Raw genomic sequence first — 142535 nt, forward strand, 5'->3', positions numbered from 1 at the left:
GCGCACAGGGCGGGACTTCACAATATAAGTTCACGGTGTCATCAAAGTCCTCGTGTGTGTGTGAAGAGAAAGAGCCAAACAGATAGGGAAGACCTGTACATAAAATAAAATCAAAGTACTGTGGAACTTAAGATGTGATGCTGATTTTCTTTTTTGGCTCATAAAAATGTAAATACAAAGTAAAAATACCACCCCAAACCATCCAGGACACAACTCAGTCAGTGACTGACATGTGGCACATACTCTCTTAGGGGAAATGTATTAATACTTTAAAAACCTCAAATGACACATCTTTGACTCTGCAAGTCTGCTTTAGGGTTTAGTCTTATCCACTAGATTAAAGAGACTATGGACATCTATAAGGGGAATAACATTCAGTTATTAAAGTCTGGGGAATTATATTTCCTAACGTAGAAGATATTCATAGTATACAACTAGGGGCTGTGGGAAAGCATGTCACCATCTCTTTGAACTATCCTATGATGTGAGACCATAAGGCAGAAACTAATGTATGAAACTAAAGGGGGAAAACTGCAGAAAAAGAAACTAAGTGTGCTTAGGTAAGTACAAACATAAGTAAAACAAATCTGGGTAGATAACAGTAAAGTAGCCTTGGCAACAATCTCTTGGTGTGGGAATTATAGAAAACTAATTTCTCTGACTTTGAATATCTATACTTTTTTAGTTTTGTAAAGTCAGCATGCACTGTTTGGAGTAATCGAGTTAAGAAAAACAAACCTATTATTTTTTGGTACTGCAGTTGAAACCTGGGTCTTTCTACCTGTACCCTAGACCCCCCCCCCAGCTCTATTGTATTTTTTATTTGGAAACCGGGTCTCAGTAATTTCTCAGGCTCTTCTAAACTCCTAAACCTGGCCTCAAATCTGTGATCTTTTCTCAGCCTCCAAGTATTACAGGTAAACACCACCATGCTGAATGAATGAAGACCTCACTTGGCTCCTTCTTCTTTCTCTTGTATTTATTTTTTTCTTCTGGGTAGAGTCTCACTATATTTCCCAGCATGGCTTCCAATTTCTATGCTCAAGAACGAGGTCCAGGCTGGAGAACAGCAGCACAAAGGCCCTGAGGCAGGGCTGAGCTGAACTGCGTAAAAAAGTGAGCTGGGACATTGTGACTGGGACAGCGTGAGCAAGAAGGTGAGGGGAAGGGCCAGAAGCCTTTACCTAAGAAGGTGGCGCCTCCCTGCTCCGGAGCCCACCGAACACTTTGAGAAAGTGCCCAGAGACTCAGCGAGCCACAGGTCAGTACCCCCAGCACATCACGCTCTGTTGCACCAGTCCCTGGCCTGCGTGATGGCAGCCCCACTCTTGGAGTCACAGAGACGTCCCCTGTGCTACAGCCTGGGTCCCTCTGCCCCACAGCTACAAAGTTGACTCGCCACATCCATCCAAAGAATCTCTGACTGCGTGTTAGCAACAACAGGCCCGTCCCTGAGGCTCCAGTGCTGCGGGGCCCTCCACAGGGCACAGAACCAGCGAAGGGCCAGCGTTCATCCCCTCCCGTCCTCCCACACCCTCGCCCGCTGCCTTCAGAACATAGCAAGCTGTCTTTTCGATCAGCCTCAGTCATTAAATGGCTTTTTTCAAGTCTGATTCAAAGCCAGCAGAGCCAGGGCTCAGGAAAGCATCATTATTGTGGAGAAAATTGACTTTGTCACCCCTCTGTCGACTCTGACCATCAACCACCTTTACCAACCAAGTGGGGAGATTCCAGAGCCTTCCGTGGCCCATAACAAGAAACAGACCCTATGGTTGGAGTGATTTGGGGGGTGAGCAGGAAGCCCTGGTGACTAGCAGAGCCTGTCTCTTATAAGAGAAATGGTTGGTGTACAGAAAAGCTTCCAATTTTTTAAGACTGATTTTGTATCCAGATACTTTGCTTAATTTGTTGACCAGTTCTGTAAGTCTTTTGGCTGTGTTTGTTGGGTCTTCTAAGTAAAGTACCATAGTATCTGCAAACAGTGAAAGTTTGAGTTCTTTTCCTATTTGTACTCCTCTGATTTCCTTTTCTTGCCGTATTGCTCTGGCTAGAGTCTCAAGTACTATATTGAAGAGAAGTGGTGATAATGGACATCCTTGTCTTGTTCCTGTTTTTAGAGGAAATTCTCAAAGTTTTTCCCCATTTATATGATGTTGGCTCTGGGCCTATTGTAGATCGCCTTTATGACGTTGAGGTATGTTCCTTCTATTCCGATTCTCTACTGCTTTTAGCATAAATGGATGTTGGATTTTGTCAAATGCTTTTTCAGCATCTATTGAAATGATCATATGATTTTTGTCTTTGGTTCTTTTAAGAGAAATGGAGACAAGGCCTGGTTTAAGGAAAGGAACATGGAGGGCTGGGTCAGGAGCCGGAGGGCGCTGGCTGGGTGGGCGGGGGGGGTGCTTGCGGGAGGCAGCACCTGGGCTGAGACACAGGGCCTGGCTGGGTGGACATGAAATTGGACACAGGCACCCTGCGATCGGGCCACAAGGTGAGACCCTTGGTCGTTTTCTTCCCTGTCTCTGAGAACACAATCTGGCATCCGCCCACCAGCAGGGGTTTCTCCCAAACTGTGCTCGAGGCACAGAGCCCTCCAAACTGGTCACAGAAAGAGGCCATTTGCATGGGTAGGAAAAGGATTTTCTTTGCAAGAGGGCTCTCTGAGAAAGCCGCTGGATGGCCAGACCCTCTGTCCACTGATGGCCTGGCCCTTTCAGCCCTCTCTCAGTCGCCCCCATTAGCAGAGGGTCCAGGTGACAGGTTTGTTCTCTCGGGACGCAGGGCTATGACTCAGGTTACCAGGTCCAAAGCCCGAAGGCACACAGTCTTGAGGAGGATTGAGTCCCCTTCTCCTTTCTGTCCAGAGGTAGCATTTTATAGATCAGATATTTTGTGGGAGGAAAGACTTCTAAGCTTAAAAGGGGGGAGAGTATAAATAGATAAAATGTGTAAAATGATTCCAGACATATTTAAGACCTAAATGTGAAAAGGCAAACATTTTTTTTAAATCAAGTAGAAGACAGAGGAGGAGGTTGGAGGGAAGAGGGCATCCGTGTAGCCGAGGCCAAAGAAAGACAAGATTGCTAAGATACAGTAAGAATAAAAAGGAGGGTTTCCGTTGTCCGAGTAAAGGATTTCTGCCAACGAGAAATAGCATGGATAGCATGGGCAAAATCCCCGCAGATGGCGGGGAGGGAGACGCCTTTCCTAACAGCTAACACTGATGGGAGGCTAATGCCACAACACTCAGGAACTCTTGCAAGTGGGCGGAGAGAACAAAAGAGCGCCACTCAGCAGGTATGTAGAGAAAAAGAAGGGGCTGTTCACAAAAAGAGCCTGAAAGGAATCCTGGAGAGGCGGGCATGCTTCCAACTTGTTGGCAATCAGAGAAAGGCTAATGAAAACAATGGCATGCCTCTGACTAGCTACCAAAGTATCAGAATCAGAGATTTGGAGAACACCAAGTGTTGGCGAGGAAGCAAGGACATTCCCGCTGTTATAGAACTGGAGGTAGACCTGGGGTGGATCTTGATTTAAGTTAGAGTTTACCTGTGAGTTAAACTGGCAGTTAATCAAGTTAAACATCCAAATACTTCGTAGCCCTCAGATATACCTCTAATTCCATACTGCAGAGAAATTTTTGCAAAGCTTCCTAAGGAATGTACAGAAACATTAACTACTGCACCATGTGTGGCCGTGGAGACGGAAAAGCATGAGTGGGGAAAGCATAAGCAAAGCTAACTCTTAGCTGAGGGAGGTCAGTACTGGCTGCAGCTCTTGGCTGACTGCGTAGAGGCTGAGAGTTTATAACAATGTTAGGAAATGTGGACGCCATGTTGCTAAGTGGAAAAAAATGGATAGAAGGTTGAAAATGCTGGGTCATCACTAGCAGGTGTAACGATAACAATAATCCTGTGCATCTTTCTGGAATGAAAGAAATACATCCGGATGTTAAAACATCATTGTTACCTGAACAGTGGGAACACAGGCGACATTTTCTAATTTTCTGAAATGGCCTAATTTTCTATAATAAACATGCTCACATTGATAATGAACAGTAACATTTATTTTTTAAAATACTTGAAAATGATCACAAATAAAAACATGCTAAGATTTTAGGTGAAGAAAGTGTCTCTACATTAATCTCTTTACATAAATTTCCATCCCACTGATAAAAGTAACTTTATTCATAGTTTCAATGTGCTCAGAGACTAAAATAGAAACGAAATGTGTTTGTACCTACATCCATCAGCTCTGAGAAGAGTACAGTTTAGGTGCTATGCAGATGGTCAGGGGAAAGAAAGGGATGTGTATAGTCTCAGAATAAATCACAAACAGAAATGATGTACTAATTTAAGAAATCCTGATTTAAAAAAAAAAGTTAAAGCCGGGCGTGGTGGCACACACTTGTAATCCTAGTACTTGGGAGGCTGAGACAGAGGATCATGGTTTGCGGATAGCCTCCGTCACTTAGGCCCTTTGCAACTTAGTGAGACCCTGTTTCAAAATAAAACAAAAATGGGGCTGGGGATGTAGCTTGGTGGTAGAATGCCCCTGGGTTCCATCCCCAGTACCACAAAATAATGAAATGAAATGAAATGAAATGAAATGAAATGAAAAAAAATAAAAACAAGTTACTTTTTTTGCAGTCTAAGATCCTATTCTTCTAAAACAAAAAAATAAAAAATAAAAATAAAAAAGACAGATTCTTGCTTAGAAGAGATACAGTGATTTGAGTTTGCTTAGAATTAACTAACCGAGGACAATTTGCAGCCACCTGATAGACTTTGATTGAACTTGTTTGCCCACCGGATACACAATCACGGCAGACAAAAGGCCCCTCCCACATTTGTCAGGAGCTGTTTGCCCAGCCCGGCCATTCCCAGGTGGCCCTGGTACACTCCCGGGTCTGCTCGCTGATGCGCCCACGCTACATCTTACAATAGACTTCAAAGAGGGAGGCAGCTGCGTGCATCCGGTAGAAAATAGAGAAGGGCATAGCCAGGTTGACCACAATGATCCAGGGCTCAAAGCCAAAGACAATTTCCTCCAGCCCATTGTCATACTCGGGGCGACAGCCAAAGGCGGGCGGTATCCAAAGCTACGAGAAAAGAGAAGACCCGGGGTCAAGGTGGGTGGTGTCCAGGCCCCCGGAGGCCCCCTCAGCTCCGGGCCCCACACGCACAGACCTGACTCCAGCAGCCTGGGCCACATCGGCCACAGCGATGCTCTTCTCTAGCAGATCCGCCACCTGCCAGGAGGCTCCTCCGCCCCCCACTCCCAGTCCTGGCAGTCAGCACCCAGGGAGCCCTTTCTGACCCCATCTGATTCCCTCCATCCCTCCCGGACTCAGTTTCTGCCGTCTAAGATAGGGATGCTCACGCCTCTCTAAGAGTGCCTACAGGAGAATGGAGTTTGCAAAACTTAGAGCAATAACCCGTGGGTTTTGAGGCTCATGGAACCTCTATGCTGTCCCCACCAACTCCTCGGTCTCTGCCCTGGCTTCTGTCCCCTCTGCCACCCCGGAAGCTGCCGGGTCTCCCCTGCTGGGCCCCTTCATGCCTCTGTTGCTCGCTCTAATCCACGCTGTGACAGGCAGCCTCTGGCGTGACCCCAGTGGTCCCCAGCTGGACTGCCCTCACACAGTCCCCACCTGGAGTGCCAGCTGAACATACTGAACCTAACAGCAAAGCGGGACACAGGTCATAGGAAGCCACTTCCAGATGAGGTTACCGAAGGATCTGCCAGCCATCTGACCCTGGTGTCCAAGGCTGAGCTGCCCGATGGAAAGGCCACATGGCAAGGAGAGGAGGGAAGGCTCAGGCCAGCGGCCAGCAGGACCCTTGGGCCCTCAGTCCAACACCCACAAGGAGCTGGATCCTGCCAGCAGCCACGCGAGTGAGTTTGGAATCAGATCTCCAAAGTAAAACTGTGGCAAGTGTGCAGCCCCGGACCACAGCGTGTAACCCGGCAACCACCCTAAGCTGGTGCTCAGCCAGACTGACTTGGATTCACCACCCACAGAGGCTTGAAATGGTATGTTTGTGGCTTTATGTTGCTAACTTTAGGGGTCACTTCTTACACAGCACTAGATGACCGATACACATGGTCAAGGTTCACCTCTCCATGCAGACCTGCCCCTCCTGTAGACCCCTACCCTGCTCCCTCCCCTGGCTCCCCCACTTTTGCTCAGACTCTTAATGTTGGCAGATCCCAGGCTCACTCTGGGGTCCCCTGGCTTCTCTCTACACATAACCCCTGAGCTCTTACCCAGGCCCTGGCTGTACGCAGCAGCTACAGGGCCCTGTCTTCCAGCTAAACGTCCACCTTGGCCACTCTCGAGAACCATAGGTTCATATTCCTCTCAAGGTGCTTGGTGTCTGAAGCACAGGTCAGACTCAACCATACATCCTTATTTCCCAAGTTCTCAGCGCCATCTTCCTCTCAGGCGCCCTGTCAAGACCGCGAGTATCATCTGTATTCTCCCTCGGACTCCAGCCCACCAGCGAGTCCTGACTCGGCACCTGCCACGCACTAGCCTCAGTTCGCCACGTCCCTCCACCTCCTTCTGCCCAGGCCTCTGCAGTAAATCCTACCTGCCCCTCCCGCTCAGACTCTCCTCCCTGAAGGCCACACTGTACTCGGCTGCCAGGCTCATTCTGGTGGAAGTTAGATCATATCCTTCCCCAATTAGAACTCAGAGTGTTCCCAAAATATTTCAGATAAAACCCACCTCCTACCTAAGGGGATCCCCCCACCCAACCCACTTCTAGAACTAGCTCTGACTGCGTAAGAACTCCGACTGAAATACTTGAAATCTGTACTTCACAAGCCTGCTGGAATTACTTTCTTTCTTCCTTTCTTCCTCTCCTCTCTCTTGCTGTCTCTTTCCCTGTCGGTTCTGGGCACACATAAACACATAAGGTACTGAATAAATACGTATGACAGGCGAGAAGAGGGCCTTCCTGGAGGTGCCTGTGGTCAGCTGCCATCCCAGCGAAGCCAAGGCCAGGTGATTCAAAGCACGAGTCTGATGTCCTTAGGAGACCCGTGGCCATCCTGTCATGGGTCCCTCCTGATTTTGTATTCTCAGAGTAACATCAAAGTGGCACCTCCAGCCAGACACGGTGGCGCACACCTATCATCCCAGGACTTGGGAGGCTGGGACAGGAGAATCACAGGTTTGGGAACTGCTTCAGCAAGGCAGCAAAGCCCTCAGCAAACTAGGGAGACCCTGTTTCAAAACAAAAAATAAAATAAAATAGGAATGGCGCTGTAACTTGGAGATAGAATGGCCCTGCCTTCAATCCTCAGTAACACACACAATCTCTCTCTCTCTCTCTCTCTCTCTCTCTCTCTCTCTCTCTCTCTCACACACACACACACACACACACACACACACACACACACACACACACACACACAGAGTGGTGTTCCCAGCATGCACCAACTGAAATTAAGGGAGGCATCTCAAAAGCCCCTGAGCCAATGGGGAGACATGGGGATCCTTGATTTGGAGGCTGGCGGTGCAGCTGACTTCTTCCAGGTGAGGGATAGGGACCTGAGATGAGACATCCTGGCAGAGGTGGGTGCAGTGCCAGGGCTGTGTCCCCCCTTCCCACCAAGCCCCACTGCCCCCCTCTCTGCACCTCTAGAAACCCCCCAGGGCACACAAAGCTTTCTGCTGTCTTTTCTCTCCAGCCTGCGCCCACCCTGGGTGAAGCCCTCAGCCCCATCCTTCCCCACCCAGACTGCATGGGGTCACTGCAAAACACAGCCCCAGAGGGCCCTGAGCACCAAGGCCAGCTCCAAGCCAGGGCAAGGAGAGCCTGCTCAGGCTGCACCCCCTCCTCCCGGCTTTTCAATACTGGGGATGGAACCCAGAGGCATTCTACCTCTGAGCTACACCCCCAGCCCTATTTATTATTATTATTATTACTATTTATTTTGACACCAGGCCTCACTGAGTTGCAAAGGGTCTCACTAAGTAGCTGAGGCTGTCCGCGAACCGCGATCCTCCGGTCTCAGCCTCTGGGATGCGGGGATTATAAGCGTGCGCCACCATGCCCAACTGGACGCTCCCTTCAATTCCCCGCTCTGCTGCTCTGCTGAATGTGGACGCAGTGCGCGCTACCCCCAGACAAGCCCCGGCTGGGTTTGCCTCCACACCTTCGCACCGCCAGTGCCTTCCGCCCAGGTGCTGTCCCTGTCTTGATTACCTGGTGAACTCCTCGCCATTCCTTGAGGCTGAGGCGACCAACCGTGGGTGAGTAACTACCCCTTCTTCTCCCTGACCGCAGAGGCCGGACACCAAGCTCTCTGAGCTCCTGCCGCCCTGGCAGCGAGCAGCGGTGGCCCTGGGAGAGACACTGCCAGACGCCAGGCCCAACCCTCTTCTTCCTGTCTTGAACCCAGATGCGATGCCTGGCTCAGCAGCAAAATTAACTCTGCCCGATCCTTACTGGCATGGCTTCAGCTGCCAGGCCAAACCCAAGCAGCCAGCCCCGGGGACTCTTGTCAGATCATTCTACATCCCGAAGACTGAAGTGTCTACTGGTGAAGCCTGTTATTTGCAGCCAGAGCAGCCCTGGCTGACACTGGACACTGGAGCCCCTCCCTGATCCGCCCAGGCCCACCACACTCCACACAGCCAGACCCGGCTTCTCATGCAGCCTACGCATCTGATATTTTTTCCTGTCTCCCTCCCACTAAGCTGTGACCTTTGCAAGGACAGAGACGAGGCCTTCTCACCTGGCCTCCTGAGTGCCCCTCCCCAACCCTGGCCCCCGGCAGGCCCTGTAGACTAGAGGTCGACTTATGGTCTTATATGTGTATCTAGCACAAGCTATCTCTGAGCCCGATTCCAAAAAGGTGGTGGGAAATAAATTAATGGAGTAAAAAAAAAAATTTGGGAGACTGAGACAGGAGGACAGCCTCAGCTACTTAGTGAGGCCCTTTGCAATGCAGTGAGACCCTGTTTCAAATAAAGAATAAAAAATAGGGCTGGGAGCCGGGCGTGGTGGCGCACGCCTGTAATCCCAGTATTCAGGAGGCTGAAACCGGAGGATGGGGGTTCACAGACACCCTCAGCTACTTAGTGAGGCCCTCTGCGACTCAGTGAGACCCGGTTTCAAACTAAAGAATAAAAAATAGGGCAGGGGTTGTATGCCCCTGGGTTCCATCCCCAGACCCCCAAAAAAAAAAAAAAAAAATATATATATATATATATATATATATATATATAAAGCGCTGGGGATGGAGCTTGGAAGTAAAATGCCCCTGGATTCCATCCCCAGCACCACTTAAATAAAATAAAATAAAATAAAATAAAAACACAAACAGTGGGGTGTTACCGAAATGTTGCAGAGGAACAGGAAGACGGCGATGTTACGCAGCAAGCCTCTCTTGGCGGGGCCCTTCAGGGCTGAGCTCGGGGCCGCTGTCCAGCCCCGGTCCTCTTCCTCTTTGCTAGCGCCCGGGTGTGGACACAGCTGCCCATTAGCCGCGGGCCGCAGGTCCCCAGCGGGGCCGGCCACGTCCCCGGCCACCCCTCCGCTCCCGAGGCCGCCCTGGAGGACGGCGACCACCCGCAGCGTCTGCACGTCGGCGCAGCGCCCCTCGGGCTCCCGGTGGACCGACTCGACGATGAAGAGGTTCTGAACGTACTTCTCCAGGATCACCAGGACGGAGTAGGGCAGGTTGAACCAGGTGTACCGGGGGCGCGCCTCGGCGCAGAGGATGGCCAAGATGGAGCCCCAGGAGATGAGCCAGGAGCCCGAGGCCGTGCCCACCAGCAGGTCCGCGTCCAGCTTGCGCGCGGGGTTCTTGGACTCGTCCAGCGACTTCTCGTCCATCCTGTAAATCCGGAGGCCCAGCAGGCCGGCGGCCCCCATGAGCAGCAGCAGCCCGGTGGCATACAGGTAGAACATGGTGAGCGCGGACTCGCTCTGGGTCTTGGAGCGCCCGATGTGGATGAGGTAGACGGCCACCACCCCGATGGTGGCGGCCAGCACCGCCAGGCCCAGCCCCGAGCCCGCCAGCACCCTGTCCAGCTCCAACTGGACCTTGGGGCGCCGCGGGCTGTCCACCTGGCGCCCGATGTTCTTCCACAGCACGTAGAGCATGGTAGAGGCCAGGATCTGGTATTCGATGTTGAAGGGGTACAGGTAGTAGATCACCTGGGAGACGGCGGCGCACAGGGTGGGCGGCGTGCAGTTACAGGGCGGCGTGTGGTCGTCCAGCGCTAGGGTGACAGGCGACAGAGGAGGGCCATCAGCGGGGGAAGTCACGCAGGGGCCCCGCGAGCTCTGCCCACCGGAGTGAGAGCTGATTTGTCATCATGTTTAACACCATGGTGTTAGCCGGGCGTGATGGCGCACGCTTGTCATCCCAGCATTTGGGAGGCAGAGACAGGAGGATCGCAGTTGGAGGACAGCCTCAGCTACCTCTTGAGGCCCTTTGCAACTCAGTGAGACCCTGTTTGAAAATAAAGAATAAAAAATAGGGCTGGGGGTGTAACTCGGAGGTCGAGTGCCCCTGGGTTCCACCCCCACTACTACTACTACTACTACTACTAATAATAATAATAATAATAATAATAATAATGCCATGGTGTTGTTTGTGTTTTAGTACCACTGGGGATTGAACCCAGAGGCTGCTACCTCCAATCTATACCCCAACCCTACTTTATTTTTTATTTTGAGATGGGATCTCACTAACTTTCTGAGGGCCTCACTAAGTTGCTGAGGCTTGGCCTCACACCTGAGATCCTCCTGTCTCCGCCTCCCAAATACTGCCTGGGAATACAGGTGTGTGCCACCATGCCAGGTGTCGCTTTTAGTGTGGGGTTTGGGTTTGGCTTGTTGCTGTTGTTGCTTGTTTATTTTGCAGTACTGAGGACAGGGCCCGGGGATGCTCTAAGACTGAGCTACAGACCCAGCCCTTTTAATATTCCTATTTTGAGATGGGGTCTCACTGAGTCGGTAAGGCTGGCGTCCTTTGGGTCCTCCTGCCTCTGGCTCAAAAGTCTCAGGAATTCCAGGCAGGCACCATCGCATCTGGCTAACGTTTAGTGCCAGGGCTAGAATGAGAGCCAGGAATACTCCCCAAGAATTGCAATTATATAACTCCTGTTTTATCCACACATTGAAATATTGTATAGCGATTATAAATGGCACTGCAGCTGGACAAGGTAGGCTCACATGCCTGTAGTCCCAGTACTTGGTAGGCTGAGACGCGAGGATCGCAGGCTGGAAACCAACCTTAGCGATTCACTGATGCTTTGTTTGAAAATAAGAATAGGGATGTAGTTTGGAATGCCCTTGTGTTTAATTCCCAGTACCAAAATCAATAAAAAGAAAAATAAATGTCATTAGAGAAGTTTACTTATTACCATATAAAGATGTTCACAAGGTACTGTTGAACATCAGGTGACCTAAGAGGATAAAGCATATCACTCTTCTTGCAGAACAGAAACCCATGGGTGATAGGTAAAGATAGCAAAAAAAAAAAAAAAAAAAAAAAAGTCTGGAAGGACTCCCAGCAAGGAGGGAAAATTCCAGAAGCAAATAAAGAACGGTGTGACTAAGGCCTTATGGGTGAGACCTACGCAGACTCTGCCCATGACTCCACTCTGTTCTGGGGGAAACGTAAAATATATACCCAGAACATCAGAAAGGGCGGGGTGGTGGTACTGCTAAGTGGTCAGTGCAAAGCCCCAGGCGCCATGCCCAGCACTGAAAAAAGAAAAAGCAAAGAAAAACAGATAAAATTAGACATATGTGTGTGCAAGAGAGATTGATTAATGTCCAAGAATTTAGAGATTATTAAGTGACTTTTGCCACAGCCACTCAATGGAATAGATAGCAGGCAGCCGCTAAAAATCATAATGAAGATGTATTTTACTGATTAAGATGTGTAGCGATGCGCCTGCTAACGGGCTTGAGTTATCATTCCACCGCGCATCCCTGTTTCTAAAGGGCATGTCGTGGATGACAAGTGTACCCAGATTTTTGTCAATTTAAAAGTCAACAAAATAAAGCAAATAGAAGTGATATGGGAAAATAATCATCTAAAAACGACAGTGAAGGAAGCCAAGACATAGCGGGGCATGGCGCCGCGTTCCTGGAGCTCAGTCCTGGGGAACTGAGACAGGAGGGTCGCGGCTCGGTGGCCGGCCGCAGCAGCACCTTAGCGAGACCGTTTCAAAATACAAAAATAGCTAGCTCAGGAATGAGATTCCCTGGGCTTAACCCCCAGCGCAAGAGGGAGGGAGGGAGGGAGGGAGGGAGGGAGGGAGGGAGGGAGGGAGGAAGGAATTGTATGTCCAGTAGATTCTAAATGCTGGTAAATACATACTGGGTTGTGAAATCAATTTAGAGGAGCTACCAATATTTGTCTTAACAGAATGGAATCGTGATGGGATAGAAGAGAGCAGGGTTGAATGGAGTCAAATACCACAGAAATATCAGAATGTTTCTGGTGGAGTAAGATGAGGCATCCTTTACCTGAGATTAAGCCTGGCGTATACAGCCGGGCGCGGTGGGCACGCTTGTCATCCCCGCGCTCGGGAGGCCGAGACAGGAGGATCGCGCAGGTTCGAAGCCAGCCTCAGCTTCTTAGTGAAGCTCTCAGCGACTCAGTGAGACCCTGTTTCTAAATAAAGTATAAAATAGGTCTGGGAGTGTAGCCTGGAGGTAGAAAGCCCCTGGGTTCCATTCCTGGTAACACACACACACACAAGAATGGCGTATACCTATGCACACAAATATGTGTGTTTGGGTAAATTTATCCCTTCCTGTGGGTTGCAGTGAAAACAGGCTCAGCCGGGCGTGGTGGCGCACGCTTGTCATCCCCGCGCTTGGGAGGCAAAGACAGGAGGATCCGCAGGCTTGAAGCCAGAGGCTTAAGAGACCCTGTTTCCAAAATTAAAAAAGTATAAAATAGGTCTGGGAGTGTAGCCCGGAGGTAGAAGGGCTTCCAGGAACCCCAGTACCACCAAAAATAAAAATAAAAAGATAAAATAACTGTAACTCACTATGACAGATAATTATATCAATAAAAATAAATAAAAAAGAATAAAAATCACCCCATAATTCTCTTAGACGTAATCGTTGTGGTTTGATGTACACCCTTGCATATAATTTGTTTTTCAAATAGATTATATGTATGCTCACTTACCTGAACCCACTCTTCACTCAATACATTTCCAAGACTTTTTCCCTAGTAGCCCATGGGGCTATTCTCTATTCTTTTAGTCAATTGCATGGGAATCCAATTTATTAATAAAATACTATTTTGGTATTTTTTTGAAAATCAACTAGAAGCCAGGTGCAGGGGTGCACACCTTGCGATCTCGGCTACTCAGGATGCTGAGGCAGGAGAATCTCAAGATCAAGACCAACCTGAGCAATTTACCAGATCCTGTCTCAACAAAAAGAAAAATCAAAATAAAAAGGGCCGGACGTAAGTCAGTGGTAGAGCGCCTCTGGGTTCCATCCTCAGTACCACACACACACACACACACACACACACACACACACACACACACACACAGCGGCAACTACATTTTTTTTTTTTTTGGTGGTACTGGGGTTCCTGGAAACCCTTCTACCTCCAGGCTACACTCCCAGACCTATTTTATATTTTTTATTTGGAAACAGGGTCTCTTAAGCCAGCGCAGCTGGCTTCAAACCTGCGCGATCCTCCTGTTTCTGCCTCCCAAGCGCGGGGATTACAAGCGTGCGCCACCACACCTGGCTCAACTACAATTTTTTTGTTTTTGTGTTTTGATTTTTTTTTTCTGCCCCTAAGCTACACTCCAGCCCTTTATTTTATTCTTGATTTTGAAACAGGGTCTCAGGAATTTCAAAGGGCCTCCCTAAGTAGCAGCTGAGGCTGTCCCTGAACCGCGATCCTCCTGTCTGGGCCTCCTGAATGCTGGGATTACAAGTGGGCCAACACGCCTGGCTTACACTTTTTTTAAAGGCATACCCAAAAAATTAACCAAATGTGAACTGCATCCAGCTGCATTTCTGGGTGGGCATCACCGTGGATTTTTTGTTGTTGTTTACACTTCGCCGCTGTTTTAATTTATAACACACGTGCGTACTTTCACAATCCGACGCAAGTGCTGTGTGTGGCGCTCGCGCCCCCAGGCCCTTCCCGAGCACCACGCAGCTCCCCATGAGGAGCTCCCCAGCTGTGCCTGGATGCAGGGTGTGTGGGGGAGGGCGAGAGGCCGGAGGAAGGGCCCAGCGCCACCGAGCCAGACCCCGGGAGCCCTTATTGTAAATTAATCTAACCCATTTTTCCATGAGGCCTCGGAGCCAGACGGCCAGGATTTGCATCCTGACTGGATCATATTTGCTGTGCAGTCTCGGGCTCGTTACTTAGCTTCTCTGAGACCTAACGGCTTCATCCATATGACCTGCGGAGGCCTGGGGCAGGAGTTCTGTGAGCACCGGGGCCAGGTACCCGGTGAGCGCTTAGAAGTTTGCTTTCATTGTCGTTACTGCTACCAAGGTCCAGGATGGACGGAGCCGCAGGACCTCCCCCAGGTGGGCTGCTAGCCATCACTCTAGCCTGCGCCCCCGATGGAGAAATAGGTTCAGAGTTGCTCTTGGGATGGGGCTGGGGGCGCAGAGCCAGATGTGTTGCGGAGCATGAGAGAGGAAGGGGTCTCTGCAAGTCCATGCACGCTCAGGGCCTCTCATGTTACAAAGGCAGGCTCAGAGAGGGCGGAGGACTTCCAAAGGCCACACAGCCAGCTTGGGATGAAACATTCCTGACTCCCTGAATTTCTGTCTCTGTCCCTCCCAGCCCGCTCGCCCCCGCCCAGGTGTTCCCAGACTGATGCGAGAGACCACAAATCCTCGAGAATTCTGGAAGGGAATTTAAAGATTACACTACAGGCTCCCAAATAAGGACAAGGGAGAATAAAGGCGGGCAGACACCAGACAGACTAAGCCAGCTCAGCACAGCTTAGCATCAGAAACCCCTCAAAGGCGTTTCTAAAGCCCGGCTTCCCATTGACAGACCTGACCATAGAAGCGTCATTAAAAACAGAAAAAAAAAAACGCCCATCTTGCAAGGTCGAAAACAAAGGACATTTATTTCTCCAGCGGGCTGGACCATGGGAACGGCCATCCAAATGACACCCTGGGGTCCTCCGGGCCCTGAGTCACGGGGGAACCTTCAATTAAGCTCTGCACACCCTACTTAGGGAGGCGGTGAGCGCCCGGGAGCCGGGAGGCTTTCAACACAGGGGCTGTCTGCCGAGGCGAGCCGGGGCACCCCAGCGCACCTCCCAGCACTCTGGTCTGGGCGGTTTCCAGAACCTTCCAACATGGCGGTGGGCCGGCTCCTGCCACTCACCTGCGGTTATGTTCCCGAAGCCCAGGGTGGCCAGGCGCTCCTTGTGCTCATTCAGCTGGTGCTTGGACTCGTTCAGGATGCTGTTGGTCCACAGGAGCAGGTTGGTGAGGACCGAGTGGATCACCCCAAACCTGCAAAGCACAGGACTTGGCTCTGGAGGGCCCTGGGCAGACAGACAGACAGACAGACAGACAGGCGCGACACCTCCCCTCGGCCCCCACGCTGGCAGCCCCTGGCAGTCCCCCAGCCTCCAGGTGGGTCTGGCTGACAGGAGGATCTTCCCAAACCACAGAGCTTTGGCGTTCCGCCTTAATCCCAAACTTGCCAGGACTCGGCACATTGTCTTCGGTACATCAAAGGACCAAGGTCATGGGGAAAGATATTTAATATAAGATGGCAGCCAATCCCAGAGCCCAGACCTTTTTCCCAGAAAGAAAAAGAAGAGAACGGAGAGGAGATAAAAGGGCTCTCTTGGAAACCTCTTAATGTTGACAAATCACCCCAAATCATCAGCCACCCCCATACCTTCCTGCCTACCTTGAAAGACGCCAAAGCAAGCCAGGCCTTGCGGTCTGGACTCCTTTGCAACTAGGCTTGGCCGTTCTGGCCAGCTGAACGTCAGGTGCAGTCTATAGGACGTTGCTAAAATAGCTTTTGCTTTTCGATGAAAGAGATTAAGAAAAGATGAGAAAAGCCTGCTTATGGTCTTTTTCTCCTTTTAGGACAGTCTTAAGTGTGTGAAGGCTGGAGTTGTGGCAACCATCTTGGGACCATGAGGCAAGAAGAACAAGACAAAGCAGCGACCCCCCACCCAAGAATGGCAGAGCACAGAGCTAGACAAAGCCTGCTCAGTCAGGACAGTGCCTGGCTTCTAGAGTCCCAGACAGGTCCCGGAGTTGGCCTCTGGGCACGCGTAGAGAAGGTGGCACACTGGGGTTTGAAGAGTCACGGGCAGCATTGCTGCTCTGGTCTCAGTCCAGAGTCCTGCCCCGACCCTGGGATACTCCACTTCCTAAGAAGGTAGAAACGGGGGTGAAGAGGAAGGCAGACACGAGTCAGAGGGCCCGTGTGGTTGTCTTGCAGTCCCCGCCCGTCTCAAAGTCCCTGTGGTCTCCGAGCATGCAAGCTCCCACCGGGGCCTTAGCAGAGGCCCCTTGGCGCCTACTCCCTTCCCCACCCACCAGCCCAGGACCAGCCTGCGGGGGAAAATGGCTGCAGCTGCATCCCGCGCCCTGACCCCGCCTCTGCTTGGAGTTCTAACCCCGCTGACCCCTCTGGGCTCCCACAACAGCAGGCCAAGCCTTTGCTCCCCTCCCCGACCCCTGGCTGCCTTTAGCAGCGGAGCCACGTGCAGGCTGAGGGGGATGAGCGGCCGGGCGGCGGGCCAGCGTCTGCCCGTCCTCGGTTGGTCGGTCGCCTTGTGCTTGTGCAGCTGCCGCGGCTCCGGCCGGCGGCTGGGAGGTGTCTACAGCGCCTTTCACAAGCGGGACAAAGCTGTTTGCCTACGCCTGGGGCTTTCTCTGCTCATAAAGCCCACGCCTTCCCTTTCTTCTCTCCTTTCTCTGATCCAGATGGCAACGCCCAATCCCAGGCCCACTAGGTCTAGGAGGTGGCGCCAGTGCCACCTACAGCTGCCCGGTCATGAAAGCTCCCGCGAGCTGGCAGCTGCCCACAAGCTGAGCCAGAATGGTCCCACTGAGGGAGGGGGTCCTTCCCCAGGCCTGGCAGCTTTCCTTACGCTTGGAGCCTAGTATCCCAGACCACAAGGAAGGGCAGGCAGCCCGAGCCATTTCTTGGTGGTACTGGGGTTCCTGGAAGCCCTTCTACCTCCGGGCTGCACTCCCAGACCTATCTTTACATTTTTATTTGGAAACAGGGTCTCTTAAGCCAGCGCGGCTGGCTTCGAACCTGCGCGATCCTCCTGTCTCCGCCTCCCAAGCGCGGGGATCACAAGCGTGCGCCACCACGCCCGCTCGACCGGAGCCATTTCTGATCACAATCTGTGTTCCCAGCTCTGTTCTCAGAATTGCTTTTCCCTCATAGATCCACCATATGATCCAGCTCTACCACTCCTGGGTATCTTTCCAAAGGGGTTGAATTCAGAGAACTACAGCAACATATGCATACCTATGTTCATAGCAGCACAATTTGTAATAGCCAAAATATGGAACCAACCCAGATCACCATCAACAGATGAATGGATAACAAAACTGTGGGAAATACACACAATGGAATTCTATTCAGCCATAAAGAAGAACAAAATTATATCATTTGCAAGAAGATGGAAAGCCCTGGAGAACATTATGTTAAGTGAGATCAGCCAAGCACAGAAGAAGAAGATACATATGTTTCCTCTAATATGCCCAAACTAGGAAACACAGAGGATACCAGTGGGACTCCAGATAATGGAGGGGAAATACCAGCAAAGTTTGAATGGAAAGATAGGAGAGGAGGAAGGCTGATCTTGATCAATGAGGGTCTACACCTGAACATGTGTAAAATTATGAATAAGACATGGTTAACCTGGACAACCATTGGTGGGAGGGGGGAAGGGAAAACGGGGGCGGGGGGAAGAGGGCACCAAATATAGTTTAAATGTATACTATTTATGTTCAATAAAAAATTGTTAAAAAAAAAAAAAAAAGAATTGCTTTTCCCTCTAAACTGCACCTTGGGTAAGGAAAGGCGTTCACACCAGCAGAGGAACCTCTGCTCAGCAGGAAGCTTCCTGTATAGCCTCGAAGTGCAGGGTGGTGAGATATGGTCTCCAGAAACCAGAGGCAAATAGTAAGTGCAGGGTTGGGGTGGGGGGACGAGCTCAGCGGTGCTTTAGGAAGTGCGGGGACTGGAGCAACAGGGGAGTGGCAGCCCATCTGCAGGAGCAGCCCGAACTCAGATCTGGCCCCTTGCGGTCATGAGCGCCTGGGATGGCCACATCCTTCGCTTTCTCTGAAGAAATAGAAACCTAAATCTAAAATCTAAAGCTGGTGCCCGGGGTGATGGCGCATGCTTGTAATCCCAGCATTTGGGTGGCTGAGATGGGGAGGATCGTGGTTCAAGGACAGCCTCAGCTACTACTTTGTGAGGCCCTTTGCAACCCAGTGAGACCCGGTTTCAAAATAAAAATATAAAAATAGGGTCGGGGGTGTAGCTCAGAGGTAGAATGCCCCTGGGTTCCACCCCCAGTACGGAAAAAAAAAAAAAAAATCTAGAGGTGCTAAGTAATTTAAAAATGTGTAACAGCTTTGCCCTGTAAACAAAACAGATTAAATGAAGCTAAGTCCATATCCAACTCAAACTAACCTTGCTCCAGTTTAGGAAAGAGGACCCAGGGAAGGAAGAGACTGGGCTCTGACCAGCAAGCCCCAGGCAGAGCAAGGACCCTGCCCCTTCTGGAGGCAGATCCTGGCGAGAAAGGCCTGGGTACACGGCCCAGAACAACGCTCTCCAGAGGGAGGCAATGCAGGGCCCAGCTGGAACCACGTGACTAACTTTAAATTGCCTAGGAGATTAAATTGAGCGTGGTGGAGCAGGCTTGTAATACCCGCGCTTGGGAGGCAGAGACAGGAGGATCGCGCAGGTTCAAAGCCAGCTGCGCGTGCTGGCTTAGGAGACCCTGTTTCCAAATTTTAAAAAATGTAAAAATTGGTCTGGGAGTGTAGCCCGGAGGTAGATGGGCTTCCAGGAACCCCAGTACCACCAAAAAAAAAAAAAAAAATTGCCTAGGGGCCACATTCAGAAAAGAGTTAAAAGTGAAAAGACTTGTAATAACATTTTGCTAAACCCAGTCAGGATCTGATGTAGCATCGTGGCGACACCAGTATCAAAACTCTGCTGAAGGTGTGGTACGCTCTGTCTCTCAGAATTCTGGTCTCTGGAATTCAGAACGGATCTTACTCTTAGAGCACACGGCAGTGGGGACCGGCCCCAGGTGGCTGGCGGCTGCTGCAGTGAACACCGCAGACCTGGGAGGCAGAGACAGGGACTCGGCCTGGAGGCTCTGCATGTCCTCAGGCTGGGACTGAACAGGCAGCTGCAGCAAAGAAAAACATGGTGCCCAGCGCACCCAGCGGCCAGCCTCATCACCACGCCATCGGGGAAGCAGCAGCCAGTTCAGGTTAATACCTGGGTCCTACACAGCTCTGCACTCACACACGGCCCACCCTCGGGCATCTGCGCCAGCGCTCTGAGCCTGTTTCCTCATCTGCTAAATGCGATCACAACCTTGTCTATAATCCACATGAACAGGGGCATCGTGGGAGAGAGGCTCAGAGGTAGCAGACGCAACAGAAAGTGCTTTTCCTACGAGAGTGGATGTGATTAGCTGGGATCGCGGGCTGTTGGCCACCTGCTAAGCGCACGCTGTTGAAATATTTCAGCCTTTCTCCCAACAGCTTCGTCTCTAGGAATTTAAGTCGAGAAAATACTTCGAGGTGTCTAAAAGCATTTTTGAAAGCCTGCGTGGTGGCGCACATGGGTAATTCCATTACTTGGGAGGCTGAGACAGGAAGATCCCGGGTCCGTGGCCACCTCTGCAACTTAGTGACACTCTGCTTTCAAAGATAAGTAAGGCTAGGGCTACATCTCAGAGGCACAACACCCCTGGATTCAGTCCTCAGCATCCAGGGGCATTCTATCTCCAAGCTATACCCCCAGCTAGCCTTTTTTTTTTTTTTTTTTTTACAGTACTGAGGATGAAACCAGGAGCATTTTACCTCCAAGCTACACCCTCCAGCCCTATTTTTTATTCTTTCTTTTGAAACAGGATCTTACTGAGTTGCAAAGGGCTTCACTACATAGCTGAGGCTGTCCGAGAACTGCGATCCTCCCGCCTCAGCCTCCCGAATCTTGGGATTACAAGCATGTGGCACCACACCTGGCTCTAAACTACCCATTTTTATCTTTCATTTTGAAACAAGGTCTCGCTAGGTTGTTTAAGGTCCTGCTAAGTCGCTGAGGCTGGCCTCAAACCAGCAATGCGGAGCCTCCTGTCTCCGTCTCCCAAGGACAGAGATCACAAGTGTGTGCCACTGCAGCAGGCTACAAAGTACAAGTTTTGAAGAATAATTTTGTAGAGTAGAAGAAGGGAAAGCTGTCACCTCACAGGGTGGCAAGGGGCTTTCTCTTTGCTCGTGCAGAGTTCATATGATGTGGGATCTTTCCGTAAAGCCAGCGCTAGACCCTTGATTCATCTGTCTGAGTGCATATGGCTGTACTTCAGCTAATTCCCCCCATTATCCCGCAGATGTTCACAACTGCCTGAGAGAGCCGGGAATGGGGCAGCAACCGGACCAGCACTGACTGGCCACGTGTGTTCCAGGACAAGGGGCCTGCTGCGTGGGACTCCCTCCTTTGGTGCTCAGACTTAGGTAGCCGATTGTCCCCATTTCACAGGAGAGGAAACAGAGGACCAGGAAAGGAATCGGCTGAGATGCAAAGTAGGAATGTACTCCCCACTCCACCCTACTCCCAGGGGTGACCCAGGAAGAGGCTGAAGACTTCTCTCCTCTCCGGCCATGAGGACTCTGCTCTCCAGGACTGAGTGGAGAGCTCGTCTCAGTGTTTAGAACCCAAGCAAGACTCATGAGTTTTGTTTGTTCTAAATGAAGGCCAAATTCAAGGCAACTGCCTACAATGTTTTACCTTTCCAGTGTTTTGAAAGACTGGATAACATCCTTCGCATGTCCCCAAAGAAAATATACCTATATGGAAAGAAAAGAAGAAAATATTACATCCATGGGGTGACGGTCCTTGTATTTGCACATGTGCAAAGCTATAAAACCAGGTAAAGGAAAAGGCTGGGATCTGAGGGACCTCCCACCAACACAGGCCAGTGGCCGTCCCCACCCAGGCACAGTGCCTTTCCCCAGCGGGGACAGCAGGCTGTGAGCTGGAAGAGTGAGCTCTCCCAGCCCTGGAGGGAGTAGAGCTGCGATCAGCTCAAGATGTCTGCTTCTGATGGAGTGCGGCAATCGATTGAGGATGTCTGCCATGGAATGGGGTCTGGAGATGGCAGCCTGCCTGTCAGAAAAGGCTGTAACTTATTTATATCAGATTTTATCATAGAAATATCCATTGAACGGTTACTCTGTGCCAGTACCCAGAAACCAAATGTTGAGAGCTGTAAATGAGGAATGGGATTGATCAACTAGTGAAGGGTATGCTGCCGGTACAGGTGGGGCTCTCTTACCTGATTGCTTAGGGCCAGAAGTGTTTTGGATTCTAGATTTTGGAAGATTTTCATATTCATAATGAGAAATCTTGAAGATGGAACCCAAGTCTAAGCACAAAATTTATTTATTTATTTGTTTGTTTGTTTTGCAGGTGTGGGGATGGGACCCAAGGGCTACACCCTCCGCTCTATTTATTATTCTTTATTTTGAAACAAGGTCTCACTAGTTGCAGAGGGTCTCACTAAGTAGCTGAGGCTGGCAGCGAACCGCGATCCTCCAGTCTCAGCCTCCCAATTGCTGGAATTTCAAGTGTGAGCCACCACGCCCGGCTTATATTTTTCTTTTCTATGCACATTACATACATAGCCTGAAGATAACTCTAGATGATATTTCTAATTCTGTTGTGTAGGAAACAAAGCTTCCTGGTGTGAATTATCCACTGTGGCACCGTGCCAGGGTTCAGAAAGTTTCAGACTTGGGATCACTTTTGATTGTGGAATTTCAGGGTGTCCAGCCTGCATCAGACCTGTAAGCAGATCCTGAGCCCTGCCTGGCCCCGGACAAGGCACTGGGCAAGACTAGAAATCCTCTGCTTTCGTCTTTGTAAAATGGGATGCTCACAGCGGGTACCCCCAAGGGCATCGCGAGAGATTAGATGAGGTCATTCTCAGTCACTTGACGGCGCCTGGAGTGGACACGTTTGGTGGGGCACCTCCTATGGACCAGGCATCATTTGAGCTTCCAAAACACTTGGGGCCTCAGTTTAGTGTGTGTGTGTGTGTGTGTGTGTGTGTGTGTGTGTGTGGTACTGGGGGTGGAACCCAGGGGCTTTCTACCTCTGGGCTACACTCTCAGACCTATTTTTATATTTTATTAGAAACAGGTCTCACTAAATTTCTGAGAGCCTCACTAAATAGCTGAGGCTGGCTTCGAACCTGCACGATCCTCCTGTCTCGGCCTCCCAAGTACTGGGATTACAAGCGTGAGCTACCACACCCGGCTACTTTTTTTAAATTTTGAAACAGAGTGTCACTGAGTTGCAAAGGGCCTCACTAAGCAGCTGAGGCTGGCTGCAAACCACAATCCTCCTGTCTCAGCCTCCTGAATGTTGGGATTACAAGTGTGTGCCCGGCCCTTTTTAATTTTGAAAATCACTAAATCTCACTAAGTTGCTGAAGGTTTTGCTAAGTTGTTGAGACTGGCCTTCAACCTGCAGTCCTCCTGTTTCAACTTCCCAAGTACCGGGATTACAGGAATGCGCCCCTACACCTGGGTAGTTTATACTTTTTTAAGTGAAAAACATGGAATAAAAAATTCTGCCCCCCTATGTAAAACTCTGGCGAGACTGTTCACAAGCACAAGGGATGGAGAAGCTACATTAAAAAACAACAGCAAATGCTGGTCTCGGCTAGTGGGCTTACAGATTCATTTCTATTATTTTTCTAATTTCTTTGGTAGTGTTACATCACACTTTAAAAACAAATTGGGGGGCACTGAGGATAAAACACAGGGACGCCCTACCTCTGAGCTACACTCCCAACCCTATTTTAATTTTTTAATTTTCAAACAGGGTCTCACTCGGTTGATGAGATTCTCACTACTTGCTAGGCTGTCCTCAAACCTGCAATCCTCTTGTCTCAGCCTCCCAAGAACTGGGATTAGAGGCTACACAAATGAAAAAAAAAAAAAACAAAAAACACCCAGCCACTGAAGGAGTGTTCCCTGGTGGCATATGCTTGTAATCCCAGCATTCGAGAGGCTGAGACAGAAGGATCATGGTCATGGACAGCCTCAGCTACTACTCAGTAGGGTCCTTTGCAAGTCAGTGAGACCCTGTTTCTAAATAAAGAATAAAAATATAGGGCTGGGGGTGTCTCTCGGAGGTAGAATGCCCTAGGTTCCGTTCCCAGTACCAAAAAAATAAAATAAAATAAAATAAAATAAGAAATAGTGAAAAACTCACCAACTTAGCAAGCCCCTATTTCAAAATAAAAAATAACAAAATTAAAAGCTGGAGGTGTAGAATGCCTCTGAGTTCAACCCCAGTACCCAAAAACAAAACAAAACAAAACAGCCCAGGAGTCTAAATGTTTCCCTCTGTAACAACGTGGATGAACCTGATGGGCATTCCACCGCTATACAATTTACTTATATATGGAACCCCAGAAGCCAAACATTGAATACACAGAAACAGAAGGCACCTGTGCTGAAGAAAGGAAACGCGATGCGGTCAAAGCTGCAAAGCTGCACGTGTGTAGTATTCGTACGCCTAGAGATGTAAGGTACACCATGCGGGCCTGCTTAATAATATTGCACCGTGTACTGGAACTTTGCTAAGAGGCTAGATGCCAGGTGCTCTTGCCAACGGCCTCGCTAAGTAGCTGAGGCTGTAGGTGAACCGCTACCCTTGGTCTCTGCCTCCCCAGTGCTGGGATTACAGGTGCCACCCCCAGCCTTCTTTTTATATTTTGAAACAGGGTCTCACTAAGTTGCAGAGAGCCTTATGAAGTTGCTGAGGCTGGCTGTGAATCTGCCATCCTCCCGTCTCAGCCTCTCAAGCACTGGGATTGCAGGTGTGCACCACCATACCCAGCCTCCTCTTTTTCTGAGCCTGGGTCCCCTCTGTCCACGGCCCGGGACCCGCGGGGCAAGTCCTCAGCGCATGCGCGTCCGCGCGAGACAACTTGGGGCTCCAGACGCGCACGCGCCCTGGGACACTTGGCAGGGACGCGGAGGCAGGGGCAGGGGTCCGCGGTACCTGCAGCAGAGTGTGCACTGCGTGCGCGACGGGGAACACTCCTTCAGTCGCTGATAAGCATGCCGAAAAGCCAATGAAGTAGCCGACTTTGAAGCAGTTCAGGACGATGGTGATGGTTGCGAACAGGGTGATGCTACCTAAAGGGGGAGGGAGACACCCACGCCGATGGGTTGACGCATGCTGACGTCATCTCTCAATAGAGCAGGCCCCACAGAGCTAGGTATGGCGGCGGGCGCCCGCAATCTCAGCGCTTGGGAGGCTGAGACAAGAGGATCGCAGGTTCAGAGCCAGCCTCAGCAACTTAGTGAAGTTCTTAGAAACTTAGCGAGACCCTGTTTCCAAATTTAAAAAATTAAAATAGGTCTAGGGGCATTGCCTAGAGGCAGAAGGACCCTGGGTTCCATCTCCAGTACCAAAAAAAAAAAAATTTAATTAAAATGTTAAATAATTGGACTGGAGGTGTAGCTCAGAGGTAGAATGCCCCCAGGTCCAATCCCCAGTAAACACACACACACACACACACACACACACACACACACACACACAGACTGCTGTTAGTTCTTCTAGAAGAAATCAGTCCTTTTACTTAGCAAACAGAGGGGATGAATTAACCCATCGTTGCCATGACATTTTTTTAAGTAGGTCAATACTTCTTATTCCAAAGAAATTCTTCACTTTCTCACAACACAATTCTTCCTGCTCAAAGAGATGCCTCCCAGCCCATCCCAAGATCCAAAACTTCCTAGAAAACCTCAGCGCCAGTTGGGGGGGGGGGGCGGCACAAGAGGCAGCTGGGATTCTTCTCTTACTCAAGAGGACACTGGGCTGGAGCGGTGAGAGGGACAGAGAGGAGACCTCCGGGGCAGAGAGTTTACCTTGCCGGGCCAACATCGTTTCCACGGTGCCCGTGAACAGTTGTCATTTGTGGGGAGACCTACTGAGTGTCCAAACAGCTATCGCGTCCTGAGCACCTACTGTGTGCTCTCTCCATATAGCCCTTTTTATCCCATCTCTACGTGATGTCTAGATGTGGAATAGCGCTCGCTCGTCCAGTAGGGAGACCTTGGCTCTGTGTTCTCGCCCCTTCTCCCTGGGCTGCCAAGTTTAGGAAAAGCATGACCACCCACCACGGGCTCAGCCCAGGAGAGGGAGAGGGAGGGAGCGAGGAGAAGGGGGAGGGAGAGGGAGAGTGGAGGAGATCTCGGGGAGGCAGGTAGAGGCAGGAGGTGGAAAGGAGAGAGGAAGGAAAGGGGAGGAGGGAGAGAGAGAGGAGGGAAGAGGAGAGCAGGGGGCCGAGGGGTGGCTGAGGAGGCCGGAGGAAGGGTAGGAGAGCTGGATCAGAAGAGATGGAAGCTAGAGGAGAAATGGAGTTTGGGACAAAGGGCGGGTGCATCCACTGCAGGCAGGAGTGGGCAAAAGTCTGTGGGCTTCATTTTTAGGCTGTGGAAGTCAATATTCTAAAATGACATTCCAGCCGGGCGTGGTGGCGCACACTTGTAATCCCAGCATTTGGGAGGCTGAGACAAGAGGATTGCGATTCGAGGACAGCCTCGGCTACTAGTTAATGAGGCCCTTTGCAACTCAGTGAGAACCTGTTTCAAAATAAAGAATAAAAAATAGGGCTCGGGGTGCAGCTTGGAGGTAGAATGCCCCTGGGTTCCATTCCCAGTACCACAAAAAAAAAAAAAATTTAAAAAAAGATAGGGCTGGAGGTGTAGCTCGGAGGTAGAATGCCCCTGGGTTCCATCCCCAGTAACACTAAATAAATAAGTAAATAAGTAAATAAATAAATGACATTCCATGCCGTGGTGTTTTGTTTGCTTTGGCAATGCGTATACTGTCAGTCATAGACACTCCTATGACCACGAACCTCCATCCCTAAAACAACCATTTTCAGAACAAGACTCGGGGCCACCTAGAGCCGGGGCCAGCTTTCCCATAGACAGCCTGGACCTGCTCCCGACAGTCACAGTCCAAGGCAGAAACCCAGGAGGACAGAAGCTGCGCAGAGAGCCGCGGGAGCCTGGGAGCGGGAGCGACTCCTGCCAGGCCCGTGGGGGTGGCCCGGGGTCAGCCCTTTGCAGCGCGCGGGAAGGAGAGCTAATTGTGCTGGCCCCCCACTCTGCCGGCGGCCTCGGGATCCAGGGAGCGATCCTCAGAGTCCAAAACCCCCAAACCCGGGCTCACCCAAGTCAGGCATCTAAGGAAAACGAGGTCGCCCTCTAACGGAGATCCGAATTCCTGCGGAGGGCGAGAATCCGGGTGGAGACTGAAGACAGTGGAAAGGGTGGGGCGCCACACGCCTCACGCTTGCTGTGAACGCCCCGCCTCCCAGCACCCCTGAGGCTGCGGCTTCTCCCCGAGCTGCCCCCAGCCGCTCCCACCTGCAGGGCCCCTGCCTTCCTGACCTGAGACCCATCTGCCCCCTTCCAGGGCGTCCCACCCTGGCCATTTCAGCGCGTGTTGCCAGTGGGGAACAAACGCTCAGGCCTCGTCCCCGGCTCGCTAGGCCAGCCCGGCCTCTCCACGCACCCCTCCCTCAGCGCCGGCTCTGCCCAGGCTCTGAGGGGACGGTGCTTCTGGGACAGCAGCGCCCACCCAAGAGCAGTCAGAAATGGAGGAGCTGTCAGGTCCACAAAGGGGTCAGAGATGGGGAGGCCTGAGCCCCTTTCAGAAGGGCGGAGAGCGCAGGGTAGGTGATGGGCCTTCCAGACAGAGGGAAAGGCAGACGCACAGAGGCACGAAACACCATAACGGGAGCTGAGACTCTGAGAATTCCTGGAGCGCAGGATGCAGGATACAAGCTGGAAAGGAAGGGGACCGCCCAAGCCAGGTCTCAGAAGCCCTGAGCGCAGCAGAGGTGGTGACCTCCACAGTGGGTCAGGAGCCTCGCTGCCTGCTGGGAAAACTGTGGGGAGGCATGGGAACCTTGGGCAGGCTCAAAGAGCTTGTGGGCAGAGGGGACCCAGGCTCAGAAAAAGAGGGGGCTGGGTATGGTGGTGCACGCCTGCAATCCCAGTGCTTGAGAAGCTGAGGAAGGAGGATCACGGGTTTGAGGCCAGCCTCAGTAACTTAGCAAGGCCTTGGTTTCAAAATAAGAAAATAAAAAGGGCTGGGGTGAGCCGGGCATGATGGCACACACTTGCAATCCCAGTACTTGAGAGTCTGAGACAGGAGGATCGCAGATTCACAGCAAGCCTCAGCAACTTAATAAGGCCCTCTGCAACTTAGTGAGACCCTGTTTCAAAATACAAAAAGAAGGCCCCTGTAATCCCAGCACTGGGGAGGCAGAGACCAAGGGTAGCAGCTCACCTACAGCCTCAGCTACTTAGCGAGGCCCTTGGCAACTCAGTGAGACCCTGTTTCAAAAATAAAGACTTTTAAAATAGGACTGGGGCCGGGCGTGGTGGCGCACGCTTGTAATCCCAGCATTCGGGAGGCTGAGACTGGAGGATCATGGTTCGCGGACAGCCTCAGCTACTTAGTGAGGCCTCTGCAACTCAGTGAGACCCGGTTTCAAAATAAAGAATAAAAAATAGGGCAGGGGGTGTAGCTCAGAGGTAAAGTGCCCCTGGGTTCCATTCCCAGTACTGCAAAAAGAAAGAAAGAAAGAAAGAAAGAAAGAAAGAAAGAAAGAAAGAAAGGAAGAAAGGAAGGAAGAATCCAGGTGTGGTCGTGCACGCTTGTAATCCCAGCATTCAGGAGTGTGAGACAGGAGGGTCGTGGTTTGTGGTTTGCCGACAGCCTCAGCTACTTAGTGAGGCCCTTTGCAACTCAATGGACCCTGTTTCAAAATAAAGACTAAAAAATAGGGCTGGGAGTATAGCTCGGAGGTTGAATACCCCTGGGTTCCATTCCCAATAGCACAAATAATAATGAAGAAGAAGAAGAAGAAGAAGAAGAAGAAGAAGAAGAAGAAGAAGAAGAAGAAGAAGAAGAAGAAGAAGAAGAAGAAGAAGAAGAAAAGTAGTGTTAGGGGTGTAGCTCAGAGGTAGAATGCCTCTGGGTTCCATCCCCAGTACTGAAAAAGAAAGGAAGGAAGGAAGAAGAAAGAAAGAAAAGAAGGAAGGAAGAGGGGTGTAGCTTGGAGGTAGAATGGAAAGAAAGAAGAAAGAAAGAAAGATGGGGTGGGGGAGAAGGGAAAAAGAGAGGAGAGAAGGAAAGGAAAGAAAAGAAAGAAAAAGGACAAAGGAGAAGGCGGCGGCGGACTCACCGCGGAGCCAGCGCGCGCCGGCGTGCGCGTCCTTGGGCCTGATGAGCCTGCGCTGCGCGGAGCTGCGGCCCACGTACCAGAGCATCCAGAGCACCTGCAGCAGCATGAGCGCCGTGAGGAAGGCCAGCAGGTGCCGCTTGCCCACGCCCGCGGCGTGCACGGCCCAGGCCAGCAGGAGCAGCAGCCCCGCCACGAACGCGTTCAGCCCGTACTGGCTGCTCAGCGCCTCGGCCAGCTTCTGCGGCACGCTGGCGCGCCCGGCGCCGCGCCGAGGGGCCGGGGGCTCGGGGGACCCCCGGGACGCGCCGCGCGAGGCGCCGGCCGGAGCTCGGGGCGCGGCGGCCGCCCCGGGGCCCTCGGGCATCTTGGACGGACGGCAGCGGGTCTGGTCGCGCCCGGAGGTGGCTGCGGACGTCCCCGCCTGTTGCTCTTGGCTGCGGTCCGTGCCCGACGCCCTCTCCCAATCAGTCCCTCGCCCGCTCCCCCTCCGATCGCTCCGATCCCGCCCTCCGCCGAGGTGCAGCCGGTCCGCTCCCGACGCCACTGCCCGACCCCTGAGTCCAGCCGGGCTCCTGGCCCCGGCAGGACGCCGCCCCCAGCCTCCCCCACCCCGCGCCCGGGAAACGCTGGGCGGAGGAGGCGGCGCCCGCGGCCCCCAGGGGGGTGCGGGGACCCGGGGGGCCTGCTGCTCCAGCTGCCCCGGGACCTCAGGGGTCTACAGGAGCCTACAGGTGTCCCTGCGTCCGTCTGTCTGTCTCGCCTCCTCCCCGCGTTTTTCTGCGTTTCTTGTCCGGTGCCTCTGTGTGGGTATCCAGCTTCTGTCTTCCAGTGGGGCTGCCTAGGCGTGGGGGTAGCTAGCGCGCGGTCCCTAGAATGGGGCGGGGGGGGGGCTCTTTTTATGAGTTTCTTCGTTTGGCTGCAAGGGTCGAGATGCCCAGACCCGGATTAAGACTTGAGCCTCTTCCCACTGGTAGAGACCAAGCCTCACAGTCCCCAGGGGGATGGGGACTGCCTCCCTTGGGGATGGAGCAGAGCTAGGGGTTGGGGGCGTCTGCGGAGACCCTTCCCAGAATCGGACTGTGTCTCCACGGCGATCCACTCTGGGCCACTTAGAGAAGATCCCGGCAGGTTTCTTTTAAAAGAGAGTTCTAAGGTCCGAGGTGACCAGGAGATGGAGACAGGCCCTTGGAGCAGGTGGCAGAAGAGAGCTGGGAGCCAGCCTGGGGGATCCGAGCCCCAGAAAAGTCATGGCAGGCCTCTGAGCCAAGCCTGCTACAGTACACAGGAGGGGCACCCAAAGACACCCTCTCCACGGAGGTTTAAGGCTGTCAGATTGCGTCTTGAAAGTCTTAAATTTGTAACCAGGGGGCCTCCGGGTTCGTTTTGCACCGGGCCCAGCAAATTGCAATACCAGATCTTGACCTACAGAGGATGCACCGGAAGCCCCCGCGACCCCAGCCTTCCTGCCCTCATTCCTTCATTTGATTCTTGCACATTTACCTCATTTCTCCCCAATACAAAAGGAGGGGAGAAGGGAGGAGGAAAAGGATGTAGCTCAGAGGTAGAATGCCCCTGGGTTCCTCAATCCCTGACACCAAAAAAAATTAGGGCGATAGTCTTGAATGACCAAGGATGGTCGGCCAGTGTCACTATGCAGGTCTTCACAAGTAGAAAGGGAAGCGGACCTCAGGCAAGCTGATCCAGAGCACGAGAGGGATGGGAACAGCTGCCGCTGGCCTTGACAATGGAGGACGCATGGGACCATGGGACCAGGAATCAGGTGACCTCCAGGTACTGAGAACAGCCCTCGGCCCACCGCCCGCTAGGAAATGGCCACTTCAGCCCTAAGGCTGCAAGGGGGCTAAATCTTGCCAACCCGAAGACAAGGAGATGGCTCTGTCCTTGAGCCCCCAGGAAGGACCGCAGCCTGCCGACATCTTGAGTTTAGCCCAGTGAGACCCACACCAGACTTCTGACCTACGGCACTGCAAGAAAAGCATTGCTGTGCTCTTAAAGCTGTTGTTTGTGGAGTGTGTTAAACAGCAAAGACTCATATGAATCTTCACTCCTGGATCCCCGCTCCTCTGCACGTGGAAACCCAAGCTGCTCTGCGCAGAGGGAGGCCCGCGTGGAGAGACACCCACAGCGCAAGCCAACACCCGCCCGCACCCTCCTCAGGACGATCCGCGAGGGGGCCGCCAGCCCCAGCTGAGTCGCACCCCTGCAGGCCGGGTACAAGCTGTTCCCATCAACCCCGACCCCGATGGCAGATTCCCAAGCAGAAGAAACGGTGGCTGATGTTTTAAATCACGTAAGTTTGGGGTGGTTTGTCACGTGGCAAGTGGGAATGAGGGAGAGAGGGGGCCTGGAGCTTCCCGTGGGGGCCACCATTGACAGGGGTAGAAGGCTAGAGGGGGACCTCCATGGGCCCTAGAAGGCTATCGGGGACCAGGCTGTGTGTAAGCAGCGTGCGTGCATGGGGCTCACATCCTGGACTCTGGGATCCATTCTTTACTCCATAGCGTGCAAGCTGGGTGGGGCCAAGCTCCCCAGACCCCTTGTGACTCCTCCTTACCATGGGCACGATGGGACACCATGCACAATCCTTGCACACATGCATCATAATGCTTCTGGGTTTTTTTGTTTTTGCGGTACTGGGGACGGAACCCAGGGCCATTCTACCTCCAAGCCATACCCTCAGCCCTATTTTTTATTCTTAAATTTGAAACAGCGTCTCACTAAATTGCAGAGGGCCTCACTAAGTAGCTGAGGCTGTCCGCGAACCACGATCCCCCTGCCTCAGCCTCCCAAGTGCTGGGATTAAAGCCTGCGCCACCACGCCCGGCTTTTTTTTTTTTTTTTCCCAATGAGAAGAGCCCAAGTATAATAGTGAGCCCAGAGGACTCTTGGGTAGAGTTTTGTCATAAAGGGAGGGGACCCAAGAAGTGACAGCTGGAGAAGCAGGAGGGATCCTGGTGTTTCATTTGTTTGTTTGCTTGGAGATGGGAAGTCTTCGTGTATTTTTATGCCGATAGAATGATCCGTGTCAAGTGTAATGAGTCCGCTCAGAGTAAGGGAGGAAAAGGCTTGAAGCCCTCATGGCTTTAGAAATGATTGTCGGCCATAACCACGCAGGGACAGGCATCTCCCAACTTCAGAACCAGGAGCCCTGGAGGCCCTTTCAGGACAGCTCGCTCTGCCCTGCAGCTCCTCCCTTCAGCTCCGGATCTCTCTTGACCAAGAACCGTAATTCTGCTTCTGTAAAATTAGTCCTTAGTGTATACAAAACATTCTGGATTGCTATTTTGGTTTCTTTTCGTTTTTCAAATTCTGGTGGGAACTGGGAGCAGTACCAGAGACCTGGAACACCAATAGTTGGGAGGCTGAGATGGGAGGATCACCGGTTCAAGGCCAGCCTCAGCAATTTAGCGAGACTGTTTCAAAATTTAAAAAAGGATTAAAAAGGGCTGGTGATGTAGCTCAGAGGTAGAATACTGCCTGGGCTCAATCCCCAATACCAAAAATAAAATAAAATTCTGGCGGGATCGTTACTAGAATTTCGCACCTCAAGGTGTACTTGGCCAAGTCAAAGTCCTTAGGAGATTTATTTTTAGAAATAAAGAAGCGGGGCGTGGTGGGCACGCTTGTCATCCCAGCACTCGGGAGGCTGAGACAGGAGGATCGTGGTTTTCAGACAGCCTCAGCTACTTAGTGAGGCCATTTGCAACTCAGTGAGACCTTGTTTCAAAATAAAGAATAAAAAAATATATATATGGCTGGGAGGAGTGTCACTTGGAGGTAGAATGCCACTGGGCTCCATCCCCAGTACCAAAAAAGAAGAAGAAAGAAATGAGCATTTATCCTAATAGATTTGTTATAATTTGTTACCCCAGCTCGTAATCCATCTCCCCCAAACCATCCCCCTACTGTCTCCTCAATGGCTCTTCTGTGTCTCCCTAGACTCCTCCCCAGAACATTTCTCTTCTGCCCAAGTATAGCCAGAGACTGTTTTTATTTTATAAAACAACCAGAAGTCTTAAGTCCTGTTTCCAGTTCCCTAAAAAGAACTTGAAACCTTGCGCCCTCCGCAAGCTAAGTCCCAGACACAGGCCAGGGGATTGCAGTGTTTTCTGTCCTAGAGAACCAGGGCAGGTTCTGTTCTCTTTGTGTTCCGGACAGTCCTGACACCCCGGCTTCCGCAGAGCTAGCTCTACGCGGGCTGCACACTGGAACTGCCTGGGAGGCCCTCCCAGAAACAGGACAGCCGCCTCACTAAGGAAACCCAGCTTGAGCACCAGGCAGCTGGTGTGCAGCTAGTGTGCAAACCAGGCTCAAAATGCACTTGACACTGTCAGAGGCAGGGCACACACTTGCTTTTACCGAATCGCTGACTTTGATGACAAAGATTCCCAATCGCAAGTTTTGCCCTTCATCACGTGCGCCTCCCATCCGTTTATATAAGAAGCGGTAAGATGTGCTGGGCGTGGTGCACACACCCCTCATCCCAGTACTTGGGAGGCTGAGACGGGAGGATTGCAGATTCCAGGCTAGCCTCGGCAACTTAGCCAGACCCTCGCCACTTGGCAAGATCCTGTTTCAAAATAAAAAAGTAAAAGGGCTGGGGGTGTAGCTCAGAAGTAAAATCCCCTTGGGTTCACTCCCTAGTACAAAACACAAAACAGAGAGAGAGAGAGAGAGAGAGAAAGAGACGCCATTTTAATTTTATTTTAATAGCTGCAATAAAAGCAAAAGATATATAAATAACACGCACAATGGTTACTTAATGGAAACAAGGACCAGTTTCGGCAAGTAGTGAGACTTTCATCATCCTAGTGAGACCGTTTCAAAATAAAAATAAAATGGGGATGGAGGTGTAGCTCAGAGGTAGAATGCCTCTGGGTTCAGACCCCAGTACCACACACAAACACACACATCACTTTTTTTTTTTTTTTTGGTGGTACTAGGGGTGGAACCCAGAGGCTTTCTACCTCCCAGCTATACTCCCAGACCTTTTTTTTTTTTTTTTTTTTTTTTTGGAAACAGGGTCTGGCTAAGTTGCCGAAAGCCTAAGTAGCTGAGGCTGTCTTCGAACCCGTGCGATCCTCCTGTCTCAGCCTTCCAAGCGCGGGGATTACAAGCGTGCGCCACCGCGCCCGGCTTCACACATCTTTTTTTTTTTTTTTTTTTTTTTTTTTGGTGGTACTGGGGTTCCTGGAAGCCCTTCTACCTCCGGGCTACACTCCCAGACCTTTTTTATATTTTTATTTAGAAACAGGGTCTCCTAAGCCAGCACGCACGGCTGGCTTCGAACCTGCGCGATCCTCCTGTCTCAGCCTCCCAAGCGCGGGGATGACAAGCGTGCGCCACCACGCCCGGCTTCACACATCATTTTTTAAGTAACAAGATAATCTCTATGCCATCCTACTTGACCCAGCTCTTGGCTGACTGGGTTTTAACAAATTGGATTAAACCCAAACTCCCAGCCTTGGACTTCTAGCTGAGTAGTAAAAAATACTCTGAGAAAAAGAAAAGATAGCTATAATTAAGCACGTGGGAATGGCCACTGGGAGACACTTGTAACTTGGATCTGAAATAGCCTCTAAACGATCATGCACTTAAGACTTGGCCCCAGCTGGTGGCCCTGTCGGGAGGTGGTGGGAACTTTAAGAGGTGGGGCCTATGTGGAGGAAGAAGCCCCTGGGTGGCATGCCTTTGAAGTTTTTTTTTTTTTTGGCCAGCCCCCACCCCTTCCCGGCTGTCCTGGGGTGAGCAGGATTCCTCCCCATACTCTCCCAGCCGTTCTGCCTCCCTCAGTCAAGAAACAACAGGTCCAGGTGGCCACCGTGGACGGAAACCTCTGAGGCTACGCCCTATGCCCCAATACATCTATTTTTTCCGTTGTTTTTCTCGGGTATTTTGTCACAGCAACAGAAAGCTAGCACCAAAAATGGTAACAAGTGGGACCATTGCTGTGATACACCCGACGGGGTCACTCAGAAGCCTTTAGAACTGGCTTGAAGGAGGGTTTTGGAAAGGTTTGGAGATGCAGGCCTAGAGAAACCTTAGAATGCTGTGAACAGAGCGTAATGCACGGTTCTGGAGGAGTTCAGAAGATTACAGTGCTGACAGGAATGCAAAGACTGCTCACAGGCTGCGGGAGGACACTCATGAACTGGCTCAGAAGCATCAGTGCTAGGTTCCGGGGAATAATTTCTTACATTTTGTCCATGCCTGGAGACCGTGTGAGTCTTAGTTTAATTGTGATGAATGAATTAATCTGGAAGGAATTTTAAGGCAGCATGACACACAGGCAATGCAAGAGTATTGCTGGTGGCTTTTAGTCTGGTTTACTATGATAATAAGGAAGAAAAAAGAAGCCGGGCGTGGTGGCGCACGCTTGTAATCCCCGCGCTTGGGAGGCAGAGACAGGAGGATCACGCAGGTTCGAAGCCAGCCGCGCGCGCTGGCTTAGGAGACCCTGTTTCCAAATAAAAATGTAAAAAAATAGGTCTGGGAGTGTAGCCCGGATGTAGAAGGGCTTCCAGGAACCCCAGTACCACAAAAAAAAAAAAAGAAAAGAAAAAGTTTATGCCAACGAAGGTGTGATTGGTGACGCTATTAGTTCCATTAGAAATAAACCAAGTAGCCCAGGGTGGTGGCGCATGCCACCCGGGACTTGGGAGGCCGGGACAGGAGGATCATAGGTTAGAAACCAGCCTCGGCAACTTAGCAAGGCTCTCAACAACTTAGGGAGAACCTGTTTCAAAATAAAAAATAAAATAGGGCTGGGGTATAGCTTAAAGGAAGAATGCCCTTGGGTACACACACACACACACACACACACACACACACACACACACACTCTCTCTCTCACACCCCAGGGTATAAAAATGTACTCCTTTGAAAAAAAAATTCTTTCCTTTGAGAAAAGAGCCCCTGCCACCTTAATCTACCAGAGCTACCTAGAAAGTTGTTTCCCAAGGCTTCATATCACCCTGATAGCCGTGGTTCAAATGGGCAGCCGACCTTGTTGTTGTTCGCACAGTTCTGCTTTTGCAGATATGCAGAATAAACAAGCCCCAGGGTCGTGGAGGCTTGAAGGAAGGCCTGAAAGGTCAGGCATGCATGGCACAGTCACGGTCCCTGTGGGCAGCTCCGGCGAGGGTGACGTGACAATGTAAAACAGAAGCCAAAGCTCAAGGAAAACTCCAGAAGCTAGAGAGGCCAGGACTGTGGCCCATCTGCCGAGCGAAGCTACAGGTAACACGCAGAGCCAGCCGGGAGAAAGGCCACGTGGGAAGGCCGCAGGAGCAGGGATGCCTGAGCCTCGGAGCTCACGTCACACGCCACATTCCCAGGTGCCAGACATGAGGCTATGGGGGCGGGGTTTAAGGTCTACCTACCCTCGTGTGTCCGGCATTGCTTCCGTCGGGTCCTTCCTTACTATTCTCCTTTTGGGATAGGAATAGGAATGTTGACTCTGTGCAATTATATGTTGGAAGTATACAACTTAAAAAAATTTAGGGGGTTCACAGCTAAGAGTTTGCCTTGAGTCTCCGAGGAGACTTTGGACTTAGACTACTGAGCAATGCTGGAACTGTGGACCATGGGGACTCCTGGAGATGGACCGAATGCACTTTGCACTGTCGAATGGTCTCGGGCCTTTGGGGGCCGAGGGCGGGATGGTACAGTTTGGACCTAGAATGTTGCTGAAGAGTCATGCGTCAAAAGCTTGGCCCCCAGGTCATAGCGCCAACGGGAGGTGGCAGAAAGTTCAGGAGGCACGGCTCATTGGAGGAAGTGGGTGCAGGGAGGCTCTGCAGGGCTGATCTTGTCCCAGCCCACTTCCTCCCACTCTGCTTCCTGGCCATGAGGCGAGCAGCTTTGCTCCCCGCCATGATGTTCCATCTTACCACAGGAGGGAAATAAACAGAGCCAGGTGGCCGAGGACTGGAATCTCCTGAACTGTGAGCCAAAAAAGATCTTTCCTCCTTGAACTCGATTTTCTGTGTTGTGTCACACTGGCAGAAAGCTTCTGGTGCAGGCGCTGTCCCGGGCCCTACTCGGGTGCCTTCGGTGAGTCTAAGTCGTACGCTCACTTGCAAGGTCCCCAGCCCCTCCCGTCACTGACTGACCCGGCTGATTCTGGCCTTCGCGTAACCTTGCTCTCTATTTTAAATGGCGTTCCTTCTACACACCTTCACATGTGTCTGGGCTGGATTCTGTTAGCGACCGTGCCTGAATTCTACCTCGACAGACATCGGCAATACTCCTGCTCCTAGGTCCTGCCTCCTCCGCTTTCCCTCACATTACCGCTGAGTAAGCACCTACTGTGCGCCTGGTACCATAGTAGGTGCTTTACAACATCAATCGTATTACCTACAACCCACAAGACAGATACTAATCACAGTTCGCAGGTGAAAAAAGATAATTACAACTGAAAGTTCTGCAGCTTATAAGTGGCAGGGTGCCATCTGCCCAGACACAAGTGCTGACTGGATCAGTCACCTTAGAGGAAAAGAATCAACACTGTCTCTTCTGGGTCACGATGCCCGATGGCAGGAATGTTTACTGTGAGCACGTCTGCATTTGAAAGTGCAAATTATCTTCATGGGGTCACTAAGAGTAGAGTAACCTGTCTGATGAAAGCCTTTGTTAGAGCTAACTCAAAGTGCTAACAGCTAAAAACAGAAGCCATTTCAAAGTTTACATTAACAAAAAGCACAAAAAAGTTATAAAAATATTTTATTTAAATGGCACAGAAAAAATTATACATACTTAAAAAAATCTAAGAGTTCATATGTTAAAAGTGTTATAAACCCAATTAGTTTGCACAATGACAAAATCAAAGTAATGGGAAAACAAAATATTTCCATTTGGTCCTCTCACCGAACAAGACGATCATCAAAAACGAGACACACAGTAATTACTACAGTGGGGTTAAAGGGACATGACAACCACATCCCTCTATATACATCCAGTCATTTGATACAATGAACTGCTATCGCTTGAAAGGAAGAATTTTATTAAAAATATTGGGAGCACATTATGTACCTATAACGAAACCATGAAATTCTCCAAAGATTCAAACAGTGCAAAATAATTACTTTCTATATAACAGGCTTCTGAAAACTTTAACCATCACTTGGGTTTGAGAATATGCAAGCGAAATATAATTTATTCTGATTTCAACAACAGATATACAAAGACACAATCTCCGGAGGAAACCACTCCCTGCAGAGATATAAGAACACGCTAGCTTCTCCAGTGTCTGTCTGGGAGGCTTGGGGCAAGCTGGATGTTCAGTCACTCACATTAAATTTCCATGTCCTTGATCTGAAAGAAAACCAGCATTTATGATCCAAGTAAAACCTCTTACGCTCATGAATTCACCATTAAAACGCACAGTGCGATCGTGCTAAGTGAAATCAGCCGGTCTCAGAAAGTCCAGTGTCTAAATTTTCTCTCCTGTGTGGAAGCGGGAGAGCAAAGGGCTTGATGATAAGGAGCGAGGCCGGCAGAGCAGGGAGAGGAACCTGGGAGAGAGGACAGCGAGGAAACAGGCCACGTAATACACGCGCACACTGGAGGATCACGGATAACCTTACTAAGAGGTATGAGGAGGCTAGCAGGATGGCGTTAGGAGGAAACCACCCCAGGAGATGCTGTGTGCATATGTGAGTATGTCACTAGGATGTGTAATTATATTGCACCAACAGCATTCTTGAAAGGATTAGTTAATAGAAACAAAGCACAGTTAATCCACAAGCCAGCAACACCACCCGGCTCCACTGCTCACCACCAGCCCACGTGGGCGGGAAGCCACGAGCTCCCAGACATCTGGAAAACCCTGAACTGCACAGCCACAAAGGCAGGAACATCAAAAGGGAGGGAGGGAGTCTGGGTTGGAGACAAGGGGATGTACTGAGCCTCAGGAGGCAGACTCCGCCGCCCTGGGCCGGGCTGAGGACCCCGCTGGCCTGGACGACCCCGTCAACATCGGCACAGTCGTGTGGCCCTCGACTGTTTTCTGTGGCAATGGAGAAGTATGTCCATTGCTCTTTCCCTGTTATGGCGACTCTCCCTCACATAGGGAGCACGTGCTGACTCCAATGTCGCCTTTCACACTGGGATCGCTGGGGACGTAACCGCCTTTCCTGGGCCAGCTCTCCCTATCCGTAGGAAGCTGATTCTCTCCAAGTGCAGTGTGAGCGCACAGGGGTTCCTAGGCTGTCTCCCCATCGTGGCCTAGACAGCTACGTGGGCGTTCCAATAGAGCCCACTGTGTAAGGCAGCGGGGCTGGTCTGTGCGGACCCAGAAATTCTAGAAATAACATGGATAAGCCCGGCGTGGTGGCGCACACTTGTAATCCCAGCATTTGGGAGGCTGAGACAGGAGGATTGCAGTTTGCGGCCAGCCTCAGCTACTTAGTGAGGCCCTTTGGAACTCAGTGAGACCCGGTTTCAAAATAAAGAATCAAAAATTGGGCTGGGGGTGTTGCCCAGAGGTAGATTCCCCCTGGGTTCCACCCCAGTACTGCAAAAAAAAAAAAAAAAAGAAAAAAAGAAAAGAAAAGAACATGGAAAAAGAAGGTGTGACTAAATTTTTATGAGGTACCAAATCCAAATTTCTATGAGGTAGCCAGGATAGTTAGAAAATGGCAGAAGTTCCCTCCACAGCTGGCTCAAACTACCCATTCTTTCCGGTCCTCACAGTCTTTAAGAACCTTTTCAGCCGGGCGTGGTGGCGCACGCTTGTAATCCCAGCATTCGGGAGGCTGAGACCTGGAGGATCGCGGTTCAGGGACAGCCTCAGCTACTTAGTGAGGCCCTCTGCAACTCAGTGAGACCCAGTTTCAAAATAAATAATAAAAAATAGGGCAGGGGGTGTAGCTCGGAGGTCAAATGCCCCTGGGTTCCATCCCCAGACCCGCAAAAAAAAAAAAAAAAGAACCTTCAAGCCAACAGTCCTTGTGTGTAAGCTGCCAAGAGGGACTTCAACATAGAATGGTCTCACAGGTGAACTTCTCGATATCGGGAGGTATAAACAGTACCTTTATGAGGTCTTGGAAGGCAGGATACCTTCTCTGAAAAGCAGCCACATAGAACTAAACTTTACGAGGGAAAGAGGTCTGGGATCCTTTTTCTCGAAGTTCAGTGGTGAGCAGTGTGAGAGTACTGAGATGCAGGCTCCTGCTTGAAGGGTTAATAAAGCAGCTCATAGCTCACCGATTAGAGGAAGTCTGCCTGCCTCCCAGCCTGGCGTTCCAAGCTTTATTAACCCTTCAAGCAGGAGCCTGCATCTCAGTACTCTCCCAAGCAGCTCCAGGGAAACGCAACCGGAAGTCAGTCACAAGCGATCTGACAGTGCCGTCTCGACGAAGACTGTCCTGACAGACCTTTCTCGATGAGCTCATGACTACAAACAGCTCCTATCTTACCTTCAGAATCACCCAAGCAGTGAGATGAACATGACCACCCCCATGAACTGGGTGAACAGCAAGAGCGGGGTGAGAAACGACCACACGCTCCACAAGGCGACGTTGAAGCTGAAAGAACCAGAAATAAAGCGTTGATAACCATGACAGGCACTGACAGATTCTGCTCAAGATCGGGACTTGAACAGCTCAATTTGAGAATGTTCATCTACCCACTAGTTCTCTCTATATATCACAATTTCTCAGATATGTAACTTAGTCAATGTTGGAGGAAAAAAAAACTCTACATGTACTTACAGGACCAGAACAGTGTCTTTAAAAAGTAATAGGGCGTGGTGATGCACGCCTGTAATCCCAGCACTTGGGAGGCTGAGATAAGATCACAGGTCCAAGGCCGGGCGTGGTGGCGCACGCTTGTAATCCCCGCGCTTGGGAGGCAGAGACAGGAGGATCCACAGGTTCGAAGCCAGCCATGCACGCTGGCTTAGGAGACCCTGTTTCCAAATAAAAATGTAAAAATAGGTCTGGGAGTGTAGCCCGGAGGCAGAAGGGCTTCCAGGAACCCCAGTATCACCCCCCCTCCTCCAAAAAAAAAGATCACAAGTGCAGCCTCAGCAAGTAGTAAGACCCTTATCAACCTGGCAAGATATTATCTCAAAATAAAATAGAGGAAAAATGCCCCCAGGTTCAATCCCTAGTGTGTCTGTCTGTCTGTCTGTCTGTCTGTCTCTCTGTCTCACACACACACACACACACACACACACACACACACACACACACAGAGTTACAGTTGGAGCTGGATCCTCTAATGGCTTCTAATGGAGCTTAACAGACACTTAGGTCTCTTAAAGTTAGTGTCTGCAATGGACTGAGTTAAAAAGGCAGCCTATTTTACAAGAGTTTGACATACTAACAAACCAGACAAACTCTCTTGGTAAAAAGAAAAGACAAAAGTGGCCAGGCATGGTGGTGCACACTTGTAATCCCAGTACTTGGGAAACAGAGACAGGAGGATCACAGGTTCGAGGCCAGCCTCAGCAACTTGTGAGAACCTCTATAACTTAGTGAGACTCTGTTTCAAAATAAAGAATAAAAAATCAGGCTGGGAGTGGAGCTCATAAATAGAATGCCCCTGAGTTTTACCCTGGTATAAAACAAAAAGTGCTCTTAAAAACAAATGATGAGAAAGGTAATCATTTAGAAGGTGCTATTAAGTTTTTCACTCCTGTCATCAAAGTAAAAATAAAACACTTTCTAAATGCAAATGATATTTTTTTTTGTGGTGGTGGTACTGGGGATGGAACACAGGGGCCTTCTACCTCCAGGCCACACTCCCAAACCTAATTTATATTTTTTTATTTGAAAACAGGGTGTCTTAAGCCAGCAGAGGCTGGCTTCGAACCTGTGTGATCCTCCTGTCTCAGCCTCCCAAGCGCGGGGATTACAAGCGTGCGCCACCATGCCTGGCTGCAAATGATTTTTTGATGACTGAATTTACAAGAACAGAAGTTAATGGGGAAAACTATAAAATAAAGTTTTTCAGTTATTGGTTTTAATATCTAATACTTTGGTAAATATGAGTCTTAAAATAACCATATCCCACTAGTCTAAAACATAATTTGACATTTCTTGGGGTGATCACCTTTAGGGAGAAAGTAAAATAATTCAGTGTTATCACCTAAAAGCTAAGAATTACCACATAGCCATTCACATATCCTTAAACTTCAAAGGACAAAGTCTTAGCATATTTAAACTGAGTATCATGGTGCCTGTTTGTAATCCCAGTACTTGGGAGGCTGAGACAGGAGGTTGCGGTTCAAACCCAGCCTCAGCAATTTAGTGAGGATCTGAGCAACCGAGTGAGAGCCTGTTTCCAAATAAATAAATCAATAAAATGGGCTAGGGGTGTAGAGTTAGGTAGAATGTTTCTAGGTTCAATCCCTAGTACCAAAAAAAAGAAAAGAAAAGAAAGCACATTTAAACTAAATATGGATAAAGGTATATGGCTTTTCCAAAATCAAATTCAATTAAAATGAAGAAAAAACCCGTATCTGCAGGGAGTCTACAGCTAAAACTGGGCCAACCAGGCTGTTCTCACTGCTTAGTAAAATGAGTTTGGGGTTTGGTTTGCTTTTTTCTTTATTCATCCCCCCCCAAAAAAAAACATTTTTTCCTCCAAATTTGTGGCCAAATGTGAACTCTCGGTCTACGGCAGGCTCTCCCCTTGCGGGGTGATCACCCCTTGAAGCGCGCACCCCAGTCATGTGGAAAGCTCACTTTCACCCAGTGAGTGTGTCCAGGGGACAGCGTGGTGGGGAACAGAACCACTTGCTATTTGTTATGGTTCAGGTTATTAAAGGGCTAAATATCAGCTGGGCGTGCTGGTGGACGCCTGTAATTCCAGTACTTGGAAGGCTGGCAGGGGATCTCAGGTTCGAGGGCAGCCTTAGCAACCTACCGAGACTGTTTCCAAACAAAAACCTAAAAAGGACTGGGGGTGTAACTCAGAGGTTGAATGCCCGTGGGATCAATCCCCAGCACCATGCAAACACACCAAAAAAGCTCTTAGTATATCACACTATAAGCTTTGCCAAGCATAGGATAAAGTTAAATGGAAAATACTGGGATGCTTCTTAAGAAGTAAAAATGGAAACAGCAAGTCCTTCCAGCAACACGGCCGGGTGCCCTCTCTGCTCCGAGCCCCTCAGACCCAGGCCCAGGGCTCTGCCCTCCACTCAGGGCCTGGTGCAGGTACAGGGGCAAAGATTGGCACAAGTCAACTTACCAAACTCCTGCCGCAATGAAAGTCGCAGTCGTGATGGGCACCAAGGCGGGGTACCTGGCGTCGTACTCCTGGATGCCGCGGTACCACTCCAGGTAGAGGACGCAGTAGGACGCGATCGCTATGCTGGTGAGCAGCAACGCACCGCCCAGGAGAAACCAGCTGCGGAGACGAGAAGGAGAGCTGGCAGCCAGCCCGCGGCAGCTCACCAGGCGCGTGAACGGCCTCAGCACCATCTCTAAGAAGAGCACCGCCCGAAGCAGCGGCGCAGAGCCACCTGCTCACAGCCTCAGCCTTCAGCAAGCGTCGCTCCACTGGGAGGACAAGACACCCGGCTCGCGAAAGGCTGGAGAGCAAGACTCTGTACACGTGCGCACACAGACACGTTCACGAAGCACCCAGCTCAGAGAGAACCCCCGCACCGCGCTACGGGAAGCTAGCTTGCCCCAGTTTCCACAATTCTGGGTCTGAGCACAATCTGGACTATGTGGGATTTTAGATTTAGTCGGTTTTTCTTTAGCTCCACCACTGATTTTGGTACACACAACCATTGTCTTAAAAAACTGGTTTCCAAAGCATCCTGACAATTTGTTCTGTTTTTATTACTGACCTGTCCCTCCTAATCTTGAACACACAATCTTTTAGACCTGCATAGACTTAAAGAACCCAAGAGCCTCACGCCTCTGAACGCCAGAGCGGGGAGAGAGGACCTCAGGCATCCGAGGGCCGGGCAGTTCCAAGCGGCACAGCTCAGCTGCGCTGCCTCTGGGCGCCGCTCTCCAGGGCTGCTCAAGCTCCGTGGCAGCGGCCCTGACCAAGATGCTGAGCTCCTCGAATCCCCAGCATCCGGGCAGGCGTTTAAGTCTCATCTCCTCTGAGAAGACACTTCTGTGGAGGACAGGCCTACCACTGACTTCCCTCTAGCCCGAACAGCCCTGGTCCCTGTGTCTGTGTCCTGGCGGTGTGGTCCTGGCATCTCCACTTATTGCTGTGGTGGCTCCAAGACATCTTCAGTGTGAGATCATCTCTTACCCTGCCATTTCTTTAAAGCTAAAGTATTCAAAATACCTAAGATAAGAACAGAAGTAGAGAAGTCCTCAGGAAGGTCCAGCTCTGGAGGTTGGCCGGCCTGGGCCTCCTCCCCAGCACTCCCACACCCTGTGATATGCTTGTGCAGCACACACCATGAGGCCTGTTGGTCTGTCCGCTGAGGCCTGGGGTCAATTCTCGGAGGGCCAGAATGCACCTTCTTCATCACTGGCACCCAGAGCCACACGCACCGCAGGCTCTTCCAAGGCACCTGATGGACGCAGGAGCAGCTGAGCGTCCCGGCCCTCTCTCCCCAGCCCCAATTCTACGCTACCTGGGAGATGAAGCGCTCAGGCTGATTACGGCCAAGTGTCAGCTGTGGCTCTGCCAGCGGTGGGGTAAGAACATGGCTTTGGCGAGCAGTGCAAAGCCTTTCCTGATACAGAAACCCCAGATGGACTTGCCCACCGGGTTCCAGATCACAGTGAGAACCTAGGGACGCCCTGCGACCAGCATGCCGCCATGAAGTGACGCACGGAAAAGCAGACCAGGACCTGCGCTCCCGGGGCCGCTGAGCAGCAAGAGGAAGAAGGCGCTGGGCTACAGCAGTCCAACCGCACCACCTCAGACTTGGAGGAAAGGCAGGGAGCCGGGAGGACTCTGGGAAGTCCTGAGCAAGACGAAGAAGCCCTCTCCCTCACCAGTGTCAACAACTCCCTGCCTCCCTCAAGGCCTCTAGAGGAGACTGTGTGTCCTCCCGCGGCTCCACTGGTCACAGTCCTGTCTGCATCTGTCTGGCTCTGTAACTGCTTGTGACCCGAAGCCAACAGCCCTCCAGGGCCAGCTCTGAGTCACGCACAGTGCTCCCTCCCTCTACGGCCTGGTGGCCTCCACCTCTCTCTCCGGCGTTCCGGAAGACCGCGGGATGTGCCCCGCAACCTTGTGCTCCACTTCCACTCCTGAGGCCAGACCAGGGGGTCTCCGTCCAGGGACACGAGGAGCTGTGTGGCCCCTGGCCCGGCTGGCAGGCTCCAGACTCCTTCCTCTGAGCCTCACTGCATGTCTAACCCCGTCACTGCTCTCCAAAACACACCCGAGACCGAGGTCACTGGCCACAGCTCCTCCTCCCGCCTCCAGGTCTCCTGCACGGCCCTCGCAGGGACCTTCCGGCTTCTCCCTCCATTCTTTGCCAAATGACTAAGGGTTCAGTTTGTTGTTGTTGTTGTATTGGGAGTTGAGCCCAGGGGCATTCTACCACTAAGGTACACCCCCAGCCCTACTTTATTTTTTATTCTGAAACAGGGTCTTGCTAAGTTACTGAACACTGGCCTCAAACCTGAGATCCTCCCATCTCAGCCTCCCAAGCACTGAGATTACAGACATGCGCCATCAAGTCCAGTGGAGGAAACCGTCCTAAACTCACTGCCTTCCTCACCCTACAACACAGCTGTGCTGAAAGGGCACACTGAAGTGATTTCTAGTCCCCATCCATCCTGCTGTGTGTGACCAGGGCACACACCCTCTAACTGGCTCATCTTTCCAGCCTCTGAAGTAAAATTAACAAATTGCATGTACGCAAGGTGTACGATGTGATGAGTTGATGTGGGTATGAATGCCCTGCAAAACTACTGCAACAATTAAGTCAATTAACATACTCATCCAGCCGGGCGTAGTGGCGCACGCTTGTAATCCCAGCATTTGGGAGGCTGAGACCAGAGGAACTGGGTTCACGCAGCCTCAGCTACTTAGTGAGGCCCACTGCAACTTAATGAGACCCTGTTTCAAAATAAAGAATAAAACATAGGGCTGAGGGTGTAGCTTGGAGGTAGAATGTCCCAGGGTTCCCTCCCCAGTACCACAAAAATAAAAAAAAAAAAACACTCATCCCTCACATAGTATGTGGTGAGACATGATCTCCTGTTAGCAAATTTCGATTATAAAAAATTGTATTACTATTTTGTATGTGTGTCAGGAGAGTACTGGGGATTGAACCTAAGAACATTCTGCTTTTGAGCTACACCCCCAGCCCTACTTTATTATTTATTTTGAAACAAGGTCTAAGTTGTGGAGGTCCTCACTCAGTTGCTGAAACTGGCCACAAACCTGTGATCCTCCTATATCAGCCTCTCAAATACTGGGATTCTAAGGCTATACCACCACACTCAGCCAAAACACCGTATTACTAACCATGGTCACTATGCTATCAACAAAATCCCAAGTTTATTCTTCTATAAGTAAAAATGTGAACTCTTTGACCAATATCTCTTCTCTGTATCACCAGCACCTCCAACACGGTGTCTGAGAGGTTAGAAAATCAGTGTTTGAAGAATTCACCTACTAAAATATAAAAATTAAGAGATGGATGCTTAATTTATGAAGCGATAAAGTTTTCTTACCTACTAGTGTGAAAGTTTTCTTTAATGGTCTTAAAGAAGTCAACATAATAGGTCACAACAATGGATGCCAAAATCCAGAAGCCAGAATGGATATTGAGTCTTGGAAGAGGTTTCTCCTTTTTCTCGACAGAGGTTTCTGCAAATTAGGAAGATTTCAACTTAATACATTTCCACTGTTTTATGTGAGAAAAAAAAAAAAAACGTATTTCAAGCCAAACAAAGTTATAACATAGCACTTATGTGCATGTGTGCGGTACTGGGGATTAAACCCAGGGGCACTCATCCAGGCGCATGGTTGTAATTCCAGTATTTGGGAGGCTGAGACAGGAGGATCGCAGGTTCAAAGCCAGTCTCAGCAGCTTAGTGAGGCTCTCACCAACTTATTGAGACCCTGTTGCCAAATAAGATATAAAATAAGTCTAGAGGTGTTGCTCAAAGGTAGAATGCCCCTGGGTTCTGTCCCCAGTACCAATAAATAAATAAATAAATAAATAAATAAATAAATAAATAAATAAATCAGGGGCATTCTACCTCTGAATTACATCCTCAACCTTTTTAAATTTTTATTTATTTATTTAGTAGTACTGGTGATTGAACCTAGGGGCATTCTACCTCTAAGCTACACCCCCAGCCTTACTTTTTATTCTTCATTCTGAAACAGGATCTTACTAGGCTGTAAAAGGCCTCACTAAGTAGCTGAGGTTGTCTGTGAACCTGTGATTCTACTGTCTCAGCCTCCCAAGTACTTGGATTACAAGCGTGCGCCACCACACCTGGTTATTTTATTCTCACCTATAAACCATACCTGAACATCATGGTATTTCGGTTTATTACAAAAGCTAATAAATGAGCCAGGCGTGGTGGCGCACGCTTGTAATCCCCATGCTTGGGAGGCAGTCGGGAGGATTGCGCAGGTTCGAAGCCAACTGCGCGCGCTGGCTTCAAACCCTGTTTCCAAATAAAAAAATGTAAAAATAGGTCTGGGAGTGTAGCCCGGAGGTAGAAGGGCTTTCAGGAACCCAAGTACCACCACCAAAAAAAAAAAAAAAAAAAAGCTAATAAATGGACAGAGTTTTACAATATACAGAATAAAAGGATATAAAAGCTTTCCATCTCCCCCATCCTTATCCCCAATTCACCTGGCAAGAAGCAAGCACCATCAAGTCCTACTGAATTCTTCTGTATTGTATACATCTATGGGTAAACACATCACAAGTTGTGTTCTGTACCCAAATGGTGGCATGCCCTACATCGTTTTATGCTCCCCTTTATAAATCGTCCACATTGGTACATAAAGTCTGGCAGGTGGGCGTCATGATGCATGCCTGTAATCCCAGTACTTGGGAGGCTGAGACAGAAGGATCCTAGGTTCAGAGCCAACCTCAACAACTTAGCCCTCCTTACTCGGCGAGACTCTGTTCCAAAATAAAATTAAATAGGGCTTGAAGTGTAGCTCTTAACAGAATGCCCTTGGATTCCGTCTGCCTAACATACTAGACTTATTTAAGCAACTTTCTATCTTCGTCCCTTATTATAAGCAATGATTAGATGAAACATCTGTACACACGTCTCTGTGCACTGGTTCACATTTGATTCTTTGGTAAATTCTTAAGACTAAGGACCCGCGGGTAGTTTTGATTATAATGGGTATTTCTTTTTGTATGTGTGGTACTGGGAATGGAACCCAGGGGCACTGTACCTCCGAGCTACACCCTCAGCCCTATTTTCTTAGTCTTTTTATTTTTGAAACCGGGTCTCACTGAGTTGCGAAGGGCCTCGCTCTGTAGCTGAGGTTGTCCGGGAAGGGCGATCCTCCCGTCTCGGCCTCCCGAATGCTGGGATTACAAGCGTGCGCCACCGCGCCTGGCTTATAATGGGTATTTCTAAACAGGACTAAAGACCATCCTGACGCGGAACTGAAGATGCGCAGGGCCGCGCGATCGCTAAGACTCTTCCCTGACTTGAAATACCCGACTCGCAAAGCTACTTGGTTTGCTTTCAAACGTGATACCCGGTCCCCACCCCAACACCCGATCTGGCCGGGCCGCGGGGCCGGCGCCTGCCTCCCGGGCTCCCGGCCTCCAGGGGCGGGCGGGGAGAGCGCCTCACCCGGCCCCGCGTCGCCGGGACGCTCCTGCCGCGCCTCGGCGTCGGGAGGGAGCTGGTAGCGCCGGCGGAGCTGCTCCCGGGCCCGCGGAGCGTCCATCTTGGCCCGCCCCGAGTGGCGGAAGTGACGTCACCCGCGCTTCCGGTCTCTGCTCCGACTGCGGAGGCTCCCGGCGTTGTCATGGAGACTGCTATCTTTGTCATTTAAGCTGTTGAGAAGCCAGAGTAGAGTTGGCATCTTAGAATCTGAGCTTTCATGCACTAAAGTGACTTTAATTTAAAAAACAATTTTGATCTTTCCTGGTTTCGAAAACTGAATTTCCCGTTTATTCCGACCTATGGAAGCCCTGAAGGACCAAGATTAGTCATACGCGGGACCTGTGCAAGGCAAGGGATGCGAAGCTCTGAGAACCCCCGGCCGCCTCAACTTTCCCTAGCCCGCCAGTGCCAGTACATGAAAATATCCCTCTGTCCAGGCTTCGGCTCTTAGTCCCCCATTTCCTTCCCACAACAGCTTTTCAGGAGTTGCCCCGCTAGACTTGAAAGAGTTGAAGGCAGCCCACGGAGGAGTAAAGGATCAAAGAACCGCTGGGCAGTGGGCCAGGCACCTGCTCTTGCTAGCTGAGGGCAACTAGAAGAGTCAGGTTGCTGCGGACTCCCAAATAGGAGCCCTAGAAAGCGACATGCAGGCAGGGTCTCGCTAAGTTGCTGAGGCTGGCTTCAAACCTTGTGATCCTCCTGCCTCTGCCTCCCAAGCACTGGGATTACAGACGTGCGCCGCCACGCCCAACAATAATCTTTATTATTTTCCCACCCCTTTTTATTGAGTTATGTGCCGAGAAATTTTGTGCTTAAGTATTCAGATGTCTACTAAGCACCTACTACTTGACAGGAATTCATAAGCACCATGCTAGGCATTGAGGTAGAGATGAGTAAGACCTTGGTTTTGTACTTCAGGAGCTCCTGGTCCAAAGAAGGCCACAGAGAGCTGGGTATGGTGGTGCAGGCCTGTAATACCAGTACTTGGGAGGCTGAGACAGGAGGATCACAGGTTCAAGGCCATGGTGTGCTAACTTAGCAAGAACCCGGTTCAAAAAAAAAAAAAAAAAAAAAAAAAACAAGACTGGGGAGATAGCTTGTAGATAGAACACTGCTGGGTCCAATCCCTAGTATAAAAATGAAAGAAAAAAAGAAAAGAAGGAAGGAAAAAAATTGAAGATGGCCACAGAGTCACGGGGCAAGATAGTACAGTACAATATTTATAAATGTATAGACATGTTTCATTAATTCTATCAAGATTTTCTGAGAAGCTCCATGTGATAAGATGGTAAGGACAGACTTAATAATCTAGTGGCAGAGACAGCTTCAGTCCAGTGCCATAAACAAAATACTGTATATGGGGATATGAGAATACTGAATGAAGGGCAGCTTACTCTGCTGGGGTGAGGCAGCAGAGAGAGTGGTTGGAGAGGGGCTAAATACAGGGTTAAACAGCCCACATAGGGTCACAGGAGGTAAAATTTGAGTTAGTGGGTAGGTATTCTTTGATATTTTCTATATGTTGTGGGTGTTTGTAAAAGGCGTAATAAATATTCGAGAAGAGAATCAAGTTTATTTTCTAGCAATTCATTTCTGCTATTTCTGTAGGCTTTCTTTACCCTTTGGAGCAAAGGATTTAATAGCTAGACATATCATATAGCCTTTTAAAACAATGCCTCCTTCCCCCCCCTTTTTTTTCTTTTCTTTTGAGACTCCTAAAGAACTACATTCTTGTCTTCTTTGCCTTCCCTTCTTTCTCTTACACAAGGTTAGAATTCTTGTTAACAGGAAGCAAATTTGTCCCATCAAGTACAGCCTTCTGTTGTCTCCTGTAAAAAGGGTCAGTGCTGGGTCTCTCTTGTAACGAAATAGTCCCAAGGGCATCTCGGGGATTCTAGGGTTCCCATCCATGGTATGTTCTGGTCAGATCAAATTTTCCCATTGATGGTTTTGGGACTTTGTTATGTAGATCTGAAATCCTTCCCACTTTTTTCTACCTGATATTTTATTTTTTTATTTAAGTGCTAGGGATTGAACCCAGGTGCATTCTACCTCCAAGCTACATCCCAACCATTTTTTTTTAAAGAGAGTCTCTGTAAGTTGTTGAGGGTGGCCTCCAACCTGAGATCCTCCTGTCTCAGCCTCCCAATACTGGGATGACAGTTGTGCACCACCATACCCAGCTCCCTGATAATGTAAATGGTATTGCTTGCACACCCAACAGTGCTACTTAAAAACAGATTTGGAGCCAGGCATGGTGGTACACGCTTGTAATCCCAGCATTTGGGGGCTGAGACAGGAGGATTGCAGTTAGCGCCCAGCCTCAGCTACTTAGTGAGGTCCTTTGCAACTCGGTGAGAACCTGTTTCAATAAAGAATAAAAAATGAAGCCGGGCATGGTGGCTAACTCTTGTAATCCCAGCATTTGGGAGGCTGAGACAGGAAGACCACAGTTCACAGACAGTCTTAGCTACTTAAGACTTAGTAAGGCCCTTTATAATTCAGTGAGACCCTGGTTCAAAATAAGGAATAAAAAATAGGGCTGGGGGTATAGCTTAGAGGTAGAATGCCCCTGGGTTTCATCCCCAGTACTGCCAAAAAAAAAAAGCAGCTAGATTTGGGGAAAATCCAATATTTCGTAGCCACATCTTCTTTGCTAGGGCCCATTAAATAAGATCTTCAGTGTGTAGTGTGCGACTTCATTAGCTCTGTGATATCAGATTGTTATCAACAAAAGAAATCCTCATTATCAATGTGGGTTACAAGTGTGGGAGAGAGGGCGATGAACGAGACCATGGCCTTTCCGGCCTCCCCTGAACAACATGACTAAGCCCTGGGTATTTATGGGTAGTTGAATCTTGTCTCATCCCTGTGTCCTTGGGCAAGTTAATTCATTGTTCTAAACAATGGTTTCCTCGTTTGAGGAACAGTAGGTATCAGAGTGAAGATGGGTGTATACAGATGGTTAGCTTAGTGCCTGGCATGGAATATGCATTTCAGCAGTGGTAGATGCCATTCACCATGCCCTGGCTCAGCTTCCTAGGCCCTCAAGGCTTGGCACCTGCTCACTTCTCAATCAATATTCCCTCGTCCTTGGACTCCAACTACCCCTTTGTTCATGTCACTCTTCCAGGAATTATCATGCTTAGCCATCATTTTCCCTTTGCCTGGGCCCTCCACAATTACCTGGGGAGAAGAATCATGTCTTAGCATCGTCCTGGTGCCTTGTCAACACTGGGCACATAACAAAGTATAAAAGCCCTACGCAACACTGGACATATAGAAGAGTATAAAAGCCCTACCCAACACTGGACACATAGCAAGGTATAAAAGTCCTACCTAACACTGGACACACAGCAGGGTATAAAAGTCCTACCCAACACTGGACTCATAGCAGGGTATAAAAGACCCACCCAACGCTGAACACATAGCAGGCTATAAAAGCCCTACCCAACACTGGACACATAGCAGGCTATAAAAGCCCTACCGATGCTGGCCACATAGTAGGGTATAAAAGCCCTATTCAACACTGGACACATAGCAGGCTATAAAAACCCTACCCAACACTGAACACATAGCAGAGTACAAAAGCCCTACCCAACACTGATCTATCATAGCAGGGTATAAAAGCCCTACCCAATTCTGGACCTATCATAGCAGGGTATAAAAGACCTACCCAATGCTGGACCCATAGCAGGCTATAAAAGCCCTACCAATGCTGGCCACATAGCAGGGTATAAAAGCCCTACCCAACACTGGACACACAGCAGGGTATAAAAGCCCTACCCAATGCTGGCCACATAGCAGGGTATAAAAGCCCTACCCAACACTGGACACATAGCAGGCTATAAAAGCCCTACCGATGCTGGCCACATAGCAGGGTATAAAAGCCCTATCCAACACTGGACACATAGCAGGCTATAAAAACCCTACCCAACACTGAACACATAGCAGAGTACAAAAGCCCTACCCAACACTGATCTATCATAGCAAGGTATAAAAGCCCTACCCAACGCTGGACCTATCATAGCAGGGTATAAAAGCGCTACCCAACACTGGGCACATAGCAGGGTATAAAACCTCTACCAGCTTTTGCTTTGGCTTCTGATCACAGCTAACTTGTCCTCCTATGGGTCTTCATGAGTCCACCCAGCATGCCTTCCCAGTTCTCAGGAAACTGATCCCGACCTAGGGGAGGACACAAGAGCCAAATCCAGACATTGGAGCCTCTGGGACTTTGGCTCATTGCTTACTGTGTTGTGTTGGTGTGGTGAACTGTGAGGTCATTGTGGGCTTGGGGCTACAGTACTGGATGTATGCGGGGGAATCCATCAGGAAGAGAGATCTGAGAAGCAGATTAAGAGGTCCTGGCAGCATTCCTACAGCCCCTAGGTCCCCTAATCCCTAGTTAACCCAGTTAGGAACATGAGCCCTGGAGCCGGATCCTGACTGGTTGTGACTGGTTCTGCCCCGTTGATCCTCAGCTGGGCTGTGAGCCCCAGCAGGAATGAATGAGTTAATAGAGGTAAAACTCTTAGAAAAGTGCCTGCATATAGAAATGACTTAGTAATGCTAATAATATATAATCTTAAAGAAAATCTCCCACTTGTATGAAAAAGCAATGAAATATGTGTCTCTCCTTTGCATAGCTCTCATTATTTTCCTGATAGAAGTTATAGCTCTGGAACTACGAGGTCAAAGATACACACGTTATAAAGGCTTTTTGTTGTCGTTGGTTTTTGTTTTTTGTTTTTTGCGTACTGGGGATGGAACCCAGGGGCATTCTACCTCCAAACTACACCCCCAGTGCCTGGGTCCAGCCCTAGCAAGAGTCGAGGTCGTGAGAGAGAAGACGCTGACACACGAGACCAGATGGCAGCTTCTCGAACTTTATTCTGAGGGAAGCTTCTCCAGCTTCTCTCTTACTTCTCTCTACTTTCTTACTCCTCTCATACTTCCTTTTTTACTTCATTCTTACTTCTTTCTTTCAGAATTTGTTACAATCTTTATAGTCATGCAACAGGAACTTCAAGGACAGGAAAAGTTTTTTACAGACTTCAGGGCAGAGTGCCAGACATTTAAATAATCATAGAAAGTATGCTTTGTCTCACTTCGCAAGGCCAGCTTGAACTTAATCTTATATATTGGCCCAAACTAAGGTAAGTGTGAACTTAATCTTTGGCCCAAACTTTATCCTTGGGAAAAAAATCTTTGCTGCCTGAGTCTCTCACAAGCCGCTGCCCATCAGTTTTAGTTATAATGCTTATACATAAAATTCCAATTACATGTTGATCCAAATAATCCTAAAATAATTTTTTGAAGAAGGGAATGCTAAACATACATCATGGGGGATCTACGCCGTTGAGGGTCCCCTGATCGAGCTTTCTGAAGGTCTGCATGAGATGCTGTAGCACCCCAGCCCTATTTTTTATTCTTTATTTTGAAACACGATCTCACAGATTTGCAAAGGGCCTCATTAAGCAGTAGCTGAGGCTGTCCATGAACCACGATCCTCCTGTCTCAGCCTCCTAAATGCTGGGATTACGAGCAGCACCACCACGCCCAGCTTTATAAAGGCGGTTGATGAGTATTTTCAAACAAGCTCCAGAAGTTTACTTTACATTCCCACCAGCAGGGGGCAGGAGATGCTACATTTAACATTTGCATCAGCAATGGGTTTATCATTTGGATAGAGGTCCAGTTCATAATTGGGAAGAAATCTGCCTTTAATATGCTTTTTAAATTTTGTTAACAAATTTTAACATGTTAATTGGTTATATATATTTTTTTTCTTTAGAGCTTTTTTTTATCTTCACTTATAGATGAAGGCTATTTTTGAACATCAGCTATGTGGCAAGTATTTTTTCCAGTTTCCTGGTTTAATTTGATTGTCTTCACACCTGAGTTTCATTTTGTTTTTTACTTCTAGCCTGCCATGAAGAGCTTGCATGGGCTTGCTCATTCAATACGTAGTGTGTGGGATGTGCTCGGTCCACTTTCCTGTACAAGAACCCCACTTTATCTTCAGTTTTTCTCTCAAAGATTTTATTATGCATGGTCAAGCACATTCTAAAAATATGAATGGAAAATTGACAAAGCCCGCAATTCATTTGTTTTAATTTGTTGTTCTACGCCATCCTACTTCCTCCTTCCCGGGCGGGACATGAATTGTCCCTTTGTCCGGCATATCCACCGTGTATGCACTACCCACCAGGCAGGAGCACAGGCTCACAGACGTTTATTACAATATACTGTTGTTATTGTTCTATTTTATTAGTTATTGTTAACCTTTTACTCTGCATAACTTCTAAATTAAACTTTATCATAGGCATCTAACACAGGCAACACAGAGCGTGTATGGAACTCAACACTATTTGCAGTTTCAGGCAGCCCCAGAAGATCTGAGAACAGATTCCCAGCGGGCAAAGAGGGACTGCTGTGTATCACATGGTGGACATCCTATGTAGCAAATATCACATGAGCCCTCTTCAAATGAGCCCAGTTATTCCTCACCCCTGTCTTATTCGAGTAGCTTTACGAAGAAAGGGTCTTTGGCCCACATCTGAAACCAACTCCAGCCAGTACCAGCAGAATAACAACTACAATGACAGCTGCAATCATCATTATTATAAAATTCATGTATAATTTTTCAAAAAAAAAAAGAGAACCCCTCTGAAGTACCTCATAAGATTGAAAGAAAAATAAGATTTTTTTTTTTTTTGCAGGTCTGTGGATGGAACCCAGGGCATTCTACCTCCAAGCTACAACTTCAACCCATTTTTATTCTTTATTTTGAAACAGGGTCTCACTGAGTTGCAAAGGGCCTCACTAAGTAGCTGAGGCTGTCCACGAACTGCGATCCTCCTGTCCTGTCTCAGCCTCGCGAATGCTGGAGTTACAAGCGTGCGCCACCACGCCTGGTGAAAAAAATAGAACTTCAATCAGTACAGAGTGAGGGTGACACCCAGGCCAAACGACCTGGAGAACATGGGTGACTGTCACAGATGGTGGCCCACCATGTTTCCTTGGCTGGCCCAGCTCAGGACCTGCCAGCCCTACTTCTGACTCAGCGCCTGCGTTGTGCCGCCTGGGCTTTCTCAGGATGCATCCTGTTTAAGCAGTGAGAGGGAGATACTCCTAGAAAGAAAGTCAATGTGAGCCTGGCAGATACCTATTGTATTAGCAGCAAACAGGCCAGGTGAGCCCCCAAAACAGGCAGTGTGCTGTCTTTGTGGAGTACAATGTTGGGGGGAAGAATATGTCAGGCAGAAAGGACCATTCCTAGAACTTCAAGGCAGGGTGGCGTGAACCCCGGAAGGTTTCAGTGTCCCCAAGCACTCCTGAGATTTCTGGCTGTGTGGCTGATTTAGAAGAGATGCCTGGGGCCGCTGGGTTCTGTGGAAGGACAACTCCTCTTGTTTAATCGCTCCATTTGGGTTGAGTTGCGGTCAGGCTGGCAAACCCAAAGGAGGGCGAGGGGTCCTGGCTCACTGCCCTCCCAGGCGAAGCCAGGCTGTCCACACCAGTCTTGTCAATGTCATATGGTGGGATCGTTCAGAGCCTGGGACTTGGCTCGTCACTGGTGTGTATGGAACCAAATAGAATTTTTTTTTTCTTCTCTTTGGGTACTGGGGATTGAACCCATGGGCATTCTACCTCCATTTATTTTTTTAATTTTAAGTCTTTTTTAAAATTTTGAAACAGGGTCTCACTAAGTTGCTGAAGGCCTCACTAAGTTGTTGAGGCTTGCCTTGAACCTGCAATCCTCCTGTCATAGTCTCCCAAGTATTGAGATTACAGGTGTGCGCAGCCATGCCTGCCTAAAACACGTTTTTCCCTTTCAAAGAGCAGAGCTGTAGCTCAGTGTTAGGGTGTATACTTAGCATGATCAAGGCCATGGTTTAATTCCCATCACCAAAAATTAAATTAAAATTAAAAAGAGCTGCAACAGGAGGGTTGCAGGCTCAAGGTCAGCTTCAGCAACTTAGCAAGATCCTCAATAACTTACTGAGATCTCGTTTCAAAATGAAAACTAAGCTGGGAGTGGTGGCGCAGCATTCGGGAGGCTGAGACTGGAGGATCGCTGTTCGCAGACAGCCTCAGCTACTCAGTAAGGCCCTTTGCAACTCAGTGAGACCCGGTTTCAAAATAAAGAATAAAAATAGGGCTGAGGGTGGAGCCCAGAGGTAGAATGCCCCTGGGTTCCATCCCCAGACTCACAAAAAAAAAAAAAAAAAAAAAATTAAGTAGGGCTGTAGGTTCAGCTCAGAGGTAGAATGCCCCAGGTTCGATCCTCAGTAAAGACCTTTCTGATCATATGAAAAATAATTTTACTCAGACTATCTTTAAAATAAAAATTAAAAGCTAGGCGTGGTGGCGCACGCTTGTAATCCTTTACAGACAGCCTCAGCTACTTGGTGAGGCCCTCTGCAACTCAGTGAAACCCTGTTTCAAAATAAAGAATAAAAAATAGGGCTGGGGGTGTAGCTAGGAGGTAGAATAACCCTGGGCTCCATCCCCAGTACCAAAAAAATAAATTAAAATTGAAATAATCAGTGCTATAAAAAGGCAAGTAAAAACAAGCCAGGGGTCCTGACCTGAGGCAAATTTTGTCAAGGACAACAGTCACAGATACCCAGGAGACAGCTGAATTCAAATCGGCCTCGATTCTGCTGCCCACTGTAGGGCCTGGGGCCGGTCTCTTGAGCCTTCTGTGAAATGGGGCTGACAGCGCCCTCCTGGGGTCGCTGGAAGACGCACCTAAAGAACTCAGCTCAGGCCTGCGTACGGAAGATGCCCCGTGACAGAGAACCGCTATTTAATTACTGTTAGAGTAGAATCGAGGCCATGGGGAGAGGCAGCCCGGATGCCAGGGCCACGCCACAGTGGCAGGTGGCGGCCAGATGGCCTTAAAGGCCTGAGGCTGGTGGCCATGCCAGGAGGGAGAGGCCAGGAAACAGCAGAGAAGAGCCAGTGATGATGGAAGCCATGGCCCTCGTTCACTGAGCACCTTCTGTGAATTCACTGTCCAGTCCCCATAGCAACCACAGGAAGTAGCCACTAGCCGGGTTCTGGTGGATGTGTGGGGAAGCTGAGGCACGGGGCTTTCTTATCGGAGGGCCCGAAGGTGCTTTGACTCCTTTGACCTAGTGATGGAACTGCTTCTTTGATGGTCTAGTTGTAGTCACAGAGTGTTAGAGTTTCGACTGGAAATGTCCCCCAGACCTCATGCTACGCCCCAGAGGCAGCCATTTGGGAGGTTGATACCTGGAGCATGGCGGGGTTCTGTGTGTGCGGGGGCTGCTGCACCAGCCAGGTCCTGGGAGTGTGGCCGAGGACAGCATGGCAGGTGCCAGCTGCAGAGACTTGCTCTCACCCTCTGTCTCTTGCCTTTGCTCTCCCCTGCCTCTGCCAGCATGCCCCAAGGACCTGCAGCCCCAGCTCCGGCTGGGCAGCGGGTGCAAAATGGATGGATAGATTGTACACATGGATTACACACACACACACACACACACACACACACACACACACTGATATACACACACACATACACTGATACACACACACACACACTGATATATACACACACACATACACTGATACACACACACACACACACACACACACACACACACACATTTTTATGGACCAAAATCTCCAGATCTGTATGCAAATAAATCTCCTCTAAGTTCTGCCTGTCGGGCATTTCAATCGCAGCGTGACTGAAACATTGAATCGACACAGTGTCAGAGGTTTTTCTTTGTGTTTGTTCATTTTGTTTTGTTGTTGGTTTTGTTTGTTTGTTCTTGTTTTTTGATACTGCAGTTTGGACCCAGGGGCATTCTACCTCTGAGCTATGCTCTCAGCCCCTCCCTTTTTATTTATTTATTTATTTATTTATTTATTTATTTATTTTCGATACTGGGGATGGAAACCAGGGACATTCTACTTCCGAACTACACCCCCAGCCCTATTTTTTATTCTTTATTTGAAACAGGGTCTCACTGAGCTGCAGAGGGTCTTACTAGGTAGCTGAGGCTGGCTGCGAACCACATCCTTCTCTCTCAGCCTCCCAAATGCTGAGATTACCAGCGTACACCACCACACCCGGCTTTTTTTTTTTTAAACAACGATATCTCACTAAGTTGCTGAGGATGTCCTTGAATCTGCGATTCTCCTGTCTCAGCCTCCCAGACACTGGGATTGCAGGTGTGTGCCACTATGTCTCAAAAGTCTGTCAGATTTTAAAGTCTTTGTACCATCGTTTCCTTAGTGAAGTGATGGAGCCAGGATTTGAACCCAAGCTCCCAACTGCCGTGCATGTGAGGACCACTCATGACTCAAACTTTCTCAGGACACACGCTATGGAAAAGTCAGGGAGGCCAGAGGCGCTAACCCTTGGTGCTGAACTATCTCCAGTAGATTAGAAGCCACTGAGGGAACACACTGGTCCTTCAGTCCCCACCAGGGATGGGTTCAGGACCCCTAGGGATCCCCAAATCTGAGGATGCTCAAGTGTCTGACATAAAAGCCCAAAGCAATCGCACACATATCCTCCCATAGGTCTGACATCATTTCCAGATTATTTCTGAAGCCTGATACAATGGAAATGCTGTATAAATCACTGGTATACTGTATTGTTTAGAGAAAAAAAGAAAAAATGTCTGTATGTGTTCAGTACATTTTTTTTTTTTGCGGCACTAGGGATGGAACCCAGGGGCATTTGACCTCCAAGCTGCACCCCCAACACTGTTTTTTATTCTTTATTTTGAAACAGGGTCTCACTACGTTTCAGAGGACTTCACTAAGTAGCTGAGGCTGGCTGTGAACCAGCAATCCTCTGGTCTCAGCCTCCCAAATGCTGGGATTACAAGCGTGAGCCTCCACACCCAGCTTAAGAACATTTTTTATTTTTATTTTTTAACAATTTTTTATGGAACATAAATAGTATACATTTAAACTATATTTGGTGCCCTCTCCCCCCCGCCCCCGTTTTCCCTTCCCCCCTCCCACCAATGGTTGTCCAGGTTAACCATGTCTTATTCATAATTTTTCATATGTTCAGATGTAGACCCTCATTGATCAAGATCGGCCTTCCTTCTCTCCTATCTTTCCATTCAAACTTTGCTGGTATTTCCCCTCCATTATCTGGAGTCCCGCTGGTAACCTCTGTGTTTCCTAGTTTGGGCATATTAGAGGAAACATATGTACCTTCTCCTTCTGTGCTTGGCTGATCTCACTTAACATAATGTTCTCCAGGGCTTTCCATCTTCTTGCAAATGATATAATTTTGTTCTTCTTTATGGCTGAATAGAATTCCATTGTGTGTATTTCCCACAGTTTTGCTATCCATTCATCTGTTGATGGTGATCTGGGTTGGTTCCATATTTTGGCTATTACAAATTGTGCTGCTATGAACATAGGTATGCATATGTTGCTGTATTTCTCTGAATTCAACCCCTTTGGAAAGATACCCAGGAGTGGTATAGCTGGATCATATGGTGGATCTATTCCCACCTTTCTTAGGAATCTCCACACAGATCTCCATAGTGGCTGAACTAGTTTGCACTCCCACCAACAGTGTAAAAGAGTTCCTCTTTCCCCACATCCTCGCCAGCATTTGTTGTTATTTGATTTCTTTATGCTTGCCACTCTGACTGGGGTTAGATGGAATCTCAGTGTAGTTTTGATTTGCATCTCCCTGATGGCCAGTGATGAAGAACATCTTTTCATGTATCTATTAGCCCTTTGTATCTCTTCTTTTGTGAAGTGTCTATTTAGTTCATTTGCCCATTTCTTGATTGGGTTGTTTGTTTTGCTAGTGTAGAGTTTTTTGAGCTCTTTGTATATTCTGGATATTAGCCCCCTATCAGAATGGTGGCTGGTAAAGATCCTTTCCCATTCTGTCGGCTTCCTCTTTAGGTTATTGATAGTTTCCTTTGATGAGAAGAAACTATTTTTAAGAACATTTTTTAAAGAATATTTTTTGCTCCCTCTTGGCTGAATCGCTGATGAGGACCCCGCAGTTGCAAAGGGCTGTGTGCAGTGACCTGGCCGCCCCTCCCCACAGGTGCCCACCGGAATGCGGCTGCTCCATCTTATCAGTTCTTTCCTAAGAGCTAGGTTGGGACCTCGAAACCCTAAGAGCACTAGACCATTATTGCCAACCGAGAGAGGTGATAGGTCAGAGAAAATCCATTTGCTAGCGCTGGCCTGAGGGCTCAGTGGTGCCAGGCAGCACAGAAACGCAATGCGGCTTGTGCACACTAGGTTTGCTCCCGTGCCAGCGAGGGCCCGCGGGTCTATCCCTTATGAGAAACGATATGTGCCCATCCAGAAACACTGAAAATCACAAACGCGGATAGGAAAACACATGGATTTAGAAGATTCCATAAGGAAATCCCCTGCCAATCTTAGAAAAATTGAGTGTTATGAGCTGACACTGCAGGACAAGTCTCCAAACAGAGGGGTCAATTGTTAAAAGAGACTTTCTCCTCGTTGAGTTCTTGTTCAGTGAAAAAAAAAATTTTTTTTTTTTTTTTTTGGTGGTACTGGGGTTCCTGGAAGCCCTTCTACCTCCAGGCTACACTCCCAGACCTATTTTTATATTTTTATTTGGAAACAGGGTCTCTTAAGCCAGCGCAGCTGGCTTCGAACCTGCGCGATCCTCCTGTCCTGCACGCCACCACGCCCGGCTTCTTTTCTTTTTTGCTTTTTTCTTTTCTTTTTTTTTTTTTTTTCCGGTATTGGGTAATGAACCTGTGCCACTATTGAAAATTGCTCTGATTTCCAATAAACTGTAAAAGGCTGTCAGAGTCCGGTGCTGTGCAGGCCCTCAGGCAGGAAGGGGTGGCAGCTTTGCCGCGTACTCCTCAGAGCCACCTCTCTGCCCTCTGTCTAATGTTTTCCCATAGTAAGCCTTTAGCCTTAAAAATGCTAGAGACAATTGAAAACCCTAAGATCACACAGCGACTCTGCCTGGTGCATTTCAGAGCCCTAAAGATAGCCAAGCCTTGTTCTTAGAGATCACACACAGCCTCACTGGCTCCAATCAGTGCCTCTGTCCCCTCCTATTCTTTGGGGCCAGAAAGGTGAACTCCAAGTGTTGCTTCAAAGCACCCACAGTTGATGGGAAACCAATACAGCCCTATACAGCAGAGGTAAAAGCCAGGTAGATAATCCAGTACTTAGTGCACTGCCGGGAGACAGAGGGACCACCGGCCTAAGAAATGTTACTAGCCTGTTGCCTTGGTAACACTGATAAGAACATACTAAGATAAAACGTGTATTTAAGGGCCAGGGATGGAGAGGAGGGCAGAGTTCCATATTCCGGCTCGCCAGCGCGTCTTTTAGGCACACTGCTTTTCTTCTCTTCCCTTTCTATTTCCCAATGACTTATTTTTATTTTTTATTTATTTATTTATTTTTGGTGGTACTGGGGTTCCTAAAAGCCCTTCTACCTCCAGGCTACACTCCCAGACCTATTTTATATTTTTATTTGGAAACAGGGTCTCCTAAGCCAGCGCGGCTGGCTTCGAACCTGCACGATCCTCCTGTCTCCCGCCTCCCACGTGCGGGGATTACAAGCGTGCGCCTCCACGCCCGGCTTTCTACTGACTTTATAATGAATTGTTGAAGCTGTAACTGAGCTGCTTATTACTTTTTTTTTTTCTTTGCGGGTCTGGAGATGGAACACAGAGGCATTTGACCTCTGAGCTAGACCCCCTGCCCAATTTTTTATTCTTTATTTTGAAACAGGGTCACACTGAATTGCAGAGGGCCTCACTAAGTAGCTGAGGCTGTCCGTGAACCGCGATCCTCCAGTCTCAGCTTCCCGAATGCTGGAATAATAAGCGTGTACCACCACGCCTGGCTTACATTTTTATTTCCCAATTCAACAAATTTTAGTTGAATTGAGAAAAAGAGGCCTCAGCGCCATTACAACCATAATAGAATCCAGGGGCATTCTGCCTTTGACCTACACCCCAGCCCTATTTTATTCTTTATTTTGAAGTAGGGTCTCACTAAGTAGCTGAGGCTGGCTGTGAATCTGCGACCCTCCTGTTTCAGCCTCCCAAGTACTGGGATTACAAGCATATACCACCAGGCCAGGCTTTTATGATTTTTTTAAACGATTACTCTTAGCCAGAGGTGGTGATGCATGCTTGTAATCCCAGTACTTGGGAAGCTGGGACATGAGGATCACAGGTTCTCGACCAGCCTCAGCTACTTGGTGAGGTCATCCACAACTTAGTGAGACCTCAAAATAAAGAATAAGCCGGGCGTGGTGGCGCACACTTGTAATCCCCATGCTTGGGAGGCGGAGACAGGAGGATCACACAGGTTCAAAGCCAGCCGCACTGGCTTAAGAGACCCTGTTTCTAAATTAGAAAAGCATAAAAATAGGTCTGGGAGTGTATCCCGGAAGTAGAGGGGCTTCCAGGAATCCCAGTACCACCAAATAGAATAAAGAATAAAAGATAGGGCTGAGGGTATAGCTCAGAGATAGAATGCCACTGGGTTCTGTTAGGAGAGGAGTAATATGGTAAAATACTAAAATATAAGTGTAAAAGGTAGAACATTAGCCACAATACTAATGTACAAGTGAAGCCGTATAGCAAGAGCATGTTAGAGAGCTGGCTGCAGATAAGCCCAGAGCAGAGCAGCCAGCGACCACGTAACTCACAAGCTTTACTTAATTGGGCGTAATCACTGAGAAAACCCCCACATGGGTTTGACCAATCAGGCGGAACCTAGCAATTGGACTTTCCCAAAGAAAGGGTACATAAACCCACTAGAAACAGAGACCCACACTCTCCAGCCCCCCAATGCCTGATGGAGATCTCTTCGTGTCAGAGAGCCCCTGACCTGTCAACAAACCCAAGCATCAGCTAAAGGCGGACCCCACTAAAGGACCTTTGACTCAGACGCGTCACCTGTGAGTTCCCCTGGGCCCAGTGCCCGGCTGGGCTCAGACTTAGACTTAGACTCCGGCTTGTGGTGTATCTGTGGAATTGTCTATCAAGTGTAGAACCCTCAATAAATTTACTGGTAAATGTCTAAGAGTCTAGCTGGTCTCTTGCTCACGACAGATTCAATCCCCAGTACTGAGAACGGCAAAACACAAAACAAAACAAAAGCTACCACTCTGAGATTCCCGAACTCATCCCAACAGTTGTGTGCAGATGCTTTTGTGGTACATCAGTATATATATGGACTCATTAAGCAAAGAATAAGTAAGTGCCTTCCAAGACCCTGCTGACTCCCCTGGCACCTTAGCCAGAGCCATGCCCAGCAAGTGCCAGGAGGTTCCAGAGATGGGCAGGGACACCTGAAAATGGAGAGGCTTCTACCACCTTAACTTTTTTCTGAGAGGAGAGAGAGAGAGAGAGAGAGAGAGAGAGAGAGAGAGAGAGAGAGAGAGAGCGCCGATTCAAGCTGAGCTGTATAATACCTCTCTGTTCAGCATAAAATCAGCCGAGTGGGGTATCCCATGACATTACTATTAGTCTCCTGATTCAAACTTGATGCCCAGTCCCCAGAGAAATACTGTTAGAAACTACCCAGCAGGACTGGATCTTTACCTCCCTTTGATCTATGATGGAGAAATCTAATATATGGTCTACAGTGTGGCTGAGACAGGAGTTGGCCTGGGGTCAGCAGGAAGGGAGGAGCGCGGGGCGGGGGCTCAGGCACTCACAATAGCTGCTCTGTGGCTCGGCCAAGTCCTGACCTCCAGAGCAAAGTCTGACCTTTAAACTCCCACCAACATATGTATTTACTCAGCAATTACAATGTAAGCTACCAAAGGGCAATTTAATCACTCCTATCAAAAGGAATAAATTAAAGCTTGTCTGGATCCCTTAACAGAAAAAAAAGCCAAAGTGCCATTTGCATGCAAAAGGGAACAAAAGGAGCTCTATTTTCCCAATGCACACACTTTCTCTTCAGAAATTCTCCCTGTTTTGTAACCAAGACAGACGGATGAAAGCAAGGTCCGACTCCACATGACTGAATCGAAACACTGAGTGCTGAGCTGGAGCTTACGTTTCTTTACACGTGAGCAGGGCAGAGGTGGGGTGGCCGAGATGCCGTTCTCCAAGCCAGGGAGCTGCTTTTGTGATTCTTTCTTTCTTTCTTTCCTTCCTTCTTTCTTTCCTTTTCTTTTTCTTTCTCTCTTGTTTCTCCTTCCTTCCTTCCTTCCTTCCTTCCTTCCTTCCTTCCTTCCTTTCTCTCTCTTTCTTTCTTTGTTTTTCTTTCTTTCTTTCATTCATTTTTGTGGCACTGGGGATTGAACCCAGAGTCATTCTACCTCTGAACTAAACCTCCAGCCCGATTTTATTTCTTATTTGGAAACAGGGTCTCACTAAGTTGTGAAGGGCCTTGCTGAGTTGTCAAGGCTGGCTTCGAACCTGCGATCCTCCTGTCTCAGCCTCCCAAGGACTGGAATTACAAGCGTGCACCACCACGCCTGGATTCTTCTGTCTCATTTTTAACATCACGCCTGACTAAAATCTGCCCTTCGAACATGAGTTTTGTATTCTGATGGTAACTCCCCCTCTGAGGTTCCACTTGGCAGTGCTGAATAACAGAGCCGTTTTGAGGGTGCAGACACAGAGATGGAAGCTTGAGAAAGATTACGTTTAGGAGGGAAATCCCACCCTGATATGTGGGGTGGTGGGATGAACTGGGGAAAAGCACTGGCCAGCATCCGCCCTCTTCCCTAAGGCTGCAAGTGTGCCCTGCAGCATAGCAAGGCCACCTCTGGGCGTATACACAGCAGCGGTGAGCATGCGTGCTCCAGAGGTCTGCAGATGTCGATTTCGCTAGAAATTCCTGCCGTGGAGACAGCTGAGCACTTCATCACAGCAAGGTGCTATGCCGTAGTGCAAAGAACAGGGAGCCAGCCGGGGTGGTGCACGCCTATAATCCCAGCACTCAAGAGGCTGAGGCTGGAGAATCACAGGTTCGAGAACAGTCTCAGATATATATATATATATATATATATATATATATATATATATATATATATATATATATATACACACACACACACACACACACCAAATATATATTTGGTACTGAGATATATAATTTGGAACTGGGAATGGAACCCAGGGGCATTCTACCTCCAAGCTACACCCCCAGCCCTATTTTTTTTTTATTCTTTATTTTGAAACAGGGTCTCACTGAGTTGCAAAGGGCCTTACCTAAGTAGCTGAGGCTGGCCGTGAAATGCAATCCTCCTATTTCAGCCTCCCAAGTACTGGGATTACAAGTGTGCACCACCATGCCTGGCTCAGTATCAGCAATTTTGCAAGACTCTCGGCAAACTAGGAAGACCCTGTTTCTAAACAAGTTAAAGAAAAAGGGCTGTGGGTGTAGCTCAGAGGTACAGTGCTTCAGAGAGAGAGAGAGAGAGAGAGAGAGAGAGAGAGAGAGAGAGAGAGAGAGAGAGAGAGAGAGAGAGAGAGAGAGAGAGAGAGAGAGAGAGGACAGAGAGAGAAAGCGCATGAAGCTGAGTTCAATGGCACATGCCTGTAATCCCAGCTATTCAGGAGGCTAGGCAGAAGGACCACAATTTTGAGGCCATCCTGGGCAACTGAGTGAGACCCTCTCTCAAAATAAAAATAAAAAATAAAAAGGATTGGGGTTATATAGCTCAGTGGTAGAATGCCACTGGGTTCAATCACCAGTACAGAAAGAAAGAAAGGACCGGGAAGGGAAGGAAGGCTAGCTTCTGCTACAGAGCCATGTGGGTTGATCTCATGGGATGCTGAGTTTAAGAGGCCAGACACAAATGGGAACTGGCCATGTGATTCCATTTACAAGCTCAAAACCAGGCAAAACCCACCCAAGCGGGTAAAAGTGAGGCTGTGGGCACCCTTGGGCTGGCCTGGTTCTTTGCAACACAGCTATGCACACTTGGCAAAACTCATGGAGGTGTGCGTTGCTCCTAGGAGTGTTCATATGTTTCAATATTGCATCATACTTTGACAGGTTTACATTAAAATATGAACTCATACGGATATGGTTGGCACCTGCAGGGGCGGCTTTGTCTTGAAAAGTGGTTACCCATGGAATGTCAAGTTTTAAGATGGCACTTTAAAATTGCAGCGGGGTTTTTCATTTAAATGTCTCCCCAGAAACATATGTTTATCCTGAGGCCCTGGGTCCCTGTGGGGAAGCCCTCTTCATTTCCGTGCTGCATGGCTTGGCCACATAGTTCCTGCCATAGCCTGGTCATCTGGAGAGCTTCATGCAGAAGGAAGCAAGTGGTCAGGGCCTCGGCCCATGGAGACGCTGCACAGACTGTGGGCTCACATATTAGATTTTTCCAGATACTTAGTATATGCCAGAAACTCTGTGTATCTTTTTTTTTGTTTGTTTGTTTGTTTGTTTGGTTTACTTTGCTTGGTACTGGGGATTGAATCCCAGGGTGTTCTACTTCTGAGCGACACCACCTGTCTTTTCATTTTTTTATTCTGAAATAGGGTCTTGCTCGGTTGCTAAGGCTGGCCTCGAACCTGTAACCTCCTGTCTCAGCCTTCCAAGCAATGGGATTGCAGGTATGTGCTACCATGCCTGGCTTGTGTACCATGTTTTAATCTAATTCTAACTTCCCTGGGGATTCAGTATAAGAAGTAAACCCCCCTGAGTTCAGAGAAGCTAATCAACCTGTTCAACAGGGGCTGTCGGCTGGGGAGTTACAAAGCCCCTGTAGCCTCAAGTCTAAGCTGGTACTCAGTCCCATTAGGCCACAGCACCTCCCACGCGGGCAGGAACAGATGAAATGGCAGCATAGGAGAGAGGTGCCCTCATCCACCAAGGAGATAATGAAGAGCCACCTGTTTCAAGAATCAATCCTTGGGCTGGAATAGATGAGCACATCCCGGCCCGCCAGAATGGGCCAGTCCCTCCATGTCCGCACTAACAAACAACAGTGCTTTTCCCTGGGTTGGACCTGATGCCCGTCTCCCCCTTCCCAAGATCTGTATAGCCAAGTGCTTGGCACAGAGCCGAGCCAGCGTGAGCACTCAGGAATGGCTCCATTAGACAAGGAGAATGGTTTCAGTGACAAGAGGGCTTCCCCACAGGGACCCAGGGCCTCAGGATAAACATATGTTTCTGGGGAGAAAGCAAAGCCCGGTGCACAGGGGACAACAGGGTCTCTGTGAAGCCCCAGCACACGCTTGTGGCCGGCGACTCCCTCTGAAAGCCCTGAGTGTTCTCAGTGTACCAGGGCTTCTGCCAAACCCACTTCACTGGAACAAGAACAAGGGTCCGCTACAACAAGCAAGCTCCTGCTCGCCTGTAATTTAGGAATCACTATAAAGTAACACTTTCTAGCAACTGGGAAATATAATACGCTCTCCTTGGCTCAGCGAGTAGACACATTTCAAAGGCCTGTTTTAGTCATTTCTTGACCATTTGATGGGAAGAAGGAAGGGCTAAAGGCTGAACATATGGTGAGACCCGGTAACCAGTCACTAGGAAATAGAACACGCGTCTTTTATCTTAGGCAGGGCCAGGAATGGATGCGCAGTTTCCTTCCACAAGGAGTTATAATTTTTGTGTGTGTGTGTGGGTCTGGGGATGGAACCCAGAGGCATTTGACCTCCGAGCTACACCCCCAGCCCTATTTTTTATTCTTTATTTTGAAACCGAGTCTCACTGAGTTGCAGAGGGCCTCACTAAGTAGCTGAGGCTGTCCGCGAACCGCGATCCTCCAGGTCTCAGCCTCCCGAATGCTGGGATTACAAGCGTGCGCCACCACGCCCGGCGACTTTATATCTTCAGTAAGTTATAATATTTAATACAGTGTAAAGGCTCTGTAGATAGCTGTTACACTGTGCTGTCGAGGGAATAATGACAAGAAAATGTCCCTACATGTTCAAAAAATAAAGAATAAAAAATCGGGCAGGGGGTGTAACTCGGAGGTCAAATGCCTCTGGGTTCCATCCCCAGACCCCCCCCCCCAAAAAAAAGTCCAAGTCAGAGCCGGGCGTGGGAGCGCACGCTTGTAATCCTAGCATTTGGGAGGCTGAAACAGGAGGACCACATTTGCGGCCAGCCTCAGCTACTTAGTGAGGCCCTTTGCAACTCAGTGAGACCAAGTTTCAAAATAAAGAATAAAAAATTGGGGCTTCGGGTTTTGATCAGAGGTAGAATGACTCTGGGTTTCATCTACAGTACTGCAAAAATAAGTAAATAAATAAAATAGGGCTGGGGGTGTAGCTCAGAGATAGAATGTCCCTGGGTCCATCCCTAGTTACACACACACACACACACACTCTCCAAGTGAGGCGGGCAACTGCCAGAGTGAAAGGTGGTCTCAGTTGCGAAGTCCTTGGGAGTGGCCCGTGGCCCAGCCTGGGTGCCATCCCCCAGAACAAGCGCAGGCTCAGCCCTTCCCGTCACCAAGCGCAGTGCCCAACGATGACCCACCACAGCGTGGGCTGTCACGTCACATCCAGTTTCTTCCTCTTTGCAGGTTCCAGCCCAAGCTCTGCCCAGAAGCCCCCACGCCTTCGAGCCAGGGTGACGGCAGCTGCCGGCAGAAATGAGGACTCCACACAGTATCGAGTACACGCTTTAATTTTGTCACGTTTGCCAACCTTTGCCTTAACGACATCGCACTGAAACTGACAGTTTTGACAGAAAACACAATCAACACACGCTAGGAAATACCATGGCACCTGCACACCGTGTCACCGCCGGCTCGGTCCCTCTGCTGGGCACACTTCTGCCCTGGGACACTGGGGTTTGGGACATCCTGGGCTGGCCTCGGCCGTCAGCTGTCCCCAGCGAGGGATGGGCCAACCCTCACTCTCCCACCTCCCCGTTGCTTTCCAGAATGTCCGAAGGTTCCCAAGGCCCAGCCACGGCTCCTGAGAACAGCGTGGCAGCCAGCACCGATGGGTTTAAGTTAGGTGCTGTGAGCTCTATTGGCTGTCTCTCCCAACCCAGGGGGAACCTCCACATGCCCCCTGTCCAGAGGAAAGTGAGGTTCTACACGGCTGGCCAGTAAGGGATGAAGTCAGGACTTGACGCCGCTGCCCGGCTCAGGGCTCCAAGGGAGTCAGGCCCCTGTCTCTCTGCTGTTGCCCCCCCAGTACCCGGTCCACAACCCAGTCGTGCTCCCACCTATGGGTACTGGAGTATTATGGGCAATTCTTATCAGAAGCACCAGCTGCAACGGGACTTATGAGCACAACCACCCAGCCCCCAAGAGGCAGCACGCAGGCCTCGCGCAGCAGAGACGCGCAGGACAGAGAACGCCCATTCTGCAAGCATCTCGACCCCACCAAGCACTGCGCAGCCAAGTCCCTGTGCTCCTGGCTCCCGCACAGTCGCCGACGCGGTGGTTGACGGACCGAGGGAGCTGGGCCTCGGTGAGCCCGGCCCGGCGCTGGAGAAGCCCAGCCGCCACTCCCTCCTAAACGCGAATCGCTGCATGCAGAACCACCGTCACAACCATGCCTGATTCGCGGACCGCAGCGCAGGGATGTTTTAACAATACAAGAGTCAAACACACCCCTCGGGAACCCGACAGAAACACTGTGGTGAGTCTGAACAGCGGAGGAATTATGCTTTGACTAGTTACTGCACTACAGCTTAAAAACGTTTCCACACAAAAGTATTTTTTAAGGTACAATAAGTTCTGCCACCAAAAGATTAAGAATTTTGGACAAGAATATATTTTATTTTTTCATAAAAGTTCTAACAAAAATATATTTTCCCTTAACTTAAAAATACAGCCTCAGAAAACAAAACTGAAGTTGTTACAACTCATTACACATTGTACACACAACAGGGAAAGGAGGTGGACGGCGAATCACTTTCTAAAGGCGTGGCGCTCACGGCAGCAGCTTGACTTTGTCCTTTAGTAACTTCAAGGTCGGGTTCTTGCTGATCTTCTTGTTGAAGATGACCAGGAGCTCCTCCTCGGATCTGCGGCGGTCCTTCGTCATCGTGTAGTACTGAGCTAAAACCTTAGCAAAGAAGACAAGTCAGTGCGTGCGTGTCCTGGAAACGACCGAAGAGCTCGCTGAGCGGACTGCACAGGTGCTCTCCGTGCAAAGCCCAGCTGCTGGCCACAAATGTGCACACAGCTGCCAGGGTGTCGACACAGACGCAAAGACAAGACACGAAAAGAGCAAAACACCCACAACCATCAATTCAAGCGTGCTAAAAACGAAGTAAGCAGCTCTCTCTTCAAACGGTCTTACAGGTCAGCCTGCATCCGGGCCCTGCCTGGCTGCAGCCGTGTGAGGTCTGGCTGCATTTCTGCCCGGCCCCCAGGAATGTTGTCTTCCAGTGTTTAAGGTTCAAAACGCCTATGTGTGTATTACAACAAATCCTCCCCAGCAGCCCCCTGCCTGGGTTCTTCGTACCTTTTTCCTTAGCTTTTTGACCGATATTTCATTGTCTGGGGCCTGCTTCAGAACTGCTTTAATAGTTCCTTTCCAGTTGAATTTACCTACAATATAAAGAATATGTGAGACATTTTGCTGTGTTGTATTAGCAGGACAAAGAAACAGTTCTGCACACGTTTGCTTCCATGAGATGACCTAACCTTCCCATGAAGAGGAGGCCAAACTCCCAGTGAGGGCCCCTTTGTCTGTCCATCCCCAGGGGCCTTGAAGCGCTAACGCCCCTTAGAAGAATCTCACAGCAAGGTTAAGGAGGCAGCAGCGGTACCAGGGCAGAGCCCTGGGAAAGGTCAACTCTTTTGGTAGTACTGGGGATTGAACTCAGGTCCTCATGTATGCTAGGCAAGTGCTCTACCGCTGAGCTACATCCTCACGCCTTCATTTTGAGACAAGGTCTCAAGTTGCCCAGGCAGGCTTTGAACTTGCAATCCACCTGTGTCAGCTTCCTGAGCCGCTGGGATGACAGGTGTGCGCTACGGTGTTCACTAGAAAGGTAACTCGTGAGTCATGGGCCCAACACAGCTTGACCCAGCAGCCACGAGGATCGTGGGGCTGCCTGAGTGCAGCGAGGAAGACACGAGCTAGAGCAGCTCGGCCTCCGTGCGAGAAGACGGTCACCAAGCACTGTGCTGAGAATACGCCTGTGGGGACCGGGCTTCGGAAGGTGGGGCTGACGCGCTTTCCCCAGTCCTGCTAATCATGGCTGAGGGTGCGAAACCAAAGGCACAGCACATGAAGACCAGTGGAGGCGGCGGGGCACAGGGCAGCGAGCCCCCTTTGCGTTGCATTTGAACAGTCCAAAGGGGGATCTGAAGAAGCCGGCAACTTGGGCGTCAACAGGCGCAACCCAGATGCACCCGCAGTGGTCTGCTCTGCCTTGGCAGGGGACCAGGAAAGGGGCTGCCTGGCAAAACACAAACATAAAATAGCATGCTACTTTTGAAAAGTGTGGCTCTTTCTCTCCTTCCTCCCTTCCTTCTTTCTTTTTGCAGCATTAGTAGGGCTGGGACTCAGAGACTCACACATGCTAGACAAGTGCTCTACCAGCGAGCCACATCCCCAGCCATGGCGATTTATTTAAAAGTAAACAAGCTACCACCAGATGACACACACGGCATTTGTGGACTTTTGTTCACACAAAGACCTGTATGTTGATGTTTACCCAGCTTTGTTCCTAATAACCAGCAACTGGAACCACTCAGATATTCTTCACAAGGTGATGGGAAAGATACTATGGTGCCTTTGTTCTGTGGAATACTGCGTAGCAATACCCAGGGTGGGATTACTGATACGAGGAACCCGGAGTTGTCATGCATTAAACGCCGCCACTCATGTACCAATGTAAGTCACAGAGCTGGAGACGGGGCAGTGACCGCCAGAGGCGGAGCGTGTGTGGCCGGGGAGGTGGGCGTGGGCGTGCTCTGCCTCTTGCCTGCACCGGAGCCGACACTGGGCTGAGGCGCTCCAGTTCTGAGGCAGTCACCCTGGGGGGAAGGAGGCCAAGTATACATGGAGCATAGGGACACGCAGGTCCAAACGATTCCTTACAACCACACGCGAATCTATAACCACCTGAAGATCTCTATTTTGGAGGTACTAGGGATTGAACCCAGGGCCTCAAGAATGTTAGGCAAGCACTCTCTCACTGAGCTACGTTCCCAGCCTGACAACTTAACTGTTAAAAAGCCTACTGTCTACAAAGTTGGGAGAGGGGTTTCAAGCTGGGAGACCTAACCCCCCTTGGCAGCTACTGGAGCCCACTGACAAACCCACCATGTCACCTGAGTCCTGGGGCCCCGGTCCTAACTGGCAGGATGGCTGGGCAAACCACACAGCAACCAGGACCTGCCACTTCCTGACAGGAGGGGAAGCTTCAGGCCCCAAGAAGCAGGAGCAGCTTTGTGTACAAGATGCACCGCAGAGGAACCTCGAACCGGGCGTGGGGGTGCACACCTGTGATCCCCGCGCTTGGGAGGTGGAGACAGGAGGACCGCACAGGTTCAAAGCCAGCCTCAGCTACTTACTTAGTGAGGTTCTCAGGCAACTTTGTGAGACCCTGTTTCCAAATAAAGTATAAAATAGGTCTGGGAGTATAGCCCAGAGGTAGAAAGCCCTGGGTTCCACCCTTAGTACCACACACACACACACACACACACACACACACAAAAAAAAAAAAAAAAAAAAAAAGGACCGGCCTCAGCAATTCAGTAAAACCCTATTTCAAAATAAAAAATAAAGAGGGTGAGGGGTGTAGCTCAGAGGTAGAATGCCCATGGGTTTAATCCCTACCACCAGGAACCCTGAAGGTCATGGGCTGGATGCTACCAGCAGACATGGTGGCAGAGGGTGGCAGACAAGAAGCTGCGGAGGAGACACCAGGAGCGGCCCCAAGGTGGGCAGGGGATGGCCACCCTGCCGGGTCACAGTGTCTCCAGAGAACCCCAGGACAGGCCGAGGAGAGGAGAGGAGAGGATAGGAGAGGGGGAACAGAGAGCTGCGTGGGGCTCATCCAACATTCCACAGGAGACTCTGCTGCCCTGGCCCCTCCCATCAGGTGGGGGAGGCCTGCGCCAGCGCACGTCACTGGGCAGTGGTGCCATCTTTAAGGCGGGTGCCTAGTGCGAAGCCTCGTGAAGAAGAGCGGGACCCTGCCCCCCCCCCCCCCCCCGCTTCCTGGCCGCAAAGCGACCCACGATGTGGGACTGTGCCATGCTGACACGCCGCAGGCCCCAAAGCAACAGGCTGCCCAACCACGGCCTCACCTCCAAAACGAGCCAAAGCCAGCTTTCCCTTCCAAGTCGGCTAACTCAGCTGTTTGGTGTGATGGAAGGGAGCTGGCTGACACACATGCATTCCCAATCCATAGTACCTTCCCTTCTTTTTTAAAGACAGAGGGACCATGCACAATAATACAGACTCATCCTCACGCACCAATTTTGCTGCAAGTCCTTAGACCTTCCTCTGGAGGGTCCAGCCCTGCCAGAAGGGCCTGGTCCAGCCCAGGGGGGCATCTCTGCTGACCCCTCCCCAACCTCAATGGGACAGTGCTTGGCAAGCAAGGCAGAGGTACCCTTGGCAGGAGCCTCGTCGTCTTCTGGCTCTTCATTCTCAGGATGTCCTGGGCACTTCATCTTTTTCTTCTTTGAATCTGCTTCAACTATGTATTTAGAAAGATTAAAAAAAAAGTTTCGTTAGCTGCTACCAGTGAAGAGCTGTCCTCACGCTAGCCACGCTAGACCGCTCTCCACTCTCCAGGCCCGCACGTGCTTTTCATCATCCTGCAATGGGGCTAACAGGCAGGGCGCTGCCGACCAAGGCCGGTGCCCTCTTCCCTGCCGGGCTGACACCGCGAGGTCTGCGGCGTCACCCACCCTCCCTCAGTGGCGCCCGCTGCCCGCACCTTCCGAGTGCCTCCGCTTTCTCTTCTCCGTCTTCCCCCAGGCGGCCGCGGGCTCCGCCTGGCCAGGGTCCCCACTGCGGCCGGCCTCTCGCCCCTCGGCCTCGCGCTGGGCCTTCTTGCCCTTCTTGCCCGGCGCACCGTTGGCAGCGGGCGCGCCCTCCCCGCCCGCCTCCAGCGCCCTCTGGCGCTTCCTGGGCTTCGGGCCCCTCGCGTTCTCCTGCTGGCTCTCCAGCTTCAGCTCTTTCTTCTCCTTCTTCCTGCTCTTCTGCCGTTCCTCCTTCCTCTCCCTCTTGTTCTTCTTGGCCTCCGCCTGCTCTCCCGCGGGGTGTTCGGCTTTGGGGGGTGGAGCCTTGGCGGGGGCTTCTGCACGCGGCTTCGCCACGTGGCCAGGGGGCTGCGCGGCTCCTCCCTTGCCGGCTGGCTCCTAATTACCAAGAAAAACGAGGAAGCACGTGAACATGTCTGACCGTGAGAACACGATGCTCATCACTGCATGAATGTACAAAATAAACCATCCAAGAAGATGGCTTCATCACTCTCCATTTTATAACTGTGCCCCCCCAGCAGCTAAACCACAGCAATCAAAGCACCACCCGGGAAAGAGCCCCTGCCCAGCCCTCTCCACACCACCCAGGTGCTGTTCCACTGCAGAAAAGGCATCCTCGTGGCACTGGGGCAGACTGTAATTCTCCCTCAACGTCCACCTTTCGCTTAGGTGAGAGCAGAGCCCTGGCTCTGCTGGGCGGCTCAGCACCCGCAGGTGACTGGGGCCAGCTGCTCACCTGCTCAGACCCATCGCCTCGGCTGCGCAATCATCCCACATATGCACCGATACGAGGAGAACAGACATGCCACATGCTTAGCACACGGCGCGACACACCAGCCCCACGAGTGGGAAGAGCTCTGAACATTACAAGTCTAGACAGAGAAACCCTTCCTGTTGTCATTGCCACAGGAGGATCGCCCTCAGGGACTGAGACGTACACTGGGTGACGCTGGAGCATCTGAGCGAGTTCTCTCAAGGGCAGCTTGGCAGGAGAGCAGGCCCAGCCGCGGGCATTTTGTTACAGTCACAGAAGTCAAGGGAGTGGGATCTTGATGGGGGAGGGAGCTCCTGCTCTGCATGCGAGGCCCGCCCACTCTTCAGCACCCAGGGCGCGGGCAGGCCCCTTCCTTGGAGATCTAAATAAAGATGTGTGTTCACTAGAGGGCCAGCTTCAGGCGCTGCAACTCATGCCTAGAGAGCAGGAGGTGAACTCGACTGGCCAAGCGCTCTCAGTAGCAGTTCAGGAACATCAAGCTGTCAAGGCCCAAAGCCCAAGAAGAATCCAGAAACAGATGTGGAGGGAAAATGGGGTCTGGAAACTTTCTACCTATCCTGCAGTTCTGATAGTATTTTCTGGTAAGGTATTACTACCCAGTATTATTAACCAGCTTCCTACTACGATAATAAAATCCCAGATGCACCTGGTTTGTAAAAAGAAAAGGGTTATTTTGGCTCAGGGTTCCGCAGGTTTCCACCCAAGATCCAGCAGCCACATGGCTCAGGGCTGAGGGGGAGGTCACGGCAGGGGCAGGGGCAGCACACCAGGGGAGGGTTCCCATGCCCTAGTCAAGGCATGCCCGCAGGGATCTAACGCTCCACCCATCCCAGGAGTCTGCTGGGGCCCGAGCCACACAGGCCTTCCAGGGATGTTCAACATCCCAGCAGCTCGCAGTCACTGAGCCCCAGAGCCTCCCTGCCTCCCCGTGCAGAGCAAACCTCTACACCCAAACCAGCGGCCTGGCGCTGGGCGGGAGGTGTCTGTTCACCCACCTAGCAGCCGCTCAGCACAGGAGCAAACCCGCCCCTTCCCACTTCCCTCCACACTCTCCCCACGGCAGCCTCCCTTCCTGCCTGCCCCACACCCTCCTGTCTGTACCCCTAGGACACAGCTCCGCGAGGGCGGAATTGTGGGCTGACCACAGCTGCAGCCACAGGGACCAGGGTGAGTGAGGAGAGGGATTGTACCGCTGGCTGAGGACAGAGAGGCCCGCCTAGCACAGCTATAGAATACACATTTGAGGGTGGCGAGCAGGACCACGGGCCCTCCCACGCTTTCCCACAAGCACCAGGATGCGCAGGGCCGTCGCTGGGCAAAACACAGGTATGGCTGCAACCAGCCAGAGTCCACAAGAGCACAGGGTCTGTCAGGTGCTGTCTACTGATTATTTTATTTAAATGTGTTCATAACTTCCAAAGAGAAACTGGAAAAAAAATTTTAAACCCTGCAACTGATAAAATCTTTCATTTTTTGTTAAATAATAAAAACAATCTTAAAAAAAAAAAAAAAAAAAAGATGCTACAGCTGGGTATGGTGATGCCCTATAATCCCAGTACTTAGAAGGCTGAGACAGCTCGGCGTGGTGGCCATGCTCGTAATCCCAGCGGTTGGGAGGCTGAGACAGGAGGATCGCACAGGTTCGAAGCCAGCCTCAGCTACTTAGTGAGGCTCTCAGCAACTCAGCGAGACCCTGTTCCCAAATAAAATATAAAATAGGTCTGGGAGTATAGTCTGGAGGTAGAAAGCCCCTGGGTTCCACCCCTAGTACCACCACCAAAAAACAAAAACAAACAAACAAAAAGGTCTGGGAGTACAGTTTGGAGGTAGAAAAGCCCCTGGGTTCCACCCCCAGTACCACCCACACACACACAAAAGGAAGTCTGAGACAGGAGGATCACAGGTTCGAGTGCAGCACATGCTAGCTTAGCTAGACCCTGTTTCAAATAAAAAATGCAGGTGGGTGCAGAGATGCCTGTAACCCAGTACTTGGGAGGCTGAGGCAACAACTGCAGGTTCAAGGATGGCCTCAGCAAGTAGTGAGACTCTCTTTAACTTAGCCACATCCTGTTTCAGAACAAAAAGTAAAATAGGACCAGGGGTGTAGCTTGCAGGTAGATTGCCCCTGGGTTCAGTCCTCAGTACCCCCTACATAAATAAATAAATAAAATAAAAATACGACAGGATAGAGGTATAGCTCAATGGCAGAACACCCTAGGTTCAACACCCCCCAACAAAACAGGTTCCATATAAATACCCATTAAACAGTTCTAAGCGGTCACAGGTCCTATTTGCATACTCTGAAAGGGACAAATGCTACATAGATTGCCAAGGTAAAGGTTTATTTTGATCTCAATTTGCCCCCCAAATGATTTTCTCTACATTAAGCAAATGAGTCTTAAAACTTTGACATGAATGAGACCACTCAGGACCCTGCTGGCTTTTGAAGCTATTGATACAAGTTTCCAAATAGGAAGCCAGCTCCAAAGAGGAACAAAGTGTAACAGAGTTAATGGGGAAACAACTGTGAGCTAACAATGTAACCAACGATGTGCTTAAAGAGATCAACCCGACCTCCAGGCCGCTGCACACCTGGGGTCTGTCAGTCAGATGTCTGCACTCACTTGACTTAATGGGACTCTCCCTCTTCCAGGAGGGCGAGGTACGCCCGAGCGCCCACTAAAAGCTGGGCACCTTGTCTACCACACTACTCTAATGAAAAGGCCTTCCGCAGCGCTTGCCCGGCTGCAGGACACCCATCTGTGTTCATCCTGTTTTATGGCTCTCCGGGCCCCAGAGCCACCTCCCCTGGTGCAATTCTTTTGGTTTTGGTAGTACTGGGGGTTGAACTCATTCTACCTCTAAGCTATACTCCCAGGCTTGTTTTTTAATTTTTTGTTTTGAAACAGGGTCTCTCTAGGTTGCTGGGAGTCTTGCTACATTTGAAGCTGTCCTCAAATCTGTGACTCTCCTGTCTCAGACTCAGACACACACACACACACACACACTTACTTTTGAAAGGCTGGCACAGATCAGGCCCCAGTAAGTATGGAATAAATCAGCAAATATTACTATCCACACTTTTGAGATTAGGAAACTGTGGCTCAGAGGTTAAAAACTGTGCCCAGGATCAAACGCACGGCAGACAGCACAGCGGGGATTTGAACCAAGCCTGTTCTTCCCAACGACCCACGGCCTGACCTATAAACCAACCGTTCTAAGTGCTGGGACTCAATGCTTTCTCTGCACAACACTCCTCTGCAGAGCATTTGGCTCGTTCTTTCCCAGAAGTGAAGGTCCATCCAAAGAGGCTCTCTGCAAACGCAGGCCCCCCCGATCTCTGGACCCACCCTCCCCCTCAGCATCACTCGTCACATGGAAAATCTCAAATCAGATCTAACTTACACTGCTGGAAGCTTCGGAAAAGATATTCCACACCTGCTCCAGGACAGACTCACTGTGAATCTTTAAACTGTTCTTCATCCAATTCTGTAAGGAACAAAAAGGAAGAGACCCACTTACCCCATCTGACAGGGACACACGCCGCGCCCGGCGCCGCGCCGCCACCCACTCGGGGAGCCAGTCAAGTCCATACCTGGAATTTTGCCTTTTTCCTGGGAACATTGTCGAACGCACTAATTTGCTGTAACAGTTCTCTCACTTTGGGGCTAACATTGGGTTTCTTTATTAATTCATTGATTTTCTATAAAAAAGGAAGACAATAACAATGGACACATGAGTTTCATAAAAGCCAAAGGAAAAGTCCTTTCCATAGCCAAAGGGTTCATATCTTAAGCCCAGATGAGGGGTTTATGGCTATGCTTTAAAATATATAGTTTGCCTGAGTGTGGTGGCACATGCCTGTGATCCCAGTACTGGGGGGTGAGGCAGGAGGATCGTAGGTTTGAGGAAGCCTCAGCAAGTAGTGAGACCTACCAAGACCTAGTAAGGCCTATTACAAGTGGAATGCCCCTGTGCTTAACCCCCAATAAAACACACACAGACTGACACATTGATTTCTATTTAACAGAAAACTGGAGTTCTAACCAGAGTACTGAAGACTTCCTAATCCAAAAGAACAAAGTAAAGTAATCTATGTTCACAGATGGCTTGTATGGAGAAATAAATGTAAAATAAATACTATCTTATATGTAAAAAAAAAAAAAAACCCTACAGGTTCAATGTGAAAAACTCTTCAAAACTAGCCGGGCGTGGTGGCGCACGCTTGTCATCCCAGCATTGGGAGGCTGAGACAGGAGGATCGCGGTTCACAGACAGCCTCGGCTACTTAGGCCCTCCGCAACTCTGTGAGACCCTGTTTCAAAGTAAAGACTAAAAAATAGGACTGGGGGTTTAGTGTGGAGGTAGAATGCACCTGGGTTCCATCCTCAGTACAACAAAACAACAAACAGAACCATAAGAATAAACCAGCTAAAGGATAAAAACTCCATCCCCCAAATTCAAGTTACATTTATACATATCAACAATTCAAAATGGAATTATGAAAACAATTTAATTTGCAACAGTATAAAAAGAATAGGAAAATTGACCTATTAACATAACTAAAAAGGTGTAAGACATATAACTATTTAAAAAAAAAAGCTCAAAAGACAGCTGAGCGTGATGGTGCACACCTGTAATTCCAGTACTTGGAAGGCTGAGACAGGGGGATTGTACTTTTGAGGCCAGAATGTGGTAACTTAGATAGATCCTGTTTCTAAATAAAAAAATAAAAAGGGTTGAGGGTGTAGCTCAGTGGTGGTAAAGGCCCCTGGGGGGGGGGGGGTTCAGTCTTTTTATTTTGCAGTACTAGAGATGAAGCCCAGGAGGATTCTACCTCCAAACTACACTCCAGTCCTATTTTCTTATTCTTTATTTTGAAAACAGGGTCTGAGTTGCAAAGGGCCTCACTGAATAGCTGAGGCTGTCCTTGAACCAAAATCCTCCTGTCTTAGCCTCCCCAATGCTGGGATTACAAGTGTGCGCCAGCACACCTGGCTCCCCTGGGTTTATTCTTAGTGCCACAAAAATATATAAATAAAAACACAAATAAATGGAAAGATAGCCCAAGATCATAGAGTAGAAGATTCATTATTATTAAGATGTCAATACTACCCAAATCTTTGGAATTCCTATCAAGATCCAGCATCTGTCCATCTATCCACATTTCCGCCCTCGAGGGAATCCATCCTAAAATTTACATGAAACCCTGAGGGATTCCAAATACCTAAAGCAATCTTCAATCAAGAAGAATAAAATGTTCTATTTGCCCTTTGAAACTCAGTGAGCCTGTTTCAAAATAAAGAATAAAAAAATAGGGCTAGGGGGGTGTAGCTTGAAGGTAGAATGCCCCTGGGTTCCATTCCCAGTAACACCAAAACAAACAAACAAACAAACTGCAAACCTATAAAATCAGGTAGTGCTCGACTAAAGACAGACATGCAGCCATGTGTGGTGGCGCACGCCTGTACTCCTAGTACTTGGGATGCTGGGACAGGAGGACCACAGGTTTGCAGCCAGCCCCAGCAACTTAGCAAGGCTCTCAGCAACCTAGTGAAAACCTCTTTAAAATTAAAAAAATAAAATGGGGTTAGGAGTATAGCTCTGAGGTAGAATGTCCCTGGGTTTAATCTCCAGCACCATAAAAAAAAAAGGCCAGACTAACAGAATCAAGAGTCCAGAAACAGAAACAGAGCCCTGCATGTACAGCCAAATGATTTTCGACAGTGTTGTCAAGATCAGTCAATGGAAGGACTGTCTCTTCAACAAACAGTGCTGGGAATAGAGGAAACAAATGGAATTTGACTCTTGTCTCACACTATTTACAAAAACTACCTCAAAATGGATCAAAGGCCCAAACTGTAGACGTACAACTACACAATCTTAAGAAGACAGTACAGAGGGAAGCCCGAGACACCAGCAGCACACTCAGCAAGCCTCACAAGGGACTGCACGCTATCAAGACTTTGTGTGTTATCCAAGGACACTGTCTCAAGGTGACCCACAGAAAGGGAGCAGGGATGCCACCCGGCCCTCGGATCACAGACAGCCCCAGGCCCGCTGCATGGCGCAGCTAGGACGCGCTAGCCCCGGCAGACTCCGTGAGCCCTCGGACCACAGCTCTGGAGGAGCACCTGCGTCAGAAAGCGCCTTGCCGGAAGCCGCGCCGCACTCCGCCGCCACTGGGAGCAACTACTCATTTGGCTCCTGTAAACCAGAGCACTTCCACATGGGCACTGTTTGTCTTTGCACTGTCTGCCTCGTCATCCACAGCCCTGCGCCCTACTCTGCAAATGTCAGCCTGGGAGGCTCACTTCGCAAACAGATTTCACAGCTTAGCCATTTCTACCGCACATATTCCCATTTTATGTAAATAGAAAATTCCTTACATTAAAAATGTCTATTTTAAAGCCCAATTCTGATGACAGAGTGACAGATTAACATGGTTTGAACAAAAAAAAAATTGTATTATTACTGAGAGAAAGATTAAAGAGTTTCTATTTGTTTTGTAGCCAAACGAAAGCTAGCGACAATTCCCAATTTCTTTTTTTTTTGTATGTCTGGGGATGGAACCCAGGGGCATTCGACCTCTGAGCTACACCCCCTGCCCTATTTTTTATTCTTTATTTTGAAACAGGGTCTCACTGAGTAGCAGAGGGCCTCACTAAGTAGTTGAGGCTGGCCGCCAACCGCGATCCTCCGGTCTCAGCCTCCCGAATGCTGGGATTACAAGCATGCGCCACCACACCTGGCAATTCCCAAATATTTTTGAGAAAAATCTATAAAATACATATATCAAATGCAAAATGCCTCCTAACTGCATTAAGAGAAAGCCATTATTTTTCAAGATGTTTTGGTTCAACTTGGGTCCATCCTAAGATAACGTTTCTGGGATTTCTGGGCAAAAATGACATTTTTAGTGATTCCAGCTTCTAAAGAAGAAGAAGAGTTGGCCATGGGGGTGCGCGCCTGGAATCCTAGCACTTGGGAGGCGGATACAGACGCTGGCAGGTTTGAATATAGCCTTGGCCATGGAGCCAGACGCTCAGCAACCTAGAGTCCTTGTTTGAAAACAAAAAGTCAAAAAAGGGCTAGGGTGTAACTCGGAGATAGAAGCCCCTGGGTCCAATCCTAGCACCACCACCACCACCACCACCACCACCACCACCACCACCACCACCACGACAGGAGCACCGGAGCCGGCCGTGGGGCGCGGAGGCCCTACCTGGATCCAGGCCTGCTGCTTCACGTCACCTTTGTGCGTCTTGCCCTCGTAGCCCTTACCGCCGTACTTCTGATCTTCACTTAGACACTTCACGTGGTTCTTATAGTCATCGCCCCTTCAAAGTGATCAGAGTCCCACCGTCAGTGACACCCGGGTTGGGGCTTGGCCGACACCGGCGTGCCGCTCCTACCGACCTCGTCGGTCCGCTGCACGAGCACCCCAACGCTCGGCTGGTGTTCCGGTTATAAGTTCACCTCTTCCAGCCACGGCCACATCCCAGTCCTGCTCTATTAAAAGCGTTCCACAGTGCCAAAGCCTGGCCCTGGTACCTCTCCCTGGACTGCGGCCTGGGGCCCAGGATGAGTCGGTGCCACCTGTGATCAGATGCTCCGACCACACCTCCCCAGGGTCTTCCTTTAAGGCATCCTCGCGAAGAAAATGGCTTCATAAAACCCTTTTAAAGAATCACACCAGTGTTAACCAAAGGACTGCCTAGGTTTCCTCCCTGAGTTTCTTCTCTCAAAATTGTGCTGTGGCCCAGGGCTTCCAAAATTGGTCTGGACCTTTCCCGTAGGCCTACACGAATCACGCACAACTTACCAGAAGTCTTTGCCGCAGTCGATGCAGGAAAGGCACTCACAGTCTCTGCACACAGACACGTGCTTTTCCACTTGTATTTTCTTCACTGATTCGCCACATGCATTGCATGTAAAAAATACCATTTTTAGCCAAATGGTTAAGTATTCTCTATCCAAGAGAGGTTTCAACTCTTGTCCTGCGGGGAGAAAAGGAAGCTGAAACTTGTATTCTCAATAAAGTCCTGCAGACAGCCATTCATACAATTCAACCGGAATCTCATTTGAAAACAACAGACTCAAAGCTGGCCAGCTGTCTAGGTAAACCCCTGCAACCCGGGCAGGTGGATGGTCACTAGTGACATCTGCCAAGCGTGCTCACCCCGGGCCACACGTCATTCTAAGAGCTTTATGTGCACGGAGTAATTTAGCCCTCACGACAAGCCTATGGGGAAGAACTATCACAGCGCAAACCTTACATGAGGTAGTGTGAGGCACGAGGCACAGGGAGGTTCATACACTTGCTCCAGGACACACAGTAACGGAACCAGCATTTAACCTTGGCTACGGAGATAAAAGGCTCTGGGGTGTTACGTGCTATACCTTACTTTCCCAATGCCTTCAAGTCCCCCCTTATATAAAATGCACACGTGAAATTCATACAAGTTGGGGTGTACACTGCAAACTATTTCAGGTCTCCAAATACAAGAACAAAGTGAGGGTGAAGTCGAGAAGTTTAGACAGTGAGGGCTAAGAACAATTCCCGCAGGCAGTAAGTGCTCCGGAAGTCACGGCAACTTGCCGGACTCATACGACCTTTCAGTCACTAGCTTCTAAAAGATCGCTGCTGATTTATATCGTAGATGAGCACAGCACCGCCTTCCTACAGAGAAGAGGTGAGGATCCAGGAAGCCAAGTTCTCTTTGGACAGGAACTCCCTCTAGAGCCCTTCGGCGCGGGCAGCTCCGCCCCCCAGGTTTACAGTGAGTCCTGTGGCACCAATTCCCACGGTCAGGCCCCCGAGCGAGAGCCAGGCTGCTCCAGTCCGTTAGGCTTGAATGGACGGTGCGGGCCGCCTGCCATGCAGCGCTTGCAAAGGCCAGCTGCTCTCTTGGGGGTCTTCCCCCTGTGGGACCTCAGTTCACCTTATATTCTAGGCACAAACTGCAGGCGCCGCCCGAGTGTCCTGGACCCTCCTCCTGAACTATGGGGCAGGTAACCTGCCCTTAGCAGAAACGGCGCATGGTCAGCGCCACCTAGCCAACGTGATAACCCTGGGTACGGTCTGCTTACTGAGAACAACGACGGAGGCACAGGCTCCGGCGCTGACCCCACCCTGGCCCCTCAAAGCACACTGCCCTGCACGGGGCCGACGGGGCTTCGCACAGGTCAAGAGCGGCCACTCTGCCTCGCAGGGAGAACACCGCTAGAACAAGAGCCACATCCCCGTCTGGAGGTGTGCTTCTGCGAAGAACAAGAGAAAGCCAGTGACTAGTCACCGAGAAAGGCCTGCGTCAAGACAGCGTGGTGAAGGCAGACACGCACGCCGCACTACAGAGTGCTCTCTCAAGGAAGGCGCCCTTCTCACCTAGCCGTGGCTTTGGGCTTTCCAACCCACCTTCTGATGGAGGGACAGAAGGAGCGAAGAGAAGCTTCAGCAGGCCTTGAGAATTAACGGGGCCCACAGGACGGCCTGCTGCGGAAGGCAGGTATCAAAAGCCTAGAGACAGACTACTGACTAAAAGAAGCCGGTCAGTAGCGTTGACAAAATGAAGCCCAAAGATCCCGGCAAAACATGTCATCCCCCTGGACATCAGCTGCCCCCGAGGTAAACACCAATTCAGGAGGGGATTAGAATTGGGTCACATGACCACCTGACAACTACCTCCCAACCATCCTCATTTGGTCTTTTCTCGAGTTATTTTAAGGCATAATGGGCAGACTGCAAGTAAGTTGGAACTCACTCTCGGGGTTTTCACCCTCACCATAAAAAGAGAACAGCGTGTCCGGCACTTGCTAATGAGATCAGCCTGTAAGGAGCTTACTCAGCCCCAGGGACAGCCCAGTCACCTTAGTTATGCCTGGCATCGGACCTTGTCCTCAGGGAAACCACCTCTCATTCATGCAGTAAACACCTGCATGGCTGCAAAACATCACGCACAAACCGCCCAACCTTCCAACTGGCTGGCCTGCCCCGCAGACAGGGTCGCAGGCCTAGTGCAGCTTAGGAATCACAGGGGTGTAAATCCATAGACTTCAGAACGCCATCACTTGTTAACCTAAGAGAGCAAACCTGGCCTAAAACTCCAAACTGTATTACTCAAATTCCAGAAGATAGATCGGAAAGAAATGTAAATTTTCACATGATGTCATTGGCCAATGTCATGCTTACCATTTATGCTTTTATTTTTTGTGGTACTGGGGATGGAACCCGGGGCATTCTGCCTCCAAGCTACACCCTTCAGGTCCTATTTTTTATTCTTTATTTTGAAACAGGGTCTCACTAAGTTGCAGAGGGTCTCACTAAGTAGTAGCTGAGGCTGTCCATGAAACACGATCCTCTGGTCTCAGCCTCCCGAAGGCGGGGATTACAAGTGGGCGCCACCTCGCCCGGCTACCACTTATGCTTTTCAAGTTACAGAAGCTTAAAACCGCATGAAGATTTTTAGGAGTCCCTATACACTTGGCCAGACCTGATATTTCAACTTTCAGCCCTAAGTGTAAAAACAACGCATTTTTTTTAGAGCTGGGGCTAAGTACGAGTCCCCTTTTCCTTTGTTGGTTCCCTGCTCTCTGTCCCAATGCCAGCTCCCAATCCAGCCAGAGATTCTCCAGGGTTGTCTTTGTCGAGGTGTGTGCAGGCTAAAAAGAAAGGCAAACAGGAGCCAGCGTTCCTGGACTGGCCGGGGCCAACTCCAGGTCTCGACCTACGGAAGCCACTTCAACTCCATCAGCAGACACTCAACTCCAAGTGCGCACAAGGAGCCCCGCTATCCAGAGGAGCCCCGCTATCCAGAGACCCCCAAGGGCCCTGGCTCAAAGCACACCAGGCCCTCTTCCTGCGTCTGTCTGATCAATTTGCCATGAGCTCTCATGTGCCACATCCCAGAGAAAGACGAAGGCCTAGAGGACAGCGCAGGACCCATAGCTCTCTACGAGGTCACTTGCCCCTGACATGCATAGCCACACCCCACACCGATGCCTGCAGAGAGCAGGCGGGGAGGCACGTGGTCTGCCAATCGCAGCGAGGGCTGGGCGAGGCGGCCTGCAGGACCAGGCTGTGGCCGCGCTCCTGTCCTGTCTTTCCCCAGTGCCTCCCTGCCATTTGCTTGGCCATTACTGGAGACGAGAGCCTCAGCCAATGGTTCCAAACACGGACTCCCGTTTGTAACGCTAGAGCCCTCCGTGCTAATTCTGAAGCTGCTAACTGTGCAAGGAGACACCCATGCCACAGCTGCCCCGAGCTTCATACGCCTGCACCAGTTTCCCTACTGTGGCCTATTGATTTGCACACCAATGCTACTACACTCGGTATCCTCCCAAACCCATGCGCTCTTTTTTGTGTGTGGTACTGGGGCTGGAATCCAGGGCATTCTGCCTCCAAGCTACACCCCTCAGGCCCTATTTTATAGTTTTATTTTGAAACACTAAGTTGCCGAGGCTGGCCACAGTCCTGCGATCCTCCTGTCTCAGCCTCAAAAGTACTGGGATTACAAGAGTGCACACCACGCCTGCTACACCCGTGCTCTTTTAAATATGACCCTCAGCCCATGCATTTATCTTCGTAAATCCCCTCCGGCCTCCTCTAGCTTCTCACCCCATGACTGCTTGCTCTGCCACCCTGTGTCCTGAATGACTTGTCCTTAAGTTTGGTTCTGAGATCGAGATTTAGTGATTTCTTTTAAATCTTCCTTTACATTTTTGCTTTTTATTTTCTTACAAAAACAATACCCACTTTTTAAAATTTTTATTTGTGGTACTGTGAATAGAACCCAGGGGCATTCTACCTCCTGCCTACACCTCCAGCCCTTTTTATTTTGAAACAGGGTCTTGCTAAATTGCTGAGACTAGCCTCAAACTTGTGATTCTCCTGTTTCAGCCTCCTGTACAGTGGGATTCCAGGGGGGTGCCACAACACCATGCAATATTCAGTATTCTTTTTTTTTTTCTTTTGGTGGTACTGAGGGTGGAACCCAGAGGCTTTCTACCTCCGGGCTATACTCCCAGACCTATTTTATATTTTATTTGGAAACAGAGTCTCACTAAGTTGCAAAGAGCCTCACTAAGTAGCTGAGGCTGGCTTCGAACCTGTGCGATCCTCCTGTGTCAGCCTCCCAAGCGCGGGGATTACAAGCATGTGCCACCACGCCCAGCCAATATTCAGGATCCTTAAAGCATTCTTTCTCTCCCTTGCATACACTGACCAACACCCCATTACCATCGTGCAAAAGAGCCCACCTAAGGGGCCCGGTTGGCAACCCCAGCAAGTTGCCTCAAACATGCCACTGTCCCCTTTAGACTTCCAAGTTCTAATGGGTGATATGACACAAGCCTGAAATCCCAACTCCTCCAGAGGCTGAGGCAGGAGAATTCCCTGAGCTCACCAACTGAAGACCAGTCTGGGCAACACAGTGAGACCTGATCTCAAAAAATAAAAATACTTCTAGTTTTCCCCATCTGAGAAACAAAGGGTCAGGCTAGACTAGACCTAAGTCCCAAGAAATCACAGCCATGGTGCAAGGGAAGGTCAGACAAGTACATCCCGGCCACCATGGCGCCCAAACTTTCCCACGTGGGTTGAAAAGGGTTGCAATGGGCTATGTACAGCGAGGCCCTTTCCTTTGGTGCTCGCTGGAGCCCTAGAGGGTGGGTGCACCTATCTCTACCTAACAGAGAAGCAAACACAGGCTCGGAGAAGTCAAGCCAGGTCTCTGCCTCCCAGTTCCAGCCTCCCCCACCCCACCCACTACATCACCTGTACTGCTTTTCACAGCATCTCTGGCTTGAGTAACTACCGCGTGTCACACACTATGCTGAGCCCGGCGCCTGGCGGGAAGAACCCCTACCGGGCCTTCTCCAAAGGGAGAAACCTGGCTTCAAATGCACACCTCACCTCTCTCCCCTCCCTTTCCCCCAGCGGAGGGTCCTGCGGAATGAATACCCTGCCATTTACTGAGCGCCTGCTGTGCCCCGAGGCCTCTCCAAGCGTCTACTGTAATCCTCGGCAGTGCAGATCGGGCGCTACACCATCCCCCTGGTGAAACACGGGAGACATGCACCGGTTAAGCGCCCGGCCCGAGTCACACCCCCGGGTTGGGGCAGCCTGGACTGGCCTGCAGTGACTGGTCCTACGTCGATGCTGCAGACCACCAGCCCGAAGGCCTCCCCTTAGGGACCGCGCTCCCCAGCCGCAGAGGAGCCCCGTAAGCACCAGGCAGGGAGCAAGCCTGGGTCCCCGCCTGGCCGGCCTCAGGGCCTCGCCGCTGGGCCACGGGGGCCACCCGGCCCCCGGGCGCAGGGACCCTCGCTCGCAGCCCCGGCGGGCGCAGAGGGACCTCCACCCGCCACCGCGAGTGCGCCGGCAGCGGGATGACGGCGGCCACGCCCCCTCCTCGGAGCCGGGCCTCCGGCCGCCGCCCTCACCTCTCGGCCAGCGCCGGCCAACGGTTTCAACCGGCCGCGCAGCACGTGGACGCCGCCGCCCGCCAGCGCCGCCGCCGCCTCCCGAGCTTCCCGGCACAGCGCTCTCCGGAGCCTCCCCGCGCGCATGCGCGGCGGCCACGCCCCGCGGAAGTGACGTCGCCGGAAGCCGCGACGAGGGGGCGTGGCCGGGATGGTGCCGCCGCGAGGGCCGGGCCGTCGCCGCCGAGGGCCTGGGCGCTGGTGAAGCGCCGGCGGCGGGCAGCGCGGGGAGACCCGGGCGCCGGGACCCGCCGCCACCTGCCTCCCTCCCGCGCCTGCGGGTGAACGCGGGCGCCCGAGGGGGCTTCGCTGTCGGCTCCGGGGCCGCCGGCCTCTCGGTGCCGGGGAGCCGCGCTGCGGCCGCGAGAGGCGCTCCGGGCTGCAGCCGCAGCCTCGCCCGGCCTCCCTGCCGCGGGGCCGCGCCGCGCCTGCGGGTCGCATCTGCACAGCGCGTGGAGCAGCAGGACCCGCTGCGTCCGGACCCTCTGGGACTTCCCGAGTCGGTGCATGTAAAGGGCTTGCCCAGTATCTGCCATGTAGTAAGTGCTCAGTAAACGTTAGCTGTGCTCCGCCCTCCAGGTAGGCTCTGGCGTACACGAAGTGCTTGTTGCTTACAGGAGTGAAAAGGTGGAATGGGGTTTCTTGTAGAAACGCTCAGCCCCGGGAGGGTAAGGGTGATCGGAGAGTTTCCCTCTGGAAGTAGGCGGCCATGGGCCTGGAAGAGCAGGTGCATTCGTTGGCTAGGATTGACCTAATATATACCATACAGGAAGCTTAGAGAACCGAAGTTCCTTTTGCCACCGTTCTCAGGTTGGAAGTCCAAGATGAAGGTGTTGGCAGGCTTGCCCTCTCCGGAGGTCGGTCTCCTTGGCCTGCAGATGGCCATCTTCTTGCCGTGTCTTCCCACAGACCTTCCCCTGTGCTCTGGAGTCTCTGGTGTCTCCTCCGGTGTCCAGTCGCCCTTTCTTATAAGAGCATGGGTCGCATTGGCATCGGGCCCACCCGCATGGCCTCATTTTAACATAACTACCTCTTTGATGGCCTGATCTCTACCTGTAGTCACAGTTTGAAGTACTATAGACACAGTTGAGTCCATAACAAGGATTTTACCAGAGTGGACAAGGAGGTGAGTATTTGCCAACAAAAGTGAGGGGGTGGCCAGAAGGTTGAGGCAGCCTGTGGAGGCCAGGCCGTGTTCAGTGTGTCGTCGCTCCAGCTCACGACTGTATCTTATAGATAGCGGGCATACAGTGCCGGAGCCAGCCAGCAAAAGTATGGGTTCTAAAGAGAGGCGTGAGGATGAAGAATTCAACTCTTAGAATTTGATTCAAAGAATATTTAATTCTAACATGGGTGGGGCACCAGCCTACTATCTCTACTGGCCGACCCCTGCTCCTGGGTCAGTATCTCTACTGGTCGACTTACTGGCCGACCTACCGGCTGACGCCTACTTCTGTGTCAATATCATCTCCTGGCCAACAATGGGTTTATTTTTCTAGAGGTATTTATACAGTTCCAGGTCAATCAATATTCTCGTGTTATCACCGCCCGAATACAATACAGACCAAAGCACATACATTGCAGGTAGGTTAATCAATACCCTCGTGCCATCACCACCTGCTCTTCTCTCAAACCTTTTGCTTTGAACTTTCCATGACCCCAAACCTTGTTGACTCTGGGCGAAGGACAATCAGCTGAGTCAGAAACATTCTTTTAGGGGAAAGCCTTAATGGCTTCCCACAATAGTGTCTGTTTAACAGACATTTAACAGGATCGTGTATCCTGACAGTGTCAACATAGAGCCAAGACAAGATCCAAGGTTTGTGCGATTGAAGCCGGCACCTTTGTCACTGGGGTGGGGCAAAGGTCCAAGACTAAGCTTCCGAGAAGTGTAATCGTGAAGAGAGAGACTTCGATCTAAGGCAAGCTTGGGCCTGAGGTGCATGAACTGTGGACCTTTGAGTAGTGGCTCCACTGAGGAACTTCCATTGATGTTGGGCCAATTGATAAAATTGCTCACCAGAGTCATCATGCATTCAGAAACTATGTACTGAGCACCCGCGAGGTCCTAGACCAACTGCCACGTGCCAGAGACACATTGGGATCCATACGGCAGACTGTAGTCCCTGAATTCACAGAAGATATTTGCCCTTTGCCACAAAGTGCTATCATTTGGGTCTTAAGTGGTCCTCGAAGGCCCTCGCGTTGAAGGCGTGTCATCCAGAAGGACAGCGCTGTTGGGAGGTAGCGGGAACTTTAAGAGGAGGGGCTCAGTGGGTCTTCAGGTCTTTGCAGGTAGGGCTTTGAAAGGGATAGTGGAGCCAGGCGTGGTGGCATCCCAGCATTCTGGAGGTGAAGACCCCAGGATCGCGGTTCACAGACAGCCTCATCTACTTAGTGAGGCCCTTTGCAACTCAGTTGAGACCGTTTCAAAAATAAAAAAGACTAAAAAATAGGACCGGGGGTGTAGCTCGGAGGTACAGTGCCCCTCGATTCCATCCCTGGTACCATAAAAAAAAAAAAAGACAGAGCGGGACTCTGGCCCCTCCACCTAGTTGACTGGCTGCAAGGTGAGCAGCTCTTCATCAGGAGTTCCTGCCCCGGTGTTCCACCGCAGGCCCACAGCAGCAGGGCCTACCAGTCATGTAACGAGACCTCAGACTGTGAGCCACATAAGCTGTTCTCCTTATAAAGTGCCTGGGCGTTTGTACACAAACAGAAAGCTGATGGACACAGTGAGTTGGTAGCAGAGAGACCCTGTGTCCTCCTGTCACACAGTGCCTGGGTGCCACACCTTGTTCCTGACCTGTGCCGAGCCTGGAGGCGGTGTCACCTGGAAGCAGTGTCGGTGGCACCCCTGAACAGTCAGGCATCCGCAGGAGGCTGGAGAGGCAACCCATTTGACCAAAGAAAAGCCTCTTTGTGTGTGTGTGTGTGTGGGGGGGGGTACTGGAGATGGAACCCAGGGGCTTTTCTACCTCCGGGCTATACTCCTACACTCCCAGACCTATTTTATACTTTATTTGGAAACAGGGTCTCACTAAGTTGCTGAGAGCCTCACTCAGTAGCTGAGGCTGGCTTTGAACCTGTGTGGTCCTCCTGTCTCAGCCTCCTAAGTGCTGGGATTATAAGCATGCGCCACCACGCCTCCCCCCCCCCTCTTTTTAAGTGACTTAAGGGGACCACAGTGGGATTGAGCTGCAGGGGGTCCCCTGGAGGGCTCACAGTAGCTTCCCTGGGTGGGGGATCCCTTCTCACAAGGCCTGGGTCTGGCGGTGGGCTCAGCGTCACAGCCTCACTTGCACCCTGCTCTGCTGAAGAGAGCGGAGCCTGCTCAGATCCAAGGGGGACCCAGACCCCACAGGCCAGGGGAGGAGTGCCAGGGCGTGCCACGCCTCTCTGCGTGGGCTCAGCCCTCTTGGTGAGGTCAGTCAGTCATTGAGGGCGAGGGAGAGAGATGGATGCGGTGGGAATGAAGAGCAGGGAGGGTCAGAAAAGCCAGCTGTAGTCTTGTCCCAATCTGATTTCATGTCTTCCAGTACATACCCGCCCCTCCCCACCAGGCCGAGCTCCAGGGCCTCAGGCTGTGTGCGTACTCAGCAGCGCGGCCCAGAGCATAGCTGCCGCTGTTCATCTGTGTGCTGTGCACCTGTTTCGAGTTGCCCGCGCTAGAATTGAAGCTTCATGAGCTGGGGACCTGGTGTGTTTGTTCGTCTTAGCACCCTAGAGCCTACCACACAGTAGTAACTCAGTGAATCGATGTCAGATGATAAACTTTGTGTCTCATTATGGCTCCCCTTCTGTTAGTCAGCCATTTGTTGCTGTGAGAGAATATCTGATAAAATCGACTTAAAAGTGGAAAGTTTCTGTGGACCCAAGGGTGGGCTACCCCTGAGCTACGCCCCAACCCTATTTTCCCTTTTATTTTGAAACAGGGTCTTACTAAGTTGCTGAGGCTGACCTCGAACCTGGGGTTCTCCAGTCTCAGCCTCCCAAGCCGTGGGACTCCAGGTCTATGCCACCTTTCCTGGCTGGAGGTTCTCTTTTGGCTCACAGTTTCAGAGTTGCAGCCCGTGGTCTGGCTTTTGTTTCTGAGCCTGCAAAGAGACAGAACGCCTTGGTGGGAGGATGTGGCCGTAGAGTTGTGCGCCTTGCAGTGGGCGCAGCGCATCTAGAGCGCCCCGGAGCCCGGCTGGCTGGAGCAAGCCTCAGAGGACCTTTGGGGTATTCCAGATCCCAGCTAGATAGACACCATGTCATTCAGAGTGCGAGGGCCTGACTCAGGCTCTGGGATGCCGGCCCCTTCGCTCACTCAGCCACACTCACGCCAGCCAGTCTGTCGACCCCAGGCCCCTGGCAGCTCCTTCCCTTTTGTCTCCCCCCCCCCCATCAGGGACCAGAGGCACACAGGACAGACACCCTGCTTTGTCACTGGTGCTGTTTGCTGTTTTGAATTGCACCTTATCTCCCCAAGTAGGATCCTGATTGTTTAATTCACTGACATGTATATAGGTGTTCGGTAAATACAGGTTTGATCTTAACTAGATGATCTTTTTTTAATCTTGTATGGACACTTTTTTAAAATTTGTTGTATACCTAAGCAGACATAAAAGTATGCAGAGTATTATCATGGTTGTATTTTAGATTTATACTGTCAAATACAATGGCCACTTAAATGTAAATCAAGTTAAACTTTCAGTTCCTCCATTACAGTTCAAGGGTTGAGTGGCCGCACATTGCAACGGGCTGCCGCACTGAATAGCAAGTCGAGAGTATTTCCATCATGCAGACGGTTCTGTTGAACAGGTCTAGAGGCTGCCAACAGTGTGTGTGTGCGCGCACGTGTGTTTGTGTTTAAACTGCAGCTCGGGGAGCACTGAGACGGGGAGCAGAGATGGTGAACGGGTCTGGGTGCACTTGGGATCCAGCGATGTCGTCAAGCGTCTCCTCTGCATCCTCTGCCGCAGGTCTCCTGTCTAGCATGGACCCTGTTGCTACCCACAGCTGCCATCTCCTCCAGCAGCTGCACGAGCAGCGTATCCAGGGTCTGCTCTGCGACTGCATGCTGGTGGTGAGAGGGGTCTGCTTCAAAGCGCACAAGAACGTGCTGGCGGCCTTCAGCCAGTATTTCAGGTACGTAGCGCAGCGCGGCTTCCGCCACAAGGGGAGAGCGCTTCTAGTATGGAAGTCTTCTGACACAACTGGCTGTCTTCTGGGAGTCTGTTATCCTTATCTTTTATAGCACATGGAGGTTTATGGGGCTTTTTTTTTTTTAACGCAACCTACTTAATATTTTTATTGTTTCTGAATTCAGAGTAACCTGAAAGGAAAAACTCTTAAAATGCATTTGGAAGCCGAGCTGGTGGCTCACGCTTGCAATCCCAGTACTTGGGAGCCTGAGACAAGAGGAGCACAGGTTTGCGGCCATCCTCAGCTACTTAGTGAGGCCCTCTGCAACTTAGTAGACCTGTTTCAAAATAAAGAATAAAGCATAGGGCTGGGGTTATAGCTTGGAGGTAGAGTGCCCCTGAGTTCCATTCCCAGCACCACACCAAAAAAAATGCATTTGGGATGATCAAAAGTATTGGGGGACTTCATCTTTCATTTTAATTTAGTTCAGTCTTTTTTGTATGTGTTTATCTATTTTTCAGGATAAAGTGATTGAGGAGTTGAATTCCTGGTAAAAATTTTTTATGGTGAAACATCAAAGTGGGGAAACTATCCAGTATGGGCCAGGAGCACATACCACCAGTTTTCCTTTTCTTTTTTCTTATTTTTTTGTCTTTTGTTTAAAGCATTATCGTATTTCTCATTTGAATGTTCTAAGAAAACCTTTGAATTATTTATAAATATTAATACACCAAGCAATTGTTTGAACATCTTTAATATTACTAGTTATATATTCTACATAAGTTAATTTTCTTGTTGATAGTTTTCTCTTTAAACACAGCCTCTTTTTTTAAGTACTTTTTGGTTTCCAAAATATATACCCTTTTACTGTACTTGTAAAAAAAGAAGGAAAAGAAGAAGAAAAAGCATGATTTACTCTTTCCAGTAACCCTGGATCCTGAAGTCGTCACCCTCCCGCACAGAGGGCACTGTTGTAGCGAGCAGCACATTTGGTCCCTGTGTACCCTGGTTCAGACCCTTGGGTTTGCTGTCTCCTGTTTCTTCTGTCTTCCCAGGACAACTGGGTCTCACTGTCGGGGTGCTCTGGCTGTTTTGAGCTGAAGGCCGTAGGGGGCACCGAGTGGTTACTGTCTTGAGCAAGCTTGTGAGGCACTTTGCCCAGTGCAGCTGGCTGTGTTAGACACGGTGCCCACTCATTCACTGGCTTGGACCCAGAATAAAGAACCCGGTGTGTCAGCACCTCTTTTTCCTTCTTTAACTCATAGGGTTTTTCTTTTTGTTAGTCTGTGGACCCCTGGGTTGCCAAAAAGCCTACCAATCAAATAAATTACTGGTTACAGTGAATGTATATTGAGGGTCAGTTTATTATAATTATTTTTATCTTTAGAACTCTTTAAGGCCCTTAGTTGTGAAAATGTTTATATATTTTATGGACTGAACTATATCATTTGTTAGACTAAAATATCTAGATGTGTGTATCCTTTAGTTTTCTATATGCTACTAGTATGTAATTAACACATATGGATAATTAAACTTGGAAATATATTTAAAGCAATCATATATGTAAAGTAGATTGTGTTTAGAATAATTTTTAGAGTTTCTTAATTTGTGATTCCTCAGCCATCTTACTCTATGTAGATTTTTTAAATTTGCAAATTGTGTGTGTGTTGGGGGAGGGGTATACCAGGATTGAACCCAGGGGCACCTCTGAGCTACACTCTCAGCCCTGTTTTATTTTTTATTTTGAAACAGGGTCTCACTAAGTTACTGAAGGTCTTATAAGTTGCTGAGACTGGCCTCAATCAAATCTGTAATCCTCCTGTCTTAGCCTCCCACATACTGAGATTGCAGGCATGTGTCACCATGCCTGGCTTTTATTTGCAAATCTAATGAATAGATTTAACAAATTTATTTTGAGACCTGTGTTTGAAGTTGAATACCCAACATAATAATTTAATCTGATTGCTTAATTGGACGGCTTGTCAGACTGGTCTAAAGGATTAAAACATACTTAGGATAAAAGCCTCAACGCTCATAGGATAGTATTTTTGAATATTAAATATGGATGTTATTTATATGAAAAAGCTAGCAAAATATGTGAATCGTTAGCACCGTAAATGGATCTCCTTTCTTTTCCTCTTTCTTTCTTTCTTTCTTTCTTTCTTTCTTTCTTTCTTTCTTTCCTTTTCTTGACCAGGAGCCTCTTTCAGAATTGTCCAGGCCAGAAGAATGATGTTTTTCACTTGGATATTAAAAACGTCAGTGGCATAGGGCAGATCCTGGACTTCATGTACACGTCTCACCTAGATCTGAACCAGGACAATGTACAAGTAATGCTGGACACAGCACGGTGTCTGCAAGTTCAGAACGTCCTGAATCTGTGCCACACGTTCTTAAAGTCAGCCTCCGTGGGCCAGCCAGCCGGCATCCCGAGTGGCGGCGCGTTCTCCCTGCAGAGCACGCTAGCCGCGGACGCCGCCTGCGTCGGGAATGAAAGCTACCCTCCTCACTTACTGCAGGAGTGCCCGGCGGAGGCCCCGCACAGTAAGGTGCTGGATGAAGCCCATCCTCACGCTCCATCGGTCAGCCTTCCTCATCCCACAGGTGAGATGTCAAAGGCAGCCCACGGTGCGTTAGACAGCAGCTGCGCGGAGCTGCCCTGCAAGCAGCCAAGTTACTACTACAAGCTCAGAGACCTGTACAGTAAGCAGTACTACACACAGGGCGCCTGTGCCGGCCGCGAGCGGGCCGCCCAGCAGCCTTTCGCTCTCGCTTCCTCCGCAGAACTCGCCGCCGTGGACCTTCAGCCCTGCGCCGACCGTCATTCCCAGTGTCTCCTGGAGCCCGCCGAGCACTTGCCCTCCGCCTTCCTGGCCCAGCCGCTGAGCGACTCCGCCCCAGACCCCGAGTCAGACGCACTCTGCCCGCAGCCTGCCGAGCAGATGAGGCTGAAAAAGGCCCTTCACCTGAAGAAGTTAAATTTCCTAAAATCACAGGAATCGGCAGAGCAAGCGTCCAAACCCGAGTCGGACAGGAGCTCAGCAAAGCGGACAGACTCTGCTGGTGGAAGCGCAGCAGAGAGAGCCAGCAGCCAAAGCGCTCAAGGGAGAGAAAGCGAAGAAGTTGGCGCCGAGAATTTGAATTGCATGGGTGAGACGCAGACGTCGGAAGCCCAGGCCACGCCGGAAGACCAGGCCCAGGGCCTCCAGTCACAGAGGCAGTACGCGTGCGAATTGTGTGGGAAACCTTTTAAACACCCAAGCAATCTGGAGCTGCACAGACGGTCTCATACAGGTACACTGACGCGCACCCGCAGCGCAGCGGCCACGCGCCTCTGCCGCCCTGGCTTCCCCGAGAAGCTTTGCTTGCCTTTCTTGATAAAGTCGTTGATGCTTCTAAATAGTCTCCAGAGGTGCTAGCTACCTTTATTTTTATTTTTGAGATGATGCATCTTAAAGATATATAAATGGTTTTATAGAGCCACTTTTAAAAGATGGTAAACTTATTTTTTAGTTCAATTGCAGTTTTATATGATAAACTGCCTATCTCTAAGGAACTGTAGCCAGTTATTCTGATGCACTCAAAATTTCCAATTCTAAAACAGATACACTATGCTTAGTGTCACTTCAGGAATAGATTAAACTTATTTTTTCCAGCATAATATAGGTTAATTGAAACTAAAATAATTTAATTTGAATTCTAAAAGATCACTCAGAAGGAATTTGAATATCTGGTTTGAAAAGTTGTGATTTGGGATACAGGAAGTAATGTTTGAATAAGAGTCAGCTTTAACCATTTGATATTTTCAAATGAAAACATCTTCCATCTTAAGCATTAAATTTTCGAGGTTTCTACCTAAATTTATACCTTCTTTCCAAGTTTTTTAAAGGCATTATAACTATATAAAGACATTGTATGACACGTACATAGTACTTTCTGTAATTAAACTTGATGCCTTTAATAGCACATTACTCAGTGAGGAGAAGCAGCGGCGCAGGCGGGCTGCTTCCGGCGTAACAGCCTGCGCCGCTGTGTGGCCGCGCCAGCTGACGGGGCGCTCATCGCTTTGCCCCCGTGGTCACCCACCTTGGTGACTTGTGGGAGACTTCAGTGGTATTTGTGGAAGCCCTTTATAAAGTTCAGTGTATTTTTTTTTTTTTATGGTAGTACTGGGGATGAACCCAGGGGCTTTCTACCTCGGGGCTATGCTCTCAGACCTATTATATATCTTATTTGGAAACAGGGTCTCACTAAGTTGCTGAGAGCCTCACTCAGTAGCTGAGGCTGGCTTTGAACCTGTGCGATCCTCCTGTCTCAGCAGTACTGGGATCACAGGTGTGCGCCACCACGCCCAGCCAAGTTCCGTGTATTTTAATATAAAGTGCTATTGTTATTGCTGGTAGTTCACAGTGACTCTATGAAAGCAACATAGACTCAGTTTTGCTATTAAAAAAACCCTTAATTTAGATCATTTTGTGTGTTTAAATTTCTTGCAGCGTAATAATTATTGTAGTTTTTCAAGAATCTTAGCTGTCTAGCTTTAAAGGAATCAAAACTAAATTACTCATCCTGCAGAACACCGTTCAGTGGCAGAGTCTGTGGCAGAGCTGCTTCCTGGGACCTAAGTATTCTCTTGAGGGGCAAGCATGCAGTGGCCAGTGAAGAGTGTGTGTGTGTGTGTGTGTGTGTGTGTGTGTGTGTGTGTGTGTCTGTCTCACACCTCCCCTTTCAACATCTCTGGTGTGGTCTTGATCAGAGCCATGGAGCCGGGGGGTCTGTGGGCTTGTGTTGTAGCGCGGAGGGTCCTGCGGCCCACTGGAGGAGGGTTATGACCTTGGTCACTGGGGGTCTCAGTGACCAGTGGCCCCGCTTTTGAAACTCTCATATCTCTTATGGGGACTTCAGCTGGTCCTTATCTATCATCCTAGCAATTTCAGACATAAAGGCAGTCCCAGAATACAGACACAATATGATGCTCATCATTCAGGGCCGAGGAGGCCCTGAGACATTTCTAGGAAAACGCCAACCTAAGCCTCTGGTAGCACGAGCCAGGGAGCCAGCAAGCTGCTTCCTCTGGAGGCAGCAGGAAGGCGAGAGTGGGCTTTAGAGAGGACGTGGGGAAGCCAGCCGGTGTGAGAGTGGGGAAGTGGGGCCCTCAGTCGGAGCCGGCTCGCCGGGCAGAGGTAGACCACAGGCAGCCCTGTGTGCTTGTCAGCGGCTCAGAGCACCTGGTTTTGGTGGCAGCCGCGCCCTTCTCTCAGGGGCCCTGTTGTGGGGGTGTTCAGAGTCGCTGCAGTCAGGTGGCCGAGAAGGGAGCAGAGGGACGCCAGCCCCACCACCAGCGCTCCCCCCTCCCCGGCCGGGCGCCCTGGAGGCAGGCTGCCTCTCTGTCAGCGTCTCACCCTGCCATCATGGTGCCGCGGGGTCAGGCCGGAGCACGGTGATGGGGCTGGCGCTGTTGTACAAGGACACACCCGGCCCATCTCGAGCCCATGAGCCCCCAGTGCCCGTGAATGCGTTTCATTTACATTTGGAGGTTAAATGCATAGATTTATATTTGGAGAACCGTTTGGTTTGTAGAAGAAACCCATACATGCAGCATCTCTGAGAGAAGTATAAGGAAGACGGGAGTCCCGCTGCCCTGGGAGAAGGTGCACAGTGTCCTGTTTTGAAGGGAGGTCCTGGGAGCTTACAAACGCTTTAGACAAAATTTACTGTGCAATGCTGGTGCTGGCTTTACAAATCGTTCTGTTTTATTTTGCTTTGTTTTAGGTGAGAAACCTTTTGAATGTAACATTTGTGGGAAACATTTCTCTCAGGTGGGAACACTCTTATTTACTATTAATAATTGGAAGTCTGAAATGCAGTGTTTATTTTAATTACAAATAAGATACACTTTTGTACTTGCAAGAGAAGCCGCTAATGGTATCTGTTTCTTAAAGATTTCAGACCAACTCAGTAGCTAATTCCAGGCGCACAGATTTCTAGTGCCCTGGGGGCCCCGTGGTTGCGCCTCAGCTTCTCCAAGTACCCCTTCCCCACCGGGGCGGTCCCGTCCCAGTGCCTGGGCTCTCCTCGGGAATGGCGTCTCGGCGTGCCACACTGGTCAGGGCGCACCTGGGAGCCGCAGGTTGTGCTCAGCTAGACCCAAACAAAGAGTCTTCTTAGTCTTACTGGGACTGTAGATTTTTTAGGGTGTTGGGGAAAAAAATAGACAAAACTGTTTCTGTTCCCTGCCTTCACTGCCATCCTCAGCCGACCCCTGCTTCAGCAGACCCTCGCCGTGCCTTCTTGTGGGCAGGACTGTGCGCGGCTCTGCACTCAGAGGCGTCGAGAGGTCTCAGGCTTTACAGAACATCTCTAGTGCAGTTACCTGGCTTGTGGGCACCTGCGTTTCTGTCTGGACTATGAAGTTCATCTCTTCAGGGCCATGTGCAGGGTGCCGGGCTTCCCACTGCCCAGAGCGCAGGCACAGGGCGCCGAATCCTTAGTGACGTGTGCGCAGCCGCAGAGTGCTTGGGGCTGGGAAGGGAGGCCCTGCGGAGCGGAGTGTGCAGGCGCTGGGTGCCATCGGTCACACCCTTCCCCGGCCACCCGGGTGTCAGCCTAGTTACCCGCTGCCCCTCCCACCATGCCAGTCCAAGACAGGGCTTTCTCTGGGAGGGGGCAGAACTTGGTGTCACCCAGGAAATGCTCAGCATGTATGGGATGCACTGAGTAGGCTCCTCCCTCCACCACCGTCCAGGTGGGGCCCTCCGCTCCTGCCTTCAGCTCAGCCTCTGGAGCCAGACAATCTGCATTTGAACCCTGCCTCTGCCCAGGCTTACTGCTCAATGACCTTGAGCAAGGCCACTTCCTTCCCGGTAAGCCAAGAATAATAAAATGGCTCCCGCCAGCAGAGTGTGCAGGAGCGAGGGGTTAATGAGGTGCATCCCGCTCCAGGCACGTGGTCCTCAGTACTGGAGAGCTGGCTCTCCCTGTGCCGTGCCTCTGTCTCCCCGCCGCCTCTCCCGCCTCACTGCCCGGGGCCCCAGAGTCCTGCAGCACCTCCGCTCCCTGCCATTTCCCCCGGAGCCTGGCCCCCTGGCCCTCCACAGTGAACAGGCACAACCGCTCTGGCCCTCGTTTTCCTGCTGCTTAAAATAGGGGTGCCGCTGCCTCGTAGGAAGAGTGAGTGGGAGCGCAGGCGTGGAAGCCCTCGCTCCGTTCAGCTGCCACACGCTCTAGGTCCTGCCACCCTGCTCACACCTGCGGACACCCGCATTCTCTCACTTGAGGGGACGCGAGGACCATTGTCTTTTTTTTTTTTTAAGCGGGTCTGGGGATGGAACCCAGGGGCATTTGACCTCCGAACTACACCCCTTGCCCTATTAATTTTTTTTGAAACAGGGTCTTACTAAGTTGCAGAGGGCCTCACTAAGTATCTGAGGCTGTTCTTGAACCACGATCCTCCAGTCTCAGCCTCCGAATGCTGGGATTACAGGCGTGCTCCACCACGCCCAGCTAGGGCCTTAGTCTTTTGCACAGCTGAGTTTGAAACGCCTGCTTTAGCCCTGAACTTACCCTATAAGTCCCAGCGAAGGTTGCCTGTCTGGCACAGGCACCCCCTCTCTTCTGCATTTCTAGGTTTTTATGAGCATAAAGTTATCTGTAGCTGTGGTTTTCAGATGTATGTTGCTGTGTTATTTTCATAGTGAGATGGCAAAGTTTTGGGGAGCAAGGGATGTTTTATTTATTTTTTATTTTTATTTTTTGGTGGTACTGGGGTTCCTGGAAGCCCTTCTACCTCCGGTATACGCTCCCACGGGCTACACTCCCAGACCTATTTTTTAACATTTTTATGTGTAAACAGAGTCTCTTAAACCAGTGAGGCTGGCTCTGAACCAGCGCAATCCTCCTGTCTCCGCCTCCCAAGCGTGGGGATTACAAGCGTGCGCCACCACGCCCGGCTACAAGGGATGTTTTAAAAACTTCTCTCAGCGAGTGTTTAGTGCAAGCCCCAGTGCCCTGAGCTCTGCGGGTCCTGGGAAGGGCAAGAGTGAGTAAGGCCTGGAGGAGCTGGGAGAGGGAGCCTGTGAGCTGTGGAGGGCGCTGACCCAGGCAGAGCCAGGATTGTGCACAGCACAGTGGGAGCAGTGTAGGCAAGGAAGGCAGCCGCCCTCTCCTCTAGAAAGGCGGTGCGGGGGCAGGGCCAAGGCAGCCAGCGCTGGAGAGCCCAGGAGAGGAGGCCATGGGAGGCCTCAAGTCCCTGTGCTGTGTGGGGATGCTTAGCAGCCTGGCCTGGCCATCCCTCAGGTGTCAGGTGTGCGGGACAGCTCCTCCCGCAATGCACAGTGGGAGCACGCAGGTGGCTGCAGTGGGTTGAACTCCCCCACCTGCTTTGCCTGGGTGCTTTTAGTAGCAGTGAGTTCAGTGAGTACCTAAAGATGTTTCCTTCTGAGGATATGCAAGTTAGAAAACACTGCTAATAGTCTCTGATCCTGTTTACTGAGAGTTTAGTGTTGAGTAAGGTTCAGCTTTTTCTAAGTTAGCCACAGCGTTACTGAGTTGGCAGGCTATGTCAGCAGCTTAAGATGTCATCATGGTCTTCGTGACGACAGAACACGCATCTGTTTTGTAATCCGCAGGCTGTGTGTCCAGAGTCAGGCAGTGAGGCTTCCGTGCTCCAGCACGGCCGCACTTGCAAACCCTCAGGAGGGCCAGGACAGCGGCGGGAGAAGGGAGCCGGGCAGTTCAGCTGCCTTTGGAAAGGGACCGGCGCTGAGAGCCCTCGGGGGCAGGAGGAGAAGCCCTGGCAGCGGGCAGAGAGGCCTGGGGTGCGGTCCTCTCCCAAACACTGTCTGCACAGGGGCTCCCCAGTCCTGGCGTCACGACACCTGTGTGTGGCAGCTCAGATGTGGATCCCAGGGGCCAGGACTGACGCCAGAGCGACCTTTGCCCTCTATGGTGGAAATGCAAAACGGGCATTTTAACAATTTTCCTAAGCCTCGAGATCTTCGCCCCGGTGATTCCCACGCTTTCAGGGTCATTCATCCCGCAGATTCCCTGTTAGCCGTGGAACGGCCATTGTTCAAGTGCCAGCCCTGTGTTAGGCCTCAGTGGTTTCCTTTTTAATTTTCCTCCTGTGAAATTCCAGAGTCTCGAAACTCCTGAACTGGCGGCTTTTAAGACCTAAGATCTCTTTATCACTGAAGTTTTGTGATTCCAGATTTTTTCATATAAATATTCAGCTGCCAGTAGTTCCGGCCAGTGCACAGAGGCTTATTCTGGTTTAAATAATCATGTTCATCGCTGAGAGACTTTATTATAAAAATCATTCAGCTTAGATGCTACCTTTCTATGGCAGAGTTTTTCTATCAAAAAGTTTATCTCAACTGGCCCTTGTGGTGCACACTTACAATCTCAGTACTTGGGAGGCTGAAACAGGAGGTTTGTAGGTTCAAGGCCAGCCTCGGCAATATAGCAGGACCCTGTTTTAAAAAATGGGCTAGGGGTGTAGCGCCGAGATAGAAGGCCTCTGGGTTCCAAAAAAAGTCATCTCAGTTTGCAATGGTATTTACTTAGAATTGAAATTCCTTCACTGCTAATACCTTTATTATGGTTTTATCAGCACAAAACTTTGGAGGGAGCAGAAATCTGAACTAGCATATTCAATCCCAATTTTAAGACCCAAAGCCATTAATTACTTCCCACAGTCAGTTGACTTCTCCACAAAGGTCAGTAATACTACTTTATAAGACATTGTGGCCACCAGGCGTGGTGGCGCACGCTTGTAATCCCGGCGCTTGGGAGGCTGAGACAGGAGGATCGCACAAGTTTAAAGGCAGCCTCGACTACTTAGTGAAGCTCTCAGCAATTTAGTGAGACCCTGTTTCCAAATAAAATATAAACTAGGTCTGGGAGTATAGCCTGGAGGTAGAAAGCCACTGGGTTCCACCCCCAGTACCACCAAAAAAAATAAAAAGAGAGTTTGTGACTACCAGGCAAGGTGGTAGCAACCTGCCTGTAGTCTCAGCACTCAGGAGGCTGAGACAGGATTGTCCCTCAGCCTAGAAGTTCAAGACTAGCCTGGGCAACAAGTGAGACCCCAGCGTAAACGTAAATTAATAAGTAAAAACATCGTGGGGACTGAGTTAAGTACTGCGCTACCACTTAGCAAAGGGCCGCGTACCTAGCTGTTGACGATGGTTGTTATCATTACTACCACTCGGTAAGCTTTTGTGAACACAACTGCAGATGGCCTTTAAGACGTGGTCCGCGCACTTGGCGATTCGTTAGGACTGCGGTATGGCAAGAGTGTGCCGAAAGCAAAAACCAGAGCCCGGATGATCAGGGCCCAGGTGTGCTCTGAAGCCCAGTGTAAATGATCTGCGTGGATTGCAGGTTTGGGGGGTATTTTTTACCTGAATTATTCCATCAGTTTTGTAATCTGCTTTTAAAACTATTTATCAGAATGATATGTGCTCTTTTATCTGGCAGAAAGATAATTATTTTTATTACATATTTTCAGTATGAAATAGGTAAAGAACCATGTTAAAGGTTTTTATTACTGCTTATTATTATACTGTTAAGTGGAAGACCACTTGATTGCCTGCTTTGCCTTTTTTTTTTTTTTAACAGTACTGGGGATGGAACCGAGCTACACTCCCAGCTCTATTTTTTATTCTTTATTTTGGAACAAGGTCTCACTAAGTTGCAGAGGGCCTCACTCAGTAGCTAAAGCTTTCCAAGAACCTGCAGTCCTCTTGTCTCCGCCTCCCAAGTACTGGGATTACAAGCGTGCACCACCACACCCGGCTCAAGTGATGCCTTTTAAAAAGGAAAAAATGCAGTCTCGCCACCAGTGAACTCAGAGCGCATTTTAGTCTAAGATGCATCACCAGTGTAAAGCAGGAAGGTCCAGCCTACCGCTTGAGCGGGCTGTGCGCCTCACGTCCTCAGGCCACGGGTTGGGGACTTGGAGGTGACTGGCGTCAAGCAGTTGTGTGCTGTCGAGCCCAGTGACTGCTCCGGGCGTCAGCGTGCCTGCACGTGGACCCTGCGGAATGCACTGGCTTCTGCACAGGATTTTCACAAGCAGAGTGTAACCTCACACGGGCCAAGACTAATTTCTGGCCTACATGTAACTAGGGCAACTACTTTATTCCTCTGAATCTCGGTTTTTCATCTAGAAAATAGAGCTAACGACATTTATCAGTGGCATATGAAGGCTGCAGTTTCAACACATGTGTATTGCTACTGGTTTCATTTCTCTTAATGGGCCTTCTCTTCAGAGCTAGGTATTCTCCAAAGCTTTGCCAAGTTCTTCTCTTATTGAAAATAGACCCCAGTTTCCTCTAAGCCGTATTTATCGTGGTCGTAAACACGGTGCCTGTGCAGTGCTTCACAGGATCAGTAGCCTTCCTGAGCCTCCCAGGTTTTGTAATCCACAGACACCATTTTAATTCCCGTGTTTCTGCTCACAGGCGGCCATCAGGTTCACCTCAGGCCTCCAAGCACAAACTGCCTTTGCGCTGTACTCAAAATGCGGCTTGCTCTATAAAGAGCCCGCGTGCCATTGGCTGCTCGGTGTCGCCGTGCCTGGTGCGCACACGCCGGCACGCCGGTGCCTGTGGCTCTGCTGGTTTATTTTTGTGCATGTGTGTTGGTTTGGGTTTGGGTTTTTGGCACCAGAACACTGTAAATATTAAATGGGGAAAGTGGTGGCTCGAGATTATTAGGTCATCGCAGCGAAAGCCGTGTCCGCACATCTGGGTGTTGGGTATTAGTCTCTGTTTCGGGTCTGAGGCATCCGCAGTTTCCGGGCATCGCGCTTTAGGTAACCTAACGCTGATGTCCCGTGGATGGACGGTCAGCACGCACGTCTCTGGTGACCTGCACTCCAGTGCTGCTCTTTGCAAAGCCCGGCTGCTTTCAGAATAGAGCACACAGGCCCTGCAGCCCTGCTGCCATCCTCCTGACCTGCATATTTGCATGAAGGTAAACCCACAGACCTGCTAGGCGGAGCCGGCCGCACTGGCAGCGGGAGGAATGCTTTGGGGACCGATCTTCCCTTCTTTATGAACAAAATCATGGTCTTTAGAAAGAAACGGTGAATTCTGAAGTAAGAATATACATGTCCAGATAAATATATCAGGGCCTTGGGGACCTGTGTAATGCAGGCGTGGGTACCAGTGCCGCCTCCCCAGGGTGCTGGGCATGCTCACAGGCCACGCTGCCGAGGGGCCACTGGTGCGCGGCCGCAGCCGGGCTGTGTGTGGCAGGGGGCTGGGCAGAGGCAGGGCGTGGCTGGCCTCGGCCGCACACGCAGCTGCTTTTGAGTGCCACTTATCTACTGTTCGCTAAGGCTTGGGCCGGAACCCGGCTAAATTTGTCAGTTTTCCTTTTGAATTTATGTAACTTAAAGTTGGAAAAACCTTGATTATTGGTGTGTTTTTTCTTTTCTTCTTTCTGCAGGCAGGTAACTTGCAGACACACTTACGCCGGCATTCTGGTGAGAAGCCCTACATCTGCGAGATCTGTGGAAAGAGGTCAGTGTCCTCTGCCCCCGGGTGGGCCCGGTGTCTTTGTTCAGGGTTCTGTCACCGTCACCTCAGGGCCGCTCCACCGCTGCGGAGCACAGGCACACCCACACCCTCTGGCTTCCCAGGGGCACGCAAGGAGTAAGAAGGAGAAAACTTAATTAAAAGAGAGAAAATCTAGGGCAGGAGTCTTGGGAAGGAAATGGGACTTTACACGAAACAAATTACTTTCTACTAAAACTTCATTCATTCCAAAAATGTCATGGACTAATATCCCCGAGGCAAAGGCTATTTAGGAGAGGAGCGGGGGCTTGCAGCTGAGTGGCTAGACACCAGGAGAGAGGGCGGCAGAGGGGCCAGGAGTCGACGGATCTGCTCACTCATTAGACGCCTGCTGTGTGCTCCGTGCTGTGTGGCCGCAGAACACTCCACGCTGCAGGTTCTGTGCCTCTCACCCGCGCACCCCACGCTCTTGAGAGCAGTCAGAGCCGGCAGAGGGGTGCACTGAAGTCAGTCCTCCGTGACCCCCGACTGGAACACCTGCTCCGCTGGCCGCCCTCGCCCCGCTCTGCTGCAGCCACCCGGGCCTCTGTCGCTTGCCCAGGCGCTCCCGAAGGCTTCTTTTTTTTTTTTTTTTTTTTGGTGGTACTGGGGTTTCCTGGAAGCCCTTCTACCTCCGGGCTACACTCCCAGACCTATTTTTTTACATTTTTATTTGGAAACACGGTCTCCTAAGCCAGCGCACACGGCTGGCTTCGAACCTGCGTGATCCTCCTGTCTCTGCCTCCCAAGCGCGGGGATTACAAGCGTGCGCCACCACGCCCGGCCAAAGGCTTCCTTTGCAGTGTTGCAATGAGGAGTTTCTGAATTCCACTTAAAATGTCCTCATGTGCAGCCCCTCCCCAGGACGCACCCCGCTATCCTGTCGAGTGGTGGTGGGGAGGAGCAGGCATAGACTCCCTGCCCACCCACGGCTGGTGGGAGGCATGCCCAGCGAGACTGCTGACGGCTCTGAGCTCGGTCTCCCCTCCGCAGTGGGCGGCTGGTGTCATGCCGAGCAGGCGTGCTGACCCTGCAGCCCCGGAGCCCTGGCTGTTCCGACCATGGGAGGCCTTCGCTTCCTCTGAGCTGGGAGGCTCTGCTTTTCTCTCTTGATAGCCCCTGGGTAATGATGTGAAATGATACAGGATCAGGTCTCGCATGTATGAAACTGAGGAAGTTGGATGAAACCAAGTAGGAAGAAATGTTCTAAACACAAGACATTTGGATCACATTCTTCTTTGCTTAAGAAAGAGGAAAGGGAAGCTGGGTGTGGTGGCGCACACTTGTAATTTCAGCATTTGGGAGGCTGAGACTGAAGGATCACAGTTGGTAGACAGCCTCAGCTACTACTTACTGAGGCCATTGCAACTCAGTGAGATCCTGTTTCAAAATAATACAAAATAAGGCTGGGGGTGTAGCTCGGAGGTAGAATGCCCCTGGGTTCAATCCCCAGACCTGCAAAAAAAAAAAAAAAAAAGAGGAAGGAAGGAAGGGGGGCTGGGGAGGGTGTTTTAGTGCCTCCTCGAGACGCAGTGATGCTGCTTCCCCGCTCAGAAGGTCCGCGGTGCAGGCGCCAGGCTCTTACTGAATATTCCATTCTGTTTCAGGTTTGCAGCCTCTGGCGATGTCCAGCGTCACATCATCATTCACTCGGGAGAAAAGCCACACCTATGCGACACCTGCGGCCGAGGTACCGGAGCGGCTCCCTTCCCCGTGAGGGCGCCCGGGCGGTGTCCCGCCTCGCCTCACGCCCGCCCGTCTCTCTAGGGTTCAGTAACTTCAGCAACTTGAAGGAGCACAAGAAGACACACACGGCCGACAAGGTGTTCACCTGTGACGAGTGCGGGAAGTCCTTCAACATGCAGCGGAAGCTGGTCAAGCACCGGGTCCGGCACACGGGAGAGCGGCCCTACAGCTGCGCCGCCTGCGGTAAGGCGGGGCGCGGCGCTCGTCCCTCCCGGGACACGCGAGTCACGCTGATTCTCTGCCACCTGGCATGGTCTCGCGTTCACCCCCCGTCCACCTGTCAGGCGCGGCTTCGAGGTGTGCGGTGCTATCCCCTGTCCTCCACATAAGGTGACCGGGATGGGCCCCAGCACTGAGCGCTCCAGGGCCGCACGAGAAGGCGCGGGCCATGGGGGTGTGCGGCGGTGCCCTGGCTCGGTGTCCCAAAGAGCGCTGGCAGCGCGGCCGGCACGAAGGTCGCGTCTGCTGCTCAGTGAGGCCGTCACAGAAGAGTGCTGAGGCCGCAGGCAGGCCCTGGCGTCAGACCCTTACAGCGCAGGCGAGGACAGACCAAGAGCCAGGGAGTGCGGTCGGTGCAGGCCGCAGGCTGCGAGCACACGCGGTCCCCGGAGAGGGGATGCCCATGCGCTCGCGCCAGGACAGCTGCCACTGTGCATTCCATCACAGGGCCGTGAGCAGGGGGTGCTGATCTTTAGGATCTGTTCATAACAGATGGAGATGGTGCTCAGAGTCCAGCGGTGGGAGGCGGAGTCGGCGCCCTCAGACCAGCCTGTTCTAACTGTAGTTGGCCCCTTAACTAGGGCAGGACTCCCGCGTGCGGCCAGAGGGCAAGTTCCTCCTTGTCCCCCTCTAATCGTATACAAATTGAGCCAACTCCACGCCACTCTGATCCCTCTTAGAAAGTAAAATGCCATCACTTAGAAGTCCCCCAAATTTAACCAAAATTTAAAATGTCATTTCCAAGCTTGGCATGATGGTGTGTGCTTGAAATCCCAGTACTGGGGAGGCTGAGACAGAAGGACTGCAGGTTCAAGGCCAGCCTCAGCAACCTAGCAAGGCCCTGCTTCAGAAGTAAAAAGGGCTGGGGGTATAGCTTGGAGGAAAAATGCCCCGGGGTTCAATCCCCAGGATCCTCCCAAAAAAGAAAATAGTCATTTCCAAATGACACTTCACACACGCTGGCCTGATTTACTTAGTTTTCTCTTTTCCCCAGCTGGACTGGCTGCTGCTCAGACCCTGGTAGTGCAGGGAGATGGGCTCTGGTCCCCACCTCCCATGCGCCCCGTTTCCGACTCCACAGGTCAGCTCGGGGGCCGCAGGGGAGAGGTGAAGGGAGCAGGAATCTTCTCACAAGACAACAAGACAGGGTGCATCTTATAACAGGCTCGAGGAGTGCTCCCATAGCACCAGGCTTACCCACGAAGCCAACAGTCCCGTTGTAGGGTTCTCACCACAGTCTAGCCCTAGGACCTCTCATCACCCCCAAAAGGAACTGCGTACCATTAGCGGTCATTCCCCTCTCCAGCCCTGGCCGCCAGGCTCCTGTCTCTGGATTGCCTGTTCTGGGTGTTTCTGCAAAGGGCTCATGCACACAGGTTCTCTCTGACTGGCTTCCCTCTCTCAACCACTGTCCTGTGAACATCTCGGATGAGGTTTGGCCAGGTGTGTCTCCTGTGCAGCCAGGTTCCATGTGAAGGCGGCCTGGCGCCCTGAGCCTCCCAGCCTTGGAGCTCCTCCCTCCGTCACTTCTTGTCCTCCGCGAGGTGGGCTGCCCTGCCTCCACGCTCACCTGTGCGCTCTACTCGCCTGGCTCCCGGGGGCTCGCAGCCCTGGCAGCTCCCGCGGTGGCTCCCTGGTCGCTGCAGCGCACACGTTGTGTCGAGGGCTGTGCCTCTGACGTGCGGCGGCCGGGGCCCTCCACGGGGCACGGGCAGCCTCGCTCCTCGTGCTGCCTGAGGTACGATGACAGGTTCCTCACATCTGCTTCTCCATTGTGGGACTCCCACGGTGACGGGTGCGGTGTACCGCAGACCCTAAGAACGCTTGTCCCGCTTGGCCTAGGTTTCCACTATTGAGAGCTGTCTTGAAAATACTAAAAAAAGACAAGAGCCCGTGCCCGCGATGCTGGCGAGCTCCGTGCACCGCACAGCGTGTGCACAGCTGGAAACAGCCCGCCACCGCAGACCTGGGTACATTACATTGCAAAGACAGGGCAGTACGTGCTTTCACCTTCACATTCTGTGAGGAAGCTGAGCCTGACACTGCACAAGACTGATGTGAAACAGGCAGAGTGGCGGTGCTGTCTTGTGTCAGGGATCTTATGTGAAAGCGCGTGGAGTGTGCCGCAGGGCGGTCCCGTCGCGCTGGGTTTCAGGGCCTTCTTCATGCCCCGCCAGGTGCGTGGCTGGACCCAGGGAGTAAGGGGAACCACAGGCAGGTGCGCGAGGGACTTCCAGTGCAGGCCGGACACGCTGTGCGGATTCAGCCCTTGTAAACGCACTAGAACCTTGGTAAAGTGGTGGGCTGAGTTCCCTTTCCACTGAGGAATTCAACCTCTCACTTTATCATGGACACAGGAAAGGGGAAGAGCCTGGAGAAGTGTGGACCTTCTCCTTAAAAGCTAAATACCAGCTGGGCGTGGTGGTGCGCACTTGTGATCCCAGCATTCAGGAGGCTGAGACAGGAGGATCCAGGTTTGCTGACAGCCTCAGCTACTTAGTGAGGCTCTTTGCAACTCAGTGAGACCCTGTTTCAAAATAAAGGCTAAAAGTAGGGCTGGGGGTGTAGCTTGGAGGTTGAATGCTTCTGGATTCCGTCCCTAGTACTGCAAAAAAAAAAAAAAGCTAAATATTTGAGTACCACCAGGAAAGGTGTTTCTGAGTGATAGATGGGCCTTTAGATACAGCATTGTGACCGAGGCGCTGTGCTGCCTGCTGGGTGGGCCCTGTGTGGTCGCTGGAGGACTCCCGCTGAGCCCACAACTCCGAGGCCCTGGGAGGGGACCAGCTGGAGGAGCTCAGCTCTGAGGTGGGCAAGTGCCGCCAGATGGCCACTCTAAATCATCGTGCTCAGTGTCTTCGCAGGAGGAAGAGGGAGCCTTCCAGAATGGCCACTTCTAAGGGGGGTCTTTTTTTTTTTTTTTTTTTTTTCCTTTTTGGAACCGGGGTTCGAAACCAGAGCGTCACACCTGCAAAGCAGGCGCTTTGCCACTGAGCTTCATCCCGGCCCCTGAATGGCCACTTATAAAAACATCCCTTTCCTCCCTTCCAGGGAAGTGCTTTGGGGGCTCGGGGGACCTGCGCAGGCACGTCCGCACGCACACCGGGGAGAAGCCGTACACGTGCGAGACCTGCGGCAAGTGCTTCTCCCGCTCCGCCGTGCTCCGGCGGCACAAGAAGATGCACTGCAGGGCTGCCGACGAGAGCCCCGACGCACTGGACGGGCTCACCGCCATGGACGCCTCGGACCTGGACAAGTCGCAGAGCTCCGACTCCTTCTCCCAGGACGTGTCGGTGACGCCGCTGCCTGTGGTCAAGCTCCCGGTCGCCCCGGTACAGAGCTCCCTGGAGGACTTTGACGGCCACGCTGCCGACTCCTACTGTAAGTTACGCTCTGTGCTTCCCTCCCACGACACCTGCGACCCCGACAAACTAAGTTTGGATTCCGCCAAGCTGGCCAAGCCCCACGGGCCCCAGCCCCAGCACCCGGCCTACGCCTTCCCCGACGTGGACCCTGCAGCCGGCGGAGAGCCGCTGCAGGCCGACAGCACGTCCCTCGTCCGCTCCTCTCTGGCCATCTTGGACAACCACTGCAGCGACCCCCTGGGCCGAGCCTCGTCTGCGGCGTACAGGAACTCCGAGGGGCAGTTCTTCTCCAGCATGACTCTTTGGGGGCTGGCGATGAAGACGCTGCAGAGTGAAAACGACCTGGACCAGTGACTCGCCCGCCTCCCCGGCTCAGACACGCCGCTGTGCGTCCCCGGCTCAGACACGCCGCCGCGCCTCCCCTGCTCAGACACGCCGCCGTGCGTCCCCGGCTCAGACACGCCGCCGTGCGTCCCCGGCTCAGACACGCCGCCGCGCCTCCCCAGCTCAGACACGCCGCCGCGCCTCCCCGGCTCAGAGACGCCGCCGTGTGTCCCACCTCAGAGACACACCGCCACTCCTCCGCACTGGTCTCCTCGGGGAGGCCGGCCATCTCAAGGGCCCATCCTCCCTGCCTGGTCCCTTCTGACCACCAGAGAACAATTAGATGTTTCCCCTCCTGAGTGTAGGATCAAAGCACCCTCAACTCAGGGCTTGGGGGAGGTCTTTGGGCCCACCCGGGGTGGGCTTGGTCACAGAGCTAAGGCCCTGGAGCCATCCAGTACCTTTAACCAGCGCAGAGGGCGTGTGCTGTGTTAGCTACTGTGTACTTTGGCCATGTGAAAGGAAATCTGTATATAATACAAATGTTATTTTTGTATTTTTATAAGATTAAAATTCATAGTATCTTGTATTTTTAACTATTTACACAGATTCTATTTGTATATGAAACTCATAATTTAATTTGAATAAATGAGCTTTTCTATATAGTACATGTTTCTCCAGCATTTTTGTTCGTCTGAAGATGATAGCAGTATAACAATATCCAAGCCAGGAGTGGAGGTGTACACATTTGTAATGTCAGTCCTTGGGAGGCTGAGAGGGAGGATCACAGGTTTGTGGCCAGGCTCAGCAACCTCCTGAGGCCCTTTGCAACTTAGACCCTATTGCAAAAAATAGGACTGGGAGTATAGCTCAGAGGTCGAATGGCCCTGGCTTCCATCCCCAGTACCACACAAAGAAATATCAGCGTGCTAAGCCCTGGGTGTGATCCTCAGCACCACCAAATATAAAGTAAATAAAGAATAAATGTGCCAAGCATGGGGCGCACGCCTACGATCCCAGTACGTGGGCGGCTGAGACAGAATCAAGTTCGCAGCCAGCCTCAGTAACGTAGGCCCTCTGCAACTTAGTGGGACCCTATTTCAAATAAAAAGAATAAGACTGGGCTGGAGATGTAGCTCAGAAGTAGAATACCCCTGGGTTCCATCCCCAGGACACCCCTCCAAAATATAAATAAATAAAAATTTTTTAAAAAAGAATAAATGTGATTGTGCACCCTGCTTCAGAGCTGGGTACCGAGCCCAGTCTCTGCTGGGCAGCTGCTTCCAGGCAGGTCCTGGCCAGCCTCGCTGAGTTTTCTTTCTTCAATGTGATAAATATATCAGAGACAATATTAGAGACTCCAATGATCTTACCCAGTTAGAGGTGCCCACCCAGCACCTGCCCTTAACCGGGCTTCCTAAGTATTTATTTCCCCCTGTCCGCCTTGGGAGACCTGACAGTCTCTGTGGGAGAACTCGTGTCCACAGCGCCATCACCGGGACGTCAAGGCGAGATTCTGGGCGTGGAGATGCGGCCGCCCCTGCAGCGCCACGTGCTGACCCACGAGGACTAGAGTAAGCATCCTCCCAGCAGCTGGAACTCGGGACTCCACCCAGCAAGAGGGATGGGGAGAGCAGAGGGAGTTTGTACAGCCCCTTCACTGGATGGGCATCAGCCGTGGAGTCGCACGCAGGTTCCTTCCTGGGTTCCTGGCCCTTTGCTGCTCCGCCACCCGCAAGCCTCGCCCAGCCAGAGGCCATCATCCCTGCCGCGCAGGAGGCCCTGAGCTGCAGGAGGGTGTAGCAGCCTGCGCAGGGAACGTGGCTTCCCCAGGGTTGAACTTGGGCGTAATGACACATGTGAATATTCGTCCCTCCCTTGTCCTGCCCCTGCACCCTCCACCCCCTGCGTCCTCCCATCCCTTGGGCCCCTCCCTTGGCTCCTTCTTAGCCAGGCCGCCCCGGGGCCACCGCGCCTGGCTCCCACCAGCCCCTCTGTGGTCCTGACCTGCCAACCCCCAGCTCTGCCTCTGTCGTAGAGAACCTGTGTGCATGAGCCCTTTACAGAAACATCCAGAACAGGCAATCCAGAGACAGAAGGAGCCTGGCGGCCAGGGCTGGAAATAGGAATGACTGCGAACGGTATGGAATTTCTTGTTGGGGTGGATGAAAGGTCCTAGAGTTAGACTGTGGTGAGAATCCTACAGTTGGGATTGTTGGCTTTCAATGGGTGACTTGACAGTGTGAGCTGGGCGTGGTGGCGCACACTTGTCATCCCAGCATTCGGGAGGCTGAGACTGGAGGATCACGGTTCACGGACAGCCTCACTCAGCTACTTTAGTGAGGCCCTCTGCAACTCAGTGAGACCTGGTTTCAAAGTAAAGAATAAAAAATAGGGCAGGAGGTGTAGCTTGGAGGTCGAATGCCCCTGGGTTCCACCCCCAGACTCGCCAAAAAAAAAAAAAAAAAAAACTAACAGTGTGGGAATCCTGCCTCGAGGCTGTTATAAGATGGACCCTGTCTTGTAAGAAGATTTCTGCCCTCTTTGCCTCTCCCCTGCGGCCCTGAAGCTGACCTGCTAAGTCAGAAACAGGGCCTCCAGGAACACCAACAGCTGGCCGGTGGGACCCACTGTCCGCCGGGCCTTTGCACACCCTGCTCGCCCACACATCCCTCCCGCAACCCAGCAAGGCCACAAGGGTCCAGCTCTGGGCTGCCGCCTTTGGACCCGCCCTGCCATCAGATCCAAGCACGCTTGGACACTCACACTGTTTCAAGAGGCCCAAACTGCGTGCTGCTTGGCCTGGATGCTGGAGCCTCTTCACAAAGGCCTTCCCTTGCCAAAACGACATTGATGTCAGCGTTCAGAAACGCGGGCCCCTGTCGCCAGGCTTTCCTTGAGATTGAGGGGGTTCTGAGCGAGCAGGGCTGCCTGTCACCATGGGGTTTTTGCTGCCAGCAGGTGGCAGTGTCACCACTCAACTGGCCCCAGTGGCCTCCAGGGCTGAAAGGCCCTGAGGTGGCCTGCCCGGTCTGATGACCTCCCTGCAGCACTGGGCAGATGACAAAGCCCATCGCACACCTTGGTCTGCCCAGAGCCCTCTGGGGACCCGTGGCCAGGTAGCCGTCCTTTCCCTAGTCCAGAAAGGAGGAGAGTCACTCAGCTACATTTCAACCTTGTTGCATGCCTCTGTGTCCAGGGACAATGCAGCCCAGGCCTCTACCCTGCCAGCTCTCGAGCGGACTCCTCCCAACAGCGGTACCCTTGGGCACATCCCCGAGGTCCTGGGCCTCCGACTGGCTATAAAAAGGGTTTGAAAGACAGCTCTAAGCATAGGGAAGAGGCCAGACGCGAAAGGCTAGTCTCACGATTCCATCAATGGGACTGTGTGCTGCAGGCAGACCCCTAGGCCAGGGACAGCAGACCCGTGGTTGCCAGGGGCCAGGGACAAGGGGAACCGGGAAGGACTGTTCATGGATCGGGAAGGACTGTTCATGGATTCACAGTCCTTTGGGATGATGGAAAATTCTGAAGCTAGACAGGGTTGTTGTGGATGGACTGTGGCCCTCTCCCCTGTCGTGGAATCTTATGCTGAAGCCTCAACCTTCCCTCCCCCCACGAGGACGGATTTGGAGGCAGGCATTTAAGGTCGAATGAGGTCATAAGGTGGGCACTAGTCCAGTAAGACTCATGTCCCGATAAGACATCACATTGGCCTCTCTCTCCACACACAGCGGGACGGGCAAGTGAGGGACGGAGAGGGCAGCCACGGCGGGAGGGCGCTCTGCCGCCCCCCGCGGGGCGATGCTGATGCAGGTTGTCACACACTCATGCTGCTGACACCCAGACTTCAACGTGCTGCACCTTACATGGTGCATATGTTCCCACAATGGCAATCTAATAATTAGCCGGAAGTCGAGGTGCACACCTGAAATCCCAGTATTTGGGAAGCTGAGACAGGAGGACAGCAGGTTCAAGGCCGGCCTCAGCAATTTAGTGGGGGCCTCAGCAACTTAGATCCTGTTTCAAAAAAGAGGCTGAGGGTGTAGCTCAGAAGTAGAATGCCCCTGGGTTCAATTCCCAGTACCAAAATGAAAAAGAAAAAGAAGAAAGAAAAGAAGAGAAAGAAAGGAAGGAAGGAAGGAAGAGCCGGGCGTAGTGGCGCACGCTTGTAATCCCTGCGCTTGGGAGGCTGAGACAGGAGGATCGTACAGGTTTGAAGCCAGCCTTGGCTACTTAGTGAGACCCTGTTTCCAAATAAAAAAATATAAAAATAGGTCTGGGAGTATAGCCCGGAGGTAGAAAGCCTCTGGGTTCTACCCCTAGTACCACCAAAAAATAAATAAATAAATAAATAAAGAAAGAAAGAAAGAAAGAAAGAAAGAAAGAAAAAGAAAGAAAGAAAGAAAGAAAGAAAGAAAGAGAAAGAAAAGCAAGCCGGACGTGATGGCACACGCTTGTAATTCCAGCATTCGTAAGTCTGAGATAAAAGGATCACAGTTCACAAACAGCCTCAGCTAATTAGCAAGGCCCTTGGCAACTCAGTGAGAGGCTGAGGAAAGGAGATCCTAGCATTGGGGCCAATCCCAGCAATTTAGCAAGACCCTGTCTCAAAAGTAAAAAGGCTAGAGGTGTAGCTCAGAGGCAGAGAATCCTGAGTTCAATCCTCAGTAGCACGGACATGTACACACAGGTATACACATGCACACACACACACACACACACACACACACACACACACACACACACCAATCAACCTTTACAGGGTTGCTAGGAGGAGTAGAAGAAATAACCCAGAAAGGGCCAGACGGCTGCCCAGTCGGGGGAAGCCTGAGCCTAACCTGGGACTTTTTCATTGTCCCTGAGAGCGTGGAGACACCCCTCTTGCTCACTGCCGTCTTCTCGGGATGGTACCGAGCAGGCTCTGGTACCACACAGGCACGCCACAGATGTTGTGAACAGAGAGTAGAGAAGCTGGGCGTAAACGCTATAGGTATGATTACAGTTGTTCAAATGACCAGTGTTCATTATACCTAACAATCCAAGCAAAGCCAAGAGGTCGCGGTGGGTGGACTTAAACCCCTTCCCAAGTTTGGTCTTGGCTCAGGGCCTGTCCTCCTCCAGCATGGCCTTATTTAACGAGTCACATCAGCAGCGACCCTGTTTGCATACAAGGTCGTCCCCTTAAGCAGTGGAGTTAGGACTTCGGCACCCAAACTTGGGAAGGGCAGAGTATGCTGCGCAGGAGCTTAGGGCTCGGACTTAGGGCTTGGACGGCTGAGACTGAAGATGGAAGGGGAAGGTTCATGGTCAGGGCCCGCAACTTAGCAGCCTCAGGGCAGGATGGGCTGCTTCGGGTAGGAGCTACGTGGGAGGGCTCACCAGAATTGTGACTGCAGGCAGAAGACAGCAGTCGGGGAGGGGGTCTGCTGCGGGCGCCCCCCAGCCTCCTCCCAGGCGCTGTGGCTGTGCCGTCTGGGTTTCCCTCATTGAATTTCGGTGGGAGGGGAGTGCTGATGGAGTACCAGGCACCCTTGCACAAAGCTCTCTGCGAGTCACTGGGCCCTGCCTGTGAGGCACGCAAGCCATCCAAAGCCACCCATGTTCATGGATATGCAAATTCCCGTCAGTTCCTGGCAGCTCTCCAGCTGTGAAGCGCCTGGTCTCCATTTCCTGGCCATTTCAGTATTCCTGATCTAAAAGCCTGGCTGTTCCTTTCTCCTTGGGTCCAGTTAGAGCATCTGCCTGGTTCTCTCTCTTGATTAAGGAACAAAGTATGTGTGTGTGTGTGTGTGTGTGTGTGTATGTGTGTGTATGTGTGTATGTGTGTGTGTGTGTGTGTGTGCGTGTGCGTGTGTGTGTGTTGGGGGTATATACTGGGGACTGAATATGACCCATCCCCAGCACTGTTTTATTTTTTATTCTTCAAACAGTCTTGCTAAGTTGCTGACAGTCTCACTAAATTGCCAAAGCTAGCCTCCAACCTGCGATCCCCCTGTCTCAGCCTCCCGAGCACTGGAATTACAAGCGTGAGCCACCATGCCCATATGGAGGAAAATAGAAACTTTAACACACGCTCATTTTCATGTAAGCATGAGAGGCAGGGTTTCAACTTTAAAAAAAAATACTTTTTATCCAGGCATGGTGGCACACACTTGTAATCCTAGCGCTTGGGAGGCTGAGACAGGAGGGTCACACAGATTCGAAGGCAGCCTCAGCTACTTAGTGAGGCTCTCAGCAACTTAGACCCTGTTTTCAAATAAAGTATAAAATAGGTCTGGGAGTTTAGCCTGGAGGTAGAAAGCCTCTGGGTTCTACCCCTAGCACCACACACACACACACACACACACACACACACACACACACATACTTTCTAGCAGATTTCTGAAAGTGAGGTTTTATCCAAACTCAGATCAAATCTTTCTCTTGTTTACTACGTATTCAGGCCTGAATTTGGTAGATTCTCAAACATGGAATGTATTGGTCTGTCTGGGCTTCCATACAAAGCCCCAGCCTGGGTGTACTGTCGCCCATTTGGAGGCTGGCCGGCTGCCACCCAGGTGCGGGCAGACTGCCTCCTCCCCAGGCCTCCCCGGGGCACAGACAGTCTCCTTCCCGTGTCCTCACTTGGTACTCTGCGCGCACCTGAGGCCTTCCCAGGACGCCAGTCAGACTGGACAAGCAGTCCAAATGACCTCATTTTAATTTAATTACCCCTTAAAGGTCCTCTCTCCAAACTGCAGTCACATTCTGAGATCCAGGCACTAGGACTTCAACTAGTGGATTTAGGGGGGGGCGGTAACAGCACTCAGCCCCCACAGAGCAAGAAGCAGGAGTGCTCAGAGTCTGTGGCAAGACGGACTCTGCCCCTGCAGAGGAGTGGCGGGAACCCCGCGGTGACCCATAAAGCAACCGCAGGAGTCCCGGCCTGGTGCCAGCTGAGCAGCTCCGGCTGAGTGACCCAGTTCATGATCTGCTACAGTCCCCCCATCCGGGAGCCCTGTTGCTGAGGGAAGTCGGTCGTTGTTCTTTTTTTTGGTCTCGGAGTGGCCAAGACCACTGTTTTGGATGCTGGAGTGGCCAGTGGTCCCGTCAGGGTCGCTGCTGCAGGCTGCCTGATCATCCATGTACCGGAAGGAGAGAGTCAGGCAGGGGCTGCCAGGCCCCATGCAGACCTCAGCGTCACAGCTCAGAAATGCAAATTCAGTGTTGTATTTCTAAAATACATGAAAGGACGGGACAAAGGGAAAAGACCGGCCCTGGAATCCTTGGAACCAGGCAACACGGTTGAACTGTGGGAATGCCTGACAGATCTTAGGGGTTCTCAGGGGCGGAATGCTCATGACCTCTCCAAATCCATAGGTGAGTCCCTGCACCCCGTGGCTGTTTGGAGGGGAGGCCCGAGGACTTCGCAGTTAGCCAAGGTAATGAGGTGTAAGCCCGATGACCTTACCTTAAGCTTCTTACTCTCATTACACCTGTAAAACGCTCATCCACGCTCAGGAGACAGGGTTAGGATGTGGACGGCTGGCTCCAGGAGCCACCTTTCAGCTGTTCCCTACATGGCCCCTCAGCATGTTTATAATTCTCCATTTACTTTGTTTCTATTCATTGTATTTCTTTTAAATACAATTCACTTGTAATCCCTGTGCTTGGGAGGCTGAGACAGGAGGATCGCAGGGGTTCGAAGCCAGACTCAGCTACTGAGTGAGGCTCTAAGCAACTTAGTGAGACCCTGTTTCCAAATAAAGTAAAAAAAAAAAAAATAGGTCTGGGAGTGTAGCCAGGAGGTAGAAAGCCCCTTGGTTCTACCCTAGTACCACCAAAAAAAAAAAAAAAAAAAAAGTATAAATCCAGTCCACTTCAATCCATATTGATTTTTACACCTGCCATGAGCCAGGCCTGACCAGGTTCCAGAGCTAACTGATGGGGGTTCCTGCTTCGAAAGAATTTTCCCTCCAATGAGAAGGGTATGGGGGTCCCTGGATCCCCCGTGGGCCTGTAGTGGGGTTTCCACTGGCATACAGGGAGTGGGCGAGGAGGGGAAATGGTCTGAGGAAGCCCCGGGACCTGTGGGCAACAGCACAGCGCTGCGGCAGGCAGGCCTTTGACTCACAGTCAACCCACAGCGCACAGGAGGATGCGGGGAGAGCCTGGACAGGGCGCGAGGCCTGCTGGGAGCTGGGCTCTGTGAAGTGCTGTTTGATAATACACTGGGTCCTCCCTGGGTAAAGCCGGGCTCTGTGTTCACTGGGGAGGGAAGTGGCCTCCAGCCTCCACCTGTCACAAAGGGAGATCAGGACCAGCATTTGCTCCCGGGGCCGTTTTTTCTTGAGAGCTATGGTGGGTTTTTGGGGGTGTATTTTTTGTTTTATTTGGTTTGGTTTGGTTTGGTGGTACTGGGGATGGAACCCAGGGGTCTTCTACCTCCGGACTACACTCCCAGACCTATTTTATATTTTATTTGGAAACAGGGTCTTTTAAACCAGTAGAGGCTGACTTCAAACCTGTGCAATCCTCCTGTCTCAGCCTCCCAAACACAGGGATTACAAGCGTGCGCCACCATGCCTGGCTTTGAGAGCTGTTTTTTTTTTTTAATTTTTTTTTTTTTTTTTTTTTTTTTTTTTTGGTGGTACTGGGGTTCCTGGAAGCCCTTCTACTCCGGGCTACACTCCCAGACCTATTTTATATTTTTGAAACAGGGTCTCTTACACCAGTGCGGCTGGCTTCGAACCTGCGCGATCCTCCTGTCTCCGCCTCCCAAGCGCGGGAATGACAAGCGTGCCCACCGCGCCCGGCTGAGAGCTGTTTTTAAGGTCATCTCTGTTTGTCCTCACCTGTGACCTCCTCTTTCTGAGCATTTGAAATTCAGAAAATGGCAGAGGCCAGAGGGATTAAAAGATAAGTACAGCCAGATGTGGGTGTGCATGTCTGTAATCCCAGGACTTGGGAGGCTGAGATGGGAGGATCACAGGTTCGAGGCCAGTCTCAGCCACTCAGCAAGGCCCTCAGCAACTTAGCAAGACCCTGCATCAAAATAAAACACTTAAGCCAGGCATAGTAGCTACTTAGTGAGCCCCTTTGCAACTCAGTGAGACCCTGTTTCAAAAATAAAGAATAAAAACTAGGGCTGGGGGTATAGCTTGGAGGTAGAATGCCCCTGGGTTCCATCCCCAGTACCTCAAAAAAAAAATGTTTAAGGGAGGGTCTGGGGGTATATCTCAAAGGTAGAAAGCCTGGGTTCAGCCCCTGCCCCCAACCAAGAGAAAAGAGAGGGAAAGGGAGAGGGAGAGGGAGAGGGAGGGAGGGAGAGAGAGAGAGAGAGAGAGAGAGAGAGAGGGAGGGAGGGAGGGAGGGAGGGAGGGAGGGAGGGAGGGAGGGAGGGAGAAGCACCGACATCACACCCTTCCTGCCTTTCTGAGGCCTCGTCCTGCTGGAACCCCTTCCTGGAGAGCCCAGCTCACTGCCCTCCCCACCCCGGCCTGAGCTGGGTGTGCACACAGGCCATCCCCCCACTCTCAGGCCCCTTTTCTCTCTCCAGACACCCCTTTGTCCCTTGCCCAGGCCCAGGTGCCCTCCGCCTCCCTGGAGCAGCAGAGACCCATGTCTCTGGTCAAATCTTTAGATTATGGCTGGGAGATTGCCAGCCCCTCACTCACTCAGCGAACTTCACCCATGTTAACCCCAAATTTACACAAAAGAAATAAAGAAAAAATAGAGCAAAGAAAAAAAGATCCCGAGTCCAGGCTGCCAGAGTCCATTGGTTCAGTGTGGGAGTCATAGCTCCCCAGCTCCTCATGAAAACCTGCATTTCTTAGGCCAAGTGAGTGGCCACACTTCCTGCATTTTTGATGCCTACTACACAGGGATTATAGACGATGTAATTTTATTATCCCTCTTTGAGAGATGAGGAAACAGTCACAGAAAGGTTAATTAACTTGTCCAAGGCCACACAGCTAATAAATAGCAAAGACTTGAACCCAGGCAGGCTGGCTCCAGGGCCATGGAAAGAAGGAGGTAGTTCCATGAGGGACCCCAAGAGCAGCAAGATTGACCACTGAAAGTACAGAACAGGAAAGCTATTGTAAAAAGGAGAAAGAACCCCCAAAATGTGTTTGTCAGCTTTCCCTTTTTATGCCAAAACACCTGAGAAAATCGACTTGGAGAAGGAGAGGTTTATTTGGGTTTGTGGTTGGAGGGTTCAGTCCATGGTTGGCTGCACTGCTCTGGTGGACACCATGGCAGAAGGATGCGGTGGAGGAAGATGCTCGGCTCACGGCAGCGGAGAAGGAGAGAGGGGGGGGGAGAGGGAGAAGAGAGAGAGAAGAGAAAGAGAGAGGGGAGAGAGAGAGAGAGAGAGAGAGAGAGAGAGAGAGAGAGAGAGAGAATGAATCAGGACAAGGTGTGCTCGTCCCAACCAGCGACATATTTCCTCCAGCCGTGCCCCACCTGTCTACAGTATCCACCAGCTTCCGATGATGCCCTCCATGTGAACCCCCAGTGGGTGAGCCCCTGATGATCTCAGAGCTCTCATGACCCCTTCACTTATGAGGTCTCCATCTCCAAACAGGACTACACTGGGACCAGCTTCAGCACCTGAGCCCGGGCCACACCCTAGCAGCCAGCACGGGCGGCTGTTTAGTTTATGAGCATCTGTAAGCAGGCCAAAGCCAGCCAGAATGAGAGTAAATGCCTGTGCTTGGGAGGCATAGGTGGGAGGATCACAGGTTCAAAGACTGCCTGGCAATCTAGCAAGACTCTTAATCTAGCGAAACTTTGTTTCAAAACAAAAAAAGCCGGCGTGGTGGGCACGCTTGTCATCCCCGCGCTTGGGAGGCGGAGTCAGGAGGATCGCGCAGGTTCAAAGCCAGCCGCGCTGGCGTAAGAGACCCTGTTTCAAAAATATAAAATAGGTCTGGGAGTGTAGCCCGGAGTAGAAGGGCTTCCAGGAACCCCGGTACCACCAAAAATAATTTTAAAAAAAATTAAAAAAAAAAAACAGCTCTCAAAGCCAGGCGTGGTGGCGCACGCTTGTAATCCCCGCGCTTGGGAGGCGGAGACAGGAGGATCAGGCAGGTTTTGTTTCCAAATAAAAATATATATTAAAAAAAAAAGGTCTGGGAGTGTAGCCCGGAGGTAGAAGGGCTTCCAGGAACCCCAGTACCACTCAAATAATAATAATAATAATAATAATAATAATAATAATAATAAAAAATAAAATAGGGTTGGGTGGTAGAGCTCCGAGGTAGAACACCCCTGGATTTAATCCCCAGTAACACACACACACACACACACACACACACACACACACACACACACCCCGAGCAAATAAAAAAGCATATCAAAGCAGACTGGACAGTAACCCTGGTCTCTCTTTCCCTCTCCTGGCCCTCCTTCTTCCCTAGATGCTCCATTCTCCAAAGGCAAGACTGCTTTAAGCTCATACTCTCCGGGTCCATGCCCAGCAGGAGAATACCCTCCTTCCTTCCAGAAGCCATGAGTGGCCCAGTCCCATCACAGAGCTGGTGCCGGTGCCGAGAGTGTGAGGCTGCCCCAGAGGGCCCCTGGCCCCTCAAATGGCAGCCAGAGTGGAGGTGAAATGGACAGTGACCGGCCACCTCCAGGCCTTCAGAGGGTTCAGGCAGCCTCTGCAGCTGCTGTTAGAGAAGCCGGGAAGTTCGCAACTAGTAAAGGATTGGATTTGTGTGCTTACGGCATGGCTTCATGCCAGTTATCCGGGCTCCTTGGCATAAATATGCTTTCCCAGAGGCGGGACCCGCTCCAGGTGGCTGACCATTCTCTGGCCGTGTGCAGAGCCCTCCCAGGCCTCTGTGCCCCATGGGCCAGCATGGAGGAATGCATGGAGGCAGGTGTCATCTTGCCAGGATGCAGGAGGGTAGACAGTCACTCTTCGGCTGGTTCTGCAACCTACTGTGAAATCTCAGGCTTCTAGGCATTTGCAAAGTGCTTTTTACAGACATTTAGGGTAATGATCACTGAAAGCCCAAAGGCTCCCTTACTGTCTCCTGAAACACACAGGCACACCGCAAATCAGACAGGCGCCAGCTGGGACGTGACCAGGAGGCTCGTGGCCACCCGGGAGCAGGCTGTGTCCTGCTCAGAGGCTCCAGGAGCCTCTCGGGCTGTGGGGGAATCCTCTGAGCTAGACAGGCCAGACTTGGGAGCCCCTGGGACCTCCCTCTGCCCTCCTCTCTGATCTTCATCCCTGGGCTCCAGCATCTGTATACTCCTGGGGACCCTAGATGGTCACTGTCCCACCTCCCTTGAGACCTACCCTGGGGTTCTGCCCAGTCTTCCTGCCCATAAATGCCAGAAGAAGAACACACACACGCACACACGCGTCCTCTCTGCAAATCCCCCCGCCCCGCCCCAGAAGTGTTTATTCCATGATGATATGCATTGAGACTGGACCCTTTACCGGTCCACCACGAATGCTCTGAGCTCCCAGGAAGCCGGGTTTTGTCTTGTTCACAAAGTATCACTTGTATCGCCACCGCCTGGAAACTGCCTAGAAAACACTAAGTGCTCAGTAAATCCTGGGTGAATGTGAGGCTGACTACACAGTGCAGGGCAGACGAGGCTCGGGAGCTGCCCTCAGCTGAGTGGGATGGAATCCCAGCTCTGCCGCTTACTTACGGTGACTTTCCAGCCGGCATTCTCACCGCTGAGACTCCACGTACCCAACGACCACAACGTAGAGGAAGGAAGATTGATGTGCTCACAGTTCTGGAGGTTTCAGGCCATGCAAGGCCAGTCACATCTGCAGAGCTCAGGGTGGACGGCAAGAAGCTGAGAGAGCACAGAGGGAAGGGACAAGGGACCTGTGTATATAGTGCCCACGGCCACAGCCCAGACACCTGCGTCCTCCAGTGCCTGCCTGCCCACCTCTCACTGAATAAATCAATTCATCCCCCAGTGGGTTTGCCCGCTGATGAGACTACAGCCCTCATGATTCGCTCATTTCACCTCTGAACATTGTTGCATTCTACTACATGAGCTCCTCCTTGGGACATCTGTATCCAAACCCCAACATACAGGGATGCAGAAACATCAAGCTGGGCGTGGTGGCGCACGCTTGTGATCCCAGCATTCAGGAGGCTGAGACAGGAGGATCGCGGTTCACGGACAGCCTCGGCTACTTAGTGAGGCCCTTTGCAACTCAGCGAGACCCTGTTTCAAAATAAAGAACCAAAAATAGGTGTGGGGGTGTAGCTCAGAGGTAGAATGCCCCTGGGTTCCATCCCCAGTACCGAAAAAAGAAAAGAAACATCACTTAAGCTGTGTGAGCCTCAGTTTCCCCACTTGAGAAATGGGTGCGATGACCCTTCTTGACAAGGTTGGTTTCAGGGTAACCAGCACAGAGCAGGGCTGAATAAGCAGGTCCCCCTCCATCATGAGTCAGGGAGTCTTGTTTTCTGCCCCCCGAGGCAGCCCCATTAAAAAAATAAAATAGGGTTGAGGGTGTAGCCCAGAGGTAGAATGCTCCTGGGTTCAATCCTGACCACAAAATAAATAAATAAGCCAAAGATCCATTCTATGCCAAGAAAACAAACATTGTAAAAAGCCTGCCGAGTGTGTAGTGTGGACTGGGGCAGACCTGGGGGCAGGAAGGCAGGGTGGCGGTGGGCTGGGGTCTGGGGTCAGGGTGTGACGTGCCAGTGATGTCCCCACTGTTCTGAGAACACAGGTAGCGAATGAGTCCAAGCGGAGGTGGCCCGCACGGGAGAAACCAGTGAGAAATGGAGGAAGAGACCAACGCCCGTGTCCTGCTGACCTGATGGAATCCCCTCGGTGCTCCTCTGCAGACAGCAGAATTGAAGACAGAGGTCCAGAGAGGCCAGGTAGGTTGGCCGAAGTCACCCAGCAGCGAGCCGTGGGCGTAGATTCTGAGCACACGTCCCTCTGCCTCTTTGAGCCGGGGGCTGGGTGGGGATGGAGGGGATAGAAACCTGGGAAGGCTGCGTCCCGAGGAGGGTGACAGGTGTGAACATCTGGCAGGTTCCAACCGGAGGGCGAGTTGGAGACTGCGCCGTCGGAGGCCTTGGGACCGAGGCGCCGCGAGTCTGCCGGGCTCCCTCCCTGCCCAAGCCCAGGGCCTGCCGAGCAGCTCCCCAGCCTCCGCGGGACCGCAGGTGTCACTACCTCATGCAATAAATTAGGGTCCTTAAGCCTTAACATCGTCATTTGGACGCCAGTCACGAGCCAGGGGCTCCGCTGCTTCTGCAAGACGCAGAACAGGGCGTCCTTGGCTGCGGGCGCCAGGGCTGTCCACTGCAGGGGAGGGTGGACGGGGACATGGATGATTCCTCCGCGGGCAGAGGCCCGGGAAGGTCACCCGTGCACAGGCGAGTCTGCTGGACAGCCCGGGCTTCCTCAGGACACTTGTCCGTGTCCCCTGGTGCCTGCCAGGAGGAGCCGTCGTCAACCCAGGTTTTCTTTTCTTTTTCTCTCTTTCTTTCAGTACTGGGGATTGAACTCGGGGCATTCTACCCCCAAGCGGCACTCCCAGCTGTAATTTATTTTATTGTTTGTTTGTTTGTTTGTTTTTGCATGACTGGGGATGGAACCCAGGGGCATTCCAGCTCTGAGCGAGGCCCCCAGCCCTATTTTTTTATTCTTTATTTGGAAACAGGGTCTGAGTTGCAAAGGGCCTAAGTAGTCGAGACTGTCCTTGAACTGCAATCTTCCTGTCTCATCCTCCCAAATGCTGGGATAACAAGCGGTTGCCACCACGCTTGGCTCTATTTTATGAGAGTCTTGCTATGCTGCTGAGGCTGGCCTCAAATCTTCGATCCTCTGGTCTCAGCCTCCCAAGTCCTAGACAGGTGTGTGCATCAGCAGCAGGGTGGGAGGTGTGACAGCCCGTTCCATCAGCGCCAGCTCTGCGGCCGCGAGAGGGGCACAGGAAGCAGATATCTGGGCTCAAACCCGGTGACACCAGCGAGGAGCTGTAGCCGGTCAGACGGCAGCCCCTTGAGAGATGTGTCGGAGTGCTGAGCCTGGAGCAGAGGCTGCCTTCTTTGGCAGAGGGATCTTTGAAGACGTGGTCAAGGACCTCCAGCGACATCATCTTGGACTATTCAGTGGGTCCTCAATGCAGTGACAAGTGTCTGTATAGGAGAAGCCACGTGAAGATGGAGCAGAGACTGGAGCGAGGGGCCGGGAACCTAGGGAGCCGGGATCGCCAGGGCCACCGAAAGCCGGACGACGCCCCAGTGCACGCCCTGCTGGCCCCTTGGTGCTGGACTTTGGCCTTCTACACTCTATGTTTTCTTTCTTTCTTTCTTTTCTTTCTTTCTTTCTTTCTTTCTTTCTTTCTTTCTTTCTTTCTTTCTTTCTTTCTTTCATTTTGTGTGGTACTAGGGGTGGAACCCAGGGGCTTTTCTACCTCTGGGTTACACTCCCAGACCTATTTTCTATTTTATTTGGAAACAGGGTCTCACTAAGTTGCTGAGAGCCTCACCAAGTAGCTGAGGCTGGCTTCAAACCTGTGCGATCCTCCTGCCTCAGCCTCCCAAGCGCGGGGATAACAAGCGTGTGTTACCAAGCCCGGCTAAAACTCTGTTGTTCTAAACCAGGCCGTCTGCGGTATCTGTCCTGGCAGCTGCAATCTTCTGACCAAGTGAGCCGTGCTCTTGACTTGGTGAGTTCCTTCGTGCTTTAAGTATCAGTTCCCTTGCTTGTGAACGGCACCTAAATAATTATTTGAAGGGTCAGCTGAAGGACTTGGGTTGAAGCATATTAAACTATCACTTTTGCAGATTCTATTTCAAAAAATTGTAAAAAGGGCTGGGATGTAAACTGGAGATGGAATGTCCCGAATTTAATTCCCAATAGTATGCGTGAGCGCGCGCACACACACACAGGCACACACACGCATGCACAGTAGGATATTAGCAGTGTCCCCAGAACAACCCTCTCCTCTGTGGCCGGCTGCTAGAATAGCACTAGGCACAAAGTAAATGCTCAGTGAAGACTGGGACAAATGGACCCAGAGCGGGGAGAGAGGACCCGGGGCTGGCGCCACCAGGACTGAGTTCTTGGTGGGAGCCGCAGCCTTCATACGGGGCTCTGAGGGATGCGGAGAAGCCCACGCAAGAGACGATGGGCTGCCAGGGCCCGGGGCTCCTCCAAGATGACAACACGACGGAGGTGCAGAGCTAGGGGAGGAAGGGAAGCGGTGGGTTTGGAGGTGCTGCTAGGGGTGGAGGGAGCCCGCCCGGGCTGAGGGCACCTCTGGGATACAGAACCCTCCAAGGTGCTCAGCCACTACAGAGTCTCTGCTCTTGCCACCACTGTCATTTTGCTAAGACACAGCTGAAGGCAGGACTCGAATTGGCCCCGTTAACACCAGCCGCGCATGCGTGGGCTGCACCGCCTGGTCCTGGGCAATCGCTGTGCCTGGTCATATCTCTTGGCAAGACCCTGTTTCAAAAAATAAATAAATAAAAAGTAAAACAGGGCTGGGGTTGGGCGTGGTGGCGCACGCTTGTAATCCCAGCATTCGGGAGGCTGAGACTGGAGGATTGCGGTTCGCGGACAGCCTCAGCTACTTAGTGGGCCCCTCTGCAACTCAGTGAGACTCTGTTTCAAAATAAAGAATAAAAAATGGGGCAGGGGGGTGTAGCTCGGAGGTCAAATGTCCCTGAGTTCTATCCCCAGACCTGCAAAATGAAAAAAAAAAAAATAGGGCAGGGGGTGTAGCTCAGAGGTTGAATGCCCCTGGGTTCCATCCTCAGACCTGCAAAAAGACAAAAACAAAACAAAACAAAACAAAAAACAGGGCTGGAGGTGTAGCTCAGAGGCAGAACACCCCTGGGCTCCAACCCCAGCATCCCCTTTCCTCCCCTACACACAAAAGATGCAAAAAGAGAAAAAGAGAACATTCTAGTTGGGGCTGAGCAGGAGAGAGGCTGTCAGGTGGGGCAGAAAGGCTGGACCATCTTCTAGGTCTCAGGAGAGCGCCCCTGCAGGCTAGCTCTTCACCTGGATGATGTTGCCTGGCAACAGAGTGAGGGATGCCGAGCTGGGCTGGGTTCGAGCTTGTGGCTAGGTGGCTTCTCTTCCTACCATTGCAGAGGCGACAGCAGCCGGCTTCCTCTTTGGATAAAGGAGCGATGACCCCTACCTTACGGGCCGTTGTGGGGTTTCACAAAAGTAGCCCCAGCAGTCTAGCGGGCCCTACACAAACGCTGGCCCTCGCTGCAGAGGTCAGATGTGGGGCGCAGGAGAAGCCCGCCCTCCCGGGACCCTAGAGCTGGTCAGGCCCCAGGGGGAAGCTGCGATGCCCCGCCCGCCGCACTCGGGGCTCCCGGCTGAAAGGTGACCTAGTTATTAATGAGCGCTCCAGAGATGAGAGCCTCCCAGAGCGGACGCAGAAGGGGCAGATAATGGGACAATAAAATTAATCTTGTAGAAAAACACAATTAGCTGTATCACTTATAAATCTCGTCTCCCTCCGCTGGGGCCCCAAGTGGGGAGCAGCCCGGGCGGCCATTCCCCGGCCAGCCTCCCATTTGGCATGGATGGTCGGACACATCTTTTGCTGGGCAAACATTTTCATTTCCCGTTCCCGGGCTATTGTTGGAGGGCCAAAAACCATCTGCAGAGGCCAAGATGACCCTGAGAACAAAACACGAGCGTGCGGTCTCCCAGTTTCCTCTAGTTTTTGCCCCCCCCTTTTTTTTTTTTTGCAGGTCTGGGGATGGAACCCAGGGGCATTCGACCTCTGAGCTACACCCCTAGCCTTATTTTTTTTATTCTTTATTTTGAAACTGGGTCTCACTGCATTGCAGAGGGCCTCACTAAGTAGCTGAGGCTGGCTGTGAACCGCGATCCTCCGGTCTCAGCCTCCCGAATGCTGGGATTACAAGCGTGCGCCACCACGCCCGGCAGTAGTTTTTGCCCATTTTAAGTTTCTTCAATACGGCCAGAGCCACATTTATGGCAAAATCCAGGCTAGGCCTGGGGTGCTGCATAATGCACCCCCTTTCTGCCCTCCCAGAGATCAGAGCCCTACGGGTGGGAGAGGAGCTGGCTCAGAGACCAGAGACAAACGGACCTCCCTGGCTTTCGCCCTGGCTCCGAAGCCTTGATCATATACTCACTCACCCCGCCTCGCCTCGGGTTCCCTTCAAGCAACATGCATAGAACAGGGTCTTCTTGCCTCCAGGGATGGCAGGGATTGCATGAGACAGTCAGCAGGGCACCGCGCACCGGATGGGCCCATGCAGGCTCAGCCATTCACCCACCCACACCTCTGCTGTCCTCCCTCTCCCCACCAGGATTCTACTCATTTTACCCTTCCTTAACTTTTTTTTTTTTTTTTTTTTTGGTGGTACTGGGGTTCCTGGAAACCTTTCTACCTCCAGGCTACACTCCCAGACCTATTTTATATTTTTATATGGAAACAGGGTCTCTTAAGCCAGCGCGGCTGGCTCCGAACCAGCGCCATCCTCCTGTCTCCGCCTCCCAAGCGCGGGGATTACAGGCGTGCGCCACCACGCCCGACTTTTTTTTTTTAATTAAGATTTAGGTCTGGTGTGTTGGCACGCATCTGTAACCCCAACACTTGGGAGGCTGAGATAGGGGGATTGCAGGTTCCAGGCCAGACTCAGCAACTTAGTGAGGCCCTCTGCAACTTGGCCAAAACCCTCTTTCAAACTAAAAAATAAAACAGGGATGGAGGTAACTCAGTTCTAGGTAGAATGCCCCTGGATTCAATTCCCAATACCAAAATTTAAAAAAAAAAAAAAAAAAAAAAAAAAGCCGGGCGTGGTGGCGCACCCTTGTCATCCCAGCACTCGGGAGGCTGAGACCCAAGGATCGCGGTTCACGGCCAGCCCCAGCTACTTAGTGAGGCCCTCTGCAACTCAGTGAGACCCTGTTTCAACATAAAGAATAAAAAATAGGGCAGGAGGTATAGCTTGGAGGTCGAATGCCCCTGGGTTCCATCCCTAGACTCACACAAAAAAATTGAGATATAAAAATTCACTTGCCCTAAAATGCACCATTTTATTTAATTTATTTATTTATTTTTGGTGGTACTGGGGTTCCTGGAAGCCCTTCTACCTCCGGGCTACACTCCCAGACCTATTTTTACATTTTCATTTGGAAACAGGGTCTCCTAAGCCAGCGCGCGCGGCTGGCTTCGAACCTGCGCGATCCTCCTGTCTCTGCCTCCCAAGCGCGGGGATGACAAGCGTGCGCCACCACGCCCGGCTTAAAATGCACCATTTTAAAACGGACAACTAGCTGGCTTTTCATACATTCAGAGTAGTACAAGTAAACACGACTGGCTAATTCCAGACTCTTCATGACCCCTAAAGGAACCCCGTTCTCATTAGCAGCCACCTTTGGGTTCTCTCTGCCACCACTGACCTCCTTTCTTTCCCTGTCGATTCTTTTCCTCTGGGTATTTTATATAAATGGACCGACAGTACGTGGTGTTTCCTGCCTGGCTTCTTTCACTGGCCTTAAGTTTTCGAGGTTTACTCATGTAGTAGCAGGTGTCAGTGTTTTATCCATCTTTGTTTGTTTGTTTGGGGTTCTGGGGATTGAACCCAGAGGCATTCTACCTCCCAGCTATATCCCCAGCCCTGTCTATTTTTATTTTGAAACAGGGTCTCAATAGGTTAATGAGAATCTCTCTACTGGCAGTGGCTGTCCTCGAACCCGTGATCCTCCTGTCTCAGTCTCCCAAGTGCTGAGATTACATGTATGCCACCACACCCGACTATTTTTCCCCCTCTTTTTTTTTTTTTTTGTGGGTTTGGAAATGGAACCCAGAGGCATTCGACCTCCGAGCTACACCCCCTGCCCAATTTTTTATTCTTTATTTGGAAATAAGGTCTCACTAAGTTGCGACGACCTCACTAAGTAGATGAGGCTGTCTGCGAACCACGATCTTCCAGTGTCAGCCTCCCGAATGCTGGGATTACAAGCGTGTGCCACCACGCCAGCACGCGCTCTCTCTCTTGTCTCTCTCCTCTCCTCTCCTCTCCTCCTCTCTTCTCTTCTCTTCTCTTCTCTTCTCTTCTCTTCTCTTCTCTTCTCTTCCCTTCCCTTCCCTTCCCTTCCCTTCCCTCCCCCCCTCTCTCGTGTTTAATGGCTGACTCACTTTCCACTTTAAAGACAGACCAAAGTCATGGATCTGCTCACTTGTTGATGGACATCTAGGTTCTTTCCATTTTGGGACGACTTTGAGTAATGGAATTATAAGCACTCACATGCACATTTTTTTTGCATACATATATAATTTAACCCTTTTTTTCAACACTGGGGATGGAACCTATGGGCATTCTACCTCCAAGCTACAACCCCAGCCCTGTATTTTTTTTCTTTATTTTGAAACAGGGTCTCACTGAGTTGCAAAGGGCCTCACTAAGTAGTAACTGAGGCTGGCTGCAAACTGCAGTCCTCCTGTCTCAGCCTCCCGAATGCTGGGATTACAAGTGTGCGCCACCAAGTCTGGCTAGGGGCATTTTTTTTTTAATGATGCAAACAAGCACCGCCTAACCTGCAGAACTCTCGCTTATAAGCCTGGAGCCAATGATTCTGGAATCTGAGTGTGCCCCAGAGTCCCCAGGGGGGCTTGCTAAAAGACAGACGTTCTAACTGGGTGGGTCTGGGGCAAGGCCTGTGAATCCGCGCATCTCAGATTTCCTGGGTCAGGCTGCCCACTCGCTGAGAGCCACGGCTGTGAGCTGGCAGTGCTCTAAGTTGTAAGCCAGTTCTGCCCACATGCTGAGAGCCACGGCCCTGAACTGGCAATGCTCTCTCTAAGTTGTAAGCCAGTTCTGACATCCACATTTATAACTCCAAAATTCCAAGCAGAGGGCCACAGGGCAGGTGGAGAAGCACCATCCCTGGCTGGGGCTCTGGGCCAGGACAAGGCGAGCACTGGACCCCACCGCGTCTTATGACGGCCAGCCTAAGGGCTCCAAGTTTTAACTATAGAAATTCACACTTGTGCCACGCTTTGAAAATTCTAACAATGCAAATGATGTCAAAATAAATTTAAAATAGAAATTATATAAAAGCTGTTTGGGCTACAGAACCTCTGTATGAGTCTCCCAGGAATATGGTAACAGCCACGACCTGGATGGTTTTAAAAAACACCAATGTATACTTTTACAGCTCTGGGAGCAGCGAGTCCAACGGAGGTGTCCACCGGCCAGGATCCCTCTGTAGGCTCAGGGAGAATCTGTTCTAGTAGCTTCCGGAAATCTCCAGCAATCCTTGGCTTGTGGCTGCGTCACTCTTGTCTCTGCCTCTGTCCTCCTGTGGTCTTCTCACTTTGTCTCCCTATGTCCTTGTCTCTTCCTCTTCCTCCTCCTCTTCTTTTTCTTTTTGTTGTGAGGATTAAACCCAAGGGCTCTTTTATTTATTTATTTATTTATTTATTTATTTATTTATTTATTTATTGTGGTACTGGGGATGGAACCCAAGGGGCATTCTACCTCCAAGCCACACACCCAGCCCTATTTTTTATTATTTATTCTGACACAGGGTCTCACTGAGTTGCAAAGGGCCTCACTAAGTAGCTGAAGCTGTCTGCAAACCACAATCCTCCTGTCTCAGCCTCCCGAATGCTGGAATTACAAGCGTGCGCCACCACACCTGGCTTTTGGCTCCTTTTAATTTAAATAGGGACTAAGTTGCTGAAGCTGGCCTGGAACTGGTTATCCTCCTGTCTCTCTTCCCCAGTACTAGGGCTACAGGTTCACACGTACCAGGCCAGGTGCTTCTTCTAAGAAGGATACCAGTTATTTGACTTAGACCCCACCCATCCTAAATCCAGGATGGTCTCATCTCAGGATTCTTACTTTTTATACCTGCAGATCCAATCTCCAAGGAAGCTCACATTCTGAGGTTGCAAGTGACATGAATTTTGGAGGGACACCATTCAACCCACTAAAGCCTTTTTATGCTTTTTATTCAATGTCTGCTTGTAGCAGAAACACCATATTAGAAGGAGAAGGTGGGGTTCCGGGTATGGTAGCACATGCTTGTAACCCCAGCATTCGAGAGGCTGAGACGGGAGGATCATGGTTCACAGACAGCCTCAGCTACTTAGTGAGGCCCTTTGCAACTCAGTGAGACCCTGTTTCAAAATACAGAATAAGGATTTCCAGGAAGATGGCGACTGAGAAAAGCAGCGTTTACGAGTCCCGCTAACAATCGATCTCTATTGCCACAAAATCAGCGCTTTTCATAGCCAGAAAACACCATCAGCAGAGAAATAAAAACTGTAAATACAAGGGAGAGAGAAAAAGAAGACTAGAAGAACAACCAGAGACAACAAAAGAAACCAGCCCGCATTGCAGCGGCAGAGCCGTGCCGGCGCCATCTTGCCTCGCAGAATCAGGCTCCAGAGAAGAAAGGGACTCAGAATGGAGCTCAAAACCAGAAAAACACACCAGCCTCATGACCCAGGGCACAGCAGCAGCGCCATATTGCCAGCAGCAGTGGCGAGTTCACTGCGATCACGACAGCTCCAGATCAGCACACTCAACAACCCACCAGGCTCCAGAGAAGAAAGGTAAACAGGGAGCTGAAGTGAGCAGCTGTGGATCATTCTGGTGTAATTCAGCAGTTTTTCAGCGGGAAGAATGTCTAAAACTCCCAGTGGCCAAGCTCATCACACCCTCCAGGGACTTAGAACAGAGCTCAAAAACAGAAAAGAAAAATGCCAGCCTCATGCCTACCGAGGGTGTGGCAGCAGCGCCATATTGCCAGAGGTGTCTGTGAGTTCACCACACCTGCGACAGCTCCAGATCAGTGCACTCAATAACTGTAAGTGAAATTGCGGCCCCTAAAGGAGAAATCCTAGTACTGCACCCCCAGGGACTTGAGCAGCTTTGATAATCTCCCTGGGTCTGAGATTTTGCAGTCCAACCCAGTGAAGGAGTAGCAGTGGCAGAGATACCACACCCTAGTCACAGCTCCCCATGGGAAAACACCCAGCCTGGTACTCCCATGGTCTCTCACAGCCTCAATTAACTCTCTGGTTCTGAGACTTTGCGATACAACCCAGTAAAGGAGTAGTGGTGACTGAGATTACCACAGACTCGAGATCCAGAGCACCTTAGGTGAAGTCATTGTGACCCAGGGAAGAACCCAGAGAAGGCATAAACTTCTGAAATCATGGGAAAGAGGAATAGCAAATGGAGCAATGAACACCCACAACCCCACAACATCAAAACCTGATAACATAGAAATTCAGAGATCTCCAGAAGATCAAATCAGGAATATAACTGTAGAAATAATACAGGACCTTCGGAAAGAATTCAGAGAGAGTTTAAAAACATAAAGGATGCAATCATTGAAGTAAAGGCCTCAATTCAAAATATAAACAATCAATTAGACCACCTGGAGAATAAAATCTCTCTCCTAGAAGATAACCACTCCAAAAATGAATGCAGTTTATAATTTAGAAAAAAAATCTGACAGCAGGTATTTGACATTGAAGAAATATGGGCCCATTTTAAGAGAGCTAACCTAAGAATAATTGGAATAAAGGAGGGAAAAGAAGGTGAAACCAAAGGGATCAATAATCTCTTCAAGTAATAACAGAAATTCCAAACATAGAGCAAGAGGTTGATACACAGGTCCAGGAAACTTATAGAACTCCCTTTAGACAGGATCAGAGAAGAGGATCCCCACGTCACATAATTGTCAAAATGACCAATGTGGAAGCCAAGCAGAGAATCTTAAAGGCAACAAAAACAAAGGGCCAGGTGACATTCAGAGGCAAACCAATTAGAATCACTCCAGACTTCCCAAACCAAGTCATGAGAGCCAGAAGGGCTTGGAGTAACATATTCCAAACTCTGAAAGAAAACAACTTCCAGCCAAAAATTTCCTACCCAGCAAAACTTTCTATCAAATGAGATGGGGAAATAAGAAGCTTCCGGGACAGGCGCGCGGGCCCCACGGTGCCTCGCCCTGATCCCCGGGAGAGCCGTGCCATTAAAACTTTACATGCCACGTGTACCGGACCTCTCTCGTGTTTTTCACACTCCGCCGTACTCACTTATTTTTATTTTACTCGCATTTAATTTTTTATTTTACTTATCATTTGGTGCCGAACCGGGAGAACTCTTGGGTCCCTCCCCATTTTTTTTCCTTTTTTTTTCTGTTTTCTCTTTTTATTTTTACTCTCTTTTTGAGCCCCGGACTCTCCGACCCGCCAGCAGCTCGACTGTGAGGTCCCACACCAGCGCTCCGCTTGCAGGCGTTGCTCCCACCACTGCCGCTTGGACCTCCTAAAACCGCCGTTCCCGCCTGCCCACGCCGCCCGCCGCTGGAATGGGACCGCGCCGCCCGCGGACTGCGCCACACCGTGCGCCTATGTCTTCTCCACGCCTGGCGTTGCTTAGACCCGCCTGCCGGGGCCGCCTGCCTCCTCCATCTAGGCGGCCACCACTCTGCTAAACAGCCCCCAGCCCGCCAAGTCCAGCCCGCACTCCAGCTGGTTCCTTCCCTCGGACTCGCGCCCTGGCGCCCTTCACCCTGTGCCTGCCCACCCCCGCTGCCTGGGCCTGGCCATTCCGGTAAGCAGCCACATGGATTACTAGGGGGGGGGGTCGCCAGCTTTGGCCCGCCATCTTGGACATGTGGAATCACTGGGGGGCCGCCATCTTGGCCCCACCATCTTTAACCCCTCCCACCTCATGGCCTCACTGGAGGCCTCGCCATCCTTAACCCCTCCCACCTCATGGCCTCACTGGAGGCCTCGCCATCCTTAACCCCTCCCACCTCATGGCCTCACTGGAGGCCTCGCCATCTTTAACCCCTCCCACCTCATGGCCTCACTGGAGGCCTCACAATCTTTAATCCCTCCCACTTTCCACTCCTAACCAATCCTAGGAGTCGGCGGCCATCTTTCCGGCCCAAGCCAGGCAGCTTGGCACTTGCTCTGCCTGCCAACCGCCTGCGCGGGCCAGGACCTCTGCCTGCCGCTTGGACCTCCTAAAGCACCGTTCCAGCTTGGTGCTCCGGTCACCGCCGGGACCTCTGGCCGGTTTGCCCCGCCCGCCCCGAGCCAGGCTCATTGGGCGGCGCACAGCTGGCTTCGGTGTCCGCCACAGTCACCCGCGCCAGGCGTAGCTCTACTTGCTGCTGCTGCTCCGTTCCGCCTGCCCAAGCCAGGCTCACTGGCGGTGCTCCTCGGGGCCCAGCCTCAGCGTCTGCCACGTGCCTGGAAGCCATTTTGTCTCCACGCCGCGGGCCTGGCAAGCCATGCCGCCTGCGCACCCCCACTGATCCCACCTGCGCCAGCCGCCAGTGCCGTCCACACCAGCCACCGGCATCCACGCGCCCCAGCTCCACCACGCTCCCAGCAGCTTCTCAGCGCTTCTGTCGCAGCCAGCGCTGGCTGGCAACACTTCACTCCGGTAAACTGCCTCCTTCCCTTGGTTAGCGGGTTCCGGACTTGGGTCTTCCGGTCCACTGGGACCCAAAAATCCAAGCGCTTGGTGACCCATTGTCCCCCGGTCCACTGGGACCACCCTGCGGATGACCAGGTCATCCTCCGGTTTTGAGAAGGAATGAAGACGTTCTTCCCTATCTCTTAACCTCTGTTTCCGAACGATTGAGCAGGGAAATCGGGGACGCCCATTTCCTGTTCTTCGTTTCCGCCCGCGAACCAATTATGGGCAGTCGAACCTTTATACTAGCAGATGCCCTGAGAGCCTGTCTGCCTTGATACGAGTTGGGAAATAGGTTGCGGTGGCCCAGGAATAGTTAGGAACTTTTATAAGCAGTCTGGTATCCCTCCAAATGCTCTCCCCCATCAGCTTCCATTTATTTTCCCGCCAGCTGCCATTTTGTGATGGCGCGTAGTCACTGCCTGGTGATGTCACAGTCACCATCTTGGCCTGCGCCAGACTGCAATTTTGCTGGGTGGCCCGCTCGGGCGCGCCCTAGGTGCTGCGGGAAACGACAGGCCGGGGCTGGGGCGACACTCTCTGTCTGCCCGTGCGGAGTCCGCGTTGCCATTCTTGCTGGACACCCGTCTCGGGATGTGCTCTTTGTGAGTATAGGTCCGTCGCAGCTGACAGAACCTTAACATAGCATCTAAGTTTTAATTCCAGAGAGAAACAGGCGGAAATGGAGCGTACACTCCGACTTTGCCAAAAAGCAGATCCCTGGTAGCTGCCCTTCAGCTGGCGGTGGCGGCTCAGCCCTCTGGAGCGCCACCTAGGTGTGGAGGACTGCAACAACAACTACCTCCAGGAGCCTGCCTGAAGTGGGGCGAAGCCATGCCTACCAATCAGACTGTGCCCGGCGTGTGGCCAGGAGGGCCACTGGAACAGTGCCCTTGGAAAAGGCCCTTGCCTGTTCAAGCCTCCTCAAGCGCACATCACTAAGCTGTCCAGGGTAACCTCCAATTCGCACTGCAGCTATGCACCCACCTGCACCCCCTTCTGGGGGACTGGACTCCCGACTCCTCCCGGCCTGGGGCCCCTGACAACGCCCCTTGACAGCAGGAAGAAGCTAGAGGGTCCAACGTCATCCATTATCCCTACCATCAAAAGGCCAGAATGTTAAGTTGGGTCCTGCACTCATGTGACTTTGTGTCACATGACCTCTGCAGGGCAAGGGAGGGGCTGGAACCCCCGCGAGAATTGGGCATTCCCGCGAGTAAACCCCCATCTCGCGAGATGCATGCCTTTAAAAGGAGAGCCCGCGTCCTCTAGCTTCGGACAGGCGCGCGGGCCCCATGGTGCCTCGCTCTGATCCCCGGGAGAGCCGTGCCATTAAAACTTTACATGCCACGTGAAAAAAAAAAAAAAAAGAAATAAGAAGCTTCCATGACAAACAGAAACTGAAGGAATTTATGTCTTCAAAACCAGTGCTAGAGAAAATACTCAAGGAGATTAACTACAAAGAAGAAATAGGTAATACATGTCAGAACCAAAGAAACAAGATTTTCCCTCCAGCAGACAACTAAGCAAAAAAGAATAAAGAGTATCTCAAACAGAAACAAAATCTTAACATGTTAGGAATTAAAAATTATCTGTCAATAATTACACTGAATGTAAATGGCCTCAACTCCCCAATAAAAAGACATAAAGTGGCAAAATGGATTAAAAACCCAGAACCTATACATCTGCTGCTACAAGAAACACACCTTACAAGTAAAGATAGGAACAAACTCAAGGTAAAGGGCTGGAGCAAGATAATCCATGCTAATGGAACTCAAAGACAAGCAGGAGTAGCAACTGTGATATCAGACAAGTTAGACTTCAAACCCAAACTTATTAGAAGAGACAAAGAAGGTCATATTTTACTGGTAAAAGGAATAATCCAGCAAGAGGAAATAACAATCAACATCTATGTCCCAACATAGGTGCAGCTACTTTCATAAAACAAACTCTTTGTGACATGAAGTCATACATAAATCCCAATACAATAATACTGGGAGACTTCATAATACCTCTCACATTAGACCGATCTTCCAGACAAAAGGTCAGTTAAGATGCCTCAGAACTAAAGAACACCATTAATCAAATGGACTTTGGACACATATAAAATATTTCACCCAACTAGAGCGGAGTTTACATTTTTCTCAGCTGCTCACAGAACCTTCTCCAAAATAGATCACATTCTGGGACACAAAATGAGCACTAGCAAATTCAAAAAATGTTGCATACTTCCCTGTGTCATTTCAGACCATAATGGAATGAAACTAGAAATCAACTATAAGAAGACCAGAAAAACAACATAAACATGTGGAGACTGAACACCACACTTCTGAATGAAGAATGGGTCATAGAAGATGTAAGAGGTGAAATCAAGAAATTTCCAGAAACAAATGAAAATAAAGATACAACATATCAAAACCTCTGGGACACATTGAAGGCAGTATTAAGAGGAAAATTTATAGCAGTGAGTGCTCACATAAGAAAAAAAAATCTTCAAATAAATAACCTAATGACACACCTCAAAGCCCTAGAAAAGCAGGGACAATTGAACCCCAAAGCCAGTAGAAGACAGGAAATTATTAAAATTAGAGCAGAAATTAATGAAATAAAGGATAAAAAACAATGCAGGAAATCAACAAAACCAAAAGCTGGTTTCTTGAAGAAATTAACAAGATAGATAAACCACTAGACAAGCTAACTAAAAATAAGAGAGAATCAACCCAAATTATGAAGAGATGAAAAAGGAGACATTACTACTGACAGTGTAGGAATCCAGAGGATTATCAGAAACTACTTTGAAAAACTATACTCCAACAAAATGGAAAATCTGGAGGAAATTGACAACTTTCTAGATAAATACAACCTTCCTAAACTGAGTCAAGAAGATATAGAACACTTAAACCAACCAATAACAAAGAGATTGAAACAGCAATAAAGAGCTTACCATCAAAGAAAAGCCCAGGACCAGATGGCTTTCCAAGTGAATTCTATAAAACCTATATAGAAGAGCTAACCCCAATACTTCTCAAACTATTTTGTGAAATAGAAAAAAGTGAGACTCTCCCAAATACATTCTATGAAGCCAACATCACACTAATACCCAAAATGAATAAAGACAGTTCAAGGAAGGAAAACTACAGGCCTATATCTCTGATGAACTTGGATGCAAAACTATTAAACAAACACTAGCCACATGCATTCAAAACCACATAAAGAAAATCATACACCATGACCAGGTAGGCTTCATCCCAGTGATGCAAGGCTGGTTCAACATATGAACATCAATCCATGTAATTCATCATATAAAAACAGAATCAAAGACAAAAATCACATGATCATTTCAATAGACCCTAAAAAAGCATTTGATAAAATTCAACATCCATTTATGGTAAAAACACTCCAGAGAATTGGAATAGAAGGAACATATCTCAACGTCATAAAGGCAATCTACAATAAGCCCACTGCCAACTGTCGGACGCCCTGTAATGCACGACACTCGAGACGATCTTCTTCAAGCTCTTTATTGCCCCAAGCTGTTACATCTTCTTCCCCCCCAAGCCCTTCGCGCCCCGCTTATAAGCACCCATCAGCCAATCATGACGGCGATCACGCGGACATCGCCTGATTCTCTAACCACCCATTGGTCGGATGCCGATGGCATGACCTGTTCCCGTGCACACCACGCTCTAGTCGTTGGACTGCGCATGACTTGTTTACAACTTTGGTGCCTCTCCGTACTTCCGTTCAGCGCCATCTTAGAAAAGTCCGCCAGCAAACAAGGGTGGGGCTCGCCACAGCTCCCCCTTTTTGTTTTAAAAGCGCAACAGGCAAGAGTAGAGGTCTGATCTCTGATGCTGGAAGCTAGGACATTGTACTGTCTCCCATCCAGGTGTGTTTCCCTTGATGAGAGCCAGACCCGTCCGATACCCTTTTTCTCAGAGGCGGGATTTGGGGTATCTACCCGCGTGCAATCAGACATGCTCTTCTTGAGATCGCTATCTGCAGGCCGCGTATCTCAAGTGCAATGCTTTGCTTGTCATCCTGAGCGCATTATGCCTTTTCCATTACTGCCAGCCAGACGGTGGGCGACTGACCCGCCTCAACGGCCACAAAGGCCTGGGCTAGAAGTATCTGATCTTTGGCTCTTTGTGTAAATAGCCGTCGCAGACAACAGAGACATAGAATGCACAGGAAGACTAAACAAAATCCCAGAGCCCCCAACCCAGTCCATTCCTTAAGATGGAATGCCGTTCTTTGTATCCAGGAGGCCAACGTCTGGGCGACTTCAGGATCGATTCGGGTGGTGTTGACCTTGACGATCTCCGCATGTAGCTGTTCAGTAAGCATATCAAACTCCTTACTCCAATTTTCTGTAAGATGAGAAGACAACTCTCGAGATAGATTAGCAGTAGTAGCATTCCAGCACAAAGAATAAGCACAAGTAGCATTAGCACACCTAAGTCTACCTTCTTGAATAGAGCCATTGCTATAGTAGCCATATATCAAAGGGATTACTAAAGATAGATTGAGTTGGATTTTGATAAGTGAAATTATAACCTCTAAAGGTGGAATTAACAAAGGTACCAATGCGGGGAGAAAAGGTAAAATGGGGGGAGGCCCATTGCAAAAGGCGGGCCTGGCAGCCTGTCCAAGGGGGCGCTAAAGACTGCCTCGACAACGTGGAGCCCATCGTGGCTGAGCCCTTGGGGTATCAGAAGAATTTAAGAACTGTACAGGCCACAAACCCTGTATCCAATATGCAGAAGCATTAGCAATACCATCGCTAGAAACATTAGGTGTCATAAACCATCCTGCAGCCTGAGGGGACAAAAATATACACGGCCTGGAATCATCAGGGGATTGAAGCGTAAAACATAAAGCTCCAGGAAGCTGTATATTATAAGATTACTCCATGCTGGTTGTAGGCCGATTGTCATAATGAGGAGGTATATCCATGTCCCTGATGCCATCTTGTGGAATCCGACGTGTCAGCCTTTCCGGTACCCAGAGTGGATCTGTTCCGTCCTGTGGAAACACACAGACAGAGCCTCGGGCCCATGTGAGCACTGGATCAGGGCCCTTCCACTGACCTGTGAGTACATCCTTCCATTTTGCCATCTCCTGAGGAATCGCAGTGGATCCAAAGTGCCGGTCTGCAGCCGATTTACCATTGACATCCAGATTTAAAAAATTTAGAGTAAAAAGTGCCAATGATAATCGCTGTTTTGGTTTGAGATCCGCCCCTATTCCCCCTTTTTGTTTTATTAAACATTCTTTCAATGT

At 50.7% G+C, this 142535-nt stretch overlaps 4 protein-coding genes across 4 annotated transcripts; 1 reads left to right on the forward strand and 3 right to left on the reverse strand.

Moving 5' to 3' along the window:
* Positions 1 to 4933: 4933 nt before the first annotated feature.
* OTOP1 (otopetrin 1) lies at positions 4934 to 31042 on the reverse strand (the record flags this gene model as incomplete). The annotated part of the gene is made up of 8 exons (XM_080697277.1): positions 4934 to 5104; positions 9357 to 10246; positions 15379 to 15509; positions 21022 to 21080; positions 24310 to 24446; positions 28523 to 29216; positions 30692 to 30743; positions 31038 to 31042. 8 exons carry the CDS (start codon positions 31040 to 31042, stop codon positions 4934 to 4936), a joined length of 2139 nt encoding a protein of 712 aa, XP_080553403.1.
* Positions 31043 to 39971: 8929 nt separating this feature from the next.
* TMEM128 (transmembrane protein 128) lies at positions 39972 to 48373 on the reverse strand (the record flags this gene model as incomplete). Its single annotated transcript, XM_080697080.1, has 4 exons — positions 39972 to 40071; positions 42746 to 42904; positions 46168 to 46303; positions 48277 to 48373. The coding sequence occupies 4 exons, from the start codon at positions 48371 to 48373 to the stop codon at positions 39972 to 39974; spliced, it is 492 nt and encodes a 163-aa protein (XP_080553206.1).
* Positions 48374 to 70172: 21799 nt separating this feature from the next.
* On the reverse strand, positions 70173 to 82916 carry LYAR (Ly1 antibody reactive; the record flags this gene model as incomplete). Its single annotated transcript, XM_080697278.1, has 8 exons — positions 70173 to 70307; positions 70710 to 70795; positions 73819 to 73905; positions 74149 to 74572; positions 78375 to 78458; positions 78565 to 78672; positions 82195 to 82309; positions 82795 to 82916. 8 exons carry the CDS (start codon positions 82914 to 82916, stop codon positions 70173 to 70175), a joined length of 1161 nt encoding a protein of 386 aa, XP_080553404.1.
* A 10516-nt stretch (positions 82917 to 93432) lies between these two features.
* ZBTB49 (zinc finger and BTB domain containing 49) lies at positions 93433 to 111828 on the forward strand (the record flags this gene model as incomplete). Its single annotated transcript, XM_080697279.1, has 8 exons — positions 93433 to 93584; positions 95779 to 96875; positions 99354 to 99400; positions 106038 to 106132; positions 106178 to 106243; positions 107752 to 107834; positions 107912 to 108073; positions 111161 to 111828. The coding sequence occupies 8 exons, from the start codon at positions 93433 to 93435 to the stop codon at positions 111826 to 111828; spliced, it is 2370 nt and encodes a 789-aa protein (XP_080553405.1).
* Between the last annotated feature and the right edge of the window lie 30707 nt (positions 111829 to 142535).

This window comes from Muscardinus avellanarius (genome assembly GCF_963383645.1).
Source record: "Muscardinus avellanarius genome assembly, chromosome: 6".
NCBI lineage: Eukaryota > Metazoa > Chordata > Mammalia > Rodentia > Gliridae > Muscardinus > Muscardinus avellanarius.